The sequence below is a fragment of the Lichenostomus cassidix genome, chromosome 12 (genome assembly GCF_008360975.1).
Source record: "Lichenostomus cassidix isolate B80296 chromosome 12, HeHo_3.0, whole genome shotgun sequence".
Lineage (NCBI taxonomy): Eukaryota > Metazoa > Chordata > Aves > Passeriformes > Meliphagidae > Lichenostomus > Lichenostomus cassidix.
In genome coordinates this window covers 10,777,639-10,893,671 of record NC_139493.1, presented here as the reverse complement: position 1 = coordinate 10,893,671, position 116,033 = coordinate 10,777,639, and the positions used below count along the sequence as shown (strand labels likewise).

Genomic DNA, 116,033 nt, shown 5'->3' with positions numbered 1-116,033 from the left:
GTCTCTCCTTTCCCAGTAAGGCTGTTTCTGAATACTATGGACAAGTATGTTACCAAAAATCAAGGAGGTAAAAGCAGTCCAACAATGTTATTGTTCTACCATTGTCTAAGACTTTCTGACATGTGGATCTCAATATAGCATAACAGACATGTGTGCCACTCTCTCTAAACACAAGCAAGACAGACCCACGAAATGAGTAGAGATGTATTATTATGACTATTTCACATGGGTGAACCTGGGCAGGAAGACCAGATGCCCAAGACTAGTAAATGGAGTAATTGAACTAAAAACACACCCCAGAGGTTCAAATTTCCAGTCTGTGCTCTAGTTACAAGACATCTCCCTGTGATCCTCCTCCTCATACTGGGAAGCCTGGAAAAGCCTATTGAATGGGTATCATAGCTTTTTATGTTTGGATTCAGCTGTTGTTTCAGCCACATTTGAAAGGAATGAGTCAGGAATTTGTGTATGTGGGAAGTGGTTTCCTCTCACATTACTGCATGTATGGATGAAATACATTTCCTCTACTATGAAGTTGCTGAATGAGAAAATAAAGTAGTGCAGCTGACTGGCACTTTAGTGGCTGTACTTGGACCCTGATAATGAAAAGCCAGCGACCTTGGGAAGCCGGTTGGGATAGTGCATTCCACAGAAATGCTGGTGAAATCACTTATGTTATTATAAAGAATGACTAGAAAAGGACAAAGTGGAGAAAAAATACCAGTATTAAAACCAGATAAATTAGAGACCCAGTTCTTTAGTGAAACCTGGGCTGACTGAAAATTCAGGAGGAAATCTGGCTTTAAGACGTGAGCTATAATGCAATAATGAAGACGCCTCCCTCTGTGCTTCAGGCAATTTTTGTAGGAACCAGTGTTCAGGAATCAGAGATAATGATAATGGCTTGTGCCTGCAGTCATTACAGCCATGGCACGCACAGTAGGAGAGGCATTTAACGTCAAACTTACCAGCACCACACGGCGAGACAGCGGCAGGGCTGAGTGGAATGCAGGTCACCTCCCAACCCCAGCCACAGGACCTGCAGCACTGCAGAGCAGGCAGGTTTCATTTAGGGTGAGAATAAACAGCACAATTTGGGCTGGGGCTAGAACCTGGCCAAAAATGAGTGTCCTCAAATGCAGGGAGCAGGGGTGATCTTCATTTTGTCCTTCATAGCTTTGATGCTGAAGCAATAGGCTTCTGGAAGGTCTGGAGCTGATGAACACCCTGAGTGACTGTTCCCAACTTCTGGGGAACTGAAGGAGAAACAAAGCAGTTTAAGGGCTGGTCAGATAAATGGCCTGAGGAAGAAATGGGATTAGGGGAAGAGAAACAGAAGAGACTTGCTTTTGGGAAAACTCCGAGCTTCTGAGGAGAGCGTTACAGCCAGCAAAAAATTGGAGAAGGAAGAAGACATAGGGGAGGTACTAAAAGATTTCCCCATTTGTTCCTCAGCTCAGCAAGGAATTTAAGGTTCTTTTTGACTTGAAGCCCAGAATAGTTCCAATTATTTAAAGACCAACACTTTTTTTGGAAGTACTTTGATGAGCTGTGCAGAAGACAGAGTTGCCAGGTACGTTTATAAAAAGGATCTTACTGCTGTCAGTAAAGAACTTCTAAAAATAATGTTATACATATGTATATAAAACACATAGGACATCATGGAACACGTAAATATAAGGTTTGAAGGTAATTCCTTAGGCAGGGCAGGGCAGCCTGTCAGGAGCCACAGCTCCACACCATGCTGGGTCCAGCAGCACAAACACAGAGCCCCAGCCTGGCTTGTGCCATGGGTGCAGCCATGGGCGATTAGTGAATCATTCCATCACACACCAGGCAGGGCACTACACACTCAGACATTCACTGACAGAGAATGGAAGTGTACTTCCACCTACTTTCTATGTATATTTTTGGCATTTTCCAGCATTTCCTTTGCTTTCAACCTCTACACGTTAAATGACAGTAAATTGCAAAGGTACTGGCTCCAGCTGAGCACAACTGGGGGTGAAATAGCTTTTCTTTGAAGCTGGAGCTAGAGACCACTTGAAAAGCTTTAGGGATAGCTACAGACATTTGCAAATGAGAACTGAATTTCTGACCAGGTGATTCAAAACATTGTGATTCACAAAACTTAATTTTCAGAGGAGCTACATAATCCATTAAGAGAGCAGCCAGTGAAAGGGACCACCCCCATAGCTAAGACAGCAACCACTAGGTAAACAGCTTATTTAAAGAAAGTCATTATCTTCCAAATCAGCAGAAAAGCAACATAGATCTTTATGAGTATATCTGAACATTAAAAAAAGTTATTCTAGCTTTTTTTTCTTTCACTGACTCACAGATGATGATGACTCTCAGTACACATCTCAAGCAGAGGAAAAAATACAGGATCAGGGTCCAGGGCCAAATCCTTTTACCTCTACTACCCTAGTGAAGTACTTCAGCACTTTGAGTGAAACTTTAGTATATGGCTATGCTTCATAACCCCCCACTCATTTAAACAGTTGGTAGCTTCTAGCATTGCTTTGCTTGCATTTTAGAGTTATGGATGCTATAAATTCAGTCTTGGTAAAACACTCAGCTAACTGCTGTTCAGATGGAAAGGGGCTGCACAGCCAGATTGAAGATGAAGAACCATAGATAAAGACTGGACAACCTTGACTTTCAACCACAGAAGTCCAGACCACCAGTACTAGCAAATTAAGCATTTTTACAGAAGCACAGATCAAAGGCATCCTGTTCTTAACCATGTGTTGCCATTTCCTCTCTGTGGGACTCAGCTATGATCCAGAGCCAATGCAGCTTTTATCTCCCCAAATTCTCCATCTTCTGCAGCATCTGAGAGTCACTGAACTTCTATTGGTCCACTAAGTCAGGGGGAGGAGGGATAAGATCCCGGGGGTTCAGCCGAGCAACAAGGCAAACGTCGTAACTGTCGTGCATGAGGACATTGGTGGCCACCACATTCCACTGGTTCTCCCACGTATCCAGCTCAAGGATCTCTTTGGTGATAACTTCATGACGAGCTGCAAAACAGAGACAATGACAGCAGGCATCAGGGGGCAAGTTAAACAGGATTAAGGAGGTTTGTGCAGTTGTTATCATGACCCTTCTGAAAGGGGGCAATAAAAAAGTAATTTCTGTGGTACCAACGGCTACACTGTGCAAAGAGCATGTGAGGTGTCAACATACAGCAAATGAAATAGTGCAGATGGAAACAGTGCATTCAGTCCTCACACTCTGGGTTGCAGGTGCAGCTGCAGGGACAAAAGCATCGAGTGCTCCATCTTGGCACAAGTATGCAGGTGGCATTTTATGCTGCAATCAATTGTCAGATGCTCATCTTCTGGAGGCAGAGTATTGCCTCTTGTGCACAAGTATGCCTACATGCAGTGTGTTCTTTTCTTTGCCCTGACCAAAATGCAGTTCTCAGGCTGCTGGAAGCACTCCAATACTATTGCTTTTCTTGGGTGCACAGTCTGGACATCCTGTGATTTAGGGAGAAATAAAGACAGGAAAAAACCCTCCAAGGCTCTAAACACACTTTAGATGTTCTGAAGTGCTGAGGAATTTGTCATGGACAGGCAGGTTAGAAGAATGCCATCAAATCACAGCCAATCTCCAGACAAGAAGCTTTTTACAGAGACAAACAAAAAAATGAAAGAATCACCAGCAGCAGAGAACCAGCAGCACTGTATTAAAGTTCTTACAAGACTACAAACCCTTTCTTTGCTAACAACACTCCCAAGCTCCGTGACAATTTTTACTCAAAGCCAAGTTCTTTCCTAAAGAGAAAACAGTCTTTCATTTCTGCTTTTCCTTTTCATCTAAAAGTTGCTTTCTCACAGCAAGGAACCTTAACCAAAACTTTCCTTACTTTGTGCTCAGGTGCTTGTGCTGTCAGAGGAGCCTCTGGAGAGATGTATTAGAAGCCAGGTCTCAGAGACTTCCAAGAACAGACACTTCCCAGGTACCAGCAGAAGAATCATCATAGCAAGAAGCATTGAACACTCAATGCTGTTTTATTGAGCCTTAAGGGACTGAAGACAGGATAAAATTTACAGGCTCCAGATTGAGGTTCCCAATTCAGCTATCCCTTATGGGATGTTTTTTAAAACAAACAAACAAACCACCCGCAACAGCCCTGTCTCACTTCTATCAATTGCACCTCATTGTTTGGGCACTGCCCTTCTGTGGAACTGCAGAATTGAAGAAGGGCAAAAGAATGAAAAGCAAAAGAGCACCCAGAGACACAGATTGTTTCTCATGTTGGAAACAGACCACAGCAACCATGGGGGTTTAGTACCCCAAAGATGTTGCTGTCATGGTTTAGGTTCCATGCAAATTGGTATTGATGTTATAATGATGTGGTGTGGTGGGATTTGAAATACCCCTAAGGCTCTTCTGCAAGGAGGAGCTTTGGGATGTGGGGAAGTCAGATGGAAACAAGACTTCTCCTCCTCCCAGGACTGGCTTCCTTGCTGAGTAGATACAGGACAGTTCTGTTTTCTGCAGGTCCTGAACATGCACAAGATTTGTGGATGTTGCACAAGTTTTATGGACATTCCTGCACATTTTTGTTGTGCTTATCTAAGGAAACCACTCACCAACCATTCACCATCTCTGCCCTCTTTCATCTGATGAAGGCAGCACAGCATTTCTACCCCATTGCCCACAACCTGTTCTCATTTTCCCCCCCACTGTGTCACAATTAATTGGGATACAATTTTTGTTGGTCCAAAGCCAGATCTCTGGGATTCTCATATATCTCCATAATCTTACTCTCCAGGAGCTTTGGGTAAGATTTCAGGATATAGTCTCATCTGAATAGCTTTGTTCCATTATATTCTGTGAAACAAGTTACGATGATTTGTTTACTGAACCTGGATATTAAAGGAGAATAATGATACATAGGAAGGCTGCACCCATTCGAGACAGAAAACAGAAAATTGCGAAAAAAACCTAAAAAAAACCCATTTACATGTGAAGAGAGAAGACATGACTGATAAACAGCAAATAGCACCAGTACCAGCAAACTCTTATATGACCCTGCAAGAGCGAAGAGGTTTTTCCTGAGGCAAATACAGAGACACAAGCAGACCAAAGCTGGGACATGGGAGGCTCCTGTCCCTGTATTTTATTAGATTGCCTCTTTTATGCAATAAATTTTTATGCAATAAATTTTTATGCCTGGATTTTCTTTGGCATGGATGATGACAAAAATGAGCCAATCAGAGGAAAAATAATCAAATGCTGGAACCAAGACATTCTGTGAGTGATTGCAACACTTCAGAAAAAAAAAAAAATCATAATTAAAACATCAAAGGTAGATTCAGCAACCTTTCCTTACAAGCCTTGCTGTGTTTTTTCCTGACCCTGGTGACTCCCAATCTTTGGTGTCCCTTGTTTCCCTTTTCTGTGGGATATTCTAACTGGTTTTGTTCTACTCTACAAATTCTGCTTTCCAGCACATGGAGTGCTAGTTAACTCTTAACCCTTGGGAGATAAAAAGAGTATGTTTTTTTAAATAAGGGAAGCAATAATTTCTCTAGTCTTATCTTATTTAAAGGAAAAGAAACAGCACCCTTTAGATGAGAAAGTTCATGTGAGGCAAAGCACTGCTCAAAATAGTCACACTTCAGAAAAAACATTGCACCTTTTTTATTTAAAAGAGAAATTAGCTGGAAAACTTCAGCTCTCAAGCCTTAGTTTTAATTTTTTTTCTCCTAATTTTTCTTGGTGAAAACAATAGAAAAGGTGGTGCTTTTCAAAGAGAATAGCACTTTTAATTGCAGGCTGTAATGCTGGATTTGTGCTTTAAGCCAAATAAACAGCTTGAAGGTGCAAATAATTCCCAATTCTACTACATTGATTCACCTTATTTAATTTCTTTTTTTTAAGGCGATATCTTAGCAGCCACTTTTCCTTACAAGAGAATCATGGACACCTACAAAAAGAAATTGGCTGTATTTCAGAGATTGCCTGCTTAAAAAGCCACCCCAAACAGCTCTGTCCTCACAGCACTATTGTGCCTCACCAGACAACCACCTCACCTAATGAAAGGATTTCACTCATGTTATTTCTACAAAATGAGGCAGTGCTTTTCTGCATGTTCTTGTTTAGCCATGAGAAGTTTCAGCAAACTTTCTTAGGCTCTGTTTTTCTGCACAGGATTTAAACCACTTTATATTAGAATTGTTGTAGTTTTACAAACATAACCCTGATGCAGATCCTTTTCTAGCAGTAAAACATTGATTTATTCGTACTCAGGAAAGAAAGAGGCTAAATCAGCATAGGGATCATTAATCCCAGCATAACTTTATCCCCACCAGAAATTGTGGTATGTTGACAAGAGTCAGAACTCTTCTGGTACAGTTACACCTTTTTGATATACAAGTGTAGACTGAAGGCTAACATTGAGCCCACAAACCTGTCACTTCCTAGTGACAAGACTTAATTTGTACCTGAAAATATTTCATTTATAAGTGCTAAAATTGTATTTTGTATATGCAAATACAGTAGTCAGAGCAAAATTAATCTGATCTTTAAATTACCTTTGTCTGCAAACAAAACACTTCCCCACAATTTTTCATTTTTTTCCTTTGAATGTGCAGAAAAAGGAACAAAAATATTAATTTTCCGTAAGTGATTGCCTGCACTTTATATACACAATCATGTTTTTTCTTGGAAAGGTTTATGATTCACTCCCCAAGTTCTCATGCCATTTGAATCATGATTGAACATAAATCAGGATGAAGGATTCTTGGAAAGACCCCCAGTATGACTGCAGGCAACATAAATATTTGATCTGCCTTTTCATCTGGTTTTTCTTTTTCTTTTTTTTTAAACCACATTCCATTTGTGATTTGGAGGTTGGGAAGGAAGGAAAACTTTCCATATGACAATAGTATTTATTACTATTTTTGGTCCTTTTTTTGACCTTTCTCATTTGTAATTGAAAATCCAGGTACAATTATTAGGTTTTGAGTTGGGAGGGCTAAAGGGAGGCAGATGTAGCAGAATTAAGCAGTATGCTTAGCAGGTAGAAAATCCATAGTTCATCCAGGACTATTAACCATGCAGCTATTATGTTTGCAAGCCAAGATAAATAAATTAATTCTGCTGTAGCCTGCTCAGTGTCCAGAGGATTGAACAAAAAAAAAATTCCTTCTGAATTGCCATTCACTGGAGTTAAATCTATGGCAAGTTTACTGAAATGTGGTTATTTTGTTTCTCCCAGAAGCCCATTGATGGCATCTGGGGTGTTTGCTCCAGCTTAGGAATGAGGAGGCAGAGCTGTGGGGACAGTGACAGCCTGTGCCAAGTCAGGAGTCATGATGCCTCTGCTTCAGTGCAGGACAGAGGTATCCAGAGTATTTTGGGACAAGCTCATCTGCCTTCTAGCAGTGACAGAGCCACACTGACAGTGTTAGATGGCCAGCAGCACCTCAGCAGCTTTATCCAGAGCAGGGCCACCTTGTGTGCTGGGGGAAGTCTCAGTGTCACATCTGCCCTTGAGCTCTGTGCCCTGGGACATCTTCACACAGGCCACTTGCCTGAGCTCCTCCTGATGTTGGTTCTCAGGTTGTCACAACAGCTTTTCCTTTCCAGTTTGAAGGTTCCTAATATGATCTATATTGTTTTGCCATAAATCAATTTATATATTAAAAAAAAAGCACCAAACCTGTAGCGGTTAAACTGCTGTCTGCTCTGCTCTTGCCATGGCAGAAAGCACTTGAACATCACAAGGTGCTTGCCAGTTCAACAGTCCTTGAAATATTTATTCAGGTGTTTCTTTCCCTTGTTTCCCCAGTTCTTGACACCAAACAGCCATCCCAGAGCTGCCTCGAAGCAGTTCAGCCTCCACTGCTGGTTTGTACCTGTTTTTACTTGCCGTTATCTGTACCAGAGAATGATTTCAAACACATGGGACTAGCCTCTGCTACTTATCTTCCTCACCACTAATAGCTGCTTTCATAATTACATGATGCAGAGCTAGGTGACCTGGGAATTCATGTTTGTGTTGCAATGGGATAGAAGTGCATTTAGATCATTACCACCAGATGTCCTGGCTCCTCGTTTACAGTAGGAAAAAATAAGTTCATCAAGTCTGTGGCCTTCAATCCCATTTGTGTGAGTGAGCTGCTCCTGAACTCCACCAGCCTGGCTAGCGTGACACAGGCAGCACCCTCGTGGGGTCAAGGACATCCATCATCTCTGTCTGTGGGCAGAGGCAGGAAGAGAATACCCAGGAGAGGGAACTTTGCTTGGCTGTTTAACATGCTGGCCAGCCTTCATGATGTGGAGTACCAAGGCAGTGTAACCCTCCAGACACAACCAAAGCTGGGAGGAAGGCTGGGGCTTGAATTTACCACTGTGAGAGCTTACTGTTTTCAGAGTACCTGCATGGAGTAAGGTAAGATATTCATTCTCATAGACAGGTGCTCTCTCCTCCTCATCTGCTGTGTAATTCTTCAGGACCATAGTTTTATGATCCACCCATTTACTTACAAATCAATGTATACTAAATATAAATATATCTATATGAAGAATGGGCCAGTCTACAGAACCAGTTCTAATTCAGTTGCTTCAGCTTTTATCCCCGGGATTGATCCAGCTACTTAAGCTTTTAAAATCTTTCCAGATTTTACCTGCACTTCATGGGCAAGGCTTCTTTCAGGCACAGCCTTACAAGCAGGTGATCACAGGTTACAGAGGCAGCAGGGTCAGTGCTCTCCAACTCAATGCAATATGAACTCATGTGAGTAAAAACTGCAAATCAGAGTAAGAACTGCTGCCTTCAGCCCATCCTGAAATACTGTTTCTAAATGCCTTACAATAGGTTCATACATTATTTATAGAGGATATAAAACATGTTTAGACTGTATGCATGACAGGCAGTTATGAGCACAATAGAAGATGTCATACATGGCTACAAGCCATGTTTCTAAACAACCTATTGACCTCTTCAGCAATTAATTAAAATGCATTAAAATATCTATTTAATCATTCATTAACACCTTATAAACAATAAATGAGCCTTAGCAAGAAGTAGGACTGAATTGCTAATACCATGTTTCCAGAGAGTGAGTAGGTCAAATTTAGATGTGAAATGAGCAGGTGCTGCTGCCCAGCAATTCCCCTGACCTGATTTGGCCTCATTTACAGCAGCACATTCCCAGCTCATGAGCAGGCTAGATGGGCAGCTCTCCCTGGGCAAGCAGCATTTGCAGAGGTCTCTCCCCCAGAGCCAGCAGCTCACACTGGGGCTGGATGAGAATTCAGAAAAGGTCAAGCAGCATTTTTTGGGGTGGATGCAGCTCATGGGCTGCAGAGCCAGGGCAGTGCCTGTAGCCCTGGGCAGAGTTCTGTGCTGAGCAAAAGGGCCCTGAATCCCTTCCATTGGTGGGAATATTTATTCAAATGGCAACAACTGTGGGCAGGAGAACTTTAATTATTCATCTGTGCCCAGTAAATTTTAAAAGAGGGAAACAAACAGTGCTGCAGATAAGCAGCCCAGGGTTTGAACCTTTGCTTTATTTAGCTGGGAACATGGGAAGGTGCTGGAGAAACAGGTTTTGTTCCTGTCTCTCAACCCCCAAGCTTCACAAGTGCAGTATCTACTGTGCCAGACTCCTTAATATGTCTATATTTAATTCCGGTAATGTTCCATAACCACTATAATAAAAAACAAGCACTACAGTGATTCTCCATCTAAATCACATAATGGAGGAGACTAAGGGGAACAACTTTTATGGGAGATTAGTCAAAATAAATAACTATTAAGCTAGTCCACTGTTAGGAATGGACAATGTGGAGATAAAAACTCATTAGCTTAGCTGGAATACAGTAATTACTATACAGTTCTGCACTGCAGCAAGCAGAGTTACTTCTATTCCAATGCATGGATTGCAGTTTATGTAAATGAGGAAGAATAGGCTAGAAAATTAATCCATGGTAAATTGTGGGGTTTTTTTTTAAGGATCAGGATTAACACAGGTAGTTGGACTCTGAATCACTGTCACCTATCCTGTGTAACAGTTACAAGCACTAAATAATTTAGATTCTTGCATGTCCAGTTCATAGATATTTCTTCTCTTTCCTCTTCCTCTGGCTGTGACACTATTTAAGTGAAAAATTAATTTCTACTTGATACAGTAAATAAATAACAAAACTGGGTTGAGCAGTTCTGGTCCCACACAAGGCTAAACACATTACAGAAATTTTCAACATACATGGTGGGGAAGCAGTACATTCACCTCCTCTGCTCTAAGGTACATAGGAGAGAGATGGCAAAACTGCCAGTTCAGAGAAAGAGCTCCACACCAAGCCACATTACATTACAAGCCACATGATGAAATTATAAGACCTCTAAGGGGACATGTGCTGCTCAGAGCAGATCTGTTAAACATTTTGTAATTTACATTGAGGTGGTTGCACCTGTACTTTGCACATCAGCTGATGTCATATAGGTGACAGTAAAGATGGCATTTTAATTAATACCACAGGACCATTCAGGTTGGAGAAGTCCCTCTAAGATCACCAAGTCCAGCCATTAACCCAACACTGCCAAGCTACCACTAACCCATATCCCTCTGTGCCACAACTACACAGCTTTTACATACCTACAGGGATGGTGATTCCACCACTGACCTGGGCAGCCCCTTCCAGTGCTTGACAGTGATTTTGGTGAAGAAATTTTCCTTAAAATCCAATCTAAACTTTCCCAGGCACAACTTGAGGCTGTTTCCTCTTACTTGTTCCCTGGGAGAAGAAACTGACCCCCCTGGCTACAATCTCCTTTCAGGTGTTGCAGAGCCCTAAGGTTCCCCCTAAGCCTCCTTTTCTCCAGGCTAAACACCCCCAGCTCCCTCAGCTGCTCCTCATCAGACCTGTGCTCCAGCCCCTTCCCCAGCTCCATTGCCCTTCTCTGGACACACTCCAGCCCCTCAATGTATGTCTTGTCATGAGGGGCCCAAAACTGTACCCAGGATTTGAGCTGTGGCCTCACCAGTGCCCAGTACAGGGGGACAATCACTGCCCTGGTCCTGCTGGCCACATGACTGTTGATACAGCCGGGATGCCTCAAGTTTAAAAAAAAAAAAAAAAAATCCACTCTGGATTTCAGTTTCTTAGTTCACATCTATGAAATAGGCAGCTGGACCAACATCTATAGCCTGAAACTAAAGCCACAATCCCCAGACTCAGGCTACAAGTGACAGTGACAGCAGATGACGTGGTCCCAGCAAACAGGCACACCCCCTCGCTTTCATTACTTTCACCAGAAAAAGATGTTTATAATGCTCAGAAACAGTCAGAAAGAAGGGAAACGTGATCTGACAGGCATTTTATAATGGTGTAATCCTGCATACCTGAAGAGCTGCTTTGCCTTCCATCAGGGAGCCATGTTAATGAGGCTGCCTCTGCTGGGCACCAGCTAATGTCAGTAGCTGTCAGCCTGTGCAGGTGACAGGTTTTAGTTCAATGCAAAGGAAATAAAACATTCAACAGGAATACTGTACAGTCAGGCTGCAAAGGCTGGTTTCAAATCCACAGTTACAGCAGGAAACGTGGCAGTATTTTAGCAGAAATCTGGCTGGCTATTCCACACTGAGCCCTACTGAGTATTCATACTAGGGGTAATGTTTTCACTCTGTGCAGAACATAAACTAATAAAAAAAAAAAAGCCACCAACCTTCTAAAACATGCCTGCTTATCTTGATGAATGGTACAACATTGCTGGAAAATGACAACACTCATGACACAAGGCTTCATGAGCTGGAGCTGAGACAAGCAGATTAATGGCTCCTGTTTACTATAATAGTTTTAGTAAAAAAATGAGCTAATTTGTATAAACTACTGGCCAACAGGTGAAGTTTTGCAAGTCTTACTAAGGAGGCAACAGATTCAAAACAAGAAGTGGGTTTTTGGGGTACTTATTCCTGTAAGAACATACAACATTCATCAGTTAGTGATACAATACAGAAGTCTCTCAGATGTTTGTACCATCAAATCATAGCTACCAAGTTCCTGATGTATTTGCCCTAGGTAAGCCAAGTTAGAGTCCCTCACGTCCTGATCAAAACATGAAGCTTTAAGAGACAGGAGAGCTCCTCAGGGTACTGAATTTCTTTCAGAGCAGATATAAAGCACCGAGGATCTGAATCTCCTTCTGAAGTGCCTGTGGTTCTCCATCTGCTGCAGGGAGCCTGGGGTTACCAAGGTCTTAGTGTAGGCACTGCAGAGAAGTGTCTAAGCTTCAGCTGAATTAACCCCCTTTCCTCTTCCATGGCCAGGCTTTGAACAAGCTTCTAACTTGAGGAAGCCTCTGCAGGGGAAGACTTACAAGCTTTACCAACATAACTCAATATTGAAAAATATTCCTCGGAGTTCAGAGGAAGCTTGAACACACTTTGGAGTTCAACCATGTTTTAGAAGGACTCCTATTGCTACTATCAGCTGACCTAGCTGACTTCCCTCTGCAGTAGCTGCAGTTTTTCTTCCTCTGCTCCTGGGGATGATGTTAAAACTGCACCACTTGTCCTCCCTTCAGGCAGACAAGGACTTGTGACAGGCAAGATATATGGAATGGGAATCTTGCCATCACAAAACTTCAGTTGTCATATGGGACTCAGAAAAGATGGTAGCTGAGCAGTACTCATACTTTCAGCCAAATTTAGGGCCCTTTAAGCAGTTGACAGCTGCATTTTAGCTTTGGCTACAGCATCTCTGGGCTCTAGTGATCCATTTAGGTCTATAGGCATGCAGGAAGGCATAAAGAGCATGACACATACCAGTAAAAAATTTAACATGCAACAATGTCTTTACTAGGTCAACTTTCCGCTGGATCAAGAGTGGGTTTAAGCAACTGCAAAAGCAAATGAAGGTTAAGGAGTTTGGGACAGATCTATACCATAGAAGAGATTTGTTTCAGCCCCATAGGCTAAGACTTTCCATTGCAGCAGTAATTTTGGCTTTTCTTTTTTTATTTGTCTGAAGTGCTTATTTCTTGAATGTTCACAGCAGCCCTTTGGCGTTCAGCAGGCAGAAAACCCAAAGACTACAGCTGTGCCTCCAGCTTGTTCCAAGAACTCCACTTGGATGAAACTAAATTACAATGTTTTGTAAAATTGGAATATCCTCTTTCAGCCGCATCCCTCACAAAAACCAAAGTGCCATGCCAAGAAGCCCAAAAGACTAAAACCAAACAAACATTCTAAAATAACCCTCTCTGTTACTAAAGCAGCAGCAGCACATGCTGTTCTGTACCTTGAAGCTGCTGAGCCGCTGTAATTGTGAAAGTGCAGAGTCAAGTCGCCCTCTCCAAGCTCCCAGGCGACACCAATAACCCTCTCCCCCTCCACCCTTCATCCCCAAAGAGTACATGTCTTGCTTTGAAAGACAGGTTGTCTGCTAAGGAAGGTGGGAACCTCCCTTAGAATAGAGAATATGACCCCCTTCCCTCTAAATTATTATAACTTTGAAATCAAGGGCTTTCAGGCAAAGAGATGGGAAAATGAGTAAGAGTTCTTTACTAGTATCTCTAACAAGGCAAACAAGCAACAACAGTAGTGACAACAAACAAAACCAGAAAACCCAGTGGCAGCTTTCCTGGGCTGCCAGGGTGCAGTTACGGTCACAGCCAGCGGGGGCGCTGTTGGGCAGGTGCGATGACTCCGCACAGCTGCAGGGGGCGCTGTGGCATGAGGTCAGTTTCCTCCCTCACGGGGTAATGGCGGCCGGGCTGGACAGGACAGGGTGCAGGGAGCCCAGAAACAGCAAACTGGAGCGGCAGGGCTAGCCAAGCCAGCGAGCAAAAGGTGGCAGAAACTCCACAATTGTGGCAGAAACTCCACAACTGAGCAGAAGGCGCAGTGCATTCCGGCAGGCAGGGGCACAGGGTGACGACAGCCAGGCTCCTCCACAGCAGCTGCCGGCCAGAGGAGGCTGGCACTCCAGTGGGGCAGGGGGGAAAAGGGCTGGGATCCCCTGCTTTTCCCAAACAAAAGCTCACCCAGCAGGGAAGAGAAGGCAGTGCAGAGCTGGGGCTCCCATGGTCACAGTGAAAGGGAGACAGCAGCTGCCCTGTTCCTCTGCCAATGCCCAACGAACAAGTGAAGGCCAAACAGCCAGGTGCTCCCTCACCACATCACACCCCAGCTAGTCTTTTGTCTCTTAGGTACCTGGTCTTTGGTTCCTAGCAACAGAATGGGAAAAATTCCATCTTCAACAGTACATCAGGCAGGAGCCCTTGCCAGCTTGTAGAGAACGTGTGGCCAGGAGAGAGGCCAGCTAGGTGACCTCTTCAGGATCAGTTTATGGCCTCCACCCATCCTGGTCTTGATGATGGTAGCTAGGAGCTGTTATTGTTGTGACCATTTAGAAAGCCCTTTTCCTACAGTGACTTGAAAGTCACATTAAGAAGCCTGCCTTCAAGGCACAGGTTCCTCTCAACTCCTAAATTATGTGGTTACACTTGATTTGACAGCGAGACTCTTATTTTGGCTCCCTTGTTAATAGACACCATAGCAATGTCTAACAACATGATCACACACTACTTCTTTACTGGTATAGAGAGTGCACATGTAGGGGGTCTGCATTCGGGTTGCACAGGTAACTGCAAAACTGGCATTTTCTAACTTCGACTTCTTGTTTTCCAATCTAAATAACACTATTAGTGCAGAGGAGTTCTATACATAATTATATAGATTGCAGTAGTAGAGTGAGGAATCAGGACTCCATTGAGCTGGCATTACACAAACATACAAAAGATGGCCTTCTTGAAATCCACAGGAGGACTTTGAACCTCTCCCAGAACAACCACTTTTTATGCATGACTCAGTGACAGAATGTGGTGGTATTGTACAGAAAGTGTTTTTATGGCACTGAAGTTACCCTAGTCAGAAAATCTCATATTAATCTGTTAGTCATCTTGAACAAAATTGCTTCATTTGTCAGTGCTAATGATCATAGAGTCATCAAATTTTTTAGGGTGGAAAAGACCTTTCAGATCATCCAGTCCAATCATTAACCCAGCACTGCCAAGCCCACCACTAAACCATGTACCCGAGTTCCACATCTACATGTCTTTTATATCCCTCCAGGGATGGTGACTCAACCACTTCCCATGATTAGCCTTTTGAAATTTTTACCCACTAACTTTAGGCTCCTTCATAATATTGTTGAGAAAAAGACGACCAGGATGGCACAAGGTTTGCTATGGAAACACAGATTTGTCATAACCATAATTGCTCTGAGGTCACAGAACTTCCATCAGAGACAACAAAAGATCATGCCTGCTAGAGAGCTGCCAAACAATGGTTTTCAGAAGGCAGCTTCCTCAAACAGTAGCAAATGAAGGCAGAAGGCGAGCTATGAAGTAGCTGATAAAAACCTTCATTCTAAAATAACAGAAGCTTTAAGTTTAGAGGTTGTTATACAGGTAAAAGTGTAATGCAAATGACATATCTCCCAGGGATACCATGTGACCATTCCTGGTCAACAGTGAGCCTGACATGACATTTATTAGCAGTGGATAACTGCTATTGCTATCTGTGCTATTACTTTCTCCTAGAAAGGAATTTGGAGTAGCAGCTGTATGTAGCAGAATAGTTTAAGTGTGCTTGTTTTGCAATCCTTTGCATTTATAAGGGGAAAAAAATGGTTCTGTGCACTGGAGATCTAGATAGAGCACAGCAAAGTTGGAAGGAAGAAGACTTAAATGAGGAAGAGTATCCATGGGGCTAGGATTATTTAAAATGACCAGATCTGGAACTTTAGTCTCTTTGTATCTCAATTCTCTACCCAGGGGACGCATTAAGTACACAAGCTTTTTCAACACTGATTACAAAAAGCATGTAAGTAAATAAGCAGAGTGAGATAACATGGCTAAGGACTGATGGAAAGGACCTTAATCTTCAACAAATATGCCCAAGTTCTCTAAGGTCCATAAAACTCTAAGCTCCTGATTTCTGTCACTCTGAACGTAAACCCAGAATAATTCTGCGGAGGTTTTAGATTTGGACATGTTTAGCGCAGATCAGAAACATCCTTAAGTTTTCATGTTTTGTTAAGGTAAAAAAGCAAAGATCAAACAGACTACAATTCATATTGACATTAGAAGCTGGCAGTCCAAGGTGCAGAATCAGCTCTGTGGTTCCAGGGCATGCCAGTGCCACCTGATAAGCTGATCACTTATCAGGTCAGTCTGTGTCCAGTGAAACCCATTTTAACTACACAGGGAATGTCAGACCCATTTTAGTACCTGCTCCATGAAATCCTCCACAGAGGTACAGCTTCCCTTCCACCGAGCCTGCGCTGGTAGAGTTTGTTCGTAAGGAGAGGAGGGGAGAAGGCATAGGGGGTCCATCCCTCCAAAAGTCTCCATCAGGGTTATAAATCTCCACTGCATCAAGACATTTCCGTGTCTGTCCTCTGTCATAACCAAGGCACCCAATTCCTCCTGCAAAAGATACGTAGGTCAAATGGAACAGTCCCACGTTCTGCTGAAAAATACATTGCTGGCTGCATTTTCTGTTTACATGTTCTCATCTCCCACTCTTTCCTCTTTGCAGCTTCAGAAGTTTGAGAGAGAACTCAAAGCAGAAGCTACCACACTTTATCTACAGACACCAAAGCAAGAGCCTTTCTGAAGTCTCGTATCAAAGGAAGGACAAGCAGAATGTCTTCAAAACACAAAGGTATTTGTTTTTGTTTTCTTCCCATATGATAGAAATTGTCATAATTGTTCTATTTGCTGGACAAATTGCAATGGATCAAAACCTATTTTTCAAATACTGTTGGTGGATTTGACCCTCACACATGTTCAGCAACAATCATTTGCATTCGTTGGTTAGTTTTCTTCAATAAAAGAAAAATATTACCCCTATCTCTTAAGGTATATTACACCTATTTCTTAAGGCAAATCAACTCCCAGGAAAAAACCCATCCAACACACAGGAGTGCCAGCTGAGTTATTAGCAACAAGCCCTACTGTAAAATGGTTAATTAGGGTGCTTGAAGTCAGCGTGCAGGATTGAAACAGATCCCAGTTTTCTTTCACTGGGACAGGCTGCAGATATACCTGAGATCCTCATGCACACTGGAAATGGTGTGCCCTGATAGCACTTTGCAAACACTGCCTTTCCAAATCCTTTCCAGTGATCAAATCCAGATTTTGAATTCACAGCCTTTGGTTCTTGGGAATTAATATGCTGATGTCCCTGTGCAGGTTTTCCATCTTCTGTGCCAATGGACACAATACCCTGTAATGAGCATTGATGGCGTTCTTTTGTGCATGTGCCTGTTTGTGACCACTTTTAAACATAAAATGACTGCAAAAGGAAAGCCATTTCCACATGAAGGCTGGCATTCCAGATACATGTGTGGGGCTGCTCAGTTGTGCAAACCCAAAATGTGTTGTAAGTATGTAATTATGCCTTGCATATGCGAAGGGAAAGGACTGCAAGTGCAACCTGTGCAAGGCTGGTTCAGCTGTTTCTAAAATATGTTGCCTCTAGTGCTATTAGGATGGTCTGTCAGAGAAATGAGCACCTAGTGCTCCAAGTTTTACTTGCCTATGATCCTCCATCTACCGCTTAAAACAGACAGTATAATTTTTTAAATATTTTGTGCATTCTCAAAGTGTTTGCAAGAGGCAGCTACCTATAAATGGGGACCAAAATATTCCAAATTTACTAGCACTGAATTCCTGATCTGTATTTTAGAGTCAGACAAAGATAAAGTCAGTTAAACCTGCATCAGCAAATTTAGAATAAAATTCAGCGTCCATTATCAGCAGGAAGTTTTCCTCTGGCTGAAGTAAACAGTATTTGATTTTGTTCAATATTTGAATTTGAAAACCTTCCCTGAGTTTGGTTTTCAGCTCCTTTTCCAGCACAACATCTTAACTTGCCTCAATACCTACCATCAAAGTCTTAATAATTTGTATTAGGTACCCCTTAGTGTGTGCTTAAACCAGGCTGGCATCCAAATGTGTTCAGTAGGTAATTGACATTAACACCCTCAACTAAAGCAGAATTTGCTCTGATGGGCTCCTCCTCTGAGGCTTGATTCACCTAAGAGTGCTGAGGTAGGGATTAACTGTGGTCATGGAATTTTGCTAATAATTTCCATGCCAAAAAGGGGAGCATCACCCTGCTGAGCCTTTCTCACGATGGAGTCTGACTGAGCTATTCCATGGGGTATTTCAGAATTCAGAAATTTACTTATTGTATTGTTCCTTATGCCAGAAGCATTATCCTCTCCTATGCAGTCTTTTCCATTACTCCTTAATGCCTTATTAAATAGGTGCCACTGTTAGGACAGGACATTACCCCTAATTTTATAAAGAAAAGTTCTTAAGAGCTAATCAGATTTTTAACTCATAAGGCTATTTAATTGATTACTTATCTCACACACTTTCTGATTGAACAGCTTCCTTTGGCAGATTCACAGGGTACAGCATGCAAGATAATTTGCCACCAGTTTATGTACAGTCCACAGAGTGCAGTGTAATGCAGAGACATTATCAAGGCAGTTTTAACTGGGAACCAATAATGTTAAAACTCCTCACAGACTAAATTGGCCCTTTCAAAATACAGCTTTGTGGTGCCAAAGAGAGATAGCTGCTGGTTATCAAGCCAGGTTTTTTAAAATTAGCCCAGGTGTTACTGTACTCCACTGAAGAATATGTGCTCAGCCAAAAGAAAATCTTCATCTGAAAAATGAAAGAGGTCCTTGTTCAATCAGAGGAATAAATGGTACCAGTTAGGGAATGCATGCAGCATGTCAAAACCCAATAATTTTGCTGATTACCTCAATATTTCAAACAGAGGGGGAGGTGAATAAAATGGCCCTGAACTTTTCCAGAAGCATAATAGCTGTTTATTTCTTACTGTGTTTTTATTGTCATTTTCTAAATCAAGTAACTGTGAGGCAAGGTAACTTCAGAAAGAATACAAATAATTAGGTACAAAACTGACACAGCACAGTCTGTGACTTTTTGTGAAAAAACCTCACAATCATTACCTGTCAATGAAAACATTCAGCTGCCAGTCCAGGGGGTCCACCACCAAACATTTTTCCTGTATAGTTATTAGAAAAGGAGTTTTCCTGGTCCTATTGTAGCATCTTTTCAAAAATTTCAATTACTACATGTTTTCAAGCATTTATGAAACCTTCATTGGGTGGTTTAAGCAACTTATACTTAACCTCCTTTAATCCTGTCATTATCAGAGATAGTCCCGAAGGTACAAAATACTTCCATTTTACTTAAACCCTGCACAGCTATTTCAGCTAAATCCAATTTCATATTCAATTTACAAGGGCAAAACGAAGTTCCCAGCAAATAGAAGTGAAGAAGGAAAAATCAGAGAGGAGTAAAATTTAATTTTCAAGCTTAGAAGAAGAGCACTCTGGAAAACAAGAAATCATGAACTTCAACCTCCTCTCTTAAAGTAATGTTAATATTGAAATGTTGCTAACAAAGGCACTGAGGATATCAGACTCTGAGCACTGCTGTGCTGTGTTCCCAGATGAAGTAGTTGAGAATTACTCCTGAGAGAAAATATATTTTTTCCTCTGTGGAAATGGATGTCTCAGGACTCTTTCCAAAGAACTGAATACAAAAATCAACAACAGAAAAAAGTCTCAAATTTAAATCAATTCACATCTACAACCAAGTGGGGGAATCTCACATTATCCAGGCTATTCATCATCTACAATGTATATACCAGGCACGACTTCAAATTGGCAGAAAAAAACCCCTTGCTGTGTCAGACAGCTCTGGGCACTTTCTGCTCCATCAGTCAAGAATCCAGACCATCCTGTCCCATTGGCTTCTTCATTCAGATTTATGAAACCATTAGGAATGCAAGTGGAAACATAGGGAACTACAGTTAAGACCACAAAGATTGCCTTTATCTCAGGTTGTCTGGGTAGGGCAGCATGGAAAACTGAGCTCATTCTCTGCTGCTAAGGAGCCTCTCAATAAAATGGGGGTGATATTTAGGGAGCTAAAGCAGAGTGCAGAAGAGGGCATAGGGGATTAGGTCCTTTGAGGGAGACTCTTGTGCCAAGTGATCCACCAAAGTGCATGATGTTCTTGTGACTGATTGTGCCTTAAGACACCCTGAACCATAGATGGGGTCAGTAAAACACACCTGCTGTGGCCACAGCCTCCCGGGAGTCCCATCAGCTCTGCCAAGGGCAGCAATGCCTATGGTATAGGGAGGGTCCTTCACTAAGCCACACTCATGAATAGAGCAGGGGAATTCAACCCCACCTGATTCAGTTCTCTGCCTAAAGCCCAAATACACATCCTTTGTGCAGGGAAGGTGGATTTCTCAGTGGGAGTTTTGATCATTTCTGTCATTATCACATTGATCACATGAACATCCCAGAACTCGGTCTTCCCTTCCCCATCCCTTACAAATACACCCTTTCAACACTTTAGGCTTTTTACAATATGCACTTTCCCTACGAGACATTTCAGATGCCACTGAAAGACTAAAAAAAAAAAAAAAAAAATCCAGTGAAACCACTTTTATGTCCTCCAACCCATTAATGCTTGAGAGCTTTCCATCCACATTTGGATGAGTCTGCAATCAAACATACTTTCAAGGGCACTCTAAGCAGTGGTTCTAATGGACTTTAAATTTAACATGAAGCTCCATTAGTAAAATAAATATATTAAAAAATACACAATCTTTATTAAGAAGTCAGGGTAAAGAAGACAAGGTTTTGATGCAAGAAGACAAGGCAGGGTAGGTGATGTGATTAGCACACCTTCAGCATTTCAGTGAGGCACAGCTCTGTGCTGTGCTCTCCCCATGCACTGCTCATAGCTATAGCTGGCTGAAGGCAAAGCACCCAGCTTGGCTGGAGTCAGCTGCCTCTCCTTTACCCCATGCTCATTTGAGAGGGCCAAATGCAATTCAAGCCCCACTAGCCCTAAGAGCAGCAAGGCCTCCCAGCACTTGGGGGGGAAAGGTCTATAAACAATGGTGGAGTGGTAAAGAGTCACTGGTAATCATTAGTTCAGCAGGTGCAAAGCCAATAACTGCTTCAGATATCTCCGAATATTTCTATAGGAGTGAGCCTGACATGCAGCTGAGTTACAAGAAATAGGGAACATTCCAGCACCCACTGACTTCCTCCATGTCACTGAGACAATGTAGACACTGGCACAGAGCAATTGCACTTCTAAGTTGCAACCACAGCAAGCTCTTATGGAATTAAACTTGCCAGCCAGCCAATTCCAACAGGGACAATTTATTTTCCTACAGGAAAACCACACAGATCCAGGGCTGGATTGCTCATTGTGTAGACAGCATGGTTGAACAAAGTAACACCTAGAAGGTAGCTAGGGGTCCAGATAGGACTGTGCTCCACTGAGACTGACTACCAGATTTCACACCACGTAATTTGGTTCTCCCACCAACAGAATCTGCAATCAGACATGCACTACAGTCTCTCAGACAGGGCAGTGTATCAGGGAACAACAAGAGCAGAGCTGCTTCCAAAAGGGAAGTTGAGGCAGGTAATGAACTCACCATGAGAACACATCTCCACAGAACCAGAGACAGGCAATTGCAGGAGGTCCTACCAGCAGCCACCAGTCAAGCAAAGGCAAGAAAAGACCTAACTCTTCAGGCCTGTGTTTAAATGATGCTTCTAGACCTATGGGCAGAAGGGGTGGGTGGAGGCCCCAGGTGATGCTGCTCAGGATGATCAAGACCTATTCGTGCCCTCAGGGTACTGACAGTGTTATTCTTTATCCTATAACTGAGTCCTCAGATCACAACACCAAGCAGTGTGTGCTCTTACTAGTTCCTCTTTGAATTTTTATCAAAGGAACCTGGGAAATGGGTAAAAAAAAAAAAGTAACTCTTCAACAAGCAAGTGAGATCCAAGCTTTGTCTCCCGTAAAGTAATTCATTATTAAACTGATCTCTGGAATGCACAATAGATTTAATAGTGCTAATCTCTTATGTAACGTTTCCCTTCATTATGAGCACTCAAGCTGAGTCTCAGCAGTTACATCTCTCTCACTCTCCGCTAAGCAGGGCTGCATAGCTGGTTTCTCAGAGAAATTAGGAGCCATAAACCAGCCCTGGCAGGCACTTCCAAAGATGAAACCGAGGAGTGCTGTCATCCTTTACTAGCCCAGAGCACAGCAGATGAGGTAATGGAGCTTGTAGAAGACATGAGGGCAAAAGACTGATTAGAAGCACGGCTGCAAAAACAGATTATTGTCTTCCTAAGCATGGTCACTGCTTAGATTCAGCTCCTTCTTCTCTCATAAAATGCTTTTTTCTCATTTGCTTTGATAATTCTTAAGTGTATAGAAAGCAGTTCCAATCCCATCTATCTGACCAATTTTTTTTGCCTATTTTTGTTCCTCCCTGCACATGGGCACTTTGGAGGCTGTTGCACAGGTATAAAAGCTCACAGTCAGACCCATAAGCTGCTACTTGTCAGAAGTCCAAAGCATATTTATAAATAGGCATGTTTATTTTAAAAGGAAATGTTATTCAAATGCACAGTTAATACTCAAGCATGAAAGCTAAAATGTCTCCTTCCCGCTCCTCCTACACACACTTTCTTTTCCAGAGAGACCCCAAAGTACATATTCAAATATGTATTTTATGATCAAGACATTCACTATTTAATTGAACCTCATTTAACTGTTTAAAACTTTTAAAAGAAGCTTTCAGCAAGAACCTGGGGGAAAAAAACCCCAAGTTGTAAGAGGTAGGATGCCAGTCTGAGGAGGATAAACAAAAATTCTTTGGTTTCTAAATCTTCCCTAATAGGATTTCTCATTTAAGTCTTGCAATACGTTATTATTTATGAAGCAGGAATTATACGGCGTAACAGCAACACATGGTTCAAGCTGTCATGGTGATACAACTTTTTTTTACCAGTGACCTGTATTTCAGAGACAGTAGTTCTACTGAGTATGTGTTAACATAAATAATGAATATGGCATTCAAATCAATTCATTTGGATAAATTTTCCTAATTTGTATGTTGGCTGTGATAAGTTTTCAGAAAAGTAGCTGGAAAGGATATTTTTTTAAGTGAGAGATTAAAATGCATGACCTTAAATAGAGCCCTCCCATCTGGTTTTCTTCCAAAAGTGTCTCAATTGCTTCTGTCATTAAGAACACAATACTGCTCTTTCTTGGGCTTTCCAACGAATATAGTTATGTTCCTGGGAAAATATGGAGAGAAAGAGCTGAGACCAATGAAAAGAGATGAATAGGAGAAAGGATTTTAAGCCTTAGGAAATTCTGTTCATTTACTTATGAGGATTATGTATGGTGTATAAATAGCATGAGATTCTCTAGGAACATTATACAACAAACAGACAATTATGTTGCAGGACTGCTGATTAAGACACATGGTACAGGTTCTTGAACAATGCTATTACTCAGACCAAAAACTCTGATCTATCTCTCATTTTCCTTCCATCAGTGTGACTCTAGAATAATTCTGTTTAAGTCATTAGGGTTTTTACATGCTGGAGCTGGCAATTAAGCTGGGAAGGGTTTTTGGACAGTGACTACATGCTCTGTGCTGTGCCAATCGGACTTTTCAGAAATTAACACTTCAAAGGCTAAGCATCAGATTCTGATCTGGGTGAGAATTAAATGAGCCTGACACAACACAGCTGCCATCAGCAGACTACTTACTACAGATTTACACCTACATGGAAGAGAACAAAAATTAGACTTGTCTATCAAAGAGTCTGCTACTGCACCTTATTCAAAGCTAGTATTCCATCGATTCTTTCTGCTTCATATTTATGATAGAAATTGCATTTATACATCACAGACATAAGAGAGGATCAACCTTCTCTGCAGTGATTTTTCATTTATGCTCTAGAGTCCCTCAATGTGCTGACACCTGTGTAAGTTGTATAGAAAGACAGAGATCTTGCTGGAAAGAGCTGACAACCTTACTTCTTGCCCATTCCCCTGGCTGGGGTTACCATCCCAATTGTGTCCAAAGGGGAACTGCACCCACCTCCCAGCCCAGCAGCCTGAGAACTCTCAAGGTAACAAGAGCTGTCACCATGGATCAACCATGCAATATAGCTTTTCTCTGTGAGGTTTCATTACAGCTGGCGAGTGTGAGTTTACAGCTGGAGATGAGGCCATGTGTGGTATCTGCAGAGTGAGATGCCAGTATCACGTCTGCATCACTGTTTCCAACCAGAGTTCCTTTGGAAATTGCTTCATCACTTTGAGATGTCTTGAAAAAATCCTTTAATCTCTCCACAGAGTTTTCAGACTGTGATGGTTAACATTTACCAACCATGCTGGCTTCTTAATTTGAACAGACAAATCTCCATTTCCACCCATACTCTTATAAGTGGATTTAAAGTGGCATATTCAAAGGCAGAGGTTGTTGACAAATAATTTTTAGCTCAGTGTCAGGCTTGTCTTCCAATTAAAAAGAAATTTGTAATATTTGATTGTCAAAGAAAACAAGATATGTAATTCCTCTGACTATATGTGTGATCTGTATCTGCATTTACATTGTTTCCTCTGCCTTCCATATCTTTTGTGCCTGTTGGCCAGTATCAACTAAATTTTGCAGATTTATAGATGTTACAGTTCTTACAAGGTTTGTGAAAACTGGCAGTGAGGAATTTGTGAAAGCAGCCCAGACCTAGGTCAAAATGTCTTCTCTGCAACTGATATTCCTGCTACCTGAGGGTAACTCATCTGTGTCTGCACTGGCTGCAGTACCACCTTGAGTGGGCAGAGCATCACAAGGGAGGCAGGCTCAGAAATGAAATGGTAAAAATAGCCCACTCTTTCTCAAAAGTCTGCTCCTGGGGCAGTGTGTGAGCTTAGTTACCCTTGGTACAAACCACAAGCAAGTTTGTCCATTACAGTGAAATTACCCCAGATTTACACTGTCTAAACTAAGAACAAACACTGCCTTTATGGATGTTTAGACTTAGGCAAGAGCGAAGAGTCCAGTGCAGCAAACTGTTAATCTCAGCATTAAGAGCATTGGTTTCCTTAGGAATAGGCTCAAATGAAGACTGCCATGGAAGTGTGTGAACCAGCAAAGTGCTGCAGGCAGAGCAAAAGCCTGTTACCACCCATGTGCAGATCGAATTGTTAGCAAAGATTTTCTCTCAAACACAGAATTATTGGTATTGGCCAGCATGTAAGAAAGAATCAAGTTAGTGTTCAGCTCCCTGAATATTGCAGCACTGGCAGCTACACATACAAAACCAAAGCTTTTTATTTTTTTATGTTAGCAAAATGCTTCTGAAGGTCTGTGAGACCATGAATTTTCCTCAATGCCATTTAAACAGGCACTTTTCAGATTTAAGGCTGTGTTTTGTGTTCAGTCTGTACATTTCATCACTGTAATCGCTCAGATATGCTTCTTGCTTTGTGAGATTTTGAGGGAAGAAAATGAATGCAGTTTTCCCCATTAGCCACTCCTTTTCCTTGTGCCAGTGTCAGGCTTGCCGTGGAGAAGACTGTCAATTTGTTTTATCACATGCATCCCAAGGCAGCTCCTTTTTTTCTTGCTCCCTGACTCCCTGTGTCATCACAGCCCTCGAGGTCTTGATCTCAGAGCACTTCTTACTGAAACGCATGAATGCTGCTGTTCTCTTCCCAGCTATTCCAGCTGCTTCTGCTGCCCTATTAGAGCATCAGTGTCAGCATAAATAATTATATATATTTAACCTTTTGCAAAGCATGAAGTCTCCACATTTTCAAAGCACCTTTGAACCTGGGCAGCCAGCACTCTCATTATTTAACAGTACACTGACATTCTGTATCACTAACCTTTGACAATAATGACATGACTTTCTGATTGCAAAACTCTCTTTTCCATATGGGCTTCTTTCACCCTTCCTCGTGGTTGTGCCTATGGGCCTCTCAAGCCACTTGAGAGAAAGAAGTTTCTCTAAAAGAAGACAAATGCGGCATTAAAGCCACTTTCCTCTTCTGCTTCAAAGACACCTTTTCTGCATACACCTCCTGCAAAGCACTTTCTGTATTATATGCCAGGAGCAAACTCTGCTTTATCCCTGGTATGTAACAACCCACACAAAGCCAGAACACTCTGATACAGGAGGTGTATTAAGTTGATAAGGCTGTATTTTTGTGTTCACTTTGATAAGCTTGTAAGCAGGAGTAGTTTGAAGCAGAAGAGATTGAAATGTCCTGGGGTCCTGATGCAATTGCTGGTTTTTCATGCCTAAAGCTGCCCATGTGACCAGGGGAGCACAGAAGGCATGAACAACTCACAGCCCACGTGTAGATTAATTGACTGTATGAACTTTTTTCTTGCTTCTTCAAGAACTTTCCAGTCATATATCTAGCTACAGTAAGATTTTGGGGCAAAAGATTTTGGGGTAGGTAGCAGATTGTTGAACTCACTTGCACAAATGGTAAAACTTTTGGTCAAAGTATTGTTTTGAAACAAAAAAACGGAAAGGATTCAATCAAAAATTGAAAAAAGGAAATATTTAGAATTTTTTTTTAATGCACTGTGTTGAGGTGGGTGGAAGAGAAAAATTCACGAGTTTTATCAGGAGAGACCCATGATGTTGGTTTTGGGAGATTGAAATTTTCTTTATCCCTATGCCATTCCTTCCTGATGTTGCATATGTTCCTTAGCATTTCACTGCTCACCTGTGAAATGGTGCTTGCAAGGCTTCTCTATTCACCTTTTAATATTCAGTATTATTTGTAGCACACAGTGATACCCCATAGAAAAATGTCTTTAAAAGTGTAGTATCTTTGTTGCACTAATCCAGTGCAACATTCACTAATCCAGTGCAACACTAAACATTCACATAATTTCATCTACATAAATTACAGAAGCAAGACATACTGTGGGGAACAAATAACTTTAGAAAAATGCTCTCCATTTAGTTTGAGATGCTTTGTCCAATGGTACGTAACAAAGGGTGAGATATTTCACTTCACAAAGGCAAATTGTTGGAAAGAAGAAAAAGTCATGGTGCTATCTATTAAAAATCTGTTTCCTCTTACCCAAGACATAAATCTCCCCGTTGACTACGGCTGTGCTGAAGCGGTACTTGGAGAACTTCATTGGAGCTCTTTCCATCCATTTGTCTTGGCCCGGGTCGTACCGAAACGTTCTGTTACTTAATCGATCCGGCTCCTCGTCGGGCAGATCCATCTGTATGAAATATGACAGCCATATAATAATACAACATTTGGAGCCCTCCACACATGCCTGCAGGCAATTAATCACAGCAGACAGCTCAGCAGATAAATAGCATAAACACATCAATTATAGCTGCAGGGGATTGTAGTCCCCAGGGTTTAACGGCACCCATGGATGCTGGCTGGGAGGCTGCTGTGGGAGGCAAAGGAAGGAGTGGGCATCTATATCCTGCAGCAATAAAGCCAAGGATTTGGGTACCAACAATACATTCAGGGTTAGGGTTAGGGTTAAGGTTCCCAGCTCTGGGAGAGCATGCCCCCTTCCACAAGGCTGCTGTACAGTCCTAATAATAGTGAGGAAAAACCAGTCTACTGTTATTTCTTTTCATGCTAAATATTGAAATCTCTTCCTACTATTACTCAGACCGTACCGTGAGTCTCAGTGAGGTACTTTGCTAGCCTTTCTCAGGCCTACATAAATATATATATAATTTATTCTAATAAGCATTTGCATGTTTATTTAGTCAGCCTAACAGCAGTAATGTTGATCAACAACTGTAACTTCAATAGTTTTCATAATAGTCTCCTAACCCCCTCGCTATAACTTTGCTGCCATAACACTCTTTTTATACTCACTCCTACTCCTCTTGTTCTCCCTAATCTTCTTCCCCCTTCTCCACCTGTCTTATACAATGCAGGGATCTCAGATGCTGTTTTCTGGGTATGACACCCTTGAATATAAGCAGTGAGATGTGGAGGGAGGATCCTGAAATATTTTGGGATGAAAGATTTCACATAGAGAGAGTGAGAAAGAGAGAGCTACTTTGCTTGCTTGTGATGGTGTTATATGTGTCCTTGTTTTTCTTGTTATTTTTCTGTTCCAAAAGACCTTTCCAACTAATGTCATGAACAAGATAGTAGGAGGCAAACTAGAAAGTAAATATATAGCCCCTTGGTTATTCCCTGTAAGTGCCCGGGGCATGTTCTTTCTCATGGTAAGTGTGAAACACTAATTTATTCACTGAAAGAGGGGTATTTGAAAGCTATGTATTTTCAGCACAGTCTAAACATGTACTTAGGAGAAGGCACCACTTGACATGCTGTAAATTCACATCCAGCCTCATTTTTGTGGTAATGTTCTCTTTGGAGTGCACCCTGTGCTGTCTATGTACAGAAAACATAACTTCCAGCAGCTCTTCTCCATGTCTCAGGGGTCTGAAACCTTCCTCTCAGCCTCACCACAGACTTTCTTCTATTTTAATAACCCCCAGTAACCCAGGCTGCAGTCACTTTGGGTTTTAACTGTGCTGGCATCAGAGGCCAGAGCAGTGCTGAGCAGAGCAGCGCTGCTGTGAGCGAGTCCTTGCCCTCCTAAGCTGTCATTTTATGTCCTGGCTTGACTTTGTCTTGTCTTGTTTCAATTACAAAGCCTGAGTGGGAAGGGAACATGTATTTATCTCTGTCCTGTAATGGACACGTGCATTTAGGGCACTCTGTCAATGCTGTCGTTAGTGTTTGTTCAGGATTGACAGAACATTCAGTGCTGCTCAGCACAGGGACAGCCCCTGCCTTGGCCAGCTCATTTGCTTTCCCAGTGCAGCTGTGGTAGCCCCACACTTACAATCACTGCATCTGACGGGAAGATAGATGGTACCAGAAGAATTCAGCACTCTGCAGTGCTGGTCTTAGAGCACTTTTTTGAGAACTTTAGCTAATTTATTCTGGTCTGTTCAGGTACACCATAATCTTACAAAGCTGTGGGGTTTGATCAATTGCTGTTAATCTGCTCTTCTTGAACCTATTTATATATAAACTCAGACTCCTGTGCATTGTTAGTGATAGTACTGGTGAGGAGGAATCCACTTTAGGTGGTTCTTTTTTTTTTTTTTTTTTTTTAAATGGTTCTTGGCTCAACAGTCCTGATGTGTGCTTCTAAGCCACTTTTCCCTCTCACAATCTGTTCTGGAAAAAAGCTTAACAAAGCTGGTTGTCTGACTTCAACATCTATCTTTATTATATGACATACCTTTCAGTTCAAGTTTTTTTTACAGACAGATTGTTTCTACATTAAGTGTTTTGGTATTTTAGTTCTTTAAATATGAGACACCCCTGCACAGTTGTTTCTGTATCAGAAATACACTCTGATCTTTCTGTTGTCTCCTTGGGGACTCCTGCACTCAAAATATCCAAAGAGGTGGAAGTCTTGTTAGCTGAATGCATCTCACTTTTAAATACTTTGAACAGTAATTTATTTCAAGAGGACAGAAACAGATGAGTTGTGATGACAGTCTGAACATATTGCAACGAGGATTACAGATGCTCCACTTCATTGTCAAGTGAATGTGGGGCTTTTTCCTGAGCACTCAAATTTAAAATTCACCAAGCAATAAATACAAATGGGCTAGACTTTTAAAAAAGATCTTTTGCACTGGGATCAACTGGAGAGAGCAAGCACTGCCCCTGACATCCATCTTCCTTGTAGCATAGCTCTGTATAATCTCTGTACTACTGAACATAGTTGCTGTGGCCCTGCTGAAAATCCCTGTAAAAACTTTACATGGCCAAGCAATGCAACAGAAACAAATAAATGGATTGGTTAAAGGACTCTGTTTCCCAGAGAATGCTTTGACTTTTCATTTAAAATGTAATGTAATGAAAATCAAATAAATTAACTTTAGTTAACCAAGGAAGCTTCCTGAGAAATTGAGGTGAACTTTAAATGTCATATATAAATTTGTCCCTGAAGTGTACCTGTGTACATGCTTTTTGAAGACAGGGCACAGTTAAGGGTCCTTGTATGATTAAATAACATTATTTATGATATCTAGAAAAACTGAGAGGATGGTAAATAAGGAATAGAAAGTCTGGAACCTATAATGACAAAGGAGATGTATTTCAAACTCTTGCCCACTGTGCACATCTCTGTGAATAAAAACTGCCCTTCCTGAAGTTGGTATTTACAGTGAGGATGGCATAGACAGATATTATTCTCCTTCACCCTGTTTGGATTTCCTACAAAATGTGTTCAATCAGAGGACTGTGAGCAATTTTTTCCTCTGTTATCACTGATGTACTTTTCCCATGCAGGAAGCACTGTAAAACTACACAAAGCTGCTCGTTAGTGCACAAAACAAACGAAGTAATGGGCACAATTCTCAACCTGTGGTGTCCATCCACCCAGCACGTACAGCTTGTCCTTCACTGTCACCACTGCGTGGCAGGCCAGTGGCACTGGCAGGGGTGCTGTGCTCCTCCAGCTGCCTTGGTCCATGGAATACTTCTCCACAGAGTTTGTGACCAGATATTGATTTTTCACTTTCATTTGCCCTCCTATGACATAGAGGTCGTTGTGGGCAGTGCCCAAGGCGTAGAGCTCACGGAGCTGAGTGGTGCACAGGCTGTGCCAGAAATGGTTTCCTCGCTGGTGGTATCTGTAGGAAAATCCAGAGTTGTAAATGCCCTGGTTCACTGAGGTCCCATCAGCCTGTTTGGAAATGTTACCCCATTTAATCCTCAGTGTTCACTCAATACAATGACAAGAGGAGCTCTCTCCTTCACAGGGAAAATAAAAAGTTGAGCCCAATGTTTGCAAGATCAAGCATTTTCAGTAGGAAGAATCCTAAGTGTTCTTTCAAAGATATTTGACCCTAATTAAGGTGAGAAGTCCCTTATTTCTGCATGTGCTGCTCAATCACTATTTCTGCTGAAATTAGTCTGAGCAGTGAGAACTCAACACTGCTGGAAAGAAGGCCACTTCAGCTGCCTCAGTATGGATTTATTTCCTCAAATTTAGGCATTTGTATATGAAAATGCTGTCACCATTTAAAAATTTTATCTTTAATCAAGGAAATGTCTGGTTTTCTTTAAAATGTGTGCATCTGAAAAAGATATGAGTAAAAACAGAATAAGGTTTTAGAACTATCAATCATTATCTTTAATCTATGAAGCACTATCGTAAACATCAACAGAGAAGTATGTTTTCTCTGTCTTACTGGGCTCATTGGATCCTTCACTTGGCTCATTTCCCCCTGCTAATGACCTAGAAAAGAAATATCCAACGAAAATGCTGAGATTTGAGTAAGGAGAATATAAAATCCACATGCATTGATCTAACCAAGCTCGTTTACACAGAGATGCCACAACAGTGGCATTCTTTCAGGAGAAAAGACATCAAGATTTGGTTGTATGTATACAACTCAGTGCTGTGAAAATAAGTTGTGACAAATTGATTAAAATATTCCAAATCTCTAAAAAAAAAAATCAAATAGAGAACACTTGTTGAATGATCCTTTTTCTTTTTTTGTCCCCAGAGACATGATTTAGAGCTAAAATTTTTAAATAATTAGGGATTTTCTGACAGAGGGTACACACCTATAAATTTCAATGTTCCTGGTCCTTTGTCTAGACATTTTGACGGCGCTTGCCTCGCCTGCCACAATGATATCATTTTTCTCAGTGACAACACCAGTGCAAACACACCCTAAGCCCTCTCCATACTTCGGGGAGGAAATGAAGTAAGTCTTCCGTGTCGCAGGAGCGTAACAAAAGCTGGCATCCGCATAGCTGCCGTGCCTGGACCTAATGCCAAGGGAATTGTTGCCGATGCAGAGCAGCAGATCTGTCGTCTCCATGCCGTATCGCAGGCTGAGGGAAGGCTGGTTGGACAGTTTAATGGTTTTCAGTGCTTCCTCAAACATGTCATTGCATTCTGAATTGCACAGAATCATTGTGTTCCTTTTCCGGGCTTCCACGAGAAAAGAGGGGCTGACAAGCACCAGTCTCACTTGCTTGAGGAGCTCAACGAGGTGTTCTGAACGTGACTTTCTGCTGTGCTTGACCCATCTAATAACAAGGTCCAGAATGCTCTCCTCCCTGGAAATATTCAGATCATCCGATTTGATGAGAGTCATCAGCTGCTGGAATTCAATCTCAAGTATTTCTTCCTGCAAGCTCACCTCAGCAAAATGCTGATACAAGTATTTCCTCGCTTGGTCACACAAATCTTCCGCCCCAATGTGGTTTGCAAAGTAGTAGATGCCCACACAGTTGGAGGCATCCATGTGGTCCATCATGTACTTCTGGCACATGTCACAAACCTCTTCCATCTGCATGAAGTAGGCGGCGAGGGCGACAGTCTGCACGTTGTGGTTGGTGAGGGGCAGCTCGGCGCTGTACATGTAGTGCAGGAGCACAGCCACGCTCTCGGCAGACACATCGTACAGCACCACCTCCCTCTGCGAGCACTCGGCCAAGCCACACGTGAACATGGCTTTGAAATAGGCACTGAAGGCAGCCAGCACCACCTTATGGCAGGGGAATTTCTCCCCTTCTGCAACCAGCACGACATCGATTATCTCTGTGGATTCTTTCATTCTCTTTACTTGCTCCAGTAAAGCCAAGCTGTGGCGCTGCTTTCTCTTCTCCTCAGCCTTGCGGTCCATGGTGGATCTCCAAACTTCTTCTCTTTAGATATCCTCAGAACGCAGGGTCTTCATTGGGAATGTTTCTAGAAATATAAGCATAACATTGTGCAAAAAACTGTTGGGCAAATGAATATTGCTGGAAGTATCTAATCATCTGTGTGGTGTGATATAAATCAGTAGTGCATAAAAGTTGTGTAAAAGTATGGTGATGTTTCAGGTTCAAGGTCTCCAAGACAAAATATAGGAAAAATCAACACTTCAAATGACCTTCAGTATTCAATACCTACCCCTAAGTTTTGTGATTATTTAACAATTACAGACTTCCCTTCAAAGCAAACTTTTTCAACTGCTTTCAACTCAGGATCCTTTCCCTGATCCTGTTCCAGTGCCTATAAAAATTGAGCTGAGAGAGTCAAGACAATGCTGTGGGCAGAGATAGCTTTTATTTCCAAAGACTGGTAGTGAAGTGGCAGGAAGCAACTTTATCCAACTGGCCAGATTCTTAACTCTCTCCCACCAAAACATAGCTCACTGGTTTCTACAGAGTTGCTACTGGTTTCCTCAGGAGTAAGTACAGGAGCCTTTGAGCTGTCCTCCCTCTTCTCAGCAGTATGTTTATGTGCTGCAGATTCACAGTTTTGGTTCCACTCACTGTAAGCTCAAAGGAGATTTTTAATTAAACTTTAATTATTCACATAATCCCTCCAGTTTTAATTGGGGTGGGGGGGGCGGGAAGGAAGTTCATGGTCTCATTTCTGTTTGATTTTTGGTTTGGTTTTTTGTTTGTTTGTTTTTGAAGGTAGATCCTTCAGTGAATCTCAGTCTTTCAGATCAGGAAGCTGCAGAATGTGAGCTACAGGAGTAGAATTTCAGTGGGAGAGTGACATTTACCATCACTTGAGGGATACCAGTCCTTATCATGGTTTCTGGCTGTAATATGGTAATGAGACAGTTCTGTTTTTGAAATGCATTAAGGGCTCATGTCATGAATCACCAGTACATGAAAAAGTCCTAAAGCTGTGGTATAACCATGTTTGAAACACATTGTAAACATGCTACAAAGTGCTTAATGAGACTGTTGAAATTAGTAACATTCCTAACCAGCTTAAATATTTGCAGGATCAAGGGCTTGTGTCGCAGATTGAATTGGTTTTCTCAAATCCTGGCAGCACAAAGAGAAGTCTTAGTTTCATTAGAGAAACATGTATCAACATAAAAAATGAGTTTATGAAATTCTTTGAAATTGCTCAAAAGGTATTTTACAACAGCCCAGATTTTTTTACAGATTTAGATAGGTAGGTCTTTAAAAATATTATAGTTATTTCCCAGGTGGAAAGAAAATCTACAGCTATATCACCAAACTCAAACCTACTCTTTGAGCTGTTCAGTTGCTTTTGGAATTAGTCATCATTCTGCAAATTAGGTAGATTCCTCAGTTTGAGTGCTAAATTAAAAGCCAAGCATGCTTGAAGATTGGCATTTCCTTGATTTTATCAATTCTTTCCATATTCTAAATATGGAACCAGAAGCAACAAATCTGAGAAATGAAAGTGGGTTATTACCGGATTTTAAAAATGGATTTGGAAGACTAAACATTAATGTCTGGATGTGGGCCAAGCTCTGAGTTCTTCTTATGGTACTTTTAAAATTCAATCAAAACAGTAGGTTTAGTACAAAAAATACAGAGATGATATTTCAAAATCTAGAATTTCTTCTTTTGCTTTTTTCTTTTTGCTTCTTTCCACTGAAATTAAATACTGCATTTGAGAAAACATAGGTCTTAACTGCCTCTGGAGCAGTCTTTACAGTCAGTAGAAGCCTTTCATGAGATAGGAAATGCTCCTTTTTTATCCTACATGATAATTTGATGGACAGTTCATTGTTTTCCCCTTGTGCTATTTTATCACCTTGTAATAGTTGATTTCCACTGCATTTTGATAAAGGAACCTCTGCGTTTCTCAGAGATCATGCTTATCATCTCAATGACCATAAGCACAGACGTCTTAAACAAGATGAGCTGTACTGTCTTGAGTCAGGTTGTTCATCTCCAACTGCATGAGAGTGTTAGTAAGTACCAACAAGCCCCAATACTGTTTCACTATATGACTAATCAGGACTTTTCCTCCAAAATTGTCAACTTCTCTCCTTTCTCTTTTGTGATGTCAGAACTTCATGCATCCCCCATCTTTTCTATACTGGTCAAAATGTGCATTTTTAATGTAAGGAACAAGTGAGATGATGAATCACCATCATTTTTTCCCAGATTTTTGTACAGATCAGGAAGAAGCTGTGTGTAGAACTGAGTTATGATTTCATTTCCTTTGCTGGTCACCTTTAAGATTTCTTTCACTGTTAATTTAGCTTTCTTAAGAGCAACACTTTGCCTGTGATTACACTGTTCATCAGATTTGTGAATTTTAAAGTGTTTATAGCAGTGATTAGCATATCTGGCACACCATGCTCTCAGCCATTTCCTCCTCTCTTTCATCACTAAGGCCTCAGCAATAGCAATCTTAGGGCACAATGCAGCTCATGCCATTTATGTACTACTTGAGGTATTAATGAAACGATGGATCAGTCCCACACCCACTGCCCAGGTGCAGTGCCCATCTGCACCCAGTGGACTCTTCTGCCACCCTCAGAGCTGCTGGGTCTGCTGTGGGTGCTCTCCCAGGAGCAGCAGCTGGACTACCCCCAGCCTGGGAGCAGGAGATGGAGCTGCTCCACACCCAACCATCACCTCACCCTGTGCCAAGAGTCTGCACCTCTCAGGCAGGATCACTGCAACCCTCCAACCTGCATTCACCTACCTCATTAAGCTCTGCAGAGCAATGCTGCTTCCCCAGGCAGAGCTGTGGGAAGAGCGTGGTTACCTCACACTTTTTAAAGAAGACAATATTCACCTTCCCTTGTCAGAGCACACCTTCTTTATCTCTGTGCTTTGACAGCACAGCAAGCTCCTGACTGAACTGTACTCAACAAAATTGTGCTGTTGACTTGTATGTGAGTGTACTTGCTCTGTTCTACCGCTGAGGAAACTGAAGCTAAAAGGTTAAAAAGAAGACAGGATTAAAACCCAGGGGTGAAATCCTTTCATTAACTTCAGAAATTCATCCCTGAGCTTTAACTGCAAACTTGTCACTTCCCTCCTGGCTTTTAGCAGTGTTTAGGTGAGGTCATTGGAAGGATATTAATATTCTCCTTTATATCACTGGAAAGACTATTAAAGGGTAATAATGAAACAGTGCTGCTTTGCTTTCCCTCTGGGTTACAGAGGGAAAAAGATGGTACATTGATATTAAAAGAGAGGATAAGTGTGATACAAATATAATTTGCAGCGAGACACTGCTCTCAGATTGTGTCAGAGGCTGGGTTGTTGAATTATAAAACTTCCAGTGCAAGGTCTAAATCCTTTGTAAGGTCACCAGGAGCTGAAATCAGAGTTAATGCCTTATTCTTCAGAATTTTGGAATATTCTTTTTCTTCTATTGTGAGAAATTGATTCAGGTGCAAACCTTCATTGGATGTTACTTTATTTCAGAGCCAGGCTATTAATTTTCCTCCAGTTCTGGCTGCTACTTTAATTTTTACATCAACCATTTAGTTGGTCTAATTTCACTTTTCCTTTTTTGCCTTTGTGCCATGGACCTTATGAAGAGCCATATATAATGGCATGCAGGAGCTCCAGCATACGCTTTGTGAGGCAGTAGCATGCTGCATGAGCAGTTTAAAACATAAATAAGCACACTGCTGTGAGCTCAGCTCTCCAGCTTTTATGAGGCTATCAAACTATAAATAAATGCTGTCCTCAATTCTCAGTTACACTGCAGCCTCTTTGAACTGCCCCAGCGCAAAGGGACTGTAAACCAGATGGAAGTAGCTCACCAGGAATTTCCCCCAACCTCTGGGAAAAAAAAAAGGTTACCTTGTAATTAGAGACATTATTTTGTCTGTATTTTTGTCTGTATTTTTGTCTGGGACATAGGGTTTTTTTGTATTTTCCCAAGGAATCTCCCCTTTCCATGCCGTGGTGGGAGGGTGGGAGCTGCAGGACCTGGCCCAGCAGAGGTCACAGCACCCAGCGTGGGGGGCACCTCCTGCATCCTCCTCGTCCTCCTCTGCTTTTTTTTTTTTTTTCTTTGCCTTAATGAGGCTGCCCTGCCTTCAGCCTGCCTCCCTTCAGGTGCTGAAAGGATCAGAGTTCAATCACATCAAAGAACCAGTGCCTCTGCCTATGAATTATTTGTGCTTCCTTTGTTATCAGTAAGCTGAGAAGCAAATCTGTTAATTGTATGCATTATGACATTTGGCTGACAGCCACAGTGAGGCAGAAATCAGCACCCAGATGATAATAATGTTATAATCCCAGGGTTTAATTATGAAGGCTGTGCTGGCATTTAAGATCAAGATTTTAAATTGTGTGAAAGATCCCACAGTGCTTGAAAAGGGCAAATAATAATGCTAATCTTGATACAAGGAAAAGGTATAATAAGATATATAAACGCAGCTTCCAATGAATTATAGATGTTCCTATATCTATAGGATAATAGGAATCATTCTCTTAATTCTGACAGCTGGAAAGATGCCAGAAGGAATTATTAGGTGATTGAATTATAAGGATTTAGAGGGTAACAAGGTGATAAAAGCAGTTATAGCACCTATTTTTCAAGAACAAATTGTGTCAATCCAATCTAATTTTCTTCATTTTTTCAGGGATAATAGGGGATAAATTAGATACTTTGTCTTAAGCTACTGATACAGTCCAATGTGATATTATTGCAGACAAATTGTGATGAAATCCACAGACTAAATCAACATCACTTAGGTGCCCAAATGGCTCAAAAAGCAGATTCAGAGAATAATTATTGGTGGTCAGACTGAGAAGCATCTCTACTCTGTGGCTGGAGATCTGTGATGAAAAGGTCACTCACACTTTCAGGGAACCTTTACTTTCTTGCTTTGACTCAGATATGATTTCTTGATTTAATTTCATCCATGCTGTCCAGATAAAGTATACAGACTTGTGGCAGAACATTAATTGGGGCAACAACCAATTCTTTTTAGGAAATTTATGTTCGTATGGGCATACAGGTAAATGTCACTGAAAGATGGTTCTCTGTTACAATTACACTTTTAGTGCTTGGATGTGTTTCAAGTTATCACTGTAGCTACCAGCAGCCAGGGTACCTTTCTGGAAGTTTTCCATATTCAGTCATTTGTCAGTTACTTAGAGAATTAGGATTTTCAGGCTTTCAAAGGCATCTAATTAAGTTAAAAGCCCATCTCCTGCTTCAGCTCAGTGTGCAATGTAGGAACTGAAATGTCTGCATCACTTTTAAAGGTAAAACTTCAACCTTAAATAGCTTAAGGACTTCTAAAAGATTTGCCAGATGATGGGATCACCTTCTACTAAAGTCACAGCAAGAACTCTCCTTGCTCAGCCCTCTCAATCTGCCAGGATCAGCCCCATAACAGATACAGTTCAGATGATCTGAACTGATTTATTCCTGGCATGGAAGGAGGAATTTTGAGGTTTTGAAACTACGAACACTACAAATCAAATTACATCACTGGCCCATATAAGATACAGTCTAACAATCCTTCTGAGAGAGATTTTAACTATTTTCCTCCCTCCATCCCCATGGCACCTTGATAATTTTCACATGCTGTCTGATACTGAGGAGCCTGAGTCAAGGCACTCTGTGGTGTCACTCTATCCAAGCTCCTGCTGGGATGTGCTGCTAGCAGGCTCATGGGAGCTTTCCTAGCTGGTTACAATCTGAAACTGGTGCAAAAGGAGGCTCTCAGTGCAGAAAGACAGGCTGGTGACCTACCAGCTGCTCCTGCAGATGCAGGCAGCTGTGGCAGTGTTGTGTTCCCCTCTGTGCATCCCTGCATCCCAGCTGCTCCAAGCATCCCACTCCAGCACAGCCTGCAGTCATCTCCACTCAGACTGCTACAGAAGCAGCCTGGCCTTTCTTAAGAAGCTTCATTTTCCTTCTCATTTCATTGCTCTTATTTTAAAATGAAAATAAAATTGGACTCAACAAGGATTTCTGGGCTAGGAGAAACTTGGTACCTACCAGGGAGATTTTTTTAAGCAATCTGCAAAGCTTCAAAAACTGGGTTTGGGAGCATGATTGACCATTGGAGACCTGAAGATGCTTTGATCAGTTTTCAAAGCCTTTGGGTAGTTTATGATTCTGGGAAGATTTGACAGTTTGAGCTCCGTTTACTGCCAAGACAGAGGCCTAGATGTGGGATTGGATTAATATTGATCCTATCTCAGCCAATACCAGGCATATTTTTTCTCTTTAAACTGCTATAGATTCATGAAAAAAATCAAAGCAGCTGAAAATGAAAGACCCTATGGGCCATCTTTTCAAATGTACCTTCACCTGACTTAATCCTACTCTGGTTCAAAGCTCAGTGAAATCAGTCAAAAGAATCCCACAATTTAAGTAGAAAATTGATGTAGCTCTGTTAACAAACAAATGCCTATGAACAAATCCCAGTCTGAGCCAATTATGTGCATTAATTGCATGAGAAAAATAGAAGCTAAAGATATACATAACAGAGCCCCATTTCTTTTACAATTCACATATGCAGATAATTTTTCTTACATATGAAAACTAACTGAAATGGCAAAGTGCTTATTCACAGAAGGAGGATGCACAAGTTTTTTACAATGACAGATGCCAGTAGAGGGAAAATGTATTTCTAAAATGCATTTCAGTAGCTCTTTAAGCAGCCAGACAAGGGCCTTAGGGGTTTCTCTTTTTGCATTTCTCTAAATATACTGGCGAGTTTAGGAAAGGCTCACTTTCTGGAAGAGTTATATCATGCAATGTAAACTGGACACAAACTGTATCACAATTAAAAGAAACATAATTTAATAATTCCGTGCAAACTAGGTGCTCTTTGAATTCTTACAGCAGAAAAGGTTGTGAACTCTAATTGCTAATATTTACATAACTCTGGAGCATGCATCCCTCTGGTGAGTAAATGCTAATATGTAAAAACTTTAATAGCCCTGCCACTCAGCAATGAAATTAGAATAAAGTGCGAATTGGAAACCCTTATAACTTGATGTCAGAATTTCATCAGTTACAAGTTTGAATCCAAACTCACCATTAAATTTCTCCAGTTCCAATTTCAATCACTACCAAGCAAATATCTGAGTATGTCAATATTCACAGAAAGGAAAATTCAGAGCAGCCCATGGCAACAACACAGCACCACCTCCAAAATGGCCCCTGACATACACATTCAATACCTCCTAAATCTTCAATCCCCACTGAACCCTCATACTGAAAATGTTCATCCCTTTGATGGCAGGGATCAGTCCCAGGCACATACAGATACACTGATGGAAGAAGCAAGAGTTTCTCTGAGCTTCCAGAAAGCTTGGAAGCAAGTCCAGCTGTTTGCAAGTTTGTGGAGTATTCAAATCTCCCCACCATGTGCAGACCTCAGGCACGGAAATTTCTGCAAGCACAGGCTGATCCTGTGTCCACACTGCTGTTAAACCCCACATAGCTGCAAACAGACTCCAAGTCTGATGCTGATCAATGGTTCCTGTCCTAACTTTGTGACTAATCTCTTACATTTCCTTTATGAACGGGACAGCAGACACCGCAAGGAACTGAGAGGGCTCTGTTTTGGCACCAGCAGTGGGTCCTACAGCCTCCTCCCCCTGTCACTGCCATGCAGCTGGCCCTGCAGCACTGGGTGTATGCTCCCTCTGCAGTACTTTAAGGGTTCCCCAAGACAAACATTCTATATCCCTGCCCACAAGTTTCCTGTGCACCCAGCAACCCACCGTAAGCTGGTGATTCCACATTGTCCATCTGTCCCAACACCAAACACCCTTCCCTTTCCTGCTCCAAGAGGGGATGGGATTTAACTGTACCTTTCCGACGCTGGGAGCAGCAAGTGCCTATGAGAGTGCATGGGAGAGGGAAGCAGAGCTCTCACAGAGCAGACAGAGCTCCTGTGAGCAGTGAGGTGCCAGGGCTATAAATAGCCTGCACTGGCTCCTGCCTGGGCCGAGGAGCTGCTCTAATGTCAGCCACAGGGGCACATTAGGACACAGCCGACTGGCACCAGTGCCATTCTCCTTCCCCCATCCCTGTGCTGCCTGCCCTGCTGCCTGCCAGGCTGTGCTGGGGAGCAGCAGGCTCTTCTTTGGGGTGCTTAGTGACCACTTCAGGAGTTAGGTTCCCCCTAGAGCTTGCACAGAACCGGGCACAGCTCTGGGTGGCTGGAGCAATTTCAGCACAGGCGATGCTCAGACTGGCACCCACCTATCTCTGAGCCTGGGTACCAAACCTCAGCAGATGCTGGTGCTTGCTGACCCTGTCCAAGTCCTTCCCACAACCAAGGCCACTGTCTCCATAGCTGATGGAAAGTTTCCCAAACTGATTCTCCTGCCCTTTTGCGAGATCACCAAGAGCTGAAGCTGTACACAAAGAAGGATTGCTGACCAAATTCAAGTGTTATCTGTATGTTTTAGGGCCTGACTATCTTCTTGTTTGTGCTGGTATAGATCAGAAACAGATCCACTAAATTGGTACAGAACAGTGGGGCTGCACTGATGTACATCTTGTACTCTGAAAATTAAAGGAGAACACAGAGGGCCATAATATACTATTTTTATTTCCATATGTTTAAGCAAAAATGGAAAAAAGATTAAGCAAAATTTGAGGTTATAAAATTGATTAATGTTGAGCCAATACTTGGGGTTGAGAAAGACATTAAGGGGTTTTCAGAATGTTCTTTTTTAAATGGCATTAATTTATTTTTCACCATACTAATTGGTTGATTGATCATAATAGCTTCTGAGAAAATTGAAAATGAAATGTGTTTCCTTATCTAGATTTTTAGTCTGATGACTTTATTACACAGTTTTTCTAAAAGCCACAGAGGAAGTGTGCAGAAACATTCAACTGCTAATAGCAGTTTGTTGGGTTTAGAGGGAAAATTAAAGTGCATAATTTTAAAAGCATATTTCTTACAATTTGTGAACAAAACAAGGGAAAAAAAATCACAGCGATTAAAGTTTATTCAAGTCAGAGTATTCAATAGATCAGATTACAAAGATATATGTTGTCTAAACTCCCAGATTGTTCTTATTAAAAGTTCAGCTTTATCTTAGAAATAAAAATACCCAATCTGATACTGCAGCTCTCACGGAAGCCAAGATAGAATGGTGTGCTGATGAAATGCCACAGCTGCGATAAAAATGGACCATATCCCCTAAATTGCCCTGCTCTCCTCTAACTTGGAACGATTTATAGTACGGTGCTGGTAAACAGTGGAACATTTATGTAGTTAATTTTACTTATATGAAACCAGTCCACTCTAATAATAATAATAATCATGCTTCTGTTATGAGTGCGTTTCTTCTGATAATTTCTATAATGAGCCTGTTTCACAGAAACACACTTTTAAGGCAAGTTTCTCTGTATTGCTCATGAAATTCCGAGCATTTCTCTTGCACTTCACTGAATTAACTGGGACACCCGATCCTGCAGTGGGGCAACCCCCAGGCAGCTCTCAGCAGCACTTCATGATGTCACAAATAGAGCATGTGCCCCCCATATTTTTTCTGGAATTAAAAGTTTTTTCTGCTGTAAGCCAAGCCTGTTTTCACCTTCTTCATGTAATTAAGTCATAATCCTTTCATGCTGATATCATTATCTGTTGTCATGGTGATTTTTATTATAAAAATGAATGGCTGAGATGTGGGCGAAGACAAGTTTTTCCTGAACTTTGTTAAGTTAATGCCAAAGGAAAGAGTATCTGTGATAATTCAACAAATGCATGATCTTTTAACACAGTGTATTTTAAAACAACGAGAAGCAGTAGGCATCAGAGACAGAAAAGGCACGTTTGATGCAAATATATCAGTGTTTAGGAAATATGTGCTGAATTTAACATTTTAGAGCCATGTCTGCATAACACCAGTCATACAGTATATTCTGGTGCTGCATGAGCAAAGCCATTGCCTTCTAAATCTCAACTGTTAGTGATTCACTTATTGGAAAAATAGCCCTTATTTTTTTAGGAGAAAGTCTGACCAGTTTCCAAGACTGTGTTTATCACAGTCCAAACTTTGAGAGCAGCTACACAATAGTCACACTTCACCCGAATGAAGGACGCCTGTTTTGGTGGGTGGGTGCATGCAAAGAGCCCATGGGTGAAGCTTTGCAGGACCATGAGCCACATTCAGTTCTGGCTGAACTTCAGAGGACACCTACATCAGCTCATTTAAACTCTGGCTGCCATCAGGATGCGGTTTTTCTTTGCTGCCACTGAAACATCACAGCTAAGGTACTGAGCTGAACCCATGTTCTCTGTAACTCTTGCCATGGTTCAGAGCAGAACCTCACTCTCCTCTTCTATTTGTTGTCAGAACCAGTAATGAAGTTTTGGTTATCATATCTGTATATATCATATCTGTATAAACAGGGCCAGTTTGGACACACAGAGAGAAAAAAAATTCAGAAATACAGAGATTTCAAGTTTAATTGTATTATCTGTTCTCTTATGTCGGTCCAAATACAATATTGATGTGGTTTTTTTTCCTTGGGGTTAGTGTTGACCTTTAGAGCAGACCAAGGGCAATCATGAGCTCTCCTGTGACCACAGGTCTGGGAGGCAGCACCCTGCAGCCCCTCTGAATTGAAATCTCTTTTCTGGCTCTGTCAACTGATTCCCAGGTTGCCTGACAGATAATGTGGCATGCCAGCCACCCGCTGCTTTTCCATTTAAATAAATGAGAAAGTTGTGGTTAAATTAACACTCCAGCAGAGGTAATAAGGACCAACTCAGCAGCTGCCATGATGTATGCAAATTGCAGTTTCACACATTACGAGCTAGATGTTGCTTAATTTGTAGGTCTTTCTGTCTTTTAAATGAAAGAGCCTCCATCAAGTTTAGGCAATCTAAAAACAAAAGGCAAAAGAAAGCCCCCAAAGTCAACCACTCACCAGTGCTTCTAACTGCACCTATAGTTTTTCTTCTGAGGTTTCCCTCCTGAGCCCCAATAAACAGTTATTACTGAGTTACACTGCACTGCTGGGTGCTTTTAGGCAAAATATCTGCTGATTTCCAAAGAACAGACAGCCTGATTAAGGAGGCACTGCTGGCCCTTTGGTATAAACAGAAACCTCATTTAATTTGCAGTGGTGCCACAATCCAGAGACTCAACATCCATCAGGGTCTTTTCCTCTGGAAATGAAACTGTAACAGAGCAAAAGAAGAGCTGTGATAGCTGCCAGTTAATCAGACAGCAGGAACAGGCTGATAGGAGAGTCCTGTTTCTCCTTTTGGATCAGTAGAGATGGGAATGGAGCTGCAAAGCATGTAACTGGATAGGGTTTTCGGAAAGGTTGGTCTGTACATTAGTTTTAATGCTCCTTAATTAACTCTCTAAGAAAAATATGGATGTAACTCTGTTAGGTTCTAAAGATTTCTAAATGGACACCAAAATCTAAACTCAGAAAGGGAAGTGCATCCACAGAATAGCAGAACTTCAGGCTATTATGTCCACAGAAAAGAGGAATAACTAATGTTCTTCAGTGCATGCTCTGTGAGAAGAAGCAAAATATTAAAACATTCTAAATCAAATTTTAGCTGGCTCAGAAATGTGCCTCTGGATATAAGGCTAAAAGAAAGACTTGAAACTCACACTATCTTTTCCAGGTTTTTTTCAGAAAGGCAGAGGTTTCATTCTAAAACAAATCCCATCCACCTGATTTAGAGATTTGCCTATATTTTTTACTCTTCTGACTTACATGGTGAGTTCTCAAGAGCCATTGCTACAGGTCTTTGCATACCTCTGAAGGAGATATTCCTTCCTCTGCTCTGGTCACCAAATCCTCCATGCTCTATTTCTGACAACAGAGGCAGTGACTGTGAGAGACACGGACTGCAGTTTTGTGAGTTCACCTGCGAGTGATCTCATGAACTGGGAGGCAAAAACATGGAAAAACCTGCAATATCACCACCCTTTTAATTGCCCACCTACAGCTGACCATAAACATGCAGCTGATTTTGTTCACACCTTGCAGCTGAGCATAGTGCTTTATCCTAGAGCAGCATGGAAAATGAACAGGAATTAGGATCCTTCAAAAAAAGCAAAATTTCTTATACTTCTGTTCAGGGAAAAAAAAAAAGCATGAAGAAATGTAGCATCTTCCAAGCTACATCCCATGTGGCAATCTTCCAAACCTCTTTCCATATGTTACTAAGTGTTGAAAGCCCAAATGTTCCCTATCTTGCTGCCAAATTCTCTGCCTCAATCCAAACGGCTCTTACAATACAGTTGGGTATTGTCTAGTGAAAAAATCCCCTCAGATAGATTGATAATTAAAAATATATTTGATCATCAGATAGATATGAATGGCCAAGGGGTGCTGTGCTGAATGAATCATTCATGCTCACATATTTCAAAGCAGAAGGATATCTTTCTGACCTTAATGGATTTGCCCCAGAAATCCTTAATTGTTACGGAACATATTGCTGAAAAGATTTGAAACTGGGGGCAGAGGAAGAAGCAGATGAGCCACGGCAGAGAGCTGCACTGGAGGGTGCAGTCTGGGGAACGTGTCTGGGCTGGCTGCAGAAGGAGGATTTGGCAGACATCAGTTGATTGGTTTCAACCCTGTCTCATTTCAGACTGAGCCCCACAAAACTAGAGGCCAGGAATTTATCCTTGTTTTAAACCAAAGCATGGCTGCAGCCGTGATCCCATCCCTGCAGGTGCTGGGATGCTGGGCAGAGCTCTTGGGGTGGGACTGAGGCCACTCATGTTTGTCACTGCATCTCATACACATTTCAAAGCACAGGAGGGATGGAGAGAATCTCCAGCTCAGGTGCTGAATGTTGCAGCCTCCCCTCTGCTGTCCCCTTCCTCAAAACCTCCCAAGATCTAGGAATGATGGAGCTCCATGTAGATATCTCCAGCCAGGAGCTGAGTCCCCTGACTCCGCAGCAAGAACAAAACTACAGATACCTTTGCTACATGAGAGTCAGCGCCTGTAGCCCAGATACAATGGATAACTTGTGTTGGAGGAAACAGGATGAGGGTTGGGTGGTGAACTCTCAGATAACTTTTGATGTTATTAACAGCACATTCTGCTAAGTTACAATGAGATCAAGTGAAGGGTGTTAAGGGGATTATGACATCCATCTTTACGGCATGCGAGGCTCTGGTCACAATCCCTTGTCCAGAGATATAGCACTGTCATCTTATATAGGAAATATTTTGGGATGCTTTGTCCCCTTTTTCACTGCAATGCTGCTCATTTGACTTCTTCTTTCCATGTACCTCTGGGTTAATTACCACATGTATTCATTCAGCCTAGGAGAAAAACCAGTGAGTGAGTTTTTTCTGCACTAGAAGGTATAAAGTAATTGTAGCAGACGCTGTAAAAATTAAATAACTGAGAGAGAACAATTATGAACCAGATGCAAGCAGTAATGAGTGTGGTGCTTAGTACAGAATAGGTCACATGTGATTTTATGGTATTAGGGCACAACACTGAGCACAACTGGGCCTTAATTCTGTTGGTCACTTGGTGCTACCACAGTACAAGAACCCTCCAGGAGCAAGCAGTGTATTTGAGTTAAGATTTCTGCAAGACATTGAGGTCTTCCCTAACACCTATACCAGGATGGCAGAGAATCTGCTACAATTCTTGTGTTGTTCCATAACACAATGTTTCTTTTTTCTGCAACGTGCATTTCACACTAGGGATAGTCTTTATTTTCTCTTTATTTTCCTGCTTTGCATCAGAGCAAGAGCAGGATCAAGCCTCCAGTTAAATAACTAATGCAGCTGTTTTGCTGAACCGGCTTCCTGGCTGGGAAATGAATCCAGTCAGCTGTGGATAACAAACCCCAGTAATGGAGATTTCAAAGATTTCATACATTAATATTTTTTTCCTTAATATTTGAAGAGTTACTTTTCTTACAAAATCTGTTAGGCAGATGCTAGGAAGTAATTACTGTACATTAATCAGAAAGAAAATGCACATCTTACATTGAACATGAGTGGACTGAGTAAAGAAACTGATGATAGATGAAAAAAAGCTAAAATATATCTGAGTGAAATATGCCAGAATTTTCCTCGGGATTACAAGGAGGAAGGAGCACAAGGCAAACTCCTCTCATGAGCCATGTGTTCATTGTCTTTCCAAAACAAGCAGCCTTTTTTATCAACAGCAGAACCATACTCACCATTCACGGAGAGAAGTTGGCCCTGGCTGGGCAGGGAGCATTTTCATCAACTCCTAACATTTAATTGCTTTTCAGGCAATTGCATCAGTGCCCAGTGTGGTGGACAGAACTCAAACATCACAAAAATAAAACACTCTCAAGTATCCCAATGTATCCTTAGATCATGGAGCACATAGATACGACTGATAGGATTGATCATATCAGTTAAACTCTTGTCTCTATGTACAGATATACTGTAATTTTTATGTGTAAATACAAACAATCTTTAAATGAAGATGTCAGGAGTAATAACACCAGGACAATAGGATAGAAAGCAAAATTGTTGGGAAAATGTTGCCCTGAAGAGTAGGGAAAATGTTGCCTTGAAGAATGCAATTGTCCAGACTGTGGTTTTGTCCAGGACACAATATCCCATATATTTACAAACCTAGGCAATCTTCAATGGCTGAAAAAGTTGCATCTTTCATTGTACACAGTGCTCTGATGGATAGATTTTGAGATGAGATGGGAGTTAGTAATGGTATAATTGGGTAAACAAAATCAGGAGCATTAAGAATGGATTCTGCCCTCAGCTTGCCTCCAGCATTGAGCCCTACTTTTCTCTGCCCTGATTTCTCTCATGTAAAATAAAAAAAATCATTCTTCCTTTCTGAAGTACTTTAAAATCTCAGGTTCAAAGCACTACGTTGGAGTTAAATAAAATATCTCCACAACTGATAATAAAAATACTGTGTGTCTTTTTCCAACACTAGCACTTAGTGCCCTTCAGAGATGGGGTTTCTGTAATTACCTTTATGTCCCAGTGTGGCTGAAGTAACTGAGGCCTTAATCAAGGAAATTATTTACCTGTACCATGAAAACTGCCTTGAGATGGTTTTTGGGGACATAAAACAGACCTTCAGATTGTGCTTATTGTCTCACATAAAGTCAATTTCATTCAAAATACAAATTTCACATCAGTAACTACAGCCTGCTAAGTTCCATCCCAGAGTCTATAACCTATAAACACCATAAACAGAAATGTTACAAAGCCTTTAAAATTACAAACCAGCCTGAATGTTTAATATTTCAAGTCTAATTTACAACATAAAACCTAATTTTGAGAAATTCTATGAAAGCATCGGGGTTGGGTGCATTTTAGAGCAGCATTTGTCATAAAAAAGAGCTTGAACATTTGGGTTGCCAAGGCAGAAACAAGCGCCACAGACTCATTTTACCCTTATGGGGATTCATCAAGGTTGTGCAGTGCAGCTGTTGTCTTAGTAAAAGAAAGTATCAGCCCCTGGCTGAAGGAAACAGAAACATAATTATGTTATGATGAGCTGGAAAACGTGCAAAGAAAAATTGGAATGCAAAGCGTGATAAATGATGCTTTGTCAATTGCAAAGCAGCGAGAGAAGCAGGCGGCACAATAACAACCCTTCTCCAGTCAATGCCTCCAGTTCAGCTACCAAAATAAAGCACCACTCTGACCATGGCAGGGCAGTGGGAGCTTTTGGCTGAAGGCTTTAGCCCTGGTGCAATAATGCTGGGTTTGTAGAGTCGATTATGCAGTCAACCTTAGGAATGGAAATGAGAAAAGAAATGGTCAGGTACTCCTCAAAATTGAGACCATAATTCCTGCTGGAGAAAATTTATAATGTCATCTTATTCTGATTTCTATGCATATTAAAATTCAAATGTTCAGACCTTTTCTTTCAGGTTGCCTTTTGATTATACTTTCTGCCTACAAACCCATGTTTCTACTGAGGTGACCAACATTTTATGCACATTACTATGGCCTCATGCAAGGAAATGCCATTCTGTAAAAAACTCTTTAAGCTGTCTGTCCTCAAATTGACAAGGGCAGGATTTCCCCTCCAGTGCTGCAGCAAAATGCTCATCTAGGATATAAACCTCTGAAGTTCATTCTAGTGAGGTGAATAAATCCAGAGGGAAAACTGGACTAATTATATATCAGTACAGGAAACTTTTATTTAGAAACTGCAGAGATAAAAAGGGACAAATGTCTGAAGAAAACCTTGAGATAAAGGGGGAAATGAATTTTAAAAAGCCCAAACCAACCCAGGAGGAGTTTTTGGTCGGGCTGCACTGCCCACATGCAACCCTCGCCCAGCAGAGCTGAGGCTGTGCCCTCTAGTGCTGGCCACCCGCAGAACTGAGCTGAGACACCACTGCTGAGCCTGTGCACTTCCAGACCTCTATAAAAACCTGTTTATTCCCAAGGTAGAGCTATTCCCGAGCAAAAGGGCTGCCAGAAAAACTCCATCAACCTCACTCCTATGGAAAAAGATCTCTAGGGCAGAATTTCCACTCTCATTTTGAATTTCCTGTCGTTGGAGGATGCCTTCTATTTCAGACTAAGAATGTCTCAGAATCTGATATTAATAATCTTCTGGGTTTTTAAATAAAAAAAGAAAAAACAAACAAAAAACCCAAATGAACCACCCAACAAAATATGTATCGCTTCTGAAATTAAAAACAACCAGCTCTCAAATTAGCATTTATGTAGGATAGGTCATCTCCTATACATCAGTTTGAAAGGCTGAAATTGATATTCAATTCCTGTATTTTTAAGAGTGTATTTTTTGCCCTGTCAAATGAGAAGCACAGGCAGGATCCTAATCACTCCACTCGTGATTTGCAAGTCACAGATTTGTGACTTCTCATAGCAGCATGATTTGCAGAATTTTTATTACCTACAAGAAACTAGGACCATTTTTATGACTAATTATTTTCATTCTCATGGTTAAATTACTTTATTATTTGACTGTAGTTTACATCTAGGGGTATTAAACCACTTGTGTCTTAACCTAATTTTATTCTTACTGATTGGAGAAGGTGAGAGTACAAGGTGAGATTTGAGGGGGCAGCAAATCAATGGAAGCCTGCAAACAATTTCTGTGATATTCAGGTATTCCCTGTGCTTACCCTTCAACCTTTCTCCATTTCACACTAATTTGTGAAGAGGTCCATGAGGCTGTAGAATTTTGCAGAACAACCTTGAGCTACTTATCATTCTTCTTGGCATTGTTTAGATTAACCTGATCAATACAATATTTTCCTTTAGCATTTTCTTCCTCAATCTGGTTTGCCTGACACCAAGCTTCTTTTTTGGCTGCAAGATATTAAAATAGATATTTTACAGGAAAATGAGAACAGTTCATCCCAGCCCCCACTCCTGCCTCATCCCCATACAGGTCTTATTCAGGAGTACCAACAGGCAAGCAAAGGCAGATTACAGAAATAAGCAAAGGTGAATGACTGGACGCTGGCTAGGGACTAATAATAAAAAAGGCAGCCAAAAAGAAGGGCAAATCCAAATTAATTACTCTAAGCTGACAGCTTTAGTGGCATTGGCTTCTCTGCTTTTTACTTGATTTCAATTCTTCCTCTTCATGCTTCATTTCCCATCATTTCCCATGTGTTCTCTTGCTTGTGCTGTCTGTTGCTCTCTCCAGCTGCTCCCTGACTACTGTAACTTCCAGCATTTTTCTGGTTTTGCAGCAGATTCTTCCCTAACCACATACTCCTTATATATGTTATTTTTCTGTCCTCTCCTCTTATTTTTTTTTTCCACTCCTCCTTGTCAGCAAAAGTTCACTTTGTGGTCCTGGTGAGCAGAATCCCAAATGGTTTGGCACCCACAACCTATCAAATCTACTTCTCAAACAAAAACACTGCTTTACAATTTAGGAGCATGGTATCATCAACAAGAGCAGCAGGATCTCATACAGTCTGTTTACCTTGGCATGCCAACAGGATGGGATCCATTAAAAATTCATTTTGGGAACAAAAGCCTAACGGCAAAGAAAATCCTGTCTTGTTTCCTTATCCCCCTATTGGAGCTACACACCAGCCTGCTGTGCTCTCTCCCATCCATCCTTCTCTTCTCTTCTCTTCTCTTCTCTTCTCTTCTCTTCTCTTCTCTCTTCTCTCTTCTCTCTTCTCTCTTCTCTCTTCTCTCTTCTCTCTTCTCTCTTCTCTCTTCTCTCTTCTCTCTTCTCTCTCTTCTCTTCTCTCACTCTCCCCTTGCTGTGATACCAAGTTTCATTACATGTATTTACTCTCTCATTCCAGAAATTGATCCTTTTCCTAAAATTTGCCTCATCTGAAGGTGTAGCCCTTTTCTCTATACTCCTGTGAATACCTTGGGGGTTGATGGAGACACTTAAATTAAGCAGGGCTCAGCCTTTAATAAACCAAACATCCTTCCCTGCAAGGACTGAGCAATTGCTGAGTTAGGGTAAAGATTCACCAAGTGTGAATCGACCTTTTATTAGAAGTTGATTTAGCTTAAACTCTGTTTCTGAAACATATTTCACTCCACCAAGACAGGAGAAGATGCTACAGTCTCATAAATACTGCATGCTCAGGCATCCCTTTGATTTCTCACAGAGAGCCAGTATGCAGTAATTGTTCTGCTGAAGCCTGGTGAATAGTCTGGGTATCAGATGCATGAATTCCCCAGACCCAATCCAGTTTTCTCAGGTGGCTTTTCATTCATGGCTTAAACTCTGAAAAATAATAAGACAACAAGTCAGCAGTTGCTCCTCATTCATTTTTATGTTGTTAGCATTGAGATGGGGAAGTGTGTGCTACCTATGGGTAGTAATGTCCTCAAATTCCTGGGGTCTCAGAAGCTGGCAAGAAGGGAAGGAGGGGTTGGTTGATTCTTCACTCCCATGCAGTGGGGAGGATCTGGGCCTGGCAGAGAGGGCAGGCTGGACTACAGTTGTGCTGTCTCCAATTTTAGCTCCACTGAGGTTAACAGGGTATCAAGGGAATCATATATCTGGACTGAGCAGGGCAGGCTCTCAAGGTCAGGATCTTGCCCTTGTGTCCCAACAAAGGTCGTTTTCCTTGAGATGCTATTTTTATCCAGAAGTTTAAAAAGAGGTTTCTTTCCTCAACTCCCTCCACCCTCTGTGGCCCTGGGAACTCTGATATTCCCAGCACCACAGCAGGAGAGGAGCTTGTTCCTGGCATCAGATTTCATGGACGGCCGTAGGGAAGCAGTAAAGTGCTCCTGGCAGATAAACCTTGAGCAGGGGAAGAGGCTGCTTTCCTTCTTTCTTTTATTCTTAATCCAGTTATTATCTGATCTGTATCATTTAAATAAATATATATGTCCTTGCTTCTACCAACTCTGGAGTTGGCCTTTGATGGCTATTTAATTCCACCCATCAATGTTTAGATAGCAACCAGCCTAACAAATGGTACAGCTCCCAGGGCTCTCCTTAAGACCCATCTGACCTAAATCTCACCCATTAAAAACAACCATAAACGTTGCTTTTGTTTATTTTTTTCCAAACAAAAGCAGTTACAGGAATATCTAATTTTGCTTTTGCCACTTATAACTAACACCCCCCCAGGGCATTTAATATAAATGGCACTAAAATATGAATGAAATAAAATCTAGTTTTGATTTCCTTTTTATTTTTATATGGCTCATCTCTGAGGTTTTGCATTTATTGTTATTATTGTTAGCACATATTTCTTTCCTTTCCTCAGCCTTTGTTCACAGATTTGCACTTGATGAGCACATTGACTCACTTTGAAAATAAGGTTAGTAGCTGCCTCTTCTTAGAAAGGCTTGAGACCTCTACACGTATCTAGGCATGTAAAAATGAAAGAACCTGACAAAATGTTAAAGGCATGAATCTGTGCTCAATAAATGCTAAGCTCTTGCTAGTATTAAATGACAAAATTCTGTATTGGGATGCCTCAAGGCTGGGAAGCTATTTTGGCTTCGGGGAACCTTGTTGTGACAAATTTTTAAGCAAGTATCATATACCACCAAATAGGTCTCCCATTACAGAGTTGCAGCACATGTATTGCATATAATCTATAGTGATTTAGGGGCACTGTTAAATGATGTGTGTATAAATCATACACTGTATTTATAAATAGCCCTGAATGAGGGTGCAAAGCCTGGGGACTTCTCCGAACTAGAACCTGAACGATCTCTCCGGCGTGGCTTCAAAGCCTGAAGAGACGCACATTAAACGCAGTGAAGTTTGCTGCTGGGATGGCAAGGAGCGGTTCGGCCCGGGGTGCCCAGGAGGCAGCAGGGCTCCACGGTGTTCCCTCTCTGTGCGAGCAGCCGCCCCCGCGCCCGGGCTGTCCCCGCGGTGCCCCAGCTCTGTGGCCAGAGCGCCGTGCCGGGGCTGCGGGAGCGCTGCGGCCGCATCAGCTCAGCGGGGCGGCGGCGGCGGTGCGGAGCCCCCGCGGGCGGACACCGGGGGAGGGGGCGGCCGTGCCTCCGCCCTCCCCGCGGCCCGGGGGCACCGCGGGGCTCCCCCGCTCCCCGCCCAGCCCAGCCCCGCCGAGGGGGCGGCAGCACCGCCCGCCCCTCCATCCATCCGTGCATCCATCCTCGCATCCCTGCATCCGTCCATCCAGCCAGCCAGCCGCCCACCCTCCGCCCTTCCGCCGCTGCCTCCCTCCTCTCCGGGAGCAGCCGGTGTGCACCGTGCGGTGGAGCCACCGCGCTTCGGCTCCGCGGGCGGACGCTGGGCGGCCGCGCCCGGCCGCGGCAGGAGGATGTGTGCGCGGGGCTGGCGACCTGGCATCGCGTCGGTGCTTGGATCCTCCCTCCTCCTTCTCCTCCTCCTCCTCCTCCCCTCCCTCCCCGCCTGGCAGCGCGGGGCTGGGGAAGTTGCGCTTACACGAGAGATGGCTTCGCAGCGGGGATCGCTTTGAGGAAAGAGCTCCCCCTCCCTCGCCTCCCCCCGTCTCCGCGGCCTCCGAACTGTAAGTGGCAGGAAGGAAGTAAAGTTGCAAACAACCTGCCGCGGCAGGAACTTTGTGAGCTGCTCCAGCTGCATGTGTTCAAGGTGCCTTTGATGTACGTGCAGCGGCTTCTGGAAAGTGGACTGCAGCTTTCCCACCCGCCAGCCCTCCCTCTCCCCCACCCTTCCCAGCCTCCCCTCCCACCACCGCCACTTCAGCCCACACACGCAATTTGTTTGAGAAGGGGGAAAAAAAAGTGATGAACGAGAAGTGGTGAATTACCCAAGCGACTTTCCTCAAAGAGCGAGCGAGCCGGGGAGAGGAGCCGGGGCGAGCCCCGCGCATCGCCGGGAGGGACCCGCCGGGCGCCCGCCGGGGACCGCGGGGCTGCCGGGGTGTGAACGCGGCTCCGCAGCGACATGCAAAAAGCCTCATCTGCTTGCGTTTGACTTTCGATGCCGGCTCCTCACTAGAATGCAAACCCTTGCACAGGATGAAAACAGGTTTGTGGCAAATTCTCCTGGAAATGTTTGGCTCCCCGCCGCCGCCACCTTCCTGTCTGAGATGTCAGAGAAGATCTTAATGATGACAGGGTGGCAGATACCTCCGCTGTGTACCCTCCACTGTTCTTTGGAGATGTTCAGCCAGAGATAAATCTTTCATGCAGCTGTCTTTTCATGTCTGTAGCGACTGCTGCACAATCTGCACTTGATTGCAGTTAAAATATTCTCTTTAGGATCCGTTTCGCAAAATGATGCAAAATAAACACAGATGGGAGAAGTGTGGGAGAGAAAGCTGTAAATGAAGTACTGACGGTGGACTGATCTTCCCTTCTTCTCCCTCCCCCCAGCCCCAATGCTCTACCCCCAAACGCGAGCGTTTTCTGAACAAAAACAAATTTGCTACATTTCTGTTTTAAAGCAATGATTTTGGGGGCTCTACTGGGTTTTGGCAGCAGCCTCCCATCACTGGTGCTTGCCTAACCTATTGACTTTCTTGAATGTCTGTGGCTGCCAAGTGCATCAGCTTTTATCTTGTCTTCACCTCTTTTAAAGTATGTCTTGTTTCTTCTAACACCTTGCAGGTCATTCTTCCAGAATGCCAGAGGAAAGTTCGCCAAAGCGGAGTCCTCAAAACATCCCATACAAGGATCTGCCCCATATCATCAATGCTGATGGGCAGTATCTCTTCTGCAGGTATTGGAAGCCAGCAGCAACTCCCAGGTGAGCACTTTCAAGCAAATGTCTTTTTTTACTATCAGTAAATATGACTCTATTAATGTAATTAGTATTTATAGCTTGACTGGTATTACAGGGCTGTGTGCATGGAGCTTTATAGAGCCCCTAAGAGAGCTTTCTCTCAGCTGAGAGCCCCTACTGTAAAGATTGCATTCTCCAAACTTGCTCCAGTCAGCCTTGCAGATATAAAACATGGAGTTACTGTCATTCCATGCACAGCTGGCTTGGTTGGCAGTTCAATATGTGACCAAGTGGCTCTGGCAGGTGGTTGATGCCTATCATCAATAAACACCTATCCCCAAACTAATAGCACAGGCAGGGAGGGAGGAAAGGGACACTTAACATGACCATCTGACTTCAGTTTCAATAGTAGTAGCTGAAATCTCACGGCAACAGGCAGAATGTTTGACTGCATTGCATTTTGACTGGTTTTAAATTATTAATACTTAGTAAATGATTTAGGGAGCTCTTTCATTGGCAATTGCAATTTCAAAACTGACCTGTGTAATAAACGCAGACAAAGAATCAGAGAAATTTTTCTAATGTTTTTGTCAGAATTTAAATAATCTCTTTACTGTAATAGCTTTCTGTGCTGATTATGATCTGCTACAGAAAGGTGTCTCTGTTGCTCCCATAGTTATGATCTTTCTTTTTCCAGTATCTGCTAGCTTGGCATGTATTTGTGCCTCCACTAGTTATGTTGGTACCTTCTTCATAAAAATCTGGATATTGTTTTATTGCTTTCTTTTTCTGCAAGCCAACAGGAAGAGCTGTGTTGACTTTATACGGCTGTGACTTTATACAGTCACAGGAAAAAGTTGTTCAATCTGTTGTAGGGAGTTAAAGTTTATCCCGATGACCCAACAGGTTAGACAACATCCTTTGCCCAAACCAGCCTGCAGATGCTCTGAGAGAGGGATAGAGGTCCAAGTTAGCTGGCCTTGGGGTTTATGCCTGCAAAACCAAGGGGCAGTGGGAATAACATAGGGCTGGGTTAGCACTCAGGTAAAGTAGCAGTTGGGCAAGCACCAAAACACACTGTCCCCAGAGGATAGGACATTGCAGCCACCCTACCACAGCTCCATTGCACTGGTTGGGCTGTAAGACAGGGGTCTGGTTCAAGATCTCCTGTTCTGCAGAGCATTTTATAGTGGCTTCTACTTGCTGCCTTTCAGAAACAAGGAGGAAAGTTTTTGGTACGGATGCATTACATTGTCTTTGCACCAACCTGAAGATTGCCTTCACAGAAAAATAATGCTATGAAACCAAGGTTCTACTGTGAAACCAGGCTGTTTTGTATTATAATGATAATTAATCATTAGCTATCCATACCATTCATCACCCAGCTGCGGAACTGCTTTTTTATCCTGTTTAATTTCTTACCAAATTAGTAGTGGGTGGATGGGTCTTTGTTCCAGAAATGATAAGGAGCTGAGAGTGAAAACTTGGTGTCTAAGTCCTCTGGGTAGTTAATTTTTTTCAGTCCTCTGTGCACCAAGCAGTTAATTAAGAGTGAACTTGCCCTAGTTTTGTGACAACAAAAGTGGATGGGATCAGTGTTGCTCATTTACAAGGAGCTCCTGAGTGCGTGTGTGTGTTTGCGTGTTTGTGTGTAAGGAGGGGGCGTACTGTTTATTATTAGCTCTTCATGAATTGTTATTATGAGAGAGATGGTAAGTGACTGAATAACAAGTCAGTGCCTGGATCCTGCAGTCAAGAATGCTCTTGAAGTGCTTTGATAGGCAAACCAAAAATACATTATTTTGCCCCCTTTCACTTTTCATAAGAAGCTCTGCTTTTTCTTCCTATGTAGAAGCTCAGCAACTTTCATCTAATTTTAAATGTTCAGCAAAACTGATCTCTATATATATGTACAGGGAGAGAAGGAGAGACACCTCAGGGGACTTTTAGAGGCCTGTTACAATTTATTTCAAATACTGAAGGCAATTCTTTCAATCTTCTAACTCAATTGTTGATTCAGGTTCAAATCTTAACACTAATGAATGATGCTATAACCGTCAAGCGGTGGGATCTTTCATTGATCCATTATGTGTCTAATCCCAGCTAGAGCTATAGAAATACCTCTTCACTGCAGATGCCCAAAGGTTATCATTGACTTGTCTTCTATTAGAATAGAACTTACCGCCCTTGATCCCTCCCCCAGGGAGGGGGAGAACCCAGGATGTCTGCCAAAGGAAAAATTAAAAAGTAGCCCTAGCCTGGGGTTGAAGAGCAGACAATGGCCAGGCAGTCTCTGAAAGTGAGGACGACTGACAGACATCACCCCTTGGAGCTGGTGCTTCTCTTTTATCTCTTTGAACAGAGTCATAAACGTGGATAAAGGGCTGTGGCAGATTAATGTGCTATAGCATATTTTAAAAAAACCCAACAACAACTATTTTTTCAGGAATATGGGGAAATTTTGTGAGGCTTTTTTGCTTCATGCTCACAAATACCCAGGCTCTGATTCTGTGTGGTGTTGAACTGACTGATCAGCCCGTACTGGTGCACATATGGAAGCTTTGTTATAAGTGCCACCGAGGCCAAGGTTGTCCTGCCAGTGAAAGGCACCTATTGTGAGTTCCTCAGCAGGGTCCGCTTTGTTTCAGAGGGGGATTTAGGTGATTACTTCACAGGAAGCTGACACACAAAGGCACTCAGATGTCATAATGATTAGATGGGGTAGATGGAGTAAGGAGTAATGGGACTAAGGAAGAAGAAAGACAGTGTTTTCCACTTGTTTTTTGGGTGGGAAGTCACTCCCAACAGCAGAGCTGGGGCCTGGGTGTCGTCTTCTCTTGCTGCCTGCTGGCAATGGTGCAGGTGCAGCTTCCCCGGCCAGCAGCCCTGCAAGCTGCCCAACTTGTTGAGCCAGTTCCATCTTAAAGTGTAATTAAGTGGTCTTGTTGAATGCAGCAGGGAAGAAAAAGCAGTATGTTCTGGTGTAGTTTTCATGTTTTGTGCCAACAGCAGGGTTTGTGGAGCATGAAAACGGGTAACTCTTTGGCACTGAGGGCTCACTGCTGACTGCAGCGCTTAAGATCTGGGCAAGGCATGGCACTTTCAGGACTATGTAATGTTGTTTGGAGGAATTAAATCATTTGAACGAAACAGGACTGATCTCATGCCTATAGTATGTCCCGGTAGCCAAAGAAACCCTGCTTAATGGGAAAGCAGTCATTGTGTAAACATAAACAACAGCTCTATGCAAGGCTTAAACCTCTGCCACCACCCTGAGCACTCTGAGTCAAAATATGAGGCAACAGGAGGTGAGAATTTAAGAAACCATGTTCTATTCCCAGCTCTCAGACAAAGCTGCTAAGAATAGAGGTTGGTGAGGAAGGGGAAGGAAAGCTGGGAGGAGAAGTCAAGACATTTCCTTTGAGGCCCCTAAAGGGCCTGGAGAACTTTAGAGGTGACCTTCTTCTTCCTCTCTGGTCCGTATCCTCGTGGCCTTTTCTGGATGCTTCCTCCATCCTTGTAACTGCCTAGATAAGCACAAACAGTTTCTTCTGGGGCACTTTTGGCCCCTCTTCTTGACCTCAGGTAAACCCTGTGAGGTTTATTGACTCAGAGTAATTTCTTCAAAGGTGCTCATAGCTGCAGCCACCACTGATCTCAGACAGAGATGCCTGAGTCTCTCCTGGTAGATCAGTCAGTTTAAGGTGGCCCCTTGAGACACTTGTAGCTAGAGGATGCACTTGAAAACATGAGTTCCAGACATCCATGAATCTGAGCTTCCTCAGCTATTGAAGAGAAATCATTGTCTGGCTGCTCAGCATGGTGCTTGGGTGTCTCTCACAGAGTGGTCTCTAGGTGGGCTTAGAGGATTGCCAGGAACCATAGTGCTTCTCTTCCTGAGGCTGAGACACCTGTGGGTCACAGAAGTGTTCCTGGTCCATTGTTAGTGCACACTGGAATGGGTTGGCTCAACTTTAGACATCATGACCACAGTTTAAGTAAACAGAGTTGCAACTGTCTGAGTAAACAGTGCCTTTGTAAGAGTTCTTTCAATTCTACACCTGAGGCATGATTAAAAATACAAAATCAAACAAACAAAAAGCACCCGCTTTTCTATTTACTTTTTACTTTTTTTTTTACTCTTTGAAGAGTGCCTGCCATTCTTTCTGACTTGTCAGTAATGAAAGGCCAAGGCAACAAGGAGAAAACAGATTTCTGTCTTCCCCAAGGACTTTGCAGATGTGCCTGTTGTGCAGAAATACAAACTGCTTTTATATCTGAACGGGTCCTTAAATTGTAAATATTGCTTGATGGTTTGGGCTTCTCATTACCAGCTCTTCCATGCCATTTCAAGAAGAACAGCACAGCTCCCAGCATGAGCAGATGACAAAATTGACTTTGACTTTCAGACCTTTCCAAAATAAATGAATAAATAAATAAATAAGCCGAAGTGAAGTCAAAGCAAAGGAAATCAAGTCGCTGATTAGAATTTATTTAATTATAGTGTATTGTGTTAGTCTCTAGAAATACTTAAAGCAGTTTCTAATTCAGTGTCACTCTTGAAGAACACTTGGTTTGTACTAATGAGGTCATCTTGAAATTAAAGCCAAATTTGTAAGATGCAAAGTGACTTATGTCAGCACAGTTTGTCATAGGATGAATTCAGCCCCCTCTGTTTTTCTGATGCCATCGCACACACTGCAAAGGAAATAACAATGATCATTGTCGAATCAACATTCCAGGCTTTGCTTGCTGTATTGCTATTGCCTGAGTTTCTAAAGCCTCTCTTCTTTTCATCAGCTGTGCATGTGTTCCTTTAATGCCTCTGTTATCTTTGCTCCATGTGACTCTTATTCACTGTGAATGGGGGCATCCTTTTATGATTCCTTATGCGGTTCCAGAGGATGGGCAAATTAGCAAACCAGCTTCATGTGAGAGGGACTCTGACAGACAGGGGAGCCGCTTTGGTTCCTGTTGCAGATACTTCCAACAGGCTTCATCAGCAGGATAATTTTTTTCAGTCTCAACAGGAATGCCCAACACAAGCAATTCTGCCTTTTATTCCACAGAACCAAAGGAAAAAGGTGAATAGCAAATGGAATAACAATTGTAATTAAACTGTCCCTTTTGCTCATTGCCCTGTTAGGATCATCTTCTGAGCACAGGTGTACGACTTTGTGACATCAGTGTCTGGGAACAAGGTGACTTTTGGAGTTCCCTGTTGTGAGTCTCAAAGCAGTAATATTTCATCCTGATCCTGAGAGCAGCAAAAGAAGCAAAATCAGTGTTGGCTCTGTGTGCCACCTGATGAATTGGAAACAATGGCATAGTGAATGTAAGAGGTAGAGGTAGACATAGGAGAAAAGAAGAAAAATGGTTTAGAGATGGTGTTGCAAAACTCATTTTTCTGCTCATTATTCTGTGAGAGACTGAAGGATAAGCAAACCTTGCACCTGTCCTACAAACAGTTCATTTGCTTTTAATTGGATTGCAGGTGTGATGATCAATACTGGCTTTGTGCCATGACTGATGGATGCCCAAGTTGGTCACTCAGCAGTTAGAGACCTGCTGGTCCCTCCAGGTCTCTTTATCCAGGGCAGTCCCTGCACTGACCCCTTCTTCAGCTCATCAGACTGGGAGCACTCTGAAGCAGCTATTTGTTGGTAGCAACACAATAGCTAAAGCAGACAACTCATTGATCTTATCAGGGTTCCAGATGCAAGAGCACTTCACTACTACAAGGCATATGTGATTTTAGTGAAAATAATAAAAGAGCTGTACACAGTTCCTTGCTTCAGTTTCTCCAGCACTCTTGGAACATCCCTTTGGAACACGCAGCAGCTCTTTTAGATCACTGTGAATACATCTACACGAGTTGGCTGGTACAGTTGTTCTGGCTAGAAGAGGGTATTTTTTCTAGATGTCTGTGGCAGAGGAGTTGGTCTCGCAAGTTCCCTTCAGACTGCTGTGACTTTGTCCTTTTTTGAGCCAGGGTGAACATCAGATCTCTTTGTTCTTCTAGGGAAATTGCATTGTTCCAAGAGCTGTCCCTGCAGACATATTTGGCTGAGCTGCCTTCCCTAGGTTCAGGCATGTCATTGTCCTAATGCACTCCCACTTGAATGGAAGCCATCAGTGTTTTGAACCTCCTATTGTCCCTTATCCAAGAGATGTGACACGACCCTGATAGCAAATGTCTGATTATCCTAGGTATCCAAGGAGATAGTATAGGATCTTGCCCTTGAGATTCCTAACGATATGCTTGGGCAGGTCCCTTTCCTCATCCCACCCATTATATCCTTAACTACACCCATCCATCCCTGTCCTGTACCCTACAGCACAGACATTCCGACGCCTTGTCATAAGTATGGTTTATTATCCATAATAGGAAGGAAGGAAATTAGCAAACGCCAGGGTAAGTAAAATTTTTAGACATTGTTAAAATTTTATCTCCTCTAGGGTTTCCTCTTGCAGACCAATAAAATTTTACTTATGTTAACTCAAAGAAAAATACTGGTACAGCAATCCCAAGTACCAAGCTTGGGCTAGTCCTGACCATAAACATCTTCTAAAGCAACCATACCCAGGAGAGTCACTGGGTGGTGGTATCAGTAAGGCATCTCAAAGCTGCCCAGACCAAGGTACCAAAGTGTGGCCTTGGGGACAGGATGGGAACAGCTGGTAGAAGCTGTCCTGGTGGCCAGAGCACTGCAGTCAGATTTACCCAGCTCCAAGAACATCCCCCATCAGCAGAGGAAGAGATAGGTCTTGGTCTTGGTCTTTCTCTGCTTGGGAATGCTCCTAGACAGATGCAGTATGTTTGTGTCTGAAGAGATTCATTCTTTTTGTAGCAGTTTTCAGTGTCCCAGGACCTTGAGTAACACCAAACTTCATGAGTACTTCCACTGGCAAGAAAGAGTCCCCCCTTCTGTGTGAGACACTGGCTGTCCAGACAGGAAATATCTTCATTTCTGTTTGGCAGGCACTCCCTAGATGATGGGAGGCTCTGAATCCTCCCATACTGAGTGATGGCAGAGGCAGCTTGCTAGACCTAGAGAATTTAGTGTCAGAAAACACAATAAAGAAGTCAATGAGGAGCACAGAACAGGCAAAACATGCTCAAGCCAGTCATTAGACAGTGACACAATGACCAGTGATTTACAGAATCAGACCCACAATTTCTCTGTGCGTTTGTTTCCTTGTCTAAAATTGGATGTAGTCACCCAGGCAAGTGATACAGACTGGGGCTGGAGTCTCTAGATAAAAGTTGCCAGAGAAAGCGAGTTATTCCTTGAGCAGCTGGCGGTTGAAGAAGGCTTGATGTTTGAAGAGAGATTTGAAATAAAATCTACTAAGCGATGCATTAGTTGTTCTCTGCTGTTCTGCTACAAGTAAATTGTCTCAGCAGCAATCGTTGAAGAGAAAAAAAGGGGGGGGAATGGAACAAAATATTGACAACTGGGCTAAAGCCAAACATTCAGCAGTAATAGGGTAGTAATCGTTTGCTCCAGTGTTGTGTACAGGTGGGTAAGGGGAAAATGTACAAACTACTATAGATTTGGTATGCAAGAAAGATTGCTGATCTTTTTCAGACGTCTGTCTGACCTGTGATAAATGTCTTGCTCTGTATGTTCTCTTTCTTCTTTGCTCAACCTTGAAGCTTGCAGAGTGAGGGAATAAGACTTAAATCATTGGCCTTTCTTTAGAATAGAACTTGGTTTAATTTGCTGTAGGTGTCAGCAGGTTAGCTGGTTCACCAGCAGACAAGATGAGATTATTTTTATAATTTTTCAACATATTTTTACTTTTATTTTCAAAACTATCTCAGTTGGCTTTCAAATACAACTGTCAAATTCCAGAAATCTGCAATGGCTTAATTTGCTGGGTGAAAGGCATGAGGAGTGACAAGGAAGCAGTAAGTAATTAAATTTCTGTGAGATAACATCTAGCTGACTTAATGGTTAGGCGTTTTCTTCTATTTTTCAATTTTCTGTGAGAGCTAGTCTACAATATTTGGAGCATTAGAATCTGTATTCTGAGCAGCGTTCATAATCTCGTTGCTAAAAAGACATTCAAGCAATCAGCATTCAGTCATCCTCTGTCCCTCCCCAAACAAGGGGCATGGAGCATCTCGACCCAGGTTGTCCTGGAAATGCACAGAGCATCTCTCTGACATTATTAGATACCCACAAATTCTTTAGGACAGAAGGCTTTTTTTAGATTGACTTTTTTCTTTCCAGGTTGACTGTGGCCCTATGCATGTAGCACAGGGAACCCATGGTGACATCTTAACTCTGCTGTTAAACTCCTGCTGGCTGCTGTAGGGTCAGGTTTTGACTCATGCTCTATGCCTATGCTTACCTCTGGCATGCTGTGTTGCCACGGGCAAGGCTTTTTGCCTCTCTGCTTCAGTTTATATGGCAGTGGGAAGAAGGGTTGATCCTTTCTTGGGATGGGGTAGTGGATCAGAGGATCTCTTGAGGTACCATTCATCTCTGCCTTGTGTGACCTCTGCAAGCAGTCTGGTCACACCCTTTGTAAAGCATTTTGGGTTTTCTGAGTGAGAAGTGTTGTACAAAAGCCAGCTGCTGTTATTATTTATCCTGTTTATTTACTGGTCACATTTATCAGAGATGGGGAACGGAAAAAAGCAAGCAATCAGCAGATTCACTTTGTTTACATTTCATTTCACTTTCAATGTTTGGGGAATGCTGATTTGTTAAACACTATTCCTTCCATTGAAGCCCATAATTTTACATTGTGGAAACATTGCCTCATTCTTACACACAGGTGTATGTAACCATTTAAAGGTTCTGCCCATCAGAGGTTTGCTTCCTGCTGGGTACATTCTCCTCCACATCAGCTCTCACTCCTTCTTTGCCAGGAATCGAAGGAGTTGAGGCTGGCCTGGCTGGTGTGGTTAATAACCATGGTATTGAGCATTTGTTCTGGATATTCCTGAGGCTTTTTAAAAATGATCAGAAATATGTGGTACAGTTTCTGGTGAGGTGCTCCACATGAAACACAGCATTTCTGCAGCAGAATAACAGCTTGTGGTTTAAATAAATGTTGTTATTTCTGCTCGGCTGTAGGTGTACATGTATGTTTTGGTTCAGTGACTGCCAGATACTGTAAATGAGTATTGATTTCCTTTTCTATTTTAAGCTTTTCTGCAGAAAAGACATCCCACATGCCTTTGGCTTTTTTTGCCTGTACCTAAAATGATTGCAGCCAAGGATTCATCTAACTAAATACTCTTTTATTTTATTGTAACCACCCATCCTTATTTTAGGAGTTGCACCTCAAGTTGGACAGGTCTCCATTCACATTTTGGAGCTTAAGGCTATTACATCTGGCCCTTTTTAAGGCAAATCAACGAGACAGTGATTAAAACTCATGGCGGGTAGGTTCCTTATTTATGTTAGCATGGCAGCCCTCACTGCCAGAGGTGAAGCTGCCTTAGTGATAGAAATGAAATAACATTTTAGGAACCAAGCCTACAGAAGATAAAGCCTTTGGACACTCAGATTAGCTCAGTGCAGCCAAGAAATAACGTATCTGGATTTGGCAGCCCTAGGATGAAGTCTGTATCCAACTCTTAAGTCATCTGTAGGTCAACCATTGCACCTCACCTGTGGTTAAAATTCACTTTGGTTCAAAACATGAATAAACATTTCAGCCCTTAAAGCTCCTGTTGCAGTGATCACTGTCTTTGCAGCATTCCATGTCTCATGTTTAACTGCTTACACTCAGCTTTCCTTCCTACCTCAGGTCTACAGCAAACATGGAATAGCAAATTAATTGGAACATGTTGAAAGTCTTGGCAAACGCTTTGCCTGTGACATTCCTAATTTCCCAGAGGAGTAGCTGCTGATATTGATTTTGACAGAGCCTGTAAAGCCTCTTGCTGCAAAGATTCCTCTCATAGCTGGGCAAGGCTGAAGTGCAGAACTGGGATGTGCCAAGATTTCATTGGAAATTAATGTGTTTAATCTCAAAATATGTTAAAATATACATAAGCGCTTTATGATTAAGAAATCAATCCTTGAGTTTCTGTCTCTAATTTTACAGGATAATTCCACCCTAGATTTTGGAAAATCATGCGGAAAAAGCTTGGCAATTTAGAGACTCGTGCTACCTGTGACATCTGAACTTTTAATGAGTTCTTCAGTTAGTTAAGGATAACCAATTAAGATCTCTGCCAACACAGAGGGCTGCTGACAAAATTGGATCAGGAAGGTAAAAGTGAGGACGGGCAATTGACTCAGTGCAGGAAGTAATCAAGAGTTCCACATTAGGGGTGGAATTGCCTGGCCACAAACAGTACTATCAGGTCTAAGTATTTCAGGGAATTGAAGTCTTTCTTTAATGCCATACAATTGGGAATTGCACAGTCAGTGCTTTATTAAAAAGTCATAATAACATAGTACCTTGACTTCACAGAACAGGTCCTTTCTTGCTCCTTCTTTATTCACAGTTCTCTTCCTGGAGGTGTCCCTGACCATGACAGGGGGGTTGGAACTTGGTGATCTGTAAGGTCCCTTTCAACCCAAAACCTCACATGATTCCAAGCTTGTGAAGATTTGCCCACATAAGCCCCAAATGCTCGGTCAAAGTACTTCACTCATGCAGATTTTATTGCAAGGAATTGCTTGGAAATGCTCTGACCCTCTTGTGCTAGGTGTGCACTTTTCAGCCTCTTCCCTGCATAGGTGCTGGGGTGCTGAGCTGAATTCTTCCTCTAATAGCTTTTTCAGTATTGCTTGTCATGATTTGTCTGTACCATCCACTCCCTGAAACAGCAGCTTGAGACTGGAGGTGAGTCCGTACTGTGGAAAACCCCATTTTTAAGAACCATTGATTTTAGGGATAGATTGACTATGAGGAGCCTCTGGTGCACCCAGGTTTGACTATGAGTGATGTCCTGCATGAAAAATACCTTGCAAAAAACTTGAGATCAGAAGAAGTCTGCAGACTTGTCTTAGAGGACTTCTGCAAATGCTGCTTAACATTTAGATGTGGTGTTCTCTGCAGCAATTGATTATTTATCTCAAACTACAAGCCCTTCTTAACAAATATTTGAAAATAACCAAGTGAGCAGCATATTCCTAAGGACTTAAACATTGCCAAGTCCATGTGGATCTAACCAGAGGGTTGATTTTACTAAATAAAATAATATCCATCATTTGAAAGCTACAGAGGAATATCTAAACCTCCTCACCTTAATAGATGGATACTGCTGTCTATTTCCATCTTATGTGCTATGCCACAAAGTGAGATTAAATTGTCAAAATGTAGCTGGGATGCTATGTAAGGAGCATTCTTGCATGGCTTGAGCTCATCCCTTAATGAAACACACCTTGTTCCTTGCTAGGAAGCTTCCTTGGTCTTTTAGGTTTGAGTTGGGTTTGTCAGGCTGTGAACTTAGAGCAGCAATAATGACTTGTCACTGGAACAGGTTCCAATGTTCTGAATATGCCGAGACTGCAAGGGAGCTCAGTAAAAAGGAACTGGTTTTGCCCAGCTACTTTGAAACAGAGACATACTTTTTTATTAAAAAACCCTTTTTTTGTTCAGAGAGCAGGTGTAGCCCTGAACTAGTGAGAAGTGCCGAGTTTAAGCGATAGTGACTGCACAGAAGAAGCTTCTGGCCCTTCAACTGCAGCTTTCTCATGCTTGGAAGGGACAGTCCCTCTCATTACACAGGCCTATCTATTTCCAAGGCTTTGGCTCACCAGGCAGTATCTGCATTTTGATTTCAAGAAGAAACTGCTACACGACTGGCTAAACAGTCATTTTTGTCCCTTTGGAAATCATTAAATTCAGTGCAAGTGGAGGGAGAGTCTATGAATATTGCGGGAGTTCAATAACGGGATATCACACACTGATCAATATGATCAAGTGACTCGGATTTATTATTGTCATAGCTCATATTTATATCTCAGCATTCCAAGCTCACGACTTCAGCTTTTACATGATTGGTTACAGTCTTCATATCACGCACATATCATGAGTTACAAGTGCTATTGCATGATTCTTATTTCTTAATTCCTTGCAGTTAACACACACTGTTTCACATTCTAAAATCTGTTACAGTCTTATAAAAACTTTCGCAAGCTAAGCTTCAAGGTTATGCAGACCTTCACTCAACTGTCTGAAAGGCTGGGTTGTGCACATCAAAATGTTCTTCCTTTTGCAAGAATTCCTCAACATATGAAAACTGTTCTTGCTCTTACTCCCTGTCTGTTGGTTCTCCATGGAGAGTGGTGGCCCTGCAGCCATCACTCATCTGCAGTAGCTTTGCTTCCAAGTCAGAATGAATTTTTAATAAAACTAACCAGAAGTGTTTTATTTTTCCTGATTTCCAAGAGGATCTGTGCCAGAAACCCTTTTGTTTCTTGGCATATTCTCTCTCCACATCCTAAAGCTAATCTAAAAAATTTGGGTGGGATTTCAGATTGACTTGAACTTTGCAGCTGATGTAGTCTATTTAAGCAATGCTTTGAACAGTTTTTTTAGACAGACACTGACTGCTTTGTGAATATATCCTTGCAGCTCCCCTTGGGAGAGATGACCTCCATTTTATCTCCCTTGTACTGAGCAAGGGCTGGAGCAGAGCAAAGCACAGGACTGGGATGTCCAGTTCCAGCATTCCTCCAGTCAGGTCCTGGGACAATTCTACCTGGGCTCACCCCACATCATCCCTGCCTCGGTCCTGTGTGTGTGGCGATGCCTACACCTTGTCTCATTGGGAACAGAAGTCATAATCCTTCTTTCAAGGCTTTTTGTGCTCTGGAGAATGGCAGCAGCAACAGGAAGGCTCAGATCCAGCCCCGAGTTGCCCAGATCTCCAGGGATCTTGTCTGCCTTGCAGGTTCTGAGCAGCAGGTCTGGCAGTCAGTTCTGCCAAGGAAAATCCCATCTCTGATATCAAAGTGGAGGAGTGTCTCCCCGAGGCAGTCCATGTAACCCTAGAATCCCTCCTCCTCAGCTTTATCCAAGGAAGGGGTGGGAAGATTCGACCCATGAATTTTAAGCTACACACCAGGCATTTCACCTCTGATCTCAGCCTTATGTCCCCTAAAATATTACTTCAAAGCTTCCTTGAAACTAAATACAGCTGATATTAAATGTTAACTTTGCAGAGATTTACCCAGAGCTATGCAGTTGCAAGGACCCAATAATTCTTTCTCTCCCACCCCCACCTGAAGTTTCCTTCCTCTTTTTTCCCTGTATTAGACCAGTCATGAGTTATTCTCAGTGAGGGCTTGCTTTTTGGAAAGCTGCAATAAATCAGCTTAAACTGTTTCTCCACATTGTTTTGTGCTGGCTCTAGCTAGATCCTGTTGAACCTTTTGTTATGAAATATATTTGTACTACCCAGTTCTGTCTCTGCTCTGCTGATTTATGGTGTCTGCACTTTCTGAGGTGGCTGGAAAACTTAGCCATGTTATTTCTTCTGGACGTCATAACAGTTCTGAAATGTCCTCTTAACTCTGTTCTTGTGAGGAATTGTGATTTTAAGATGTACAATGAGACCAGGCTTGCAGACATGTTGCATGAGGGTTGCTTATAGCAGAAGGCACAGATTTTAAGACTGAGCCCTAAATCTCTGTGGTGTAAGACAGAAAGATGGTGCTTAAATTAACAGCAGCCCCTTTGAATGGGCTTACATGGGAACTTCCAAGCCTGAGGAAATGAGGAAAGAAAGTAGGAAGCACAGCTTGCTGAAGAGGCTTATTTTTAAATGGCAGTTTTAGGATCTGGACAGCAATAAAGCTACTGATTCTACTAGTCTAGATCAAACCACATCAAACACAAATGTACAGAACCCTCAACCCCCACCAGCTCTGTAAAGTCAGGCAGAAACTGTGTAGCATTGTGCAGGTTCCTTTGATATATTGTGTCATGCTTAAAGGTTTGTCAAAGTTACACTCCAGAGATAAACTCCTCCAGATTCAGAGCTCTGTGAGGTACCCACTGATGCTGAATGGTCTGGGATATTGAGAGAAGGGTGGTAGAGACTCAGCTCCAGACTATTGACATTCGGATTTGTTTTTCCCCTGAGCTGGGAAGAATAGCTATGGAGCTGCTGGAAAGAGGTTGTTCCCCAGAGTTTGGGGCTGCATGGCAAAGCTGTGGGGCAGAGGCTAGAAATGCATCTCTTAAAAAAACCTGAGCAAGAGAGCAAGCAAAGCTCTTGGGTGTAATGCCTCCTTGAAACATGGTTTGAATTGGGAGCAAAGTCACTCCCTCTTGTACCTTCAGAGGGACATAACTCGGATGTTTCCTGGAGGCAGAAGGATGGCATGAAGGAACACCTGACTCCATAAATATTCCTGTCTAACTGGAGTCACCAGGCTGAACTCGTGGCTAATTGTGTAGGTCACAAGCATGCACAACATGAGACAAACTGCCATAGGTATTTGTAATCCTTGCTATGGCCCAAGTTTTTTCAGGGTTGTTTTGGGGCACAAATCCCCTCAGGAAAAAAAAAAGAAAAAAAAAAGAAAAAGAAAAGCAAAAACTGACTCAAAAAGCAGATACAGAGAAATCCCCCTTCTAAACATTAGGTCTTAAAGCAAGGGGCTGAACAGCCCTCCAGATAAAAGGAAAAGATCACCGATAGTGAACAAAAAATTTGTTCTTCATTCTTCATTACATATTCTTTTAGCTGTGTTTTTTTCTAATAGTAATCTTTAGGCAAATACCAAGGGTAAAAAATTAGATTGACACTTAAACCTCAACAAATCTTATTATATGATAGATAGCTAATCCTCATAGTGAGGCTCATTCACCCAGCTAACACAAGAATGAACAACTTTTAGTGACTTTCCATTATAATATACTTTGGAAGCAAAATACACACATAACATTTTTAACACACTAAAATATCTGTGAGCAACTATCCAGTTGCTTGTCCAAAAATGTTACCAGTTTATGGTAAATAAAGGTTAATTTATCAGCTAAAAAAGAACTGATAAATCAGCTCAAACAACACAACAAAATGTAGTACTTAAGCCAGTCATTTTTCTGGCAGCTTAGCTGGCTCAGAGCTTTCCTGTCAATTAGTTTTTAAAAATTACTTTAGGAATTTAGTGTCTGGAATTCAAAACTGCTCAAGTCGGATGTTCTTTGTTAGAGTTGATCTGGTTCTGGTAACAACATCCATAAGACCAAATGAAAAGCACAGTTGCCTAACATAGAATAACATGGTATTAGCTTAAATTGTGAGGGCTTGATTCAGGAAATCACTTCTGCCTCTGATTAAATCGATCATTATTCCGGACAGCATTTATGAATCCTTTTTAAACTTTCATCCTGTGCTTTGAGAGTCCTGTTGACTTTCATGTGTTGAAGAAATTTTCCTGAGGTTAAGGCAAGTACGTAAATATTATTCTGAAGAGGGACTCTTTTGAATGGGATAGAAAAGATTGCATTTTTCATATATGCAGTCATAGGAAACTTGTCTTCCGTTCTTTGGTTCAGTCCTACTGTTTTGGGTTATTTTCTGGCAATAAAAGAGCATGCACAGGGTCCCAGAGAAGTGGCTCTGCGACACAGAGGACAAAAAATATTAAAGTCACAGCATCCTGCCTGCAACCTTCTTTGTCTAGCTCAGTTTCACCATGACTTTTTTTGAAAGCAAAGCAAGAACATGTGTCTTATGCCCAGCAGGACCCAAGTCCTGAGTGGTGTTTCAGGCCTGTCATAGCACAGCAGCTTTCTGAGTGTGTTTTCAGTGTATTTTTCTTCTAACAACTGAGCCTTGGTTTAAGAGGGCTCATGCTCATGTGTGTAAGTCCAGTGCTGCAATTTAATTTCCTTACCACTGTTCTCCTCCAGCTGACTGGAATTGCATCTTTGAACGATTGTCTTGGCACAGCAGATGGGGCAACATGTGTCCAGCAAAAAAGAAAGTGAGAACCTCTAAACCTGGTACTGCCTTTCCACCTAAAACTGCAGCCTAAAGCACCACCCTGCCCTGCAAAGCTGCTGCCCACACAAGAAGTGAAATATTGGTGGATGTGAAGCTACAGTGAGAAATAGGGAAGGGGTTGGATCAGCTGGTGACCTCTCAAAGAAGCAGGACAGAAAGACAACATGGATTTGTGGATTCATGTGGATTTGTGCAAGCTGATTCTGTGTTGCAGCCTGGCCTCCACAAGTCCCACCCTCCCTAGTTCCGGACAGGATGTTTGCAGGTGCTGTGTACCCACTGCAGGTGTGGCACTGCTGTGTTTTACAAGCTCAACAGGCTGCAACACAGGAGGGACAGGTGCCAGTCAGGGGTCACCAGCACAGTGATGGGGGAGCAGGGACAGGGCACTGGTGAGTGTCATCACTGGTGTATGTCATCACCTCCTCACCGGAGAGAACTAAATACAGGCGGTGGTGGATTTGAACAATAAAGACAAATACTGTCTCGCCTTCCTGTTGCAATAAGCGACTGCATCTGTTTGCCAAGCTGTGCAGTACCAGGAGGCAGAAACCTGCCGTGGGGAGGGGGCAGGAGGAGGAGGTGATAAAGGCTATGGGAAGGGCAGAGATCTGCGAAAACCATCTGTTGCTTTCGCAAACAGCAGCCAATAAAGCGGTTTCCTTTAATAGCCCCTAATTGTTGTTGCAGAGTGAGGTGAGAGCAGGCGTGGGCTCTTACTCATGCCCAGCTCACACCTTGGCTTTGTGTGCAGACACACCCGCCGAGCGAGCGTGGGGAGTCCTGCTGCTGTGCGGAGCTGCTTTTTGAGCAGGTGCCAAAGCCGTGCTATTTCGAGATGTTCAGCGATCACAGTTCCACCAGGCAAAGCCAGCTGAAGCATCCGAAGATACATGAGCTGTCCCTGCCTGTGGTCAGAGACCCTGGAATTAGCAGGGATTCAGGCACAGGGCAGGCTCCAGAAAGCTTCGCAGGCTGTGAGTGATGTTTTCTACCTGATACATAAACACTTCCAAGGATTTCAGCAGCACAACTGCAAGAGCTGGAGGTGAAGAAATTTCTCCCCAGTACCAGTTTGATACATGGTACATGATACAATACACAAACCTTTTTTAAACAAAATTCTCATTGAGACTGCACAGAAAGGCACCGCAGTCCTGCAAAATCTCAAACACTGCAGGATCCGTATTAATTTTAAATGACTCTCTTGAAAGCAATCTCTGATATTCTGTTATTCCAGCCATCGTGGTAAGGAAGAAGACTGTGATTTGAGAGCAGGGATATCTGCAGAAATGTTTACATACAGGAAAGAACTGCTGTCAGTCAGTCTAATCATTTGTTGTATTTTCCTGGCAGCTTGCTAGCAAAAATACGTTGAACCATGTATTTGTTACACAGCTTTCAGGTATTGTTTACCAAATCTAAACTTGTTTTGTAATGGAAAATTGGGGATTAAGTGAAAGAGCCAAATCCTTCAGTCCTTGTTCAGATGGTACTCATATTAATTTCAATTTTTCAAGCTGTTGTGTTCAATATATGCCCCTGTGCTTAGACCTGAAAGCTGGAGCTAAAGAGCTGTGTAAATGTGACCTAGTTTTTAGTCAGTAAAGCCATTCTCACTTTCTGTTGAACAACAGAACAGGCTGATTTTGTTTCAGTGTAACAAATTGGAAATTTTATGCTTTATTTATGATTACTGATGGGACAAAACTTTCAAAAGTATCTAGGTCTTTTTAACAGCTACTGTCATCAGAGCTCTTAAGGCACAAACAGGCTCAGGGGTTTTATTCAGTATTTTACAGACAAACAATAACCCAGGACTGCTCCCTGTGGTGTGCAAAGGCTCAATTCTGTGATGCCTGACAGTTGTGTGCAAGGTGGAAGGAAAGGTCACAGGAACACCTTGCCTCTCTGAAATTTTGGGTCTTTATCTTTTCTCACTGGTTTCACATAAAATGAGAGCTCTTAGCATCTAGAAGGATGCTGACAGGCAAAGTCATGATACTGCATCAGTGTGAATAAAAGCAAAACAAGGGTTTTGCTGTTGCAGGGATGAAGAACCAAGAATTTCCTGGAAGATATCTCTTTGCCAGCTTCCCATTAGGTTTCATTGACTTAGTGCCATTTAGTGCATAAATTCAAATAATATTTCTCTGAGAAACAAAGGGCTATAATCAGCCAGCCAAGTTGCACCCTAAACTCTGTGCCAAGTCAGCAGAAGCAAATATAGGTCCTCTAAAGAGCTTAAGTAAGACATTGAGCAAGGAAGCTGTCAAGCTTGAAGGTAGTAGGAGGTATAGGGCAGTGAGACTTAACCTGGCTGAGTCTGTTGGTTATCAGGGCGATGGATCCACAGGAAGCAAGTTTATATTCTCCACTGAATAAGCAATGTCTCAATTTCTTCAGTATTTGGAGGTGTAATAATAGATTTTGCACTACTAAAATCAGTCTGTCTGCCAGTTGCATTGATAACTTGGCAAATCAATTGATAAGGGACTATGACAAAGGAAGGAATGACTGCTCCACACGGATTATTTTGCAACCTTCAGTGACACTAAAGACGATTTGCAAGGCACAGCAAGTTAAATATGGTACATGACCTAGCCTCACCCTTGCTAATTGGTGTTAGACAGATACCAGAGCATCTTTGCCTTGTTGCTTTTGTGTTTGCAAAATCTCTGTACAATCCTTCTGGTTTGGATGGATGTTTGGATGTTTTGGATGTTTTTCGAGTTGTCTAGCTGAGCATGTACTTTGAAGCTGGTGTTAATCAGAGAGTTAGAACAGGAGTTTCTACATCATCCAACATGTTTCTTAAGTTTAAATATATTAAGATCTAAGCAGTTTATTGGTGTGAACTCACTGTCTAAGAAGGTATTCAAAACCTCAATCAGAATAAAGTTGAGGAATTCTCTAGCTGTTAACTGCTGTCAATGTTTTATGTTGTCAGTTCTTGTAATATTTCACTGTTCCTGTACTGAAAATGTCAAACTTGTAGCCTTCAAATGGTTTTGTGGTTGCTGATGTTGCAATGACAAATGGTCCTTTTGAACAAACAAGTTATGTTTATGTGCTAAAGCTGGATTTTAAATAGTCACCTGCCAAATCCAGCAGAACCTCTGTAATCTTATTGCTACTTCTGCTAGTTCTAGTCTAAGTATATACAAATTTTATCTAGCAAAAACACTGGGGAGGTTCATTCAAGTTCAGCCACTCTCATTTGATGACATTCCAGTAAAAGTAAAATATTATCCATAAAACGGGAATATTCAAAGATAAGTATTTGCAAAAATAAGTGTCTATTAGATTAGGGTTTTTTTTTAATTATCTCTGTCTGTACAGTGGCTATGTAAGAGTCACTTTAATCATAAAAGTGAAGCAACTGTTTTGGGGCAGAAACTGGAATGGTAAAATTACCATAATTTTCCTGGCAGATCGATAGTGGGTCAGGGTGACAATGGTTTCCCCTGTGTTCAAACCCCCCTCAGCCATTCTGTACCTGCCTGGTGTTTGCTGATGTCTGAAATGCTGAATTGAATGCGCTGGTTTCCCTTGCAGCTCTGAAGCCTGTGGGTTGATTGCCACATTAATGATTTATCCATTGATGCTCCATTTAGGGCCCTCGTGTTCATCGCCCACGGCGCTGGGGAGCACTGCGGCCGCTATGATGACTTGGCCCAGAAGCTGACAGGACTTAACTTGTTTGTGTTTGCCCATGACCACGGTGAGTAGCCTAAAACTGTACTTGATTTACAGCAGCTCAGGCCTTTGCTGAAGTGAATGCCATTAAACCTACTCAGCAGTGAGAGGAGAGCCAATAAAATATTTACAACTAGACATAAATGAGAAAGGGATCATCTGTTGCTTTGTCAAGATCTGCATATTGAATCTGTAAAAGCTCTCCCTGTTTGCCTTGAGTTTTCCTCAGCCTTGCCCTTGACATTACTGCTGGTGCTATTTTAACCTCACTGTAAGGGATTATTTCTCTTTCACCTGTCCCTGGGGGGTGAAGTGCTATTGTCCCCTGTGGAAGTGGGACTAGGAGCCATTTCTGCTGGATTCACCATCCATGTCCTAAATGGCTGAAATGTCAGCACAGCTTTCATATACTGATCCAAGGAGACAGCTGCACCCTTGGAACATGGAGAGGCATGAAGGTATCACAGACATCTTTGGACACCTCTCCACAGTCCAGCAGAGACACTGGAGCTGTCTGTGCACACCTCAGCTCTGAGGAGAAACCAGCCTGGGTGTGTGCAAGGCTTTGCCATCACAGCAGCACCCCTTTCACTTCCTAGCTTGTGCTTGGAGATCTGTGCTTTGGTTTTATCTTTGCAGGCTACTGCTCCCTGTGAGAGCCACTCTAAGTATCTGCAAAATGAATCAATGGGATTGATGATGGTAGCAGACAAAATGCAGGGCCAGATTTTGAGCTGACAGGTTGATATGGGATGAATCTTGGTGTAAATTTGATGTGCTTTGGGCAGATTATCCACTGACACTGGAAAGTAGACTGCAATTTACTTGGCTGAAGCCAAGACTCAAACCTGCCCCTAGGTCTCCTCAAAGACAGGAGCATTTAATTTGAGCTTAAAAATCCTGAATGCATGTGAGTCATTGCACCATTTATCTGTGAGAGGAAAGGCAAAACCTTACTTAATCTGGATACCAAGGCTTTCCCTCACACTTGCTCTTGTGACTCACTTTCAGTCACAACACTGCACTTGATGTGCAGAAATGACCTCTATATTTTCTCTGAAAAAGAGAATATCTAGTCCTCAAGACAGCTTGCAAGGAAAAGAAATAAAACCTATGTGATTTTTTTTTAAACAATTGATCACATGCCATGTTTGGGGCTGGCTTTGCAAAGACAGTTGACCTGTGCAGAACTATCATTATTCACCACCTAAGTCTCCTTCTCCCTGTGTAGGCAGAGCGTTTCTAAGCATTCATTCATTCATTTTGATACACTTCCTCCAGAGTTGGAGGTAGGCTAGCAGGAGTCTGCAGCAATCCCAGTAGGAAGTGTCTCCATCGCCCTTGCTTTATCTGTATAGCATAGAGTTCATGGGAAGGGGGATGGAGCAGGCCACATGCTGCTCGCCCTGCAGCTGCTGTTTGCAGACCACAGCCAGTCCATACAAAAAGTTACTGAACTCCAGGACACACAAGCAGCTTGTTCAGAGCCTCCATGAGCATGTGAGAGATTGCAGTTGCTCTCTGTGCATGATTAACACAGTGCCTTAGCTCCTCATCGCCTTAAAGCTTGATAAAGGTTTTAAGAAGTGGAGTTAAAATAACAATAATTGAAGCAACAAACCTAGAGAAAGTGATAAAACACATTTATCGCATGGATTTGATACAGAGAATGCCTCCTCTGTTGATGGAGAAGGTCTTTGGGGTGCATATGCCTGTCAGGCATGTTTTGTGCTGTATGATTCTTTGTTCTCTTTTTCCTTGAATATCTTTTTCACTAGAGAAGCATAAATATTTATTGGTGTTTTGGTGTTTGTTTGTTTGGTTTTTTTAAACACACTAGTGTTGCTGGATTAAACAGTGCAATTAGTACAAATCTGGTTGCTCAGGTCCATTAACAACTTTGTTCTCCCTGTCAGACCTAGTCTTGTTTGTAAATTCCATTTTCCTGATCAGGAAAAAGGAGAGGGTGGAAAGGAACCTGAAAGCCGAACAATGGAAACACAGTTGTGCTACACAGAGCTGATTTAACTGAGCGTTGATTCACTGTACGTTAGAAAGACAATTAACATCATTTAGGCTCTGTGTAATAATCTTTTCTCTTAAAGAGGCAAGCACCAAGCACAAAATTTGATGAAATACAAGTTACAGCCTGAGCTAAATGCCAGTGAGAGCTGAAGGATATAAACACCTCCATTGCTAAAAGTGCCCTGGTCAGACTGGGAAGTTTATAGCTTTCCTTCACCATTTTATCTATTCCAAATCACTTCAACATTGTGTTCCCCTTTGTGTCCCTTCCCTTGGATATCTTTAGGTAATATTAATTATTCAATTGTGTTAGCACAATAATAGATGTCTGTTCCCCACCTCATACAGTGCCTCTTAGTTGTATCAGCTGAGTGTAGATTTCCTGACCTGGATATTTATTCTGGTTCTGGTATTCTCACAGATAAAATTCCCACTACAGGCGTGTTATCCATGAGATCATTAATGCAGTTCCACAGCAAGGCAAGCCTGATTTCCCAAATGACTCGGGAAGTTACCAGGGCTGTAGTATGCGTGACTTGACTGATTTATGTTGTGTCTATCCTTCAGTCAAAAGAAGGAAAAATAATTTCCATTTTTATTGCTGACTCTGTAGGAGCTCACACACGGGCTCTAAATCTTGCCAAAGGCTGCAGCAGTGTTTCCTCTTATGCAAGGCTTCACCAAAAAGGTACTTCACAGAGTAACAAACACTGTGCACCCCAATTTGTGTCTTAGTATTGCCCTGTGTAAGGTATTTCTTGCTCACTTCTCTCAGTATGTCAAGATTTGAACATTTACTCTTTGGGGTATTTCATTGTAATCACAAGACTGCTGGACCTCATAGATATGTATTAGAAATTTTCCGTGGTGATGGTGGAAATTGAATTCCAGAAGACCTCTTAACCTTACATCAAATATTATTAAATGGCTTTGGTTTATATCAACCCCAAGAAAGAGGAAAATGGAATTTCTGTGTAATACAGCATTTTTTCCTGTGGTCTCTTATAAGGTGTTCTTAACAGACAAGTAACTGTTTCCCATGATTTCTGGGTTTGCTTGGCATGCAGCTTCATGAAGGCAGAATTAAGGCTGCTGGGATAACCTTGCTATTTCTGCAAGTTTAGGTATTTTGAAACAACATCTCACCTTTTCAACTTAGTTTCTGTATTACTATTATTTTATTATGGCAAGATTCTGATGACAGAAGAAAGAGACAGACAAACATGTTAGGTTATTGGCGATCAATTTAGGAAAGCTCTCTTAGAAGAAATACCTGTGGGGGATTCATCAAAGTAGAGTGCTATTGCAATTCTTCAGTCAGCTGCAGATTGCAGCTCCTTTAGTTTTAACACAGTAATTTTAGGGATCTGTAAAGCTGAGAGCCAAGGAAAACAAGAATAAAGGCTAGAGAATGTGGCTTTGTTTTCTCATACCAAGCATTTTGAGTTGGTAAAGCACATGATGTTCCAGCCATCCTCGTCTCTTTTCCTGTAACATCTCATTTGCTGAGATCTAACGCGTTATGGTTGCATTACATGGCTAAAGCCCAGAAAAACCACAATTTCACCTTCAAAAGTACATGTCAACTAATAGCAGTCAGAAGCACATTTCCAAGATACAGGGACCACAAAAATGTGTTTACTTTCCTTTTACACTTCTTAATGGTAGTTGAAATCAGCCCTCCTTTTCACTTGGGCTTGCTCATACTACTTACAGGTATTGTGTCTGTCTTTCACAAAGATGAGAAGGGTGAAACACTCAGCCCTAACCTGGTGGCAGTTCTTAGCCACCAGATTCACTTCCAACCTCCTGCTTTCTCCAGGTGCAATAAACCCTCTACCTGGTACATGAAGACCTTTGACCCTTTGACCCTTTTTGAAGCTGTTGATTTTCCCACTCTCAAGTTATGTTTAATGTCAGATCAAAGCAGAGAGAAAGGTTGCAGTTCTAACACCTTATTCACATTCCTTAGATGTTTCTAACTGAAGTTCAGCTTGCTTTGGCAGCCCTGCTGCTGCTTTGTGTGTGGTGAGCATTTCTGATGGGTTAGCAGGTCCCTCTCAGACACCCACTGCTGCTCCTGCTCTCCATTAATTTTCTCACTGCTTTCTCTGTTTAATGAAGGATTTATTTCTAAAATGTAGAAAATAGCTGGAGCAGAGATTTTTAAATGCATCAAATATTAGCTGCTTTTGTTTTGGTTTTTTTTTCCAAGTGATTGCAGTGTTGTTCTTGCAACTGTTAAAAGACCATTTTGTTGATGAGAACAGAAGGCTTTTATTTATTCATAGCACTGGGAAGGATTGATCTACATAGAAAGATTAAAAAGAACTAAACATGGTCCAACTGGGAGGGGGAAATGACCAAGAAGGATGTCAGCACTGATAAGAACAAGAGTTAGGGTAGCTCTGCTAGTGTGAAGTTAACAGCTCATGCACATCAGCGTGCAGGAATGTTCTGGACAGCAGCATTCCCTGACATGGTGGTTGGGCAGTCTCCAGGGATGGCATCAGGAAAGCTTTGGCAAGCATAATTTGGAGCTGGTTTGCTCAGGGAGCAGCACCACTGCTCCTTGGTGCTGGATGTGGACCCATTAACCCACAGCAATCTGTCCTCTCTGCCTGCTCCAGATGAGCCCATTGCACTGGAGCAGGGAAGCTTTGAAGTGCTTTTCTGCAGAGCCATGGGAAAGGATGGCACTCACTGTTCCCTTTCCTCTGACAGGAGGCTTAATTTGGGTTGTGGGCATTTTCACTCACGTTTTTCCAGCTGAGAGCTATAGGTTCCTCTTAGCAGGGGATCTCAGAGGAGGTTATTCTTTGTCCTGGCTGATAGAGCACTGCCTGTGCTGTTTTATCCTTGTTTTGACTCCGTACTCAGTACAATCACAAACCTTGCCTTGCCTTTGCTTCTCCAGATGTTGAACAAAGGTAGCAGTCAGGCTTATCTGCCTTCCAGGCAGTGGTGAGGAATGCTATCCCTGTGTGGGGCACACAGGAGCTGAAACCACAGCACATAATTGCAGGGGGAGGGTTCAGATACTGCTGTACACCACAGAATTCCTCAGGCACTGAGACAACTCTGAGAACCTGGAGCAAAGTCATCCTATGAAACAAATAGATAGTGAGGAAACTTAGTTCTGCCTTCATTCTCTGGTTCTGTTTCAGTTGTGGGGATTCTCACAGAAAGAGGTGAGCTGGAGACCTCCCTGCAGCCAGCAATGAGCTCTAGGCACAGTGAAACCAGTTGTTTCTGATCTCCTGCTCTTCTGGAGTCACTGATCCTGTACCACCTGATCTCAGAGTAGCACTCACAGCCTGCTGAGGAAACCAGCTCGTTCAGTTTTAGCCTCTTTGAAATTATAGGCAAAATTATTGCTGGAGCCAAGATGCAACTTTTCCCATGCATAGAACAAGCTCTTGAACACAGTCTTTCAACTGGACAGTGTATTTCCTCTTGCTTTCTCCCAGACTGATGTGTGGTCCTGGGTTCTCTTGGTGGTTGTGAGATGGTACCTCCCAGAGGGAACACAGCTCATGCAGGAAAAAGTCCTCTGGATACACCTCCTACAACATAATGATGCTGAAATGTGCCTGTAATTGCATCATAATACAGTGTAGCCCAAGGGGAGTATCCTGTGGCACAACAGGCAGTTGTAAGCACTTTGAGATGGGCTTTATTAAATGGAGGTTTCCACATTATTATTGTTATTTTTGAGGCAGTCATTACAGACTTCTGCAGCTTGGTCTTGCCCTGGTGAAGTGATCTCTGCAGTGACTCTGCCACTTCAGCCCTCACCCTTCATTCACACTGGGATCACACAATCTCAAATCTCTGCATGCACCACATGGCAGCTTTCAGGGCAGCCAGAGTTATTTTCATGTGAGAGGAGCAACTCCACAACAGTAAGCAAACTCTGGGTGAGTCCTGAAAGCAAATACCTCAGTGTCTCTTGCTCCAGAGGAGGCCAGAAGCTGGGACTTGGAAAGGAAAGTGCAGCCTTTGTGTTGTTTTTCGTGTGAAGGCAGATGAAACAACACTGTCGGGCCAGGAAGCAGCTAGACCACAGCAAACTAAAAATAAAGAGACAGTAAGGCTCCACACAGCTGATGTGTCTGATTGAGCACACACATGCTGCAATGGAGTATTTTGCTTAAAATGTTTGGGTTAGGAAAGGTGCAGGGGATACTCAGATGTGTTTCCTCTCTATTCTACTCAGGGGGATGAGACTTTATTTGTTTTATGGACTTCCCAAAAGTAGTACCGGAGCCCTGCTGATGTAAAAGTGGGGAAAGCATAGTCTTGCACCTGTCTTTTAGGTAAAGGAGTTTGGAAATTGTGAAGACTGGATACACCTTTAGCACAGATGCATAGAAGCAAGAGCACATGAAATCAGACACATAGTGTCACCTACTGTGAGCTGTGAAAACTTGCCAACCACACCTGGGCTGGTCAAAGCAATCTATCTGTTTATCTGACCCTGACCATTTATTATTTTTTAATTAAGATTTAACTGTGGTACAGTCAGTGAGGTAAGACAGACAGGTAAGCTCCATGCTATAACCCAGAGCTGGATGCAGGCATTGTTGGGATAGGGGGAAAGACAGTGCAAATGCTTCTACATCACTGCCCCTATATGTGGACATCACTAGGTGATAATGTTGGGCTGCAGCAAAGATTGCAAAAGAATAGTTTAGATTTCCTCAGTTCTCCCAGTTACTCTGCTCCTCCCAACTGCTCAACCATTTCCTCACTGCTTTGAACCCTGGAACAATAGGTTATTGAATAAACAACATGTCATCCAGTTGAACAGGATCTTTGGCTCAAGCCCTGGCTGAACTGAGCTTGCTTGTCATCTAGCAGAGCATTGGTGTGTGTGCTCTGAGGGAAGCAGAGCAGGGAGGCAGCTCACTCCAGTCATCCCCATCCACCTTCTGGCATGAGCCATTCTCTTTGCCCACTCCATCAGTGATAAGAAGGTGGTGCTGGAGAGCCAGCTCCCCTGGCTTGGTTGCAAGCCCACTTTATGAGGGAATCCCTTTTGGGGCACACTGGAATCTGAGGGCCTGATTTTTTACTCCAAAAGAAATGGGCTGGGCAATCCACCCCAGCTCTCCTAATTATTCACTGCTTACTAATGAGCAGGGGGAGAAATGTCAGTGGGTCATTCCATGAGATAGTACATCTTCTCAGCAGCTGCTTCTTGAACAAAGCCTCGCTGTTGGCCTTCACACAAGGAGGCGTGAGGCTGGAACAACAGCCCCAGTGAGCCCGGTCACGGCGGCAGGAGGAACAGAGTGCTCCCTTTTGAGCACAATGACGAGCGTGGGGCTGTCAGCTCTGGCCACTGGCCAGACCGTGCTCCTCAACCTGTCACTCCTAACTGTTAGCTGTTGACAGACAGACAGCATGACAGAGGAAAGACAGGTCATTCGTTCAGCAAACTTAAAAGGCTTTTTCTTTTTCTTCCCATGAGGGTTGAGTCCTTCTGGTTTCCCTTCCACAGTTCTGCCTCTCAGATGAGAGAGCCCCTCCGTGATAACAAGGAGTGGGCTGTTGAATTGGTGTGTGGTGCTGATAGCATTGGGGCTAAGGGATAGGCGTTTTGAATGAGTAGTCCCTATAATCAGGAATAAAACACCCTCTATTTGGACAAAGAGTTCACTTTGGTGACTTAGAGAAACTAAAGGGGAAATAGCCCTGACTGAACTCAGCTAATTTTATCTTACAGTCTGTTGTTTTGCTTTTGTTATTTCAAAATTCTGTGCAATTGTCATCTCTACTCAGTCTTTACCTGCGTATTAATCCCCAAATCAAGGCTCAAATTCTGCTTTCACAGCTGCTCAGATAAATCCAGAATAACCCTGTCACCACGTCAGAAAGCAGGTTCAAGCTGCAACTAGTAATTGCATTTCCAATTAGTGCAGGAGGGTTGGCAACCTCATGTAATGTTTTCAACAGCTTACTTGCTCTCCCATAACCAGCTCTGTGGGCTGTAGGCGTTTGTCTGCATGCAAGATGCTTGAGGGTGGAAGGACAAGGACCAGATGGTTATTAGAGCTAAGACTGAGAGAACAGATCCTTTCATGTTGCCAGCTATGTCTGTTCTCTGGGGCTACTGGACAGACATCAAACTTGCTTGAAACTTTGTTCTTTACTGATTTCTGTGGCAGGACATTAGTTCATATCATCAGGGACTTTGAACTGAAGAAGCATCTGAGGAATCTGTATTTTTTAAGGGGAAGAATAATAAATCAATGTTGCATATAATATCAGTGGACTTTTTCTGTTAATGGTGTGGATGATGAGATGGAGAGCACTTTCAGCCAGTTTGCAGGGTGGAAATTGAGCATATGCTGGAAGGCTGTTTTTCACAGGGACCTTGACATTCTGAAGAAAGGGACTGGCAGGGACCTCGTGAAGTTTCAACAAAGGCACTTGGGGAGTTCTGCATCTGTGGTGGAGTAACCCCGTTCAGCATTAAAGGCTGGGCACAGAATGAATGGAAAGCAGCTTTGCAGAAAAGAACCTGGGGATCCTCGCAGACAAGTTGAACATGGGTCAGCAGAGGGACCTTGTGGTGGAGAAGGCCACCCCATACTGAGCTGTATTGAAAGATTATAGCCAGCAGCCAAAGAAAAGTGATTATTTTCTTCCATTCAGCATTTTTGAGACCACATCTGAAACACTGGGTCCAATTTGCTCCCCAGTAAAAGGAAAACATTGACATACTGGACCAAGGCCAGAGGAGGGCTGTCAAAACAATTAGGGCACTGGAGAACAAGATGTACGAGGAGAGGCTGATAAAAGTGGGCCTGTTTAGCCTTAGAAGAGAAGGAAGCTTTAAGAAGCCTTATTTAGGTTTAGAAGAGGGGATCTTATTGCTGTCTGCAAGTCTCCCGTGGGAGTGTGTGGTAGGAACAGAGCCAAACTCTTGGAGGTGCCCAGGGATGGGATGAGAGGGAAGTGACACAAGTCACAGCACAAGAAATCCAATTATGTACAAGGAAAAATATTGTCTGCATGAGGGCAGTCAAATGTTGGAGCAGGACCCTGAGAGGTGGGGACATCTCTAGCCTTGCAGATATTTAAAACCCAGCTCAATGAGGCCCTGAAAAACCTGATTGAATGAGAAACACTTTGAGTAGGGGCTTGAACTACATAATCACTGTCTGTCCCAGCATCAATTATTCTTTATGAACTAAAGAGCATCCTAGCTGCTAGTATTTGGGATGCTGCTTCCGAAAATCAAACACAGAGGGTTTTGACATGTGGGATGTGAAGTATGTGAAGAAATGACCCTCTTATAAGCAGACTCTGATGGTAACTACAGTTAAGAACAACTTTGTCTTCAAAGAGGTGCTTTTTGACATATTTGCACAATGAGAAGAAGAAAGCATGTTTATTTCCACCTTTACAGGGACGATTTTTCCATAGCAACAGCATTTCATTAATGTGCCTAGCTTTCCTATTCTTTGTCACATGTGTCTAATTTGGATGAAGTTGTTTCAGAAGCTAATTACTGATGATTCCTCACCTACAAATGTATCTTCATACAGATGTGGACTTTGTCATCCTATTGAGTTACAAATTACTGTTCCAAGTTACTGAGCACCATTTGAAAAGTAAAGAAAAAAAATATATTTTGTGTATACAGCTCCAGTTGGATTAAAACATTATTTGGGTTCCTTCAATACCTTTTTAGATAGATAACAGGAGTCAAAGGAGCACAGTCCAGCTCAGAATAGTGCCTATTTCAGCACTAACCTGGAGAAGAGTCTTATTAAGGAGTGTGGTGTGCAAAGAGAGCTCTTATTTGCACCGAGCAAAGGCAAAGGACAGGCAGCTTTACAAAGAGAAGTAAAACATAACCAGTCAATAAACGGCCTAAACCTGCCATTTCATCTTCATTGTTAATGCTCTTTGTGCCCTGCCTGCACTGGAAACTGGGAATAAAATCATTCTTCCTGAACTGAACAGTCACAGTATCAGGGGAAATGATTCACTAAAGCAGCAAAACTTTCCAAAACTTCCAGTAGAAAATGGCTTTTCTTTCTAACATAAGTAGTGGTTTGAAGTCATGGGAAGGCTTGCTTAAACTGCATGCATTTGTGTGTTTTGATCAAAACTGTGGCACTCAGCCTGTTTTTTACCAAAACTTGCTCTTAACAGATTCCCTGGCCTACTCCAGGCAAACCTGTGTGTGTTGGCACAGTGGGAAATGCCAGGAGCTGGTGCAGGGTCTAAGCCAACTTCAGGCTTCTGAGGCATCAGCCTCCCACAGCTTCCTGTTCATTCATGGCCCAAGCTCTTCAGTCAGGTTAAGCGTTGAGACCAGAGTTACACTCGACAAAATAAAGATGCAGAAGCAGCCCATATACTGCTTTTTATAATTTGTAGTTCTGGTGTTCATTGTTTGTTTATTTGCTCATTCATAAAGTGTGGCATGTTGTTCCAGAGCTGGAGTGCCTGATTCCAGCTGGTGGATTTCCTCCCTGTTGATTTTCCTGGGAGTAGCTCTATTTGTTACAGACCATGAGCAGACCTTTTAAGGGACTCTCAGAAGTCCTAAAACTAATAGACATATTTTTTTGTAACAAAAGATGTAGAGGCTTTTTAAAAAACCAGGATGTTCAGTGCCTGCAAACAAGTGCATATTGCAGCAACAAGCCCCAGAAGGAAAATAACCACTGAACAATGGGAAAATGAATCCTTTGTCAATTCATATATTCAGATTTTTCCATCTTTAATAAGTCAAAGTGTTGCAGAGAAACAGATTCAGTTACAGTGTGTGGTGGGTTTAAGTTAATTGTGCTTCTCCTATTGCACTTTCATTTTGAATGTAAAAGGGGGCATTTATTTGATTATTAAAACACACTCCTGTTAGCAGCATGGGCAGGAAGACACTCCCCACATTATCTAGGCGTTTGTTCCTGCAAACTGCATCCTTCTGTCTCATTCACAAGTGGTCAAAGATCAGTTTCTAACCAAGTCTGGTTGCCAGCAAAGACTGTTCTGGCTGAGCAGGCTGTTCCAGGCTCTTGCTCCTCTGACTCTTAGAAAGTCCTCACTATTTGTCCCAGTGTATTCCTGCCCACAGTAGGGCTGCATGCCAATGTTTTTCTCTTCTCCATCTATTAGTTACCCACAACATGTTAGTTCAGAGCATTTCTCCTTTGGTCTCACATGTTGTCTGCAGAGCCTGGCAGAACATTGATGTTAATTAACTGATGCCATTAACTGATGTCTTTCACTTCTGTACCACACATCCCGTGGACCTTTCCTGGTTCTGCTTCTCCTTCCCCCTTTGAGACATCAGCTGATCCATATGGAGTGCCAGATTGTGGCTAGCACAGGTTTTTCCTATGAGAAATTTTCTTGTGTTTTATAAATAAAGTTTGGATGTTGTTGGAACAGTGTCCCAGAACTTGGATAGTGCAGGCCTGGCCAATCAGGCCTGGGGGAAGGCTTCTGACTGACCAATCTGGGTGACTTTTGAGAACTCTATATATGTGATGAAATCAAAACAATAAAGGTCATTCCTTCTTGCCACTGAGAACTGATGCCTTCATTACTCTGCTAGCTGCTCAACAGTGACACCAGATGCCATCAGCTTTGCCTCTCTCTCCTTCAGGGATGGTGCCAGTCTGTGCCCAACTCGACACTGCAGCCTCTCTTTCTTTTCAGAACGCCCTTAACTTAAAGCCATGTTTGCAATGTGATTCTTATGTGGTTTCGGGATTTATTTCTTAATTGCTTGAGCCTTAATTGCTTCTGTGCCACTAGACACAGAATATATGCTTGCATCCTCTGAAGGCAGTAGCTGAATGTCACCAATTTCCGTAGGACCAGGTTTTGACTCATAGGTTTCAAGGTTGTTTTTCCTATTTTAGTAAAAAACTAGCATATCTTGCACTATTATCGTAGAGAATGAAATATCATTTTAGCATTTAAAGGGGTGTGCAGGGAACTATGAAAATCATGATTGGTGATTTGGGAAAATGATTTCAGAATTTTAGGAAATTAACCTTGCTAATTGAAAGCCTGTGGCAGTGTGATCCTCTTCATTTCTGAGGCCATTAGTAAAGTACAGCACAACATCTGGTAAACCTCTGATTCATTCTCCGACTCACATGATATTCTCCAGCATCCCAGTAACATTACTGTTGGCCTTGAGCATCTTCCTTCTCTGCAATAACAAAATTAGGATTGCAAAAGTTCTCAAAAAACCTAGGGCCCTCTGGAAGAAGTCTTACCTGAAGGTGTGTGTGGAGCCCACTTTGAAGTCTTCTGTGCATTCTGGCAGTGAGGGAGTCAGTTGCCATGGGGAGATTTTTGTTTCCTAACGCACTAAGACATCAACCAAGAACTCATCAGCCCATTTCTGCAAACAACTGCCAGTCCTCAGATGGGAGCACATCCTGGTCTGTGCCAGCTGTGACCAGATTTTAATGACCTCCACTAGAAAAGCTTTTATCCTTCTGAAGACTTCCCTGGATTTCACATCGCTTTAGTCTGGGTTGTGTTCTGTTATGTTCCAACAGAGCAGCAGTTTTAGCCATGGCTGTCTCTTGCAGTCATGTGATCAGTCCTGGATGATTCAGATCAGTATGTGGGTCACTCTGTATCACAGTAGTAGACTGCAAGAATGTGTTAAGAAACTCCCACTTGGCTCTGGCACAGGTTTATCTTGGCTCTCAGGAATAACACTTCACCTCAGTGTATCTCAGGTTATTCATGGCAAAATCTGAATGTGATGCTGACCCATTTCCAGAGAGCTTGCAGGTGAAAAGCCCTGAACTCCAAGAATGCAAAACCATTACTGTGAAAGGCTCTTCACTAAAGGAAGATTCAGCCAGTGAATCGAGCAGCTTAGAATAAAAAATCTCACCAATACCCAAAGGGATGGGGCAGAAAAATAAGAAAGGTTAAATTGCAACTATGTAGCTTTTCCTTATGTCCAAATGTTAAGCATGTGCTTTCAGAGCTGCTAAGGAATGGGCTGTGGATGGAAAACAGTCAGATGTCAGGTAATTGCAAGCTCTTGACTTGTTTGGTAGTTACACATCCTTTGTCTGAATTTGTCTTCAGGATTGCACCCAGAAACCTGACCACCAACAATGCAGAAAAGTTATTGTGTCAGCCATTCTAAATTATTCTAAGCCTGTTCTTTACTCCTCCCTTCTTCAGTATTGCTCCATGAATAGGAGTAACCTGTTCTAACCACAGGGTGAGATCTCCCAGAGCATTGAAACCGATGCCACCGAGCTTGTCCTGTGGCATTTGTGGGTTAATTTCTCTGAAGATACCGTCTGTAGATTCAGTTCATGGGGAGAGCTGTTATACCCACAGCATCTCTAATGCTGGGATTTATTCAGCGCTTGGCAGGACTCTCCAATCTGAGAATTCTTGTTTAGCTACAAAAATAAAATTTAAAAAAAAAAGTGCTGAATTGTAGATGGTACAAAGACTAATGCTCTCAACCCAGATCTCTTAAAATTGACAGTCTCCATGCTGCATTTATTTTCTGGTTCTGAATTTATCCAAGACAAAGCTTGCTGGCAGATCCTGGCAGTTTTTCTAACGCTACAGAGCAGGCAGCCTGACCCATCGTGGTGCCAAGTTCATGCTCAGCTCAGCAGAGGGCTGGGGGAAGGGAGAGCAGGCTGAGGGCTCTTCTGAGCTGAGCCTGCCTGATACCACCTGTCATTTTGATTACAGTCCTGTGCCTTTTCACGAACCTTGCACCTCTCCTGCCCAGATTTTGTAGAGAGCTCTCCCTGAGCTGCAAATATGCCCTTGCTGGCTGATTGTGAAGTAGCTCTCATAGCCCAAAAGCAGCATATGGGTCTGTAACCTTCAATAGCTCAACACTTGTATCTGTGGATTATTTACTGAACTGTAGACCTGCCAGCCAGGATTCATTGTCTACTGTCACCCAGCCGTGGTTTGAAATGAGTAATAGAGCACAGAAAGCAATAACGTGCCTGTTTGATCCTCGCTTGTTTGGGAAATATATATGTAGTGAGGAAAATTTCAGTGTTGCAGGGAGAAGAGTTACAGAGAAAAGGGTAAGAAGTGCTTAAAAGCAACTAAAACAATAGCTCTGAAATCAATCTCTACCAAGAAAGGACAACAACTTTGCTGCAGGACAAATTTAGGCGAGCTATTTTCTGCCCTGCCACATCCCCGTGACTTCCCCCGTGTACCATCTAAATGCCACCCAGCCATGAGCCAACTGGCAGCATTTATGCTCTGGCACACTGGGCTGGATTGGCCCACCCAGGAATGCTCCCTGCCAGACCTGTTCCATCAGGAGGTTTTTTCCTTAATTGTGTTGCTCCCAGTCAGATCTGGTAGGGTTTGAGTGAGCTACAGCTCTGTGAGGATGTACCCTGTTAAAAAAAAACCAAATTAAAAAAGCCTGCCCTTATTTCAAATAATCCACCTGCTGCTCACCCATTGAGCTTGTGCAAAGTGGGTATAAAAAGCTATCGGCTCTGGGAGAGTGGTATTTCCTTCATGCCTTGTCAGGAACAGGGACAAATCCCATCTAATGAGGGTGGCACTGCCATGTGGCAATGTGAAGGAGTGAAGCAAAAAGCAAAAATCTCTTTAACTCTGTGGGAAAGCTCCCTTTGGACAGGATGATTGAGAACGGGAAGTGCAACCCATGGAGAGAGCTGACCCTGAATGAAGGGCCTTGGGATCTCAGGCTTGTTAATGATCTTTTGGCAGATTAATTGGTAAAACACCTTACTGGTATCCTAGAACATGAGTCCCTCTTTTTAGAAACATTATTATTATTCTTTTGCCAGTTGCTTTAAAAATTATATAACCCAAAATTCTGTGCCAAGATTGCTTTGGAATAGAGAAATGCTGTATGCTGGGTGCCAAGAATCTCACAGACTAAACAGAACCCACTGGGAGCCCTTGCTCTAGATGGGAACTTGTGTTTATTCTAACATGTAAATAAATCGGGTGAAAAATGGGTCTTTTAAATTCTTTTTGTTGTTGTTGTTATTGATGTGGGTCCCCAATGGGTGGTCTGCATGGAGGGGAACCTTTTGAAGAGAGCTTGAAAGGAAGTTGTGTCCATCTCCCAAGACATTCGTCAGCAGCATGGAGGGAGTTCTTACATGATCCAGCTTTCATCTTCTTTTCTTCGTGGTGCCTAATCTACTGTGGGCAGGGAAAAATTAGATCTGTCATCCCCAAGATGAATTGATTTGATTGTTTTCTCAAGCACAAAGCTATGCAAGGCACACGTCTGGATTTTGCAATGTGAGTAGCTGGGTTGGTGCTGCGCGAGGGGCAAAGCTCCCTGCTCAGCCACCCAGGGCTGGGTCAGTCCCTTGCAGCTCTCCTCAGAGGGGAGCAATCAGGAGGCTTGTGCACACACTCAGGCAGGGCAAACGAAACCATCTTTAAGCAAATAGAAGAGCAAGAAATGAATGGCCTTTGTCAAGGGAAAAAAAAAGTGGAAATATTTTCTAGTTAAACAAGCTGTCATTTAGGAGTTAATAGCATGTGCGTGTTGGAGAGCCAGCCCACATGCCAGCCATGCTTTGGAATAAATGGGCAGGGAAGGGGAAGGGGAGTGTGCAGTTTCACTCCAGCACTGGCTTTTTCTTTGAAAATCCTGACATTTTCAATTGGTGCCCCAGTTGTTTTAAAGCTGGAACTTGGATCAGAGGGTTAATGCAAGTGGACTTTCATTCTTGCTTTCAGCTAGGAAAAAATAAAGTTTGCACCCTTGTTTTCTTAATTTATGGGATTAAAACAAGAGAAGAAAATAATATCTGTGTTTAAAGCTAAATTAAAATAGCAGGGAAATTGCCCTTGGCTGCTTGCCTCTTCCACTGAAGGTGAAACTCTAGCTACCATTAGTGATGTCTTAAGTCATATGTGGAGAGCAGAAAAGAGGCCCTTCTCTGCTCTTAGATCAGCAGCATATAGGTCAAATGAACTTGTGAGATGCTGCATTAACTCCAGTAAAGTCTGTGCATTTTTTTTCTGCAGTGTCTGAGCGTTGATACTGGTTCTATGTCATGCCAGAATAAGACTTTGAAGGCCAGCTCTGTTTCTAAGTCACCTCACCAATACTTCAGAAAATTATCTGCTCATTGTCATAAAAGAGAGGAAAATCTCAGTGCAAAACTGCAAGAGAAACTGTTAGAAATTATAATGCCTTATAATAATTATTATAGGGCCTTAAATAAAATCACTTCATGCTTGATTAGTTAGTGTCTCTGACTCCTTAGAGCCACCATAAGTTCTGCTTCACTGATTACATATCTTGTGTTTATGTTGTGATTTTCATCCCATGGGAAAAGAGATTAGATAGGAATCATTTCATTCATCAGCAAAAGAAACTCTTTTGCAGAGGAACTCAACAGCTACTCAGCCATCTACACTGGCTTTGTGCAAAGCTTTCAAACCATTGATTCCAGTAGTCTGGTAGAAAAGGGTTTTCCTGCCAGCTGTCTTTTGCTTTTATGCTTTTAAGGGCTGGCTTGGGAGGTGGCACTGCAGAAGGGCCTGAGGAAGAAAGTGGAATACTGTTGTGAATGTGCTTTGTGGAAGAGGAAGTGGGACTCTTTTGTGGACCTTAGCTTCACCAGCCACACCACAGCAGCTTCCTGACTTTGTGACAGGAATGACAAAGCTGCCCTGCTCCAGGCAGGGTAGGAAGTGGCTGTGGCACATGCAGGTTTTCACACTGCCTTGGCCCCTTCATCTCATGGCATCCCAGGAGACACTTGGGTTTCTAGTCTGGCCAGAGTGACTGCTGTTTGTAAATGCAGCTCATTATTTTGCAACACAAACACTCAGATGGGTTTTTACAGCATGTTTTCATGAGCAACATCATGTTCCAGAAAGACTTTTAAGAAAATGCAGTTCAGAGCCAAATTCAGCAACAGTATAAGAAATGGGCAAGTCTTCTAAAGCCAAAAGAACCATGTTTGTATCCATTAGAGAAGAATTGGCTCTTAACATTGACAGAAACAGTTTGCCTTGTCAACCAGAATTAATGACTGCTCTGATATGTACCAGGTCATTTTGTTTGTCATCTCTGGAGTACAGAAAAGATTTCAAATGGCTTTAGCAAGATGACTGGTTCTCTGCTCCCTAGCAATAAGGCACAAATGATTTTAGTATAGAAAACTGGCTGTTGCTTTTTTTTCCTAACCAAGACAACAAACAATATATCTCTGTGTGCACTATTCTAAAAATATCTCAGCTCTGCAAATGTGTCTCTGATGTGGGAGGAGAATGCTTTCAGTTTGCTGCACTCTTTGTGTGAGGCAAGTGAATAAAAACTACCCAGCAAATGCTGAAAGGAAAATTATTTTCCTAACCTTTAAAGGGAAGAGGGAAGCTGATGGACTTGTGCCTTCAGAGCAAGATTCCCTTTTGGTCAGAGAGAGGCAGAATCCACCTGACATTCCTAGTTACATGCTTCATACATAAAACACCTAGAGTGAAGAGGTAATTCTGTTGGGTGCCATGTCTAGTGGTTGTCTAATGTGTCTATTATTGTGGAAAACCCAGTGGGTTCACTGCATCTCTACTGGTGGTGCTAAAGAAGAGATGCCCAGGACCACCCAGATGGAGAAGAGTGATCAAAAATTGCTAAGGATAAGCATATACTGAACTGTATTTCAGATCTTCAAAGAACATAAAAGGGAAAGCAGTGATGAGAGGGAATGCTCTCCTTTTAGTTCCTAGTGGTTCCCATCTGATGTGAAAGTAATCCTTCTGGAAAAGACCATAGGCTTGTGTCAAACTGGTTTTTCTTCCAGTGGAAACCACAGCTAAAGGAGAGGACGAAGATGCACAGCTAAGCCTCAGCCACATGGACACTGAGACACTCCAAGGTTTAGCTACAAAATAAGCATGGTAGCTGACCTAGATGGCAGCTTGATCTCAGTCAAGGGGTCATGATCTATGTCCTAAATCCTGGGATAGCTTACCCTGCATTCTCCTGGCTCAGGTGTCTCTGTTCTGGTGCCTCTGCTCTGCACATACAGCAAAATGAAGAGTAGGTACAGTTGGAGGGCAGAAACTTCACAGTGCCCTCTGTGCATCAGACTTGATTTGGTTGAAGAATGGAAAAAAATTGGAGAAGTCAAACCAGATCAGACTCCCTTTCTGTGATAAGTGTGTTCTGAGGGCAAGAAAGATGCTTTATTGGGCATGAATCTGCAGGGTAATCTCTGAGGTGCTTCCTCTGTGTATTTGTTCTGCCAATGGAACATTGCTTTACATGTTACTGACAATACAGGCACAGTCTGGTGACTTTTCCAGATGTTGATTGTCCTGCTTTGAAGCTTCTTCCTGTTGTTTTAGTTGTTTGTGTGTCTGAATGGTGGATTAGATGTATTGCTTGTTAAACAAATAATTAAACATTGAGAGCTTTCAAATCCAGTATGTTTAATTAATGAGCTTTGCTCACTTGATGAAAAAGATGTGTACTTGATTCATTACAAAACAAGTACAGTTTTTCAGTAGTGAACTGTTATGACAATTTGAAGGGTTTACTAGTTCATTAATAATTTTTTCATTAAACCTTAAAAAAACACCCAAGTGGAAAATCAAGGCTTCACAAACATTTGCTGTGTTGCCTTGTGTATTGTCTCCCCCAAATTCGCCATCTATGTGCTTTCTCCAATCTCCTCCTCTGCAAAATCATGCTGCCTTATAGCCTGGGATTAGAGTTAAGTATTACTTTTAGATCTTGCTGTACGTTGGACCAAGTTCTGTGGTGATGCCCTGCAGTGCTGGTGCTGTACAAGTGAAAAAAAAAAAAAAAAGAAAAAGCAGTCCTTGTTCAGAGGAGTTTCAGTAGAGCTCATAAATACAGGCATCAGCTGCAATACCTTGTGACACACTTCATTAACTGCTGCACTGGCTTCCAAAGCTGAAACACTCTGGAAAACTGTATCTGTTGCTTCTTGTGCTTTAAGTTTGATCTCCGAGTCTGAATGTAAAGGGCGGAGAGGAATGCAGAAGCAGGCAAGGGCTGCTGTCCCCCAGTCTGAGGGGTTTGGATATTACAGTGAGCTGCTGAAGTGGTCCCTTGCCATAGCAATGGGATCTCAGGGCAGGTTGTGGCCACAACAGCAAGGTCACCACCTGAGCAAGCTGCCACAAGCTGGAGGAGACCACGGGAGAGGGGATTCCCAATGTGGGACTGCAGTACAGAGCTGCTTCTCAGCTGTGTCTGGGAATCATTGATTTCACAGTGATGGCACTTCTCACTTTTAACCACTAAAAGCTTCTGACACTCCTCTGTTAGTAGCACTGCAATTCAAAATGTGTTTGTGCTGAGGCAGTGGTAAGCCTGGAATTCCTGACCTAACCCCTGGATCTCCCTGTTCCTGATTCTCCCACTCTAAAATCTTGGAGTTATGCCTCTAGAAAGGAAAACAAACAGATAGAGTTGATTAATCCTGAGGCAGGAGTCAAGCCCTGCATTCCTCCTGATTGTTTCTACCATCAGTTGGCCAAGGAGAGCATTTTATCCTACAGTGGTGGTGTCCTCACTACGATAAAAATGGATCCAAACCATCCCCTTTGCCCCAAGGCTGGAAACATCAAAATATGTGAAAAGCCAAGATAAAAATTCTGCCTGAAGAATTACTGCTCCCCAGGCAGATTTCTCCTGTCCTCTCTTTGTTTTATGGCTTTTCCATAATAAATAGGGAGCAAAGGCTGCAAAAACAACATGGCCTATCATTTCTGCTTTCCCATGACTGTAAGCTTTAAGGAACAGCACAGAAATTGGTGAATTTACAGCAGCATAGCTGAACTCAACATTTGACCTGCATTTCCCATCACCTCATCTTCCATAGCAAAATGTTCCTCTGGAAGGTCTGAGGATCAGTTCGGTCCTCACATGAGCATTCAGGGTCAGGCTCTGCTTTTGTCACTGTGTGGCTTATGTGAAAGAGTTTAGAACAAAACCAGTGGAGGTATCTGAGGGTGGACAGGGTGTGCTGCCTCACTCACCCATCCCTGCAGTGCCTCCAAGGGGTTGAGGCACCCCATGGTGTGCAGGGACAGGCACTGCCAGGCTCTCCTCTCTGCCTCATATTCTGCCAGTCTTATTTAGGCATTTAAGGACAGATTTCTTCAGTTCTGATGTGGCCCCACAGCCCCAACAAAAAAGCATTGTGCTGGTGGAGATCCAGCACAGGTCACCTTGTTGGGGTGAGTCTCCCAACAAGCCCAGAGTTGGGCTGCTTATTTCTTCAGGCAGTTCCCATTTGGCTTTTACTGAAGGGAAGGGAGTGTCAAGTTGGACTGAGCCTTTTATTTACATGTTTTTCATCATATCTCCAATCTGACCAGGATGTAACTTTTTTTTGAGGCATGTGAGCCAATGTCAGCTGAAAAGCCTGGCTGCTTTGGAGTGGCTTTCAAAAGCAAGCCTCACAGCATGAGAGAATATGATATTTGAGGAAAGGAGGGCTTGTAGAAGTATTCATTTCCAGGGTCACCCAATCTGTTATGCAGGCAGAGTCATACCTACATGGTTATAACAGACTCCCCAGAGTCCTCACACCCTCAAATATTCCATCTCTGAGCTCTCAGCTTTGTCTTCTTGTGCAGCCAGTCAGTATTATTTCATCCAGAGAGATGTGTAGCTTTGTAGGATCTACAATCACAGGTGAAATCGTGCTCTGAAGTCATCATTTCTGACAGGACTGACTGAGTTGTTGTTCTTGACTCCAGTGGCAGAGCTGCAGTCTGAGCAAGCTCGTGCCGAAAATACAGCAGGAAGAATTTAATAATTATTGCATATCGGGCCAGATCATCACAGCCTTTATTCAGACTTTGTTTGCGTAAAGTATGTTATTTTGCAGTGGTGAGTTTGGCTGGAAATGGATGCTTAGACCTCCTAGATTTGCCACCTGAAAATATGTGGTTTGGCTTCTCAGTTTTAAAGACTCATGGAAAAGGTGCCTGCAATCAGCTCAGTACACACAGCCTGAAATGATCACCGAGCCACTGCACAACCACAATACTAGCAGTGAACCAAGCTGGGTGTGAAGCCAGATAGATGTGAAACAGTTCAACAGTTTTGGGACCCCAAGTGTGCTGTGGGGATGTGCACCAGCAGCCACAGCTCTGTGCACTGCACCTCATGCTGCCCTGTTGAAACCAGGGGCCCTGTGGGAGTGCTGTGATGATGAACTCATGGAGCTGTGATTCTTGTGACACTTGTCTGTTGTCACCCTTGGTGCTGTGTCACTTGGGTGTGGGGCAGTCTCTGGTTACTTCCAGTTCCTGTGTGAAGGTGGTTCCCCTCCTCTTACACCCACAGTTTTGCCACTGGCACTTTGGAACCACTACAGCAGATTCATTCCCAGCAAAAGCCAAAGCAAATAGCTTTACATCAAAGATGAACCTGACTTTTCATTCTTAATAGCTCTAAATGCAAAAGATCGGAGAAAAACACGTCAATGTTCTTGACTGTATTGATGTTTGGTTGTGCAAATATCTTTCACCTAATAGAAGGGGTCTTAGTCCTTCACCCTGAAGCTTTCTCAGATGGGGGATCCAAAGTAGCAATATACTCATTCACTGGGGGAACAGGTTTGGTTTCTTGGAGGGGAAGAGAAAATAGTAAAATAAAAGACCATGACCTACCAATGCCCCTTGCCTAAGCTTGTGCAAGAGGCAAAGTACCAAAGCAAAGACTTGCATGGCTTCCTGTCCCTCACGTGCTGACAAATTGCTCCTCCGGCTTTGCTCTGTGCCATCTCAGTGGGGATCAGGAGCTTGGTAGTTAAAACTGGAGTTAAAAGGGAGTTCACTAAGTTATTAATAAAAAAACCCAAACCCTGGAGAAATTTAAGGAGGACCTTGTCATAGCATTGAGCAAATATTTCTTGGATTCCACAGTCATTACTCTGACTGGTACAAGCAGTGTCATTGTTATGTGGTAGGACCACGGGAAATTCTCCACACTGAGGGCCAAGGAGGCTTTCCAGACCTGCCTCTGTCTCATCCAAAAATAGACCAAAGACTCACAGCTCCAGAGCAAGGAGTCATGGCCCATTTACAGACCTGGGCCACAGGGGTTTGCTGTCTCTGCTTTCTCAGCTGTCTGAGTACTGGAGACAAGCAGAGACTAGAAGCAAGTGAGGCAGCACTGGAGAAAAAAAAGAAGTTGAACTGCAGAGCTCTCTTAGTGAAAATGTTCCTCTCTCTGGACGGTTCAACTCATATTAACCTGCTACAATTGAATAATATGCAAATAACACATTTGAGGACCATAAAGTGAGTGGACTGGATATGTACATAATTTGTAAAAGGATCACTTCCCATCTGTAACAAAAATCAGTCTAAAGTTAATAGATCCTCTAGCCACACACATGGTTTCATTTCTGGAGATTATCATGACTTGTATTTTAATTTGCTCTTGGATTTGTTTCTGGTCACTGATTCATGGAGGATGCTTGCTGTACCATATTTTGGCAGCAATTTTACTGTGTGCATGGAAAGCAGAGCTGGTAATATGTTATTTATAATTGATCAGCATGACGTGTATGGGTTTTTCTGGCAGTCAGCGTGGCTGATTGCAGCCTTCACTGCCAAAAGACCAGCCACAGAGACCACCTGGCAGGACAAAAGAACAAGTTTGGGGTTCAGTTTTCCTAGATGGAATGGATTTAGTCCAGCTTTTTATTAGAAGTTCTGCCTAATTTGCAAGGTGATTTTTTTTGGTGGCTTACAAGAAAATTGAGCCATGCTGATTTCCGCTGGCACGACCATTGCCAGCAGATCTAACTACTTTGTGGCTGTGTCAGCAGAGCTATACTTTGCTGATCACTGGAAGGGGAACCATCCAGCATGCCAACAATTATCAGACACTTCAAGTCCTTTAACAAGCCATTGCTCCTTTGTGTCTATAAATGTGCCTTAGTGCCCACTGGAGAAGGCCTAAGGAGACACCCCACAGAGGGAGATGTTTGAGACCCCCTATACCCTATCCCACAGAGGGAGATGTTTGAGACCCCCTATACCCTATCCCACATGGGTGGGATGCATTTTCCCCTTCGCAGTTTTCCTTAACAACCTGCATGGAACAGAAACAAGAATAGGAGCTGTTTCTAAGGAGGAATCCAATTTGTGATAGACCATAACATGCATGTGTGGTCAGGAAGCATGCAAATGGCTTCCCCAAGGTGGTATTAATTTCAAGCCTTTGCAAGCTCAAAACCACCTGGGGCTGTGTTGGTGGTGATGCTGGCTCCACCTCTGCCAGGGATGCCACTGTTCCCATGGCAACTCACCATCTCCCCTTTTAATCTTCCCCTTCCCTTCCATTAGGCAAGATAATTCCCAGATACAGTGTGAGGAAACAGTGTCCAGGTGCAGCACAGTTTGCATCAATACTTGCTTAGGAGGAGGATGCCACTGAATACTTGCCCACTGCAGGCTGTTGCAGCCTCCATCACTTAACCCCATACCTCATACAAAAGACGTTCCCAGTGCCCCAGGGAATCATGAGAAACAGCAGGAATGCAAAGTTTATGCACATTCAGGCCCTGGAAAAGGCAGTGTCCATGGTCCATTAAGTTTATACCAAATATATCTGGTCTTCAGAATCTTTCTGTTTCTTGCCAAGATGCTACACAGCAGTTACAGCTGTACAGTGAGCCACCAGACCCAAGAGGAAATGATACTCGAGGCAAACCCCATTTCCCACGATGCAGTGACCCACCATTTCAACAGCAAGACAGCCCTTACTCACCCTGATGTTGGAGGCTGCAAGAGGTAGATCAGTACTCTTAATTTTAAAGAGCAGGTAGAAATACAAGTGAATAGAAGTCCAAATTTAAAGCCCCTTGCAACCCCTTAACATTCTATGATTCTATGATTTTTTTTTTTTTTTTTAGTCAGATCATGGATAATATGGCACTTCACAGCTCCATGCTCCTTCCTTTGTATTTCTGCAGCACTTTTTCTGTTGAGAGATGACTGCAGGAGAAGGTCAAGTTAGGACAGAAACAGTCCAATGGGCTTATTTCTGCTAGGTCTTTTCCTGATGGTGACCACTGCTTCAAATGACTTAGCTGTGTGCTCTCCTTTTCCCCTGCAGTTGGCCACGGGCAGAGTGAGGGTGATCGTATGGTTGTCTCAGATTTCCACGTCTTCATCAGGGACAGCTTGCAGCACATTGATCTCATGAAGAAAGAGCACCCTGAGCTGCCTGTTCTCATCCTGGGGCACTCCATGGTAAGCACCATCCCCTACCCCTCCCAGCAGCACCCACAACAGTTGCCACAGTACTCATGTGGATGGCAGGAAATAACTCATTCCTCAGCAGGAAAACAAAACTACAAGGAACCCTCCTTTCCACTTCACTCACTGACTCGTTTGCCAGCCTGAGATCTGCCTTGAGTAAAGCCAGTCCTTAACTTTTCTACCCCCATCATGGCCCTAATTAGGGCCATTTGCAACAAGGGGCCTGTTTTTTAACAAGACCATTCATTCCCAAGGGGATGTGGTAAGTCTCACCAGCTCCCTGCAGCATTGGGCTTCCCTTTTCATTTTAACCAGTAACCAGGAGGTTAAGCCCTCCAAAGCTTTGTGAGCAGCATGGGGATGAAGCACGAAAACACCCTATAGCCTCATTCTGTTAAACAACCTAACAGGAAAATGTACCAGGGATTAAGGCTGCAAAAACAAAGGCACTGATTTGGTGAACAGATCTGAAGCCTGATTCTGACAGCACAAGCCAAATCCCTTTATTCAAGCTAACAGTATCCCTACTGATGTCATTGATCTGCTCTCCCTGCCTTCCCGGAGGAGAGGAAAATGAATAAGTACTTTGGGATTCAGTCCATGCTCAGATAAATAAGTGTTCTTGCATAAGAAGGCATGGCATGCTCTGAAGGGCTCCTGTGCTCCAAAGCCGCTGTAACAAGGAGCTGATTTCCCAGTGAGGCCTTTGAGATGCTTCTTGCTGCTGCTCCATTTAACAAGCCCCTGGTTCTCCAGCAGCGTGGAAATTCACCAAATTTTCCCCTTGGCAACTAATCCTCTGCAAACTTTCCCGGGCAAGCCCACCAGATCCCTTCCATGCCCACCCCTTGCCATCAGCCCCTTGTCCTCAGGCAGGAGGCTCAGCCTGGCTGATGTTCAGCTCCAGACCATGGGCTGGGTGTTTGCTGCCAGGCTCTGGGCACAGCACTGGGGGCCAGAGGGGCTGGGGACACAGAGGAGGAGTATATTTAATTCCCATTAATTAGTGAAGATTTTGGCATTGGCAGCATTGCTGTTGCCCAGGTTACCGGTGGCACAGCACAGACCAAACCTGACTTCATGGCATCTTCCCAACGCAATACCTGTCTGTCAAGCTGATAATCCTCAACTTATTTTTCAAGTCCCACCTGAACTACCCCTTCAGACATTTTCTTCTTACTTCATAGTCCTTTTAAGTAAGGAGGACCCAAGGCATCCCAGGGAGCTGACGGGCATTGCATGGAGAGTTGAGTTCAGTGTGGTGTGAAGGTTTATAGCATGAGAACAGAAACCAGATCTCCCACACAAAAACCAGACACTTCCAGTGCTCCTACTCCTCCAGCCTTCCTTGCTGACCACACTGCACTCTCAGTGGGGCAGAAATAATTGCTTGCTTGGACTAAACCCCTTCCAGTAACAGGATTACTGTACAAACAAGATGTTGGCACCTGTATTAAGCTGTGGGCTGTTATTTTGCATTGCAGGGGGGAGCCATCTCCATTCTGACAGCTAGTGAGCGGCCCAGTGAGTTTTCAGGCATGCTGTTAATCTCTCCTTTAGTGGTAGCCAGCCCAGAAGTCGCTACTCCCATCAAGGTAAGAGCAAACCCGCGTTGCACATGGTCACCTTGCTCTTCTGCAGAAGGAAAAGTTGTTAAGACCTCTGGCCCTGAAATGCAAAGCCCTGCTGGGATCTGTGCCACCCGGATGCCAGTCAGTACTTCTCTTCCAAGTACCTCCCCCACAGTCCCACCTACTTTTCAGAGGGGAAGTGAATCCTGAACCTGTCCAGAAAAACTTACTTAACCAAGAGTTGGGTAATGGTGATAGCAGACTGTGCTTTCTTCACCTCACCCTGTGGCAGCCCACACAGTGCCGTCCTTTCCCTTCCTCTCCTACAGCTTTCTTCCTGACTCATGCAGAGTCTGGTATAGTTGCAACACAGGCTTCTGGCTAAGTCAGGCCAGGGTTATTTTTGGCATTTGGGGGATGACCGATTTCTTAACAGAACTAGAGCTCCTGAGTCCCAGAAATTACTTTATGAGCCTCAAAAGAGATTCCAGCTAAAGCATCACTGCCCCAGCTGCATTCCATTTGGCTTGGTACCATAACAGGTCCTTGTCCAGACCATCTCTTTTGGTTTGCATTTAGGCTTTATCACCCTCCCATTCACATCTGCCCTCCAGAGCTGCTTCTGACTTACAATTGCATTGCCCAGCTTGCCCTTCCCCAGGGAAGTTCTGCAGAGCAACTGAGCCTCAGCTCTCTCCTCCTTTCTGCATTTTTAAAAGAATAAACAACAACCCTAAAAGAAGCTGGAAGGAAAGAGAAGGAGCAGCTAAACCAGCAGGAAGGACAGAGCATCCCATTCCCCCAGGACTCATTCCTTTATCCTTTCTCCTTAGACTCTTCTCCTAGGGCTAGCTTCTTGTTTTAATCTATTTCTAAGCTATTTCTCCTTTTTAAATTCTTTTTCTCCTTGTGAGGAAGGAGACAGATTGCCTCAGCTTTCAGTGTAATCCTGTCCCACCTTCTGCTGTAGCCAAAGCCATTTATGGACATCACAGATCATTACAAGCACCAACGGGTTCTTTCTAATCACCTCTCTTTTCCGCTGAAGAAAATGCAAGAAGACCTCTAGCCTTAAGATGCAAAACCCTGCTGAGGTCTGCACCACCTGGATGCCAGTCAATATTTTCCTTCCAAGTGCTTTCCCACAGTCCTACCCAATATTAAGAAGGGAAGTGAATCCTGAAGTCATCCAGTCGAGGTAAACTTACTTAAATAGGAGTCAGAATACCAGAGTCTGGTTTTAGGAGGCTGGTCATTGATTCTTTATGGGTGAGGCTACACCTGGCATAGGTGTCCTGTGAGCATCAGTGCCCCTGCTTTTTCTGACTTTGGAAAGGGAAAAAGAATAAATATTAAGAAAAAATAATAAACAGAGAGAGGCTGTTAGCCTTTTCTTTCTGATCAAGGAAAATAGGGAAATATTGCTATACCTCTACCTTTTGCTAGATGCTAAACCCTTTCTGAAATAAAGGACTCCCAGTTCTGTGGGAACTAGCATTACTGTAGTCTGGTTTGTTGCAGATCTTTGTACCAGATGTTGCTTAATTTCAGTGTAAGAAATAAATGCAATGATGCATTATTTAGGTAGGAAATCCTATTCTCTAACTGAAGTATTTTGGAGGTGTTTATATGATCTTTTTCCTAGAGAGTCTCTCACATGCAGTATTACAAGAGCACAGTCAGTTTCTTTCTCTTTCAAATCTATTGTTGCATCTGAAAACTGATTAAAAATTAATTATTCCTGTAATAGCTCTGCTCTGTCACACTCAGTTGAAATCAGTTCTGGAGTTGAAAAGGTATTTGCAAGAGGAAGGACTGAAAACAGACAGAGTATTCCTGCATAAACCACATTTTCCCATAAAGCTGTGTGGTTTTTTTCCTCTGAGAGTCAAAAAACATTTCATGGTGATTGTGCTTCTGAGGAACAAAGGCTTAGTTTTCCCTTGTAACTGGTATGACTTCTCAGCCCTGGGCCATTTCCCAAGGACCATTGCATTCATCCCTTTGCTGGGGAAGTTTCCAGCTGAGCAAGAATTTACCTTGGCCTGAACAAACGAGGGCTCAAGGCAACAATAACAGCGAGCCAGATGACACACTGGGTGCTTCAGTCCCTCTTAGAAATACCTTCTCAGGCTGTCGAGCCAGCCCTGGCAGCAGCAGAAGCACAGCATGTTTGCAGGAAGATCAAATGCTGCTCTTTGCAGAAACACAATTTCATCAGTGCCCTATAAATCCTGTGTCCTGATGGAAGCATCCAGTTGTAAATCCACTGGAGTGAGAGGGATCTTGCTGCCTTCCCCCTTTTCTTCTCAACTGACCTGAACAAAATTCAGCTCTGAATCTTCAAAGTTGCAAAGGCTGCAGGGACAGGAGTCACATATGCTGGCAAAGGGCAGAGCAGGGGTGAAAGAGCATCTCCCGCTACATTTCTGCTGTTGAATGCTTTGAAATCAGGTGGGCAGGACAACCCCTTAGGAAATATTCCCTGGTGTTTAATCCTGTACTGGCCCTCAGCCTATTGTTTAAGGATTCACTACACAATATTCTCTCTTTACCTTTTGTGTTTTCCATTTTGCCTCTTGCTGATCTGTTGCTTTCCAACCCGACTGGACATCATGTTGCTCACTGTCTTTCAGCCTGAATCTGCACCCAGTAATGCTGCAAAGGACTTTTCCTAAGGTATAATTAAACTGGAAGAAAGTACTATATTAAAAAAATTTTTTTTTTACTTTGTTCTGCCCAGTTTAGCAGAGATGATAGCCATCAGGGTCAGAGTCCATTATCTTGCCTAGGATCCATGAAGGTGCATAGCTCAATCACTGCCTGGAATTAACATGAAATGAAGAAAACCCCATTCCTGCCTGGATCATCATAAGCTCATACCTGTATTGGTGTGGATATATTGTTTTACTATTCTGGCTTCAGAGACCTCAGGAGAAATTAATTTTGCTGACAAAATGTCAAAGCCAGTGAAGGGCTGAATAGACAGTGACAGTGGCTCCTAGTCATATCCACCCCAAGGTACACACGTGTTCCCAAACCTGCAGTGAGTCTTTACTGCTTTTCACTCCTGAATGACTTTGACTTCAACCTTGTGTTATTCCTCTAATATCATAATTAATCTGCCATGTGTCATCTGTGATCTGAGGTGCCAGGGAGAGCTTCAGAAGTGATTAAGTAAGTGCAGAAACAGAGGGCATGGAGGACAGCCTACCTGCAAGTGTTAGCTGTGAACACCACAGGGCCATAAAACAGACCAGTGAACCCTAACTGCGTATTTTCTGACTTAAGCGGTGATCACTTAATTAAAGGCAGCTATCAAAGATCAGAGCAGAGCCCTGGTATCAATGTGCTTGCAGTGCTATTGAAATGAAAGATGTTACCCTTTCTTCTGCCAGCAGTTTCCAGCCTGGGCTGCTCAATGCTTTTGTGTGTCGTTCCCAGGAGACGCGTGAGCAATGGATTCCCTTAGCCAGTGCATGCACACTTGGCTGTTGTTTATTTACAGGTTCCCTGGAGAATATGGTTATCAAAATGAGTGCAGCCTAGGCAACTACTGCAAATGGCACCACACCCCACTCATGCACTGCAGCCTGAAATCAGAGCTGTGGCAGCAAGGAAAGGGCAATAAAACACCAAAAAACAGTCCTCCAAGAGTTGGAAATTAGCTTTTCCTATCAAAGTGCTTAACTGAGGCCTTTCCAGAAATTAACTTGAGAATGAGGAAAAGGCACAGTACAATGAAGTTGTGCTGCTGCATGTGGACGGACAGCTGACGGCATTTCAGTCTAGCACACCCACTCCCTGCTCCCAGGAGCAGTTTAAACACTTTTCTCGTTAAGAGAAATGTTTTAAATATAGGACAGATCTTTCTCCAGAGTTAGCTGACAATTCTCAACTATTTAACTCCTGTGCTGACTTCCATCAGCTCAGGATTTGGGCCTCTGTGTTCCCTCTCTTCCTCTAACTGGCTCTTTTGACTGTTTCCTTTCCTCTCCCACAGGTTTTTGCAGCGAAAGTGCTCAACTTTGTGCTCCCAAACCTGTCACTGGGATCCATAGATCCAAATGCAATTTCCCGGAACAAGAAAGAGGTGAGAACCTTAATGCCATTTAAAGTCACTGCATGGTTGGTCTCCTGTCCCAGTCCTGCCATTTCTCTTTTAGAAAAACCCACTGGTGTTTTGCTAAATCAGGAGAGCAAAATCTGTGCTGCTGTAGAAAGATGACACAGCTGCCCTGGGTTCCAGCCATGACAGAGAGCTGTGAGTGCAGTGGGAAGCACATGGGAGCCACATCTTTGCCTCTGCTGCACCACCGCTCATTACAGCAGCAAAACCCAGCTCAGGCAGGTTGCAAATACACTGCTAAAGTCAACTTTTCCACCCCTGCTCTTTGCAGTGAAATCATGCAAAACCCTACAGGCCAGGAGATTCGTTTTCCTGCTTCCAAACCAGGATCATGTTGTGCCAGATGCAGTGAAGCAGAGGAAAACAGCGTGCTTGTCCCAAAAAACTTGTTACAAGGTCTCCTGGATCACACTCTGACTCTGCTACAGCCTTTCCAAACAAATGATATATTCATGCTGCACCCAAGAATTATACTTAAAGGAGCTGCACTTGAAGCAGCTGTTGTAACAACACAGCTCCAGCCTCACCACTGTGACTGTGCATGGAACTGTCTCGGGGCTGAGTTTTTGTAGTGTCACAGTAGCCTGGGACTTGTCTCCTGTTCACACTCACTCCTGGCAATAACAGTGTCAGCCTATTCATGCCATCACTGCAAAAACAGGTGTCACTGCTACTGCTGCAACACCACCTAACCAGGGGTTTTCCTTATCACTGTTGTGGGAGGGGTGAAAGGAGAGAAATACAAAATATAAGTGAATTAAGGTGATTAGGCTGGACCCAGAACTTGGTGCATTTCAGAAATCAGCTTGAATTATAGAAAATGGCACTCAAGGGTGTCTCAAGAGCTTTGCTGGTGCAGTGGTCACTTGTTCCTGTACTCCACACCAGCTCACATCTCACTGACAGATCCTGTAATTTTTCCTGGTGTTTATGCAATAGTTCATACCTTAACTAGGAGTTAATAAATAGCCTTTCTCTGGGGAGGCAGCTGGACCAGCATTAGAATTGGAGGTGAAAGGGTCAGGGACAAAGCTGATGCCAGCATCTGTGTGAGTGCAGTGCATCCAGCCTCAGCATAGCCCACATCATTGGTTCACCTATTCAGAAAACTGGAAAGCAAAGAGTCTCCCAGAATAGCCTCAAGGCTCAGGCTTGTTTCTTGGCATCGCCAGAGGGGTTTTTGTTCCAATGACTTTCAGTTCACTTATCTGTGAACAGAGCACAAGATTGCACTGTGCTGGAGGTGGAAAGATCCAAGGAGCTGAGGAAAAAAAGACAGGGCTAGCAGGGAGCGAGATCATGTGCATCCGCTGATGCACTGTGTGACATATGCTTGAAAGTACCATATGAGGCTGCACAAAATATATGCTTGGGGAGAAGGCTGACTCCAATCTAGCTGTAGAAACCTGTTCTTAATTACATTCAGCTGCCATGACTTGTTGCATATAATTCACAGAAAAGGTTTAAATTAGACAATCAATTCACTAAAATGACATGGAGGAAGGTTTTCACATCTACATTTGTATTTAGAGGATAAAAGCAATCAGTGCTCTGGAGGAGGAGAGGAATTGGAGAGCTTAGCTCCCTACCTGAAGAGTGATCATGGCTGGGACATGTGGGTCTTTGCCTGCTTCTGCACTGATTTGTTATGTGACACCTGAACTCTGCTGCAGCTGCTCCTTAAGGATATTTTAAATACACCTCCAAGAGCTGGATCCTCTGCTGGAAGATGCTATTGCTGCACTTGATAGATTTGTAGGGGAAAAGCGATGATGTGGGGACATCCTGAGTAATAATACATCTTGGAAAGTGTCAGAGAGCTCCCTGAAATTGGTGCACAGTATTGACTGAGCACTTCCGTGTTGCGGAGATGTCAGGAATCACCACAGCAACCACTGGGCACACCTTATAATAAATGCTATTGTGTTGTCTTTCTAACCACGTATTTGCTGCTGCTTCATCTGCTCTGTGACACTTCGAGTCTCTAAAGCTTCCATGGAGCATTGTTTTTCCTCAGCCCTTCCCTTTCCAAGGAGCAAGGGAGAGCTTTCTGCAGTGGATAAAGGTGTAGGTTTGCTTCATTAGAGCCTAGAAAGGAGAGCTCTTCCAAATGAGACACAGCTCACCTGCACATGAACGCACAGCTGACAGAGCAGCTATGGATAGCGATGTAAAGCCTTTTCCTGACCCCTTCTAACACCAGCATTTGTGGCTCCAGGCACTTACTGATGACAAGACAGCATTTTGGTCCTCTGGCTGCCTCTAAGCACACTCCACCCTCCTTTTGGATTCAAGATGCTCAGATTTAAAGCACACAGTGTGCTGGAAACATCCATTATTTATATGTTACACATATTCTCCTGCCAGACCAGCTTTCTATTCACTAGAAACATTTTTGGGACATCATCCAAGATTTTCCTAATGAGTTTGTGTTCCCAGAAAGCTGTCTTCAGGGTGTGGGGACTGAAACACGGGATGATATTTGATTGATGTTTGCTGTATCAAACACAAGAGAGCCAAAAGAGAGCAAGAAGCAACCTTAAAAACCAGTCCTGTTATTCTGAGGAAGAATGACATCACAGTGGCAGGAACCTCTTTACCTCATTAGTCTTTTTTAGCTGCTGTTGACTCAGTGGAATGGTCCCCCTGACTTTAGCCTTAATCCTGCAAAGTCCATATAGGATGAGGCTGCAAGGGGAGATGCAAACCTCTGAACAGGGCAACCTAATGGTTGCTTCTGTCTTAGAATTACATACAGATAAAAAGAGCTGTTGTGAAAGACCCTGGAGAGCCTTTGCCTGACCGTGTCTGGAAGCAGTCAGGCTCTCCTGGGATCACCTTCTGTTCTTGCTCCCTCTCAGAGCTCAGTGCAGCAACAACAGCTTTGGGCTTGCAGGGTTTGCAGATTGTAGCCTGCAGAATTTAAAGGCCATTCCCTGTCTTTCCCTCCTTCCCCAATGAGCTACTGCTGAGCATTAATTCTGACAAGGATTCCCGTTCATTGACTGGGAACAGGATACTGCCCCTGCAGTCCTCATCAGTCTGGGTTGGGATTGAGTTGTTTTTTTCTCCTGCCATCATCTGCACAAAATATTTATTGGCTCCTCAGTAGCTAAAAAATCCCCATTCCTTCAGACAACAAGGGAAAGAAAGAAAGAAACCCGTTTACACCCATCCCTCCTGAATCCCTCCTGCAAAGTTTCTTATTTATTGCATTCAATTAAAAAAAAAAAACCACTAACCTAAAAAATAATAAAACCTACCCATCTCAAAGCTGTGTTGCTGCAGCACAGCGCTGTGACATAGGTCCAGATTAAGCTGAAGCCAGTTGATAAGTTGCCAGTGCAACACAGTAGTTTTGCTCAAAAAGCTGATGAAAAGTCCCCATGTTTGGCTGAGAATATCAGGGTGCACCCAGCTGCCAGTGGGAGAGTGAGCTGCACCACACAGGTGCTTGGTGTTCTGGAAGTCAAAGCTGAACATTTTCCATGAGCACATTCATGAAGGGACAATTCTTTCTAAACACAGGCAGCTTCTGGCCCTGTTTGAAGGACTTTGGAGAGCAGGGAAGGTACAGCTGAACAGTGTAGGGGATGAAAGATGCAGGTGCAGGTTTCTGCACCGACAAGCTGGTTGGGCATTGGGTCCATGTGGAGCCACAGGGACCATGTGCTGTTCACCCTCTGCTCCCAGGGCCATTAGCAGGAGCAGAGGATGTTCAGCATGTCTCAGTGCCTTAACCACAGTCTCATCTTTGCTGTTGCCTCTTACAAGCAGTTTTCCAGACCTTCAGCGAGTACTTGCTTCTTCAAAAGGGAGGTACTATGTGTAATACAATGAGCTGGGATGATTATCTTTGTCTCCCTGCCAAAAATTACCCCTCAGCCATGATCCTGCACAGAGACCAAAATACAGCAATGGGCTTAATCAAATCCTGGAAATATGTACCTCATCCAAGGATCCCTAAGTGAGTTCTATGATAACTTGAATTTCTTCAATTCCAACACAAAGTGGAGTGGATCTACAGCTGTTCCTCCCCTGACCATCCTCAGTACTGTGGGCTGGATCTGAAGGGGGTCAGCTACTAATAGTCCCAAATTTCCCCCCACATCCTCCCCTTGCTGCATCAAAGGATGGGAACCATGCATTCAAGCAGTGGGAGATGGTGGGGACTTGAAGCAGTAAAGTGATGGGGAAAGACTCGCAAGCACCAGGGTGCCTCACTGCCAGCTGTGTTTCCAGTGCTTTGTGCTCCACACATTTGAGATGACAACAGGGGAAACTGGAGTTAAACCCTTGGGGCAAATTAATACCCCCAGGTGGGAAAGCCCCACAATGTACTGTTCTTCTGCCACCCTGAGAATCTCATCTCAAGGGAACTGAAGGCACAATCCATCCCAAAACCTTTCTGTCCACACTGCCCTGCAGTGCCTGCCTGTGCCTACACCTACACATGGCTGCATGTCCCTGGGTGGCCTGTTGGGTCACCTCCTACCTCCTACCTCCCTGCCTGTGAGGAGAGGAGGAGACTGTTTTCAGCAAACCTATAAATAACCATCATTTCTATAAACATCTGCCAGGGTTGGGAGAAACTGGAGGCTGAGCCAGAGACCAGCCCATAATCAAAGCATTCTGGCAAATATTGCGATGGTGGGGGCTGTGTGGGCAGTCTGCACATACAGTATACAAATATTTACTGTAGATTTGCCTGCTGCAGTAACTATTCCTTCCTAGCAACTTTCTGCACCAGCTCTTGTGCATTTTTATCCCCTCACAGTCTGGCTGAGCAAGTTGTTGACTGCTTTGTTTTGCCTACCACCTGATACCATCATTTGCTGCCTTGTTGGTCACACTTTGCAGGCAGAGATGACCCCTTGGCTTTGCAGTCACAAGTGTCAGTTGTCTGTAGGTGTAGGTCATGGGTTCCACCCCCAGACAGGGAAAGAGAACATTTGAGCCTTCAGCAGAGAGGATAAGGGCCTGGAGAACATCAGCTTTGCAATAATACAGTCTGAAGAACCCTCTGTAGAAAAGATACCACATTGGAAAGACAGAAGGGCACAGCAGAGGAGAAAAATGCAGGCAGGTGCCCCTGTAGGAATGGCCTTTGTCTGACACTGGTTGTTTCCCTGCAGGAGCTCCTTTCAAAGGGCTTGAATATTTTCTAGTGGTGTGAGAGAGAAACATGCAGTGAAGAGCAGTGCTGGGAAGCCACAGTAAAGACCCTGACCTTGGCTCTGATGGCAGGATGTCATGAGAGAATAGGAAATAACTGTGCAAGCCAAGGGAAGAGATTCTTCACTGCCAGGCTGCTCTTGCAGCCTGACTCTTGCTTTTTTTCATCTGCATGAAATATCACTAATCTTAAATTACCTCTTTCTCCCTGCCAGATGGAGTCTTACACATCTGATCCCTTGGTCTACCACGGTGGCATGAAGGTTTCCTTTGTCATCCAACTGATGAATGCCATTGCCAGAATTGAGAGAGCTCTGCCCAAGCTGACTCTGCCCATCCTGGTGCTACACGGCTCTTCCGACAAGCTTTGTGATATCAGAGGCTCCTATTTACTGATGGACACAGTGCAGAGCCAGGACAAAACACTCAAGGTCATCTTGCTTTCTTGATTGTTAGGAGATTATGCTGTCAGTGTTGGCCTGAGAATGAGGGACTGTGAGGGGTAGGGAGCCTGCTGACCTCCAGAGAGCTGATGGATTGGTGAGGCTGGGCAGGTGACAGCCTTTTTCAGTAGGAGGGAGCCCAAGCTCAGCCCTCCCTGGGCTCGGTGTGGTGGCCTTTCACCAGCTACAGCCAGGCTGGGGGCAGAGGGTAGTGGGTCACCTCCAGACCTGTGTACCTAGAGGGTGTCTTGGACATGAAGCAGCTTGGTGTAGAAGTAGAGCAAGCAGGAAAAGTGTTGACCCTAAAAGCTCTTCTGAACAATGCCAGTGGTGCAAGCACCAGCCTCACCTCATGTCCCAGCATGTAAAGGTGCAGGGAGGTCTTTCCAAAACACTGGGCAACAAAAGCCACTTCACATCTGCTCATTTCAAGAGAGCCACAGCTGATTAACCAATTGTTAGCACATGAATAAACCTGAAAGAGAGACAGGGAGACCAAGGGAAAGCTTTTGTCATCAGAAAAATAACTGGATAGTCTGAGCATAAAAGGAGTAAAATTGCACAAGGCATGATGGGAACATCCCCTATTGTCCTTTACACTCCAAGGGCATGATAAGTATTTCCTCCTTGGTGGGATTAGAAGCAAGAAATGGATGGGGCTGGGACATGCATTATGTTCCTAAAGGGCAGCAGGGTGCTCTGGTACCCACAGATGTCAGGCTGCAATGCCAACACCTTTCTGCTTATTGAGGGCCAGCACCACCAGTGGCATCTCCTTGATTTCATAACCTGCTACATCTCAGAAAAAAACTGACAAGTTGTGGGCAGGATTTATCAGACCTGTGGGTGTTGACAAGAGGGGACTGAAGGCTGTTTTTTTATACAGATTTATTTTATCTGTGCTAACCTCTACTCTCTCTCTGGTTGCAGGTGTATGAGGAAGCTTATCATGCCCTCCACAAAGAGCTGCCTGAGGTCTCTACCTCTGTCTTCACAGAAATACTGACATGGATTGGCCAGAAGGTCTCAGCAGCTGGGGAAACCAGCCACACTTAAGAGCGATTGCATTTGCAGCTCTTACTAGGGTTTTCTGGGAATAGATGTTTTTCTTATTAGAAATCTCTCGGGAAAAAATCTAACACGGAGGGATTCTTGGGATATTTTATCACGCACAACATAAGGGAGGGTGGGGGAAGAGGCACAGGGTGGGGCATTATTTGCTGTTGAAAATGGCCATTGCCCTAATTTGGAGAAGAATTAGAATTGATAGCTGTGGGATGCCCCTCACCCACCAAACTTTCCCCACAGCTTCCCCTTCTCTGCTTTTACTGGGGTGACAGGGGTGTGTTTATACTGCAATAATTATGGGTGTGTAAAAGAAATCAGTATCTTCCACTTCATGGTTTTGATGCAGGTGCATCCCTTGTCCCCACCATCCAGTACCTTAAAAACCCTGCTCCTTGAGGGGAGAGCACTAAACGAAGGTGCTGGGTGATGAGGAGAGGCTAAACATGGAGCTGACAGTTCTCTGAAGGTGAAAGGCTGATTTTCAAGATCAGACCCCTTTGGATACTACCTTTTTAAGCAGACCAGGCCAGGGGAGAGCACAGAGATGCCTCCCCCGCCGCCCTGCACGTCCTCTGCAAGTTTGCACTCGGGGAAAGCATGTGGAACAGTGCTTTGATTTTCATCATCAGAGCAGGATCCCAGAGGGAAAAGCCAGAATGTGGAATCAAACCCACTTAGCACATTCAATTCCCATGCTTTTCCCAATGTCAAACCCCATCTCATCTGCAAGATGAACTATTCTGTAAATATTCCTAGGGACAGGGTCTTTCTTTCCTTCCTTTTTTTGTTTGTTACTCTTCTTTATTTTCTTTGGAATTAATCACTTGTGCTACTGAAACTGAAAAAGCAAAGTCAAAGTTATAAAAGAATATAGTAATATAATATATGATGTATATAGAGGTGGCTGGAAGCTGGGGAAGAAATGGGAGGAGAGTAAAGAAGGAGTTAATCATTCCTTCTCTTGGCAAGGAACAATGTTGTCCTACCAGGATCCAGTCCTCTCACCATAACTTTACAGTCATAATCTGTTGTTTTCCTTCATCAGTTGGAAAATGTCCTGAAAATAATGCTAGAGAGAAGTGCAGAGCATCTGGTGGGTGGGGAGTAGCAGTGGGTGTCCTCATGGTCCACTGGTTTAGCAGGAGACCCACAGCATGAGCAGAGATCCTGTCCAAGCTCATCCCAGTCTCCTCCTGATCAGCACTGGTAGATCACTGAGGGGCTCAGCTCAGCCCTTTGGGACACATGGGGAGCTGAAGGCAGGGTGTGGGGTGTGATCATCCATCCAACCTCTACCTTGCTGTACTGGGGGATCCACAGACCCTGCTGGATAAGCTGCCCTGGAGGAGCTTGTGGGCTTGGCCTGTGGTGCAGGTAAACCAAATCCTAGCTGCCTGGAGTGTCTGCTAGCAGCAGGGTGAGGGGAAAGAGTTTAGACCCTGGATTAGAGCAGAGTCATTGCACTGACACAGTAAAAGCTGCAGAGTGATGACAGGGTGGCTGTGCAGGCTGATTTCTGATGGCCCTCAGCATGAATAACTTCCTGGCACTATCCAAGGGGAAGGGGTTTAACCTGCACCTCTCCCTCCAGTTTTGCAAGAAGAGAATGCAGATGTTGCACTATGAGAGAGTGGGGCATCTCCCCCAGTGACAAACCAGCCCTTACTGCCTTCCCTGGCAGCAGCAGGAACCATGGCTGTGTCTTGAGCTGCTGTCCCCAGGGCTGGGTCCCTCCTGTGACACTCCTGTGACACTCTTTTTCCTTTGGAAGCAGCTCTGGCAAGGTTCAGGAAAGGGACCTCTGTGCAATAACAGTCAGAATCAGGGCTCAGTCCCATTCAGCCCCAATGTGGATGGATGAAATATGTGTGGATGCAGGTTGTGTCCTTGTAGTTGCCCTAAGGGGCCCGAGTCAGGGAAGCTCTTTTATACAGGTTGATCCAGGCACTTTGGCATTTGTATTTCTTGCCTCTAAAGAGAGGAATGAGCTGTAGTTCTCCCAGCAATGCCAGTTTTTTACTGAAATATTATTCCAGTGCAATCAGCTGTCCTCAGCAGCCCCTGGTAAACCTCTGGTGACACTCTGGGAAGGAGCAATGTGCAGGTCACCCACTTTCCATCTTCCAGAAGCTTGTCCTGGGGCAACATCTTTTGCCTGAGCAAGCTCCCTCCTGACCAGATGCTGGTAGAGAAAGACAGCAAGAAGAGAAACACTACAGCAGTGATAAATCTCACCTGCTTCTTCAGCTGGAAGGGGAAACAAGTGGGTGTGATCCAGAGGTGACAGACATTGCGGGGGTAGTAGCAAGATGATGATTTAAGGATAGGATTTTTGAAAGCACTTTTCTTGAGGAAGTCAGGAGGAGTAAATCAATGCCCACATTCTTTACATCCCTTCCAAACTGACAAGCACTTTGCAGGAGGGGAGAGGGAAGTGACCCTTCAGCAGAAAGGTCAGAGCCCGTCTGCTCCCTCCAACCTGGCTTCAGGCAGAGGAAAGTCTGTTGTCAGTGCCTTTGCTAAAATGTGTCCTTTCACCCAAGAAACATCTGCAGCTGAACAGAAATAAAGGAAAACAAATTACATTGATCTGGGGAAGCCTTGTCCCTCTGTCTATAGCTAAGCTCAGCAGTGGCACACAGCCTGGGTAGGCTGTGTTTGAAAAAGAGGTTAACAAACAAAACCTGCAAAGAACAGCAACAAAAAAGCCAAGCAAGCCCAAAGCCATGGCACAGCAGCAGGTATTGCCACCCTCAGCCAGTTTTCTGAAGAGTTACCTTCTGAGGCAATTGACACAGGGAAACCTATCCAAAAGAAGCCAGGCACTGCCCTCGCTGACCCCACACAGCCCTGGGCTGGCTGCCGAGCAGAGAGGGGCCACAGCTCCTTGGCAGGTGGGGAAATAATGGCAGCAGGAAGGAGCCAGGAACAAATCAGCCTGGGCCAGGTGAGACACTGATCTGCACGTTTCAGCTCTCACTGCTGTTGCTGATCCCTTCCCCTGCCTGTAAGCTCTTTTATACTGACCCAGTTAGGTTTCACCAAGCCCCAGAGGAATTCTTCCTTGGCTGACCAGATTAGCAGTGAGCAGAGCAGCTGCTGAGGGAAATGTAATTACACTCTATTTCCAACTGGCAGGTACCACTTGCAGGGAGCACAGCCAGCCTTACGAATGTTGCTGTGCAGAGCCAGGGTCTGGTCTGCCTTGGAGAATAGGTGGCATTCATGACTGAGCAATAGCAACGTGTAACTACTGTATATATCACCACCTGTAGCACTGAGAGGCCATTCCCCACTGCCTAACACATCATGTTTTCTATTTAGCCTGTTCTTTTTATACCACTCACCTTAGCACACTGCCAGCACAAACCCGTTGGGATCACATTTCCTTTTACAAGTAATTCCTGAGGTTGTCTCTCTTGTTCTGTTGTGTTCCAGTTCAATAAAATACATTTATATATATATATATATACATATATAAAAACATATATACATACACATGTATTTTCAGTGGAAAAACCATATACAAGTTTAGGATTCTTAAAGGAATACAATGTATATTGCAACTAATAATAAAGTTATGTTTTCTGAACTGAGCGTGTCTGAGGGCATCATTGGTGACCATTCCAAAGTGCTTCCCACACCCCAGATTGATCAATACTGTGGAGCTGGTGGAGGACATGCAGTACCAGGCAAACTCAGCCTGCTTCAAGACCTGGTTCCCATGCTTTTACAAGCCCATTAAAACATGATGTTGGCCCTGAACTAAACCCAGTTCCAACAGGAAGCATCTGCACAGTGGCCAGGAGCAGCTGCTGATTAAATCCTGCCTTTTGTCCCCAGCTGTGACTGCAGATCAGGCTGGGGAGTGGCTTTGATGCTCTCAGCTCCCAGGCAGTGCCCAGATGCTGCAAGAGCCCCTGGTCCATCCAGACCCAGGGCTGGTGCTGTCAGAGTGCCCCACATTGCCCCACAGACTGGGGCTGGGGCAAAGAGCAGCCACAAGGTTCCCTCCTGCTCTCCTCCCCACGCCCATTTCAGGACAAGTCACTTGTGTGTAAGAGCTCCCCAGCCCCTCACACTCCAAAACAAGACAGTATGTTCATGTCCCAGCTCTCTGGTCAGAGTCATGAGCAGCACCAGACCCAACCTCCAACCTTCAACAACTCATTTCATCTTCCTTATGCCTCTAGTCACTAAAGAGAATAATATTCTCCTTCTGCAGCCCTGTGTAGGCTCTGTGTCAGAAGCTCTGGCCAAGGACTTTGATGCACATGAACACAGACAACAGAGCTGAGGCTTTTCACCAAGCCAGCAGGCACACCATGCCAGTAAGGAACAATAGTAGTAACAGATTTGCTTTAGTGCTGGCAAGTCCACAGCTCTTTCTTCTGGTATTTTGGTGGTTTATTAAGCTCATCAGTTTTGAGGGTCACTGGAGGGTGTGCACCATGGTGCTGGGACAGGGACTGAGCACAGGAGGGAGGGGACAAGGCTGGGAGCAGCACCAGCACAAAGGAGCTGTTCTGGCAGTGCACTTCTCCCAGTGTCACCACCTGGTGCCAGGCGGGCTGTCACAGCCATAGGTGGCCTTTCTGTTTTTAGCCTGTGCTTCTTCTCTGATCCTGTGAGTCTGCAGGAACCCTGAAGCTTTTGCCTTTTTCTCTTCCTTCAGCCTGTGCTCCTCGGTCCTGTGTTTTCCAAGGTTGGCTCTGGGGCTGCTACAAGGTGGGGATCAGCCAATAAATGGTAAAGCAGGAGCCGGGGCAGTGCCAGGGGGAGGGGGAGAGCTCCTTAGGAGTCCTTTCCAGTCACCCTGGCAGGGGCAGACAGCCTGTGTCACCCCTGGACAGAAAACAAAAGGTGTCACCCTTTGTCACAGTGCAGCAGGGTCATGCCTCTGTCAGACCTCTGGCAGCACACAGCACATCAGCCAGG

General features: G+C 43.3%; 2 protein-coding genes and 1 long non-coding RNA gene across 9 annotated transcripts; 1 reads left to right on the top strand and 2 right to left on the bottom strand.

The window, feature by feature from the left end:
• Positions 1-2,091: 2,091 nt before the first annotated feature.
• On the bottom strand, positions 2,092-40,632 carry KBTBD12 (kelch repeat and BTB domain containing 12). Of its 2 annotated transcripts, XM_085072596.1 has the most exons (6): positions 40,514-40,631; positions 31,550-32,684; positions 30,339-30,609; positions 27,041-27,191; positions 16,265-16,462; positions 2,092-3,026 (listed from the first exon to the last, which is right to left on the bottom strand). In XM_085072596.1, the coding sequence occupies exons 2-6, from the start codon at positions 32,617-32,619 to the stop codon at positions 2,857-2,859; spliced, it is 1,860 nt and encodes a 619-aa protein (XP_084928722.1). In that variant the 5' UTR covers positions 32,620-32,684; positions 40,514-40,631; the 3' UTR covers positions 2,092-2,856. The 2 variants fall into 2 exon arrangements, with proteins under 2 accessions (XP_084928722.1, XP_084928723.1); XM_085072597.1 differs by lacking the exon at positions 16,265-16,462 and having other exon boundaries at positions 40,514-40,632.
• MGLL (monoglyceride lipase) lies at positions 13,797-114,687 on the top strand. Of its 6 annotated transcripts, none has more exons than XM_085072602.1 (9): positions 13,797-13,820; positions 16,575-16,700; positions 54,668-54,806; positions 74,340-74,446; positions 98,564-98,700; positions 100,194-100,304; positions 104,284-104,373; positions 109,800-110,015; positions 110,958-114,687. In XM_085072602.1, the coding sequence occupies exons 2-9, from the start codon at positions 16,682-16,684 to the stop codon at positions 111,081-111,083; spliced, it is 945 nt and encodes a 314-aa protein (XP_084928728.1). In that variant the 5' UTR covers positions 13,797-13,820; positions 16,575-16,681; the 3' UTR covers positions 111,084-114,687. The 6 variants fall into 6 exon arrangements, with proteins under 6 accessions (XP_084928728.1, XP_084928727.1, XP_084928726.1 ...); XM_085072601.1 differs by lacking the exon at positions 13,797-13,820 and adding an exon at positions 16,152-16,289; XM_085072600.1 differs by lacking the exon at positions 13,797-13,820 and adding an exon at positions 16,335-16,475.
• On the bottom strand, positions 47,882-53,449 carry LOC146431690 (uncharacterized). The gene is made up of 2 exons (XR_014854732.1): positions 53,323-53,449; positions 47,882-51,365 (listed from the first exon to the last, which is right to left on the bottom strand). It is a non-coding gene; the product is annotated as an uncharacterized LOC146431690 (long non-coding RNA).
• Positions 114,688-116,033: the final 1,346 nt, after the last annotated feature.

Coding starts and splice junctions, on each gene's coding strand:
- MGLL (XM_085072602.1), top strand. Junction 54,807..74,339: donor AAGCCAGCAGCAACTCCCAG/GTGAGCACTTTC, acceptor TGCTCCATTTAG/GGCCCTCGTGTTCATCGCCC. Junction 110,016..110,957: donor GCCAGGACAAAACACTCAAG/GTCATCTTGCTT, acceptor CTCTGGTTGCAG/GTGTATGAGGAAGCTTATCA.
- KBTBD12 (XM_085072596.1), bottom strand. CDS start 32,619: ATGGACCGCAAGGCTGAGGAGAAGAGAAAGCAGCGCCACAGCTTGGCT. Junction 27,192..30,338: donor TGGGTGGATGGACACCACAG/GTTGAGAATTGT, acceptor TATTTCATACAG/ATGGATCTGCCCGACGAGGA. Junction 3,027..16,264: donor TGGAGGATTTCATGGAGCAG/GTACTAAAATGG, acceptor TCTGTTTTGCAG/CTCGTCATGAAGTTATCACC.